The sequence below is a fragment of the Panthera onca genome, chromosome B2 (genome assembly GCF_046562875.1).
Source record: "Panthera onca isolate mPanOnc1 chromosome B2, mPanOnc1 haplotype 2, whole genome shotgun sequence".
In the NCBI taxonomy this organism is placed as follows: Eukaryota; Metazoa; Chordata; class Mammalia; order Carnivora; family Felidae; genus Panthera; species Panthera onca.
Window position 1 is genome coordinate 88925661 of NC_138343.1, and position 121896 is coordinate 89047556.

General features: G+C 43.5%; 1 protein-coding gene, 1 long non-coding RNA gene and 1 pseudogene across 4 annotated transcripts; 1 reads left to right on the plus strand and 2 right to left on the minus strand.

Annotated features, from left to right (window-relative positions):
* The first annotated feature begins 34297 nt into the window (after positions 1–34297).
* Positions 34298–34385, plus strand: LOC132668102 (U6 spliceosomal RNA; annotated as a pseudogene).
* A 3932-nt stretch (positions 34386–38317) lies between these two features.
* On the minus strand, positions 38318–118363 carry LOC132667419 (uncharacterized). Its single transcript, XR_009605137.2, has 2 exons — positions 118326–118363; positions 38318–39294 (listed from the first exon to the last, which is right to left on the minus strand). It is a non-coding gene; the product is annotated as an uncharacterized LOC132667419 (long non-coding RNA).
* FAXC (failed axon connections homolog, metaxin like GST domain containing) lies at positions 46353–117788 on the minus strand. 3 transcript variants are annotated; one of them, XM_060616239.3, is made up of 7 exons: positions 117680–117788; positions 117059–117180; positions 110923–111058; positions 96749–96945; positions 87987–88210; positions 55263–55379; positions 46353–47159 (listed from the first exon to the last, which is right to left on the minus strand). In XM_060616239.3, exons 2-7 carry the CDS (start codon positions 117163–117165, stop codon positions 46870–46872), a joined length of 1071 nt encoding a protein of 356 aa, XP_060472222.1. In that variant the 5' UTR covers positions 117166–117180; positions 117680–117788; the 3' UTR covers positions 46353–46869. The 3 variants fall into 3 exon arrangements, with proteins under 3 accessions (XP_060472222.1, XP_060472224.1, XP_060472221.1); XM_060616241.3 differs by lacking the exon at positions 117680–117788 and adding an exon at positions 106431–106511 and having other exon boundaries at positions 117059–117336; XM_060616238.3 differs by lacking the exon at positions 117680–117788 and having other exon boundaries at positions 117059–117336.
* Positions 118364–121896: the final 3533 nt, after the last annotated feature.

The following is a 121896-nucleotide window of genomic DNA, read 5'->3' on the forward strand; positions in this document are numbered from 1 at the left end:
GACAGAGAGGCAGAGGGGAATATGGTTCACTTCCTGTAGGCTGCCATCAGTAGTTGGCATCATTCTTTTGTTTTCACTGAATGTCACAGTGGGCATTATCTCAGGACTACAGAAAAACTAGATATTTTTTTTAACTAAAAAAATTTTTTTTAATTTTTTTAATGTTTATTTATTTTTGAAGGAGAGAGAGAGAGTGGGGGGGTGGGGGTTGGGCAGAGAGAGAGGGAGACATAGAATCTGAAGCAGGTTCCAGGCTCTGAGCTGTCAGCACAGAGCCCGACGCGGGGCTCGAACCCACAAACCGCGAGATCATGACCTGAGCCAAAGTCGGACGCTCAACCGACTGAGCCACCCAGGCGCCCCTTTAAAAAAATGTTTTTAATGTTTATTTATTTTTGAGAGAGAGAGAGTGTGAGCAGGGGAGGGGTAGAGAGAGAGGGAAACAGAATCTGAAGCAGACTCCAGGCTCCGAGCTGTCAGCACAGAGCCCCATGCAGAGCTCGAACCCCACAAACCATGAGATCATGACCTAAGCTGAAGTCCAGTGTTTAACCGACTGATCCACCCAGATGCCCCGAAAAGCTGGAATTTTTTAATGCAGTGCTGAAAGAGTTACAATGATGGTAATTCTACAAACTAATGAAAAAAATATTGACCTCAATAAATCTTTTTAGATTATTTGCAAAGTGTCTAAAACCATAAGAATAGGCCCCTACTCATTTTTCTTAACTGAAATTAGAAGGCAATGTGTCAGATGAACAATAATCTTTACATTTTTATTGTCTCTCTCCATAGACATTTATAATTTTATTTATTTGCAAGAATTCCTGCCACATCTTGGAATTCTTTCCACAAGTCCAACTTCTGTTGGACAATCCTCATATTTTCTAATCATCTCAGACATAATCAGTCATATCAAAGTCCTTGACCTCGCACAGGGAAGTCATTAGAAAAGAATTTAGGAAACCCAGCAGGAACGCTTTCCTCAAACCCCTTCAACAGTGTGAGACCCAGGCTGGCTCTGGGCCTCAGCACAACAGGTCACCCCAGTTGGGCTACTTGTTCTCCATTTGCAAGCCCAGCCAGCCCCATTCCTGGTTCTAATTCCCAGATGGGGCAAAAGAGATTTAAGAAAGTCCCTTTGCACGTCTACTCTGTTCTGAATGCATTATACGATTTATCTCAACGTATTTAATTGTTGCACCTCCCCCCCCCCTCCCCCGCCGAGCTAGGTGGTGTTAGCTCTACTTGAAGGTAGAACAGACCTGGAGGCTTTTACCAACAGCACAAGCCAGTCAGCAGTGAGGCCAGGATCGAACTGAGGTCTGTCTGGCTCCAAAGCCTATGCCCCTCCAGCTGTACCACATGGCCAGTGCTAGACCCCCTCCATGCTCTTGTGCTGCATGTTCTAAGCATCCGGCATCTCTAAACCCTCACCCTCTGACGCCCTGCTACCCACTGACTGGCTACTCACTGGAAATTCAGAACACTGAATAACTCTTTCTGCTGGGATCTGCCTCTCCGTTGGGGCCCCCAGCTACCTTTGTCTTGGATCCCCATTGCTGACTGCATGGCTGGGCTGGGCCAGGCCATGTCCCTGTTCCTTGGACTCTGTGCTGCTCTGGCCAGACCAGTCCTCTCGTGGCCTCTGCCGCTGACCGGGAGCTATTCCCAGCCTCTATCCAGTTCGCCTCAGTCTGCCCCATCTGCATGTGAGCGTGTGACCTGGGCGGTGTGAGTCTCAAACAAGGACAGGAGGGGCGCCTGGGTGGCTCAGTGGGTTAAGCGTCCGACTTCGGCTCAGGTCATGATCTCACGGTTTGTGAGTTCGAGCCCTGTATCACGTTTTGTGCTGACAGCTCGGAGCCTGGGGCCTGCTTCAGATTCCGTGTCTCCCTCTTGCTCTGCACCTCCCCCCCTCAAATAAATAAACACTTTAAAAAATTAAAAAAAAAAAAAAGGACAGGAAACACCAGGGCACCAGAGATGTCAGGTTAACAGCCTCCGTGATAGCACCATGTCAAAAGGCTAAGCAAAAGCCAACTTCCAAAAAAGTGAACGGGCTTTTGCCCAGAGCTTTCTGGATTTCTAGCCTCAGACTCAAGTATTCAACTTTGTTCCAACTTTGCTTAGAATTTCACTGACCACAGACAGCCAGGGCCAGACTGGCAGTGAGGAGAACTAGAGAACGAAAGCAATTTTCTTGAGTAGCAGCCAGCAGGCTTTGCAAGTGAGGCCCCACACCAGGCTGCTCCCTGCTGACACTCAGGCATGGGTGAGGAGGCACCCCCTCCTCTCAGGGGGTGGGGAAGCGCACTGACTCTCAATGGAAACCACATGCTGCAGGTCCTACCCCAATTTAGAAGATGCTTCTGTTCAAAGCTGACTCATTCCGTCTCAGAAGCACTCTGGCCTCGGATTGTCTCAAGCCGTGGCTATAGAATAAAGCGATCTGTTGAACTGAGGCAATTCTCTAAATACCTCAGAGCATCCCACAGTCTTGTCTTTAAGACCCAGATAAGGAAGACCAAAGCAGGATGTTCCTTTTCGAGCATGATCAGAAATCACACATTTTCTCGTGTATCAAGGACAGCAAAGCCCATGATTCACACAAAAAGTGGCTCAGAATGATTTTCTCCAAGTTGAAGAAGATAATGAGGACGATCATATGGTCCCTACTATAGCCGTGAGCACCCTCTAAGTACAATGTTTCCTCAGTCCTAATGTGCTTAATTTTCTTTTCTTATTGCTAATAATATATATTTATAGTAAAGAATTTAAAAAGTACAGAAAAGCACAAAAACCTGAAATCAATCATTATCCAGTAATTCAGAGATAACTGCTATTAGCATTTTAGTGAATATATTCCAGTCTTTTATATTACACGCATACACATTTCTCTCTTCTGTTTTTGTGTTTTTACAAAAATGGAAACATATTGTATATGCTATTTGTATCCTGTTTATTTCTCTTAATGATCTATCTGAAATATTTTCCTATGACATTAATTTTTCTTCTATAAAATAATTATAAGGGTTACATAGTATTTACTGTCACATATTTAAGTTGTTTCTAATTTTCTCTGTTACGAATAACATCAGTTCTTCTGGCTAATTCTCCTTGTGCATCTCTACTTATTAGTTTCTTAAGATAAATTCCTTAAAGTAGACAAAGTCAGGAAATATGAATGTTTTTAAGCTTTCGATTTATATTCACAAGTTGCCAAACAAAAGTTGTACACATTTGTAGAATACACCCTATTCCTTTTTTTTTTTTTTTTAATATGCCCTGTCCCATATATCTTTGTCAATTGTGGACATTTCCCTTTTTTTGGCCAATTTAATATATGAAATTGAGAGCACTCTGTTTTGTTCTAATGTTTGTTTATTTTTGAGAGGGAGAGAGCCTGCTCATGGGGGAGGGACAGAGAAAGGAAGACAGAGGATCTGAAGCCACCTCTGCCCTGACAGCAGAAAGCCTGTCACAGGGCTCGAACTCATGAGCCATGAGCTCATGACCCGAGCCAAAGTTGGTTGCTTAACCGACTGAGCCACCCAGGCTCCCCAAAGAGCACGCTGTTCTAATTGGCATTTCTTTGTTACTAGTGAGATTGAATATTTTATCATATGCTTTTTGGACATTCACTTAAGTATGTATAACTTTTATCTATTTTTTTATATTGCAGTATTTCTTTTTATTTATTTTGAAGAGCTCTTTATGCACTAAAAATATCCATCTTTGGTCTAGCATATTGTCACCAGTATTTCCCAGAGGCTATCTATCATTTGCTTCTTAATATCACTTAGGGCATTTTTTGTATTAGTTACAATTTATTTATCAGTTCCAATTTAATTTGGAAAGTGTTCCAAGAAGGAGGTAAGAACCCTAACATCCACTGGTGGGAACAACTCCACCATGTCACCCAAGCGTATCCACGCTGAAAGCTATCTGAACAACACTCCCGGTATGCACAAGGGCATGCAGTCATCCTGGGTTGTCCGTAGAGATTGCAAACAAACAAACGAGAAGGAGCTGAGATTTAGACTGAGATCCTACCTGAGTTGATTTCTGACCAATGATACAGGACACGGTGCAGCAAACTTTTTCTGTAAAAGGCCAGACAGTAAATATTTTAGGCTTTGCACGCCATACAGTCTCTGTCACCACCATTCTTTTCTGCCACTGGAGCATGAAAGCAGCTGTAGACAATAAACAAATGAGTGGTTTTGTCCAAGTGAAACTTTATTTACAAAAACACGACAATCTGACTTTCATGTAATTTTCACGTATCACAGATATTTTTCTTTCAAGTTTTTTCAACCTTTTGCAAATCTAAACACCATTCTTAGCTTACAAGCCATGCAAAAATAAGCAGTGGCCCATGAGCATTAGTCTGCCAACCCCTAAGGCGGGATGAATATCTGGTTCATACGGATCTTCTAGAGAAGCCTGAGATAAAGGACATGTTTTGATTTGTGAGAAGAGATGTGTAGCACTTCCAAGCAGGATCTTTAAAACGCATCACATGACTGCACCATATTATCTTTTTCTCACTCCTAGCAATGTCCCTGCGGTGAGTCTGGATCCCAGAGGGAAAATATATGGAGCAGGACCATAGTCAACATGCAATGAACATGGAACGTGATTGAGAAATAAACCTTTGCTGATACAAGCCACCAAGATTTGGGGATCGCTTTATTACTGCAAATACTTTAGTGTGTGCTGACTGATACATACCCGAAAAGATTAATTTGTATTTGTATTTACAGGCATTTGAGTTTAAAAGTCTGTTTTAAGCTATTTGAGCTTAAGTTTCTTCATCTATAAATTTGCAGTACTGTTTACACTAGCAGGTTGTCATGAGATAAGATATGTGAAAAATGCTTTATAAATCACAAAGCACTATGGGAAGGTTGTTATTATTTTTATTATCAAAAAGCCACAAAATAAGGGGCGCCTGGGCGGCTTAGTCGGTTGAGTGTCCGACTTCAGCTCAGGTCATGATCTCACCACTTGTGGGTTCGAGCCCCGCGTCAGGCTCTGTGCTGACAGCTCAGAGCCTGCAGCCTGCTTCAGATTCTGTGTCTCCCTCTCTCTCTGCCTCTCTCTCTACCTCTCCCCCACTCACACTCTGTCTCTCTCCCTCTCTCTCAAAAATAAATAAACACTTTTTAAAAAGCTATAAAATAAGATAGATTTTACAGAGTTCTACTACAGAAGTAAAAGGGACTCTACCATAGAATCAGGGAGGGACACAAGGTAATTCCAATCACAGAATTTTTTTTAAGAGAAAGTGACATTTGAATAACACGTCGAAAGATCAGCAAGATTCTAGTGGAAACGTGCACATAGACAGGCGGGGACAGCTCTACCTTAGCACAGTCTTGAATTCACTGTGTCTCTACCCTTGTTCTAGGTCCTAAGACTGGTCTCTGTTCATTAAATTTTGAGAAGGAAAAAAAGAAGTTACATGACAGGTAAACAGCGTGTAATAGAAGAATGTTCATTCTGAATGCTAGACTTTGGGGTTCAGAAGCCAATCTAGGTGTGAACAGCTAGTATGATCCTCTGCTTGGGTCTATAACAGAGATTAGTGGTTAAGACCTCAGCCTCAGTTTCTTAGCCTCCGAAATGGGGATAATAACAGTACCTACTTCATAGTATCGTTCCAAAACTAAAATGGATATGTATGTTTGTTTAGCTATAAAGCTCTCTCTCACATATGTATGAATATGTATACATATATATACTATATATATTCATTAGAACAGGGAACCTGGCAAATACTAAATTCTAGGTATGTGTCCGGTATTATTTTATTTTTTTTGGAAGGGGGGGTAATATTTCAGCATCCCTGTTGAAGAGTTTCATGTCCTTTGGATATGGCTAACCAGTCATATTTAATTCATTCTTTGGATTTTATAGACTAAAAATAAGAATGATTCTCATTTCCCCCAACAGCTAGAGACCCGTTTCCTAACTGTATCCCAAACAGAAAGAAGGCATCGGGCGGAATAAAAGGTCCACAATCTGGGCTCCAGTAAGCACCTCCTCAAGAACGAAGCTTGTTTCTTCCATGGCCTTCCCCTGGCATCCAGGAACTGAGAATCTTGCCCATTAGAGCACCAGAAACAGTGATTAAGATGGACATCCTCTGAAACAAATCAGAAACTTTTTCTAAAGGGGAAAAAGGCTGAACTTCCACAGTATAAATATTACTAGATGGCCTCGGGCTCAGATGCCATTCACAAACTCCTCAAGCTGTGCTCTCGCAATTTCTGACATTTAACAGAGCCCCTGGAGAGAGCTTCAGTCCTGCCTTCGCTCTAGAGCCAAATATTAGCCTCCTTGTGTTAATGAGGCTGAGTCAGGGAAGAGTAAGAAGGGAGATCATTTGAGTGATTTTGCTTGTTAACTTTCAGGCCTGTCCTCTCTCCCGTGCTCCAGAGAGAATGCTGAAAGCTTTCAGGATGAGGACTCAGTGCTCAGTGTCCCCCTTCACCAGGCACCAATGCTCGGCCATAACAAAACTCATCGCCCCAAGTGTCCTGGGCTGCCGGAACCCCAAACCCCAGGTCACAGCTGGGAGGGGAAACGGACAGAATGACACGCAGGGAAGAGGCAGGCACAGTGGATGGCACAGGGCCACTGGCCTAACTAAGGCCTGCCCCCTCTAGCCCCTCTCGTGCGAGCACCTAAACAGGTGTGGCTCTGATATAAGCATGTAGGCCTCCAGCAAAGGGAGGCTTTGTACTGTTATACAATGTAGGCGGCCAAGGTCCATTTCTGGCCAGGAAGCTATTCATTCGAATCAGCCCCATACCTCCTCCTACACCACAGCAGCCCTGACCTCCTCTTGAGTAGGGCAGCTATGCTCCCTAGGCCTAAGGTTGTCAGATTCAGTAAAGGTGAATAATATTTTTTTTAATTTATTGTAATATTTATTTCTAAGAGAGGTGGAGAAAGAGTGCGAGTGGGGAAGGGGCAGAGAGACAGGGAGACACAGAATCCGAAGCAGGCTCCAGGCTCTGAGCTGTCAGCACAGGGCCTGATGCGGGGATCGAACTCACAAACCGTGAGATCATGACCTGAGCCGAAGTCAGACACCCAACCGACTGAGCCACCCAGGCACCCCAAAAGTAAATAATTTTTAACATAAATATGTGCCATGCAATATTTGAGATACACTAAAAAAAATTCTTCTTTGTTCATTTGAAATTCAAATTTGATTGGGTATCCTACATTTTATCTGGCAACCCTATCAAGGTCTCAGTTTCCCCATCTAAATGGAATATTAAGCCAGATCACTGATTTTCAAGCTTCTTTAAGGACAAAGTTCTTCTGTCAAAAGAACCCTTCCCCAGATGCACAATAAGAGAAATAGGTAAGAACAGAGTTGCCATGGTTGGTGTGGAGGTGGGCAGCCAGAGCCCTCCTCCCACCTGTCCCTGAACTCAGATCTGCACTGGCTTCTGTTTCAAAACCAAGAGAGTCTGTCATCTTCCCCCCTCCCCTCTCTGACCCTCTGTTTCCACCAGCCCGGGTTTCCAGGGGCCTTCACAAACAAAGATCTTGCAAAATTTCGGGCCACTAGTGTCTGTTTGCCCCGGCACTAGAATCCTTCACGTGTCCACGGTGGTGGGAGGTAAGAGGCTCGTCTTCAGATCTTTAGGTTATGATTCCAGGCTCACAAACCCATGAGACACGGGCTCAGCCCCTGCTCTTAGACTCATGCCATGGCGACGTAGCACTTCAGAGACTGTGCGTGCTGTGAGGGTGTCCCAGCCAGGCTGTGCACGGCAATGGGGAAAGCCTGGGCTCCACTGCCACTGTTCAGCTGGGTGACCTTGAGACTTAGGCTCTCTGGATATCAGTTTCACGGTAATAGAGCTATCCACATAATAATTAGATAAGATAATGTATATAAAAGAGGTTCGTGAATGAAGGAAGAAAAATTTCCTCCACAAAAGAATACAATATTGTATGATTCCATAGACATAAAACTAAAAAATACAAACTGGTCCATAGGAACAAAAAGCAGATGAGAGGTTGCCCAGGGAGGAGGTGCCAGAGAGGGACTCCCAAGAAGCATAAGAGGACATTTGGGGGTGATGGATATGTTCAGTATCTTGATTGTTGTGGTGTCGTGGTTGTATATACAGGTCAAAGCTTATGAAATGTATAGTCTTTAAACATATGCAGTTTACTGAATGTCATTTATATATTAATAAAGCTATGTCAAAATAAATAAGCACTAAATATTGAAAAAGTAATATACGAATGTTATTATCATCGTCATGCTTACTTTTCTGCTGGCTTTGAGAATTCCTCCAGGGTTGGAGGAGTGTCATTTTCTCCCTACAGCCAAGGGCATTTCTAACAAAAAGTTTTCAAGTTTGTGTGACCTTGTATATGCCCAAGGCTTATGGAATGTTATCACTTCAGAGGAGCAAAGGACTCTGAATGTCATCTAGGCCAACCTTGTTTCAAACGCACCCGTTACTCTTCTTGCACCCCCGCATCCAAGTCCTGTTGGTTCTCTCCTGCCCATCTCCCGTGTCTCTCCCCATTTCTCTACCTCCACTGTGCTCACCTGGTCCAGACACTACCCTGCCTTGCTAGACCATGGCAACAGTCTCCTGCTAAATTGCACACTCTAGTCTTGCTCATTTCCTACCCATTATCTACACTTCAGCTGAAGGGGTCTTTTAAAATGCAAATATAGGGGCACCTGGGTGGCTCAGTGGGGTAAGCATCCAACTCTCGGTTTCGGCTCAAGTCACGACCTCACGGGTTCGTGAGTTAGAGCCCCGCTTCGGGCTTGCACTGACAATGCGGAGCCTGCTTAGGATTCTTTCTCTCCCTCTTTCTCTTCCCACCGCCTCCCCTCACCTCATGCTGTCTCTGTCTCTCTCAAAATAAATAAATAAACTTAAAAAATAATAATACATAAAAATAAATAAATAAAATGCATTATAACCGTGTCACTTTGCTGCTTAAAACCTTTCCCCATGCCTTTAGAAAAAGACTCAAACTGTCTAGCATGGCCCACAAGGCCTACAGGATCTGGCCCCTGCCTAACTGTCTGGCCACAACCTGTACCACTCTTGTTTTGTCTGTGCCAGCCAAACTGGGTTTCTTTTTTTTTTTTTTTTTTAATTTTTTAACGTTTATTTTATTTTTGAGACAGAGACAGAGCATGAACGGGGGAGGGGCAGAGAGAGAGGGAGACACAGAATCGGAAACAGGCTCCGGGCTCTGAGCCATCAGCCCAGAGCCCGACGCGGGGCTCAAACTCACGGACCCTGAGATCGTGACCTGAGCTGAAGTCGGATGCTTAACCGACTGAGCCACCCAGGTGCCCCCAAACTGGGTTTCTTTAAATGGGTCCTTCTCAGTTCAAGTCCTCCCCATGTTTCCCATAAGCTACTTCTCCTGCCTGGAATATTCTCTGTCCTTGCTCCTATAGCCAACTTATCCTTTGGGTTTCAATAGGAATGTCACTTTCTCAAACAAGCTTAATTAATTCTCCAGACAAGCCCTGGTCCCCCTATTTTAAATACCAATGCATCCTATTTTCCTTTTGGTAATCAATTGTTCAATATCCATTGTCCTTCCTGAAGGAAAAGGACAGGAATCATATCTACCTTAATCACTTCTACATCTTTACTACTGAACATAGTGGCTTACACATTGTAGGTTCTCAATAAATTGTTGCTGAATGAATTAATAAATGCAGAAATGTCTGCTACAGTCATGTACTATTCTGTTGTGACTCATGTGCAAACCTTCAAAATCCTTAAAATGTTACCATATTAACCCAAATTTGCATGAAATTATAGAAGTGATCATTGGCCCTATAAGCCAGGATCACCTTGTGGCAAGATTTGAAGAAAAATTGAAGAACTTGGTCAATAGTGATTATGATTATAACATGAAAATGTATTTTATCTCTTGGATTGGCAGAAATTAAGAAAATAGACACGCCTCTTGTTGATGAAGTTGTAGGGAAGCAAGCCCTCTCAATCACTGTCAGAGGGAATATAAACTCATACAACTTTTTGATGAGTCACTTGACATCATATATTTATATTTGAAATGAATATACCCTTTGTTATGGACTGAATGCTTGTGTTCTCCCAAAAGTCCTATTTTGAAATCCTAACCTCTAATGTGACTGTATTAGGAGGAGGGGCTTTGAGGTGATTACAGTAGGTGATTAGGTCATAAGGATGGAGCCCTTATGAATGGGATTAGTGCTTTTTACATAAAGGAGGCTCCAGAAAGATCCCTTGATCCCTTCCACCATATGAGGATACAATGAAAAATCTGCAACCCAGAAGAGGGCCTTCCCCAGACCATGCTGACACCTGATCTTGGACTTCCAGCCCCCCAGAACTATAAGCAGTAAATTTCTGTTCTTTATATTATTTCATTATAACAGCTCAACAGTAGATAGAATTTTACAAAACAAATATTGGGGAAGAAAGCCTAGAAGATACCTACTAAATTGGAGATTAGGTAAAACCTTCCCTCTTTTACATCATAAATTTGTGTATTGTTTTAATTTTTACACCAACATATATTACTTTGGGAATCAGGTAAGTCAATACAGTTTTGTTTTGTTTGTTTGTTTGTTTTCTTTTTTTTAATATTTATTTATTCTTGAAAGAGAGAGAGAGTGCGCAAGTGGGGGAGGGACAGAGAGAGGGAACAGAGGACCCAAAGCAAGTTCTGTGCTAACAGTAGAAAGCCCAACGTGGGGCTTGAACTCACAAACCATGAGATCATGACCTGAGCTGAAGTCAGACTCTTAACAGACTGAGCCACCCAGGTGTGTTCCCAGTTTTATTTTTTTTATTTAGAGATTTCTTTCATCCAATTTCTTTGTCTTACTATTGAAGAAACTGGAGCCCAGAGAGTCAAGGAATGATTTCTGTCTTCCACATTTACTTTTTTGTCTGTCCAGCTTTTTCTTTGGGTAGCTTCCCTTCTGTCTGATGGAATTTTCAAACCCAGAAATGGGCACATGGTTCTGGCTGGCCAATCAGAATATACGTCACCCAGGACATAGAGTTTGACTCATGGGTGGAAATATGACATAAACACAATCAATTAGAATCATTTTCAGGAATTGGTGTGGATATGGAGGGAAGAAGATTTCACGTCTTTCACCCTAGATTATTATTCATGAAAAATATTAAATAGTAATTTTAAAAATCTGTTGCATGTTTATGGTTTTTAATGACAGGAAAAATACCAAGATTGAGTGAAAAGGTAATGTTTATTTTACCTCTTCCATTTTACTACATCTAACATAGCTCAGAAATGTTTCACTAAAACTATCTCTAATTTGGGAAGGAAACTGACACAAGATAGCCAAGAGTTGGATTTGTGGAAGAGAACTATAGTGGCAAATTATTATTATTTAGTTGAAATAATATCAGTACATGCAATATACATCATTGAACACATTTTCAGTCATATCAAATATCCCTCACATCCTAGCTACTAGAGTCCCCGTGAATTGTTTACACAAAATCTTCGAACAAGTAGCCCCAGAATGATGCCCTTGAGGCAAACAACTGAGCGAGATGACAAGAGTGTATGTCGAATTACGTGAAGCGACCCCACAGGCGATTTTGGTTCTTCCAGACCAGTTACCCTAAGTCAGGCACACAGGAGCTCCCACATAACTAACTGAGGATATTTCCTCTTTAAAATGAATATTCAGTGTGTCCCTTGAGATGCACTCATAACCAACGGGGAATATTTCTGTCCTGCTTCCTGCCTTCTGCATCAGTGACTGACATACAACTCATCACCTTACTATGTTTCTCTGGCAAGAACTCCATGTTTCACCAGGCAATCTTACCTTTAATTCTGCTCTTGAGATGTAGATTAAAGATGTCATTAGTAAGGTAAAGATTTAGGAAGTATTGTTTACTTGGTTTACTGTAGAAACTCTCCAAGAGTTATACTTAGAAGTAGTTCGGTGCAGTGGGAAAAGCTTGTGTTTTAGAGTAACAGAAACCAGAGTTCAAATCCTGGCTGAGCCTCTTTTGAGATATTTAGCCTGACCACACCTCAGCTTCCTCACAATATAATGCTCAAATACCCCTTGGCTGGGTGGTGATGAATTTGAGCCCTGTGCAGTGCCTGGCACACTATGGAAGTAATCAATTGTGAATGAATCACCTTACAATGCTTCGTCAAGTGCCTTTCCGTGCCGTTCAGTGCTTCCCAAATTTTAAAGTTCACGGTGAAGTATTTTGGGAATCTTGATAAAATGCAGATTAAGTCTGGAATGGGGCCCAAGCGTTCTGCCTGGCTCCCAGGTGATACCAATACTGCTGGGATGCAGACCAAGACCCGAGTAGATTGTACACCACGGGCTCCCAAAGCTGACCCTGGAACCTTGCCAAGACACTTTTAAAAATACTAATGACTGGGTCCCACTCCCAGAGATTCTCACTTAATTGGTCTAGGGTGTGGCCTGGGCATTGGGATTTGTAAAAGCTCCCTTGGTAATTCTGAAGAGCGCCCAAGTTTGAAAAACACTCTATGACCAACAGTAATTGTAAATTTGACACTTGTAAGTATTTGTAATTGTAAGTATGACCAATGGTAATTGTAAATCTGCTGAGGATCCAGATGATGGTGGTCACATTTAGGTAACGTGTACTATAACACTTTTCTATAACAAATAATGTATATCATGGTGTAATAAAGAGCAGAGAGAGCCATATAACTTAGCAGGTAGGTCTTAGCTAAACAATTTGCCAAAAGAGCAGAAGAGGGTAAACCATTCAGAGTCTATGCGGACTTCAGAGTTTTCTAGACTTGAAATTAAACTACTTTAAATGAATTATATGCAATGCTCTAAAGAAGAGGGATTTTTTAAGGGTGCCTCATCAGATGAATTCCAGTGCGTGGCACAAATAGGGAGGTTTCTGTCCTGTCTCAGTAACTAAAATGTTTGGGTTTCTTTTCACTGTGCATTCTCCTTTGCAACAGAGAGCGGGAGCATAAGACACACGATGCAATAGGGAAAATGTCGAGGCCACGTTTTCAAACATAATCATCCAAATGTGAAGGGACACGCAGTTCAGAGGAAACAGAGTAAGATGATATAGCAAGGAGAGAAGAGAGCAGGTGACGCAATCTGATGTGACGCTGACATGCCAGATCAAAGACTCTGACGGGTGAGAAACATTTCATTTGGGAATCAAGTGAATTGTTATCAAGTTAACAGAGAGAAGGAGGACTGTGGAGATAATAGAACTGGCTTTCAGCCACCACATCTAAGGACTTTGCCCAGAGGAACTATTCAAGTACTTGTTCAGAACACACGGTCTGGAAGCTTAAATGAAAGTGCCCAGGATTCCAGCGGGGTCCGCTTGCTTTAAATGTCTCCACCCTAATCCCCGGGACCTCCGACCTGCCAGAAAATGTCACCCATCGTCCAACAATCTTCCTCAGAAAGGACCGATCTCCTCACCTGAGATCTTTATGTATTCTACCAGTTCACTGAGTTTAGCACTTAATTTGCATGTTAGCACTTGCTATTGGACTAATTTGTTATACCTGCCACTAATTTTTGTAACTTGAAAAAAAAAATTCCTTCACCACGTTTTCAGATTGTTAAGTGTCTTTTCCCGCTCCTTCAAACCAACTAATTTTGTTATGTCTCCTTAATTTCTTAACTCTTTTCTGCCATTTGACTGTTTTGCAGAACAAATTTACCACTTCAAAGAAAATAATGTTAAACAATTGATTTGCAAAGCTGAACAATAATTACCTTTGAGGAGTCTGAAGAGAGAGCAGTGAATGGCTTTCTCTCTGATCTTGCTCTCTGAGGTTGCCTGAGTTGGGCAAGACACTCCTTTTCACCTTGTTTTTTTCTGTGTTTTCCACAACTTTTTCCATAAGTGTCTTTAAAATATGAGAGATTTTGACAAAACGGTATAAAATTTCTCAGAAGGACACATTAAAATTTATCAAGGTGAAAGTAGGAATGGAATTAATATGAACTAATTGTACAACTTAGAAGGAGTTTGAACATACCTGAAATAAGAGAATCATGTTTACATTGGCCAGAGTCTGACTCTTAATAAACTTCAAGGAATACCACAGAGTTAGTAATGATTGAATTTAAAATGTTAAACTAAATATGTTTATATGGTGATCAGAATCATAAGGAAAGAATGAAAAAGCTGAATTGAAGACCCTGTCATGAATGGTCAAATAAGAAATCTCACTAAAGTGGGGCACCTGGGTGGTTCGGTCAGTTGAGCATCCAGCTTCGGCTCAGGTCATGATCTCACAGTTTATGAGTTCAAGCCCCACGCCAGGCTCTGTGCTGACAGCTCGGAGCCTGGATGGAGCCTGCTTCACATTCTGTGTCTCCCCGTCTCTCAGCCCCTCCCCTGCTCATGCTCTGTCTCTGTCTCTCAATAATAAATAAACTTAAAAAAAATTTTTAAGAAATCTCAATAAAGTATAACTAGACAGAGCAGCTGGAGGGGCCTGACATCAGGGAAGAATGTCCCATGACTGAATCCCTATAATGGAATTGAAGGATAGACCTAGTTATAAGCACTGGAAGGAAATACGGCCCACTGGGTGCAATGTGTTCTTTAAAGAGTATAGTTACAGAAGATGAGGGGCACATGGGTGGTTCAGTCAGTTAAGCATCTGACTTCAGCTCAGGTCATGATCTCACGGTTCATAAGTTCAAGCCCCACATCGGGCTCTCTGCTGTTAACTCAGAGCCCACTTCAGATCCTCTGTCCTCCTCTCCCTCTGCCCTTCTCCTCTCTCTCTCTCTCTCTCTCTCTCATTCTCTCTCTCTCTCTCTTTCTCTTGCATGGTCACAGAAAATGATGCCTGGCACACAGTAGACACTCAGTAACTCCTAGATGGATGGAGGAAGGAATGAGTGGATGGATGGATGGATGGATGGATGGATGGATGGATGAGTGAGTGCATGGGTGGTTGGATGGGTGGGTGGAAGGATGGATGGATGGGCATTTAGTCAGAGTCCGTAAAGAGATAGTATGCTACCAATAAAGGCACTCAATTAGGGGACATTAGGAACACAAAAGAAACTCAGCAGCTCCAACAGGCAGGCAGCACCAGAGCTATCCATCAGCAGGTAGAAGGTATTTAGGGAGAAAGAACAGGGAGGCATCTAATAATAGAAGAGCTCACATCCTGGAGAAACCAAAACAAATGGCAGATTGTCGACACAATAATTTGTAAGAGGCAAATAACACAAAAACTAAACTCTCCAATGAAAAAGCAACAACTACCAGACAGAAGATCAATTCTCAGACCTAGGGCACAGAGTGAGACGTCGTCTCTGGACCAGCATACAACTTCAGGTTATCAGAATTGGTCATGGCTGTACTCGCACCAAAGGCCACTCATGCTGAAACATGAAACTCATTAAATCTCTCCTACCTGGAAATGGGATTCGTCCTAGGGCCCAGGGCAGAGCTGAGACTACAGATGTGTTCAGGAAGATCCAGCCTGGGGGAGAGGAGCCAACAGAGGCTGGAAATTCAACAACCTGGGAAGCAAACAGGACCCTAATGACTCCAGTAAGAAGAAAGGAGAACTGAGATCAGGTTCCAGAAAAATGCAAGCACCAACATCTCATGGGCAATTCCAACAAGCACCACAAGCATCTGAAAACATCCACCTGACAGATAGCTCTATAGTTGAGAAGCTTGAACCCTCATGTGGTCCCACTTCTATGTGCTCCAATTACGTCAGTAACCTAGTGATATTAGTAACCTAATAACACAAGTGCCACCAGCCATCAACATTCCCTGACTCCCTTCCGTGCAAAGAGGCCCTGTCCCAGGCCTCTGTCAAAAAAGAGAATTCCTGTGATTTAGAATAAACTGCTGACAGGAATGCTAAGACTGAGCAAGGATCATGTGAAAGATATCCAAGGATTTCTCTTTTCCAAACTCGAGACATAGGCCATTCGCTCAAGTAGCAGGGATTTCTGCCATCCATTGAAAGCAATGGGAAATGGTCCATTGGGCTCACAGGAATTCGGCTTGCTGAAATCAAGAAGCCAGAATGTACAGAAGGCATTTGCCTTTCCACTCAATAGTCCTCTTATACCCTCATCCAAGTTGGTCTCAGAGTCTGGGCCTCTCTCCAGCCACAAAGACAGAGCAGAAAAGCTGAAAGTCTGAGTCGGTGCCCCAGGATGTGAACAATTTGCTCAGAGGGAAAGGAGCACCTTCTCCTACTCCTCCAGCCTGCGGTTTCAAGACACCTTCCCCACATCAGTATTCTAAAGGGGTCCTCCCGAGCAGTGGCATTGAGGCTGAGCGGTTGTTTTGGTTTTAGTCCATTCCATATTTTTAGCCCTCAGCATTGCCTCCAGCCACTTGCACTTGCTTAAGAGGATCATTTGCTACTGATGTTTGCTCGGAGCATCAGCAAGATGTGATGGTGCTGCCTTTGCTTAGCAAATAATCCCAGTTTCAAAGAAGGGAGACAAGCTGCCTTGCAAACCCAGAGCCGCTATGGAGAATTCCAGAAGGAAGACTCGACTTTTCAGAACCAGGGTCTGTGGTGCCTCACCTCGCGGCTCCGTGAGGCACCGTGCAGCAGCACAGTTCCACCCCGGGGCACACTGTAGATGTGACAAAGGAAAGGAAGGGCCTCCCCAAAGTCTGGATCCCTGTATTGAAAACAAAGTGAAAAAACTATCTGAATTCTGAATGCTAATGAGATAGAAGCCACTGACCCAGAATTCAAGAATAGGAGAGTGCCCCCTACACTTATGCAAGATTCTTGTATCTTCCACCCCATAGCATCCTTGGTGCTGGCAATGATGCCAAAGACAGCTGGCCCCAGGGAGCCTCTCCGCCATTCCTGCCCTCCTGCCATTCACCAGGCAAAGAAGACTGGGTCTTCTTTGCTGGGCCATTCGTGTCTCCTTCCTGTGAAAAAATGGGCCTAGAGGATCCAGATGAGGCAACTCTATTCCATTCATCTCCACTCTCAGTCTGTGCGGTCTTTTCTTAGCTTAAACCACTAACATCATTCTCTTTCTCTGCTCCTTCCCCCTCTTCAAATCTTGCCCTCCTTGCATTCCCCCAGGGAAAAAGCAGGGTCGGGTGGGTGGCGGGGAAGGCTCGCAGGCAGGACAAAGAAGCTGAAAGGATAGATGAGGCTGGAGGTGGAGACCGATCCAATTGCTATTTTGCCACTGTTAAAGCTAGCCATATTGACAAGACCTTCCACTGTCGTCCTGGCAGAAAGTTGAAGATCTCTCTTCTCCAGGCTGTAGCTTTCTCTGTTGGGAAATGGGGATGATCATGCCTATCTTGCAGGGCTACTGAGGGAATGAAATGAGATGATGAGTACACGGAGCCCAGCACTCAGTAAGCGTACAATAAATAGTAGCAGTTACCATTGATTTTCTCCCCGACAGGGCACGCACATCGGCGCTCTGTAGGCCATTCTCCATAACTGGCTACCACAACCACCCCATGCAGTTCAACTCAGCCAGATGAGGCAGATGTAGCATTACTTCAACCTGACTGCCTTCAGCTGTGGCCCCTGGAGCTGTGGCCCTGTTTCTTATCACGGCCGGGTGAGCCCCAGAGGACAAACTAAGCTTTGCCTTTGGAGAGGACTAACTTGAAGCTGAAATGGAAATTAAAGTTCCTTTTAGAGTTCAAAACATCCAGATATCTGTCCTTTCCATCTTATAACGCTGCTCAGTATTTGCAATTACAGGCTGGCTTCAAGGAGCCATGCTGTAATTTGAAGGACAGGCTGTATCAATATTTCTGATCCACCTGAACCCATGTAAGTGCCTAAGAAGCTCCCGAACCCTGCAAGATTTACAGACCAATTTTCTCAACCAAAGTGGTTTGCATAGGCTTTGGATAAGAATCTGAAATCATGTTTCCTTATCTAAACTGGACCACTTTAAAAGAAGAAGATACAGGATCAGCTTTCTAGGGAGTGGTTTGTGGCAATACAAGACCAAGGAAAACAATTATCTGGAAAATGAGTGTCACAAATCAACAGTTCCTATACAGGAAAGACATGAGACCACATTTCACAGAGCTTGGGAGAGTACACGTGAAATAACTACTATGATAGAAAAATCACTAATTGAACTCAAGTGGTATTATTTATCTGGACCCTGGTCACTATCTCCCATGTTATAACAGAAGAGATGTGATAAGAAGAGATATTGTCTACCTGAACAGTAACTTGGGGTGGTTGGAGGTCATAAATCGGCACAGGTATTAACCTCCCATTACAGTCTATAACAGCCCGCACCATGGAAGTGATAATGGTGGCCATGCACCCATCCATCTCAGATAGAATAGAGACACGGAACTCCATGTAGCTACAGTGGAGGCCAGTGGTTTCTCGGGTATAATATCCCCTGTAGTCCATCAGTATTGAGTGCCCCTATGATCAACAGCGTTTTATTGGGAGCCTAAAAGTATATTCTTAGAAGTAGAAGTATGGTAACTTCAAATGGTTACCATACTGAACTGAAAAATGTTAAAGTCTTGCCATGCAGGAAAAATGAAAACAAATAATAACCTTAAATAGGAAATGGTCTTTCAATAGATTTTTCAAGCATTTCACATCTTTTTGACCATCTGAGGTCTTGATACATCATTTTCATCTTCAAATGGATTTGGGGCTATCATAGCATCTGTCCATAATCTCTCAGCAGTATCAAAATTAGCAAATTCCCTATTGCCCCCCAGGAATGAATCCCTGAGACCATTTGACGGGTAATACGAGAAAAATCGAATCCCAATATACTGGGGAGTGTGGAGCAAGGAATATTTAAGAAAATATCTGAATTCAACTTGCTGGCGTTATACGAAATAAAAAGACAAAACCCGAGACAGTGCTCTCCCATTCACTCCCACACAGCTTTCTTCCAGAAGGGCGTTGCCTCATGATGTCTCACAGTCCTGCTACAGAAGTGTTCCTAAGTTAAGAGCTGTCCACAGAAAAGTGATTCCATTAGCAGGATCCTCTAGCAACACCTCCAAACTTCACCTCCTTTTCTCCATCCTGAAAACTTTTCTGATTTTTCGTCTCTGCATCGATCCTTCTTGGCAGCATCAGCAAGAGCTAGGAACTTGTTCGAAATGCAGACTTTCGGACCCCACCCCACACGACTAAATAAGAATTTGCTTTTTATCAGGGCTTCCTCCCCATTTCCCTGCACACACAACTTGGAGAAGGCTGAGCCACGCTACATTCTCCCTATTCCTACACTCACTTGGCCCTCCTGAGTTCTCTCCCTTTTTACGAGCATCCCTGAAGATTTTCTTAGTGATCCTGTCCTGATTTCAGTCTCAAGTATTTCCCTTGGGGCTATTTTTTCCTCTCATAGAATATGAAGCTGTGTGTAGGAAGACATTACGTTTTCTTTTGTCTCTTGTGCTTGTCATTATCCATGCTTGCCCAGGTTTGCCCTGTCTCATTCCTTATACTGGTGGCTCGGTGAAAACCAATTAACCGCTTGTCTACTCAGGAAGAGCCTGTGTCCGGTGCTATAGTTACAAGGGTGGGTGAGAGGCCCTGTCCTCTAGGAGATGCAGTCTAAATGGGGACAGCTAGACTCTCTCTTCTCATTCATCCCAGTGGAGGCTCTGCTGTGAGCTCTCCAAGGGCACCAACACTTGAGAAAAGGGCTTCACCAGCCAAAACACAGCAAAAATGACCAAAAAAAAAAAATGATAGCTATTAGAGGTAAGATCTCATTGTCAATTAGGAAAAGTGCCTAAGTTTCCTTTCTGTACTTAGATTAGATGGTCAATGCCTGAAGCAAAGAGACACCAAATATCCTTTTCACCCACTACACTTTCCTATTTCTTCTTAATAAAACATTTGCCAGTGGACACAGACCCATTTGGCATCTTTATCAAAGCAAGAATAGAGAAGCCATTCACACCCTAAAATCCTTGGGGTCAGATCTGTCTCTTGGCCTACGTTCACCCATATCACTACACAAAGTGTGAACATATGTGGTAGACTAAAGACAGCAGAAAGTTCTTTGTAACTCCCTCCATAAAAATGTCATTTATTAACCACCCCTTGCATCTATACTGGCCCTCTAACTGACATTTCTAATGATTAGATATGACAATAGGCCAGTTCCAGGCCTAAGTCTTGAGAAAGCCAGGAACTTCCATCTTTGTTCTTTTGGGATCCCTGAGTCACCATGTAGGCAATCTGTCTACCCTGGTGGAGAATCTCCATGAACAGGTGAGGCTCTGAGACTATGGAGAGAGAGGGAGGCTCAGTCCTACCAGCTTCTAAGTCTAGCTTCAGATGACTCCAGTTCCATTTACCATCTGGTGACAGTCACATGAGAGACTCCAAGTGACACATGCAGAACTGCTCAGCTGAGTCCAGTCAACCTACAGAACCAAATGAGAGCTAATAAATCGGCCTTTGTCTTAAGCTCCTAAATTTGGGGGGAGGGGAGGTTGTTATACAACAATAAATAACCAAAACAATGTATTTCTGGTAAATCAGGAATGGTCTTGGAATCTCAAGATGCTAGCCCTGCCTATTAGTAATCTACTTCCTGTGAAAGAAAATAAGCAACACGTCCACGTGACCCACCAACAGTTGAATGATGTCTCAGTTGTGGTCCCAGTGCATGTGGGAAAATCCTGTAATACCCAGACCAACAGATGAGGATTGATAAAGGACAGGGAGGTCGGGGTCCAGCTATACTTACTTCAGAGTCAGGTACTGACTGTTTTCAGGTATGACCAACCAGACCCTCAAGCAGCTGAGATAACATGCCACCTTCCCCCCTAAACTATAAACTTTGCCACTTTCATTAACGTCTGAACTCCCAGCCTTCAGAAGAGAAGGAAAGGCTCTACCAGAAACTGGTCAGGCTTCTTGTAGAAGTGCCAAGATCTGATCAGGGATCATGCATGAGGAACGTCTACAGATGTTTGCAGTGAAAACACTTGGCTCTGTCAGAATCAAAAAGCCCCAGCAACTGTTTCCTGATCATCAAGTGCGCCCAGTCTTCAGGTCACAACCATCCACTCACTTTCCGATGCTCGATGGGAAGCAATGCACCCGAGACCTGAATCACTATGCAACCAGTAGTCATTAGTCCCAGAGAGCGGCCGAGTGAGTGCAGAGCGGAGGACCATCCGAGGCCGGCCGACCTGAGACCTGAGAGGCTGGACAAAGAAAGCAGCCATGTGCAGCCGATCGGCATCCCACCGTCCACAGAGTTCATCGTGAAGTGGTGAAATGCAAAAGCTCTACAAGAGGCCTGCGAGGTCCCTGCCTCAATCTCACACCGGACACATGAGAACCAGTGGGGGTGGTTTAACGGAATCACTGGCTGTAAAATAGCACCTAATGTATGCTTGGCAGTGCCCTGGGAAAAGACACATATAAAAACCTGCATCAAGATATAATCAACTAAAATTAGGGGAGTAATTAAAGTAATTAGGGCATATTTATATGAAACTTAATCTTGCCATTACAAATTACATTGAGGCAGAATACTGACGGTACGGTAAACGCTCATGCGCCTGCCTGCCTGGATGATCTTGGACACTCACCTTCCCTCGCCTCCATTTCCTCATCTATTAAGGGAAATAACAACACCATGCTTCATTAATTTCGAGATGCATGTTTTCTCACATTTTAACATCTCTGAAAAAAAAAAATCATCATTTACAGGGACGTAAAACTAGTTGGTAGTGTTTTTTTTTTCTTTCTTTCTTAGTGTACATAAAATGATGGTGCATCTTAGAACCCACAGCATCTTAGACTCGATGAAGAGGTAGGGCCCTACTGCATTAGCTTGTTGCGAGGATTAAAAGCATTAATAATGGTCAAATGTAAAACTGCCTTACGAGGGGCCAGTGCTTGAAAAAAAATGTTATTGTCACTGTTACCAAAGGGGAGCTTTTTTCACATGTAAGTACCCACCTCCACAGGAACAGTCAACTGTCTGCTGGAGAGGGGTGTGTAACACCCCTGATCCCTACCTAAACAAGTGTACCCTTCTCTTCTTTTGGCTGCCTGGACTTCACATCACCTATCCCTTCCTGTCCACAAGGGCTGGGCTTCTCAACTCTGGCTGCACACAGGACTCACCTGGGGAGCTTTTTTAAATGTCAGTGCCTATGACATCACCCCCGTCCACACACCTACACACACACACACACACACACACACACACACACACACACCTTTAACCGGCCTGGGATAGGACCCTGGCCATTGGGATTTTTAAAAGCTCTCCAGGGGCACCTGGGTGGCTCAGTCGGTTGAGCGTCCAATTTCGGCTCAGGTCACCATCTCGCGGTTCATGGATTCGAGCCCCACATCGGACTCTGTGCTGATGGCTCAGAGCCTGGAGCCTGCTTCGGATTCTGTGTCTCCCTCTCACTCTGCCCCTCCCTCGCTCACACCCTGTCTTTCTCTCTCTCTCTCTCTCTCTCTCAAAAATAAATAAACATTAAAAAAAAAAAACTTTTAAAAGCCCTCCAGATGATTCTGATGTGCACTCAAGTGGAAAACCACCACATTAAATTACAAGGTCTTTGAGACTAAAGGCCTTTCTAGGAAGAAAACCAGTGGGCACCCCAGTTAGGGTACTGGAGTCAGCCACACGTAGGTTCGAATTCCTGCTCCTCCCCTGGGCTAGCTAAGTGACAAACTGCTTAACTTCTCACAGCCTCGATTCCTTCATCTATAAACTTGGAATAATACCTACCTCATAGGGTTGTTTAGGGGATTCATTAAACATCGTGGTATCAGCTGGGCATACACAAATGTGTATAAATAAATAAGTTGTTGTTATTAGCGTCATTTGAGCACCTACCCAGTGGAGGTGCTTAATAAATATTTGTTGGTTTGGACCCGGAGACCACAGAAAGCCCCTCTCATGAGAAAGAAGGGCAGAGAGAAGGAGGTGATCAAAGGATGCCGGGTTAGGCCATCTCACAACTGAACCGAGGCCTGTCTGAGTCTCACCCTGCGGGCACGCGGGAATAATCACACTCCATTCACCAACAGGGCAGTATTCCTCATGATGACCAATGAGGGAAAGTCCTCTGGCCTGGAGACATCTCTACCTGTTCAGTCTCCTGTTTGGGTATATTGGCAACTGACCAGCATCTGATAATTTGGGCCGAAGCACAAACTGAGGAATCTTTCACAACAAGGAGGTTGAAACAAGAAAAATACCAAATGCAGGTCTGTGTTGTTCCTTTCCTCAGGAACAAATCCTGACCTTGAATGCTGAGCAGAGAGGAAGGCCAGGTCCCACAGGCCTCCCCATCCTGCCTGCTCGGGCCAGGAGACCACCAGCCGGGACTTGCCACACTCCAGCAATAAGCTGTACTAACAAGGGTACATGAGAATTGTGCAAAAGCTGCACAGGGAAATGAACCCCGGGCCCCATTCCTCCCGTCAGCATCAAATTTTTATTTCTTGACTAAATAGAAGCTCTGTGGCAGAGAAACAAAACTGGAATGGAAATCATTTGCTGCCCTCTTGTGGGTGACTTGGTATCCTTTCCGCCTGGTTTCTGAGATTAGAGACCTGTAAAAGCAGGGGGTGGGGGGATAAATATGATGTCCAAAAGCCCTGCTCACCTCTTCAAAGGACTGGAAAAACTGCATGTCTGCCTGGTCCCCAACCATCCTGCATGCCCAGAAATAGGCCTAGTTCTGGATGGGGCCTTGGGTACCCATAGGAAGTCTGGGTATATCCTTAGCTTTGGAGGAAAAGGGGAAGGAAGAGAAACAAAAACAAAACAAAACAAACAAACAGAAAAGCTCTGATTTGTCATGGTGTATAATTTTCCTATGGTACCGATCTGGATCTGGACTCTTGGCCTAACCCTAGGCCAGTCAAGGCGGCTGGGGGTTGGGACAGATAGCAGGATGAGGTATTCCACGACCAATTTCTGAGGGTTACATCTTCTCTAGAGTAGCTGAGATCAGGGGCTTAGGCCTGTCATGAAATCCTGAACTAGATCAACCAAAACAGGCTCCAGGGAACAGGAGGGGAGGTGAATTCACACTGTAGTCTGGGTGGGAAGTAGACACCATGCCCCCGCCGCAGCCCAAGTCCCACCCCAAGTGGGCCAAACAAGACCTTAGCCCTTCAGGAGCTAAAAGGATTTCTTTGTTTTGTTTTTAGGAATGTTGAAAGATATCTTCCCTAGCTTGGAATATATCCAAAATGTGTGTTAAAGCACAGTCTCTCTGGAGACTATCCTGTGCTAATGAAAGATTTAAGATTTCCCTGTTAGCCACCACGTAATTTGCAACTTAACTAGTGACAGATAAATGAACTAGGATGGATTTTTTTTAATTATTACATTCTTAATATATACATGAAATTTCAGAAACCTTACAGAAATGCAGCATTCTAACAATCTAAGGAAAGAAGGGGGACCTTAATAAAACAGTGTTTATGGGGTAGCTGGCTGCCTCAGTCAGTAGAGCTTGCAATTCTTGATCTCAGGGTCATGAGTTCAAGCCCCATGTTGGACATGCAGCTTACTTTAGAAAAAAAATAATAACTTAAGTTTTAACAGTATTTTATGTGCCATTATCTTTTTATTGATATGTCACAATACAATGGCTACTAACACTATTACTGGAGCATTCCTTCTGATACCAGGAGTATACGCATTAGAAGAGCCTATTTTTGGGGCGCCTGGGTGGCTCAGTCTGTTAAGCGTCCGACTTCAGCTCAGGTCACGATCTCGCGGTCCGTGAGTTCGAGCCCTGCGTCAGGCTCTGAGCTAATGGCTCAGAGCCTGGAGCCTGCTTCTGATTCTGTGTCTTCCTCTCTCTCTGCCCCTCCCCCGTTCATGCTCTGTCTCTCTCTGTCCCAAAAATAAATAAACGTTAAAAAAAAAAAAAAGAAGAGCCTATTTTTTGAGCTTCCTCCAAACCAAAATCATCATTGTTTTCATTTTAAGGCTAGTTGATACAAAAATCAATGAATTTATTTTTTCCTTATTTGATTGTCATAGAATTGCATAAATATAGCTTCATAGTAACAATTCCTCCATTGGAGGAATCATTAAACACATATCTAATTGTATCACTCACCTACCTAGAACTGCTTATGGCCCCACACGTTCTAAAGTTGCACTGTCCAATATGATGGCCACTAACTGTGTGTGTCTATTAAAATTTACATTATAATTCACTAAAATCAAAATCCCTCCATTGCACTGGTCACATTTCAAGCGCTCAGTAGCTAAAAAGAAAAAAAAAAACAAACTCGAGGGCTCAGGAGCTACATGTGGCTGCCATATTGGACAGCACAAATATCAAACGTGTCCAAGATCACAGACAGTGATCAGTGGTTTTGAACAGCATTTTTCTATAGGATGGCTAAAAGCCTTTGGCAAAACAAACAAGGCTCTTAACACCCTAGTCCTATCTGCCTTCCTACTCTCCTCTCTGGCCTCTTTCTCCAAACTTCCCTACTACATAGCCCCCTAACCCATTGCTTACACTAGTCTCTCCGGGATGGCTCTCCTGTACTTCCCACCTCCACTACATCAGTGAATTACTACTTTTCCTTTAAGACACAGGTTAATCATGAGCTCCTCCCTGCAGTTTCCCATGATCCACTTTCCCACTCCCCGCCACTATAAAGTCAATTGGCCCTTTGAGTAATTCCGTAACCGTTTAATAGTTTTATAACATATTCGTCACTTATTAATTGTTCTCAATAATATATTTTACTGACCTATACAATATTTGATTATAAAACAGTTTCTTATCTAATACTAATTTCATCTTTAGAAGTTTTAGGAAATAATTATTTTTAACACTAAATGTGAACCTGGATCCCACCCTAGTTTGAAATGTAGTTCTCAAAAAACACCCCTGTAGCTTCAGTGCCAGGGTGATCTGAAAGAATGCGGATTGAACCAGGGAACAGAAAACCTGAATCAAATCCGCAGAGGAAGCCCTAACTACCTGTGTGATCTTAGACAAGGCAACTAACCTCTCAGTTTTCTCATTTATCAAATGCAGATTTTGGCCTGCTGATCTCTGAGAACTCTCTGAGTCCTTCCAGGACCTCTGTCTAAGGAGGGAGCCAATGGGAAAATGGAGGACAATGCCGAGCAGTGCAATTGAGGGGGTGCGGGGTGGGATCAGAACTTCCCACTCTTCATTATGAAGTTTGGGAAGCTAAATCTAAATTTCTGCCTATTCTTCATACATCCATACCAAGCTGGGTAACTCCAAGGACTACTGCCTCGTTCACGCCACCAAAGCCACCATGTTCTCAGAGCCACGTCAAGAGTCATCACCTGATAGCGACGTACCTACAGCTGGGCCCTCAGACGTGCTGTGTTTGTGATTCACTTTCAGACACTAGAATTACTGGGGAGGACTCAACACTAAACAAGCCAGATACCACTAGTCCCCCCAAATCAGTACATGGCAGTCTCCTGAGATGTTCAGACCTCGGCTCAACCGTCATCTTCTTAGAACAGCTTTCCCAGACCATGCGCCAGGCCAGTTGTCCTTCTTAACACTACCCCGTTTTGTGTTCTTTATAACATTTACTGTTATCCTGTTTCCTTGTCTATTATATGCCCATACACATACTAAATGATAAGCCCCACCAGAGCAAGACTATATCTGCCTTATTCACCATGGTTTTCCTAACACTGTAGTAATGACTCACACATGGTAAACACATAATAAGCATTTGATGACTGTTTGCTGAGCGAATGAGGTCAGCAAAATTATGGCAGAATCACCCCTACAGTAAAACTCCATTTGGTAGCATCTTTAAACCTGCCACTATTCCCACGTTTGCCCTCTAGCACTGCAGAGCTGTTTGCAAAAATCTTTTTACTGTCCTGACCTTGCTGTGTTATACGCTAATGAAGCTCCATTCTCATATATTCCAGTGAGCACACTCTCTTCCTTTGGCACTCTCTTCATACTTCGCTGTCCCCTTAGTAGGCCTCAGTGGGGCTTACCAGCCTATACTGTTCCCTCTTTGCTTGGAAGTCAAGGGCACAGGAGCTGGGTCCTGATGGCTCTGTGCATATGGAACAAAATTTTGTACCTCTGACTCCATGACTCAGAGCATAGTGAGTCAACCAAGAGTGGGGGGTCCAGGGACCAAGACAGCTCCAGGGACCTCAGTGGCACCCAAGTGGGATCAATTAGGTGTTTTTCATGAAGACTTTTGAAAGATAGAATGAAAAAACCCAGAGACTAGGAGTCACCAATCTCTAGAAGACATCACGAACACTTACCTGTAGAATTGCCCATTCTGAGATTTGGTTGTCCCATTCTTCCTTTAACTCTGTGAGATATAATGGTTTTTTCTAGTTGATTTCCATTGCTTATAATCAAATGAACCTTAACTGATACAGGCAAAGAAGTACTCCATTCCACTCTATATCAAGTGACTCTGTCACCAACATCCTATCTGGCAGATATCACTGTAGTTAGAAATAAATTAATTGTAGTTACAAATAAACTTACACCTTGATTGAAGTTGGCTGTTCAGCAGGAAGCTGCCGGCACACTGTAAAACGTGGGAACGTGGATGAAGGCTACCAATCCAGAAAGAACCGAGGTTGCTGGGGAAAATTGTACAAAACCAAAATGATCAAATTTGATGAGAATAGCGAATAAGACTTAATGTTATAATCATCTACATAATCAGATATGAGAAGCTGGAAAGATCTGGCTTGTTGGCAGTGTAAATGGAGAAGACATGAGGGTTTCAGCTGAGTCTAATCTCCCAATAAGCTAACATGATGAGCACTAATAAACTGATCAAATTTCCAGATCTTGATAGGTAATGATGACACTGCAGTCTGTGTGGATTAAATATTGTTTGAAGTATTGTGTCTAAATCTGTTGCCATTCTCTAAGGGTGACATTGACTAGAGATCACCAAGGGGAGGCCTCTAAAGAGGTAAGAGATAAAGCGTAACCCATGTGACAGGAGGAACCATTAACACAATCAGGGGTGTTTGGTTTACAGAAGATAAGGTTTAAAAAGTGCAGTTCCTTCATCACAAATTTAAAGACCAAACACAGGAAAGGAAACCTTCATTGAAACTCAGTAGACAGAAGTAGGAACGGTGGAAGAAAATGGAAGGGAATCAGAATTTAATCTAAAACATAGCTTTCTATCAGAATGTTCCAACAACAGAATAACATGTCTAACCAAGAAGTAGGCTACCTTCCCTGGAAATATTCTCCCCCAGGCTAACTCTAGATATTTTAGAACGTGCTCCTGCATTGGTTGGATGAGTGGCATGGATGACATCCCAGGCCCTTTCGATACTAAAATGTGATGCTTCCCAGGCAGATCCTATCACTCACTGGCTGGCTTGAGCAAGGAAGTTAATTCCTCTTGGGCTTTTTAGCCTCATCTATGAGAAGGAGGAGACTAAATCAGATGGTCTCAAGGTTCCTCAAATTGCAAAACTCTGTAACTTACAACAGAGAGGGAATAGGACGGCTGAGGAGGGAAGGTAGGCTCGCAGGGTAGGAAAGATGAGAGAGAGGAGAGAGGACAGGCTGATGTTTACAACAGGAGAGAAAAGAAGGAATCAAAAATTGGAAGGAGAAGGACGAAAAGAAAATGGAGAGTTTCTGACTTTCCCCAGCCCCTCCTCAGTCTATTTAATAGCTCCAGCTCCACCTTCGTCATTGTTCAGCTATTTTGATAAATTTCAGCTGGCGTTAACATAAAGCATGTGGTTAATATCATAGTTTTAACTTCCAATTCAATTTTATTACTGAAAGCGTCTTTTTTTCCAAACAAGGATTTCTCTGAGACCCACTGCATTTTCCTTTTATATTCATCACATATTGAAGGTTTCCAGGAGCCCCTAAATTTCCCATTTATGCTGATGCTCCCATTTGGTATGCTGAGGGTACTTCATCGCCATTCGTTATGAATGAGCTACAACAGTATTGCAACAGCACTCAGCAAACAGCTCCTGACTTTCAGGTGTCATTACATGCAAGTTAAACTAAATGGATGAATTTTTAGCAGGAATAATGTAGTTCATGTTGACATTATTCACAGCTTTCCCAAGAAGACAGGTATTAATCAGACAACACTCGTGTAGGTCTCAGTATATAAATATTTGGGCGTCTGGCTAAACAGTGCCCTAACCTTTAAAAGGCATATAGACCTTATGCTTTAAATAGGATCATCAGTATAAAGGGCAATTTAGGACAAATAAAAGGAAGAATTTCTTTGCACAGGAGTATGGATGTATATGGAACCCATTATCTCAAGAGTTTAAACAGCATACAAATAAAAATAGGCGCCCAAGAAGGATCTCAATAACTCAGTAATCACAAAGTTCTGTGAATTCTTCCTTCAAAATCATTCATGCATCTGTATCTTCCCCTCTACTTCCACTGTCTTTACCTTGGACAACATACATTTACTGAGGCTTAGAGGAAAATTTTTTAAATATGGAAACTCAGGTGTCATCTCTGGAAGTTTATAATCTAGAATGTAGGATGTGGTATCCAACACGAGAAAAAAAGAAAAGCATATAGGCACATGCTAGGTGTGCTCAATGGACCGACAAACAGTGATTACTTCAGAAATTAAAAAGAAGGAACCATTTCTCAAAGCAGGAAGACTTCCTGGAGAAGGATGAATTTGATATGGCCATAAGGCATGGAATGGAAACACACAAGCCATTAAGGATGAAAACTCTATAAACCAAGACATGAAGGCAGCCAAGGATATGACACAATTTTGAATAATGCAGCTTTTTAGGTGGAGAATACAATTCATATCAAAAAGCTTCACATAGAGGAGCACAAAAATAATAATTTAGGAACCAGATATCGGAAGCCTTTGACAATCAAGCTACTGAGTTGAGATTACTCTGTAGGGGGGTAAGGAATCATCAGAGCAAGAAATTCTGACAAGAAGCAATAAGGACCCAAGTTGAGAAGTTGAGAGCAACAATGTGAATAAAAAGGAAGGAACACTCTGTTCTATAAGATACTCTTTTCTTCCCTTCTAAAACCCAATGCTGCTGGATTAATCTTCCTTTATCATTTTGCTGATCTTCCTTCCACTTGAAGGTCCCCGTTGCATCCCATACCAAGTCCAAACTCCTCCTTTTGGCATCCACCATGCTCTAGTGTCTTTCACAGACCTGGTTACAAACCCATTTGCCACTTACTCTCACCAGGACCCCTCCACCGTATTCAACTAGTCAGGGGCACCACTATGGCACCCAGCACATAACACCCAGATTTTAAAAGCATCGATTTCTACTATTTTTATAAGTCTTAGATTAACCTTCATCTAATACATAGGCATAATTAAAACACAAATCATTTCAATTTACCCGAATCACAATTTGGGAATAAACCTCTATGAAAAATTTATCCTTCATTCTTGGCTTTAGATGAGAAATTTTAATAACTAATCTTTCCCATCAAATTCCACCAGCTTTCCATAAGGCCAAGGGCTCCTACTAGTCACCAACCCAGGCCCCCTGACAGCCCCCCTTGCCCACTTGCCAGATACTTTTCACATATACATAGTTTATATTCTCATATATATATTTAGCCCCTCCAAATCACTAGCACAGAACAAAGCACAAGGTGAGCAATAGATACCCATAGATTGATTATATGATTAATTTTTATATATGGATGTTAACTTCATTCTAAGTTACTGAAAGAAAAGGACACTTGGAAATATTCCTGTATACCAAGGGGATAGATAGCTTCAGAGTTCCTCAGGATCTGAGAGCAAGATCAACCAGTTCACTGGACTAACAGAGAATATTTCATTCTCTTATTTTGCAGGAGCCCATGAGAAGGAACAGGAAAGGTGCAGCTGCTTGGAGCACAGCCATTGTGATAAAAGCCTCCCACATCCAGCCTGAGGAGAGACACCCAAGTCCTGCCCATTTAGGTGAGGATATCGGTGGCTTATGACTAGCAAACCCACATAAAAACTATTTGATTCTCTTTCACATGTATATGCCATGTGTTACAGGACGTAAAATTGGGAGCATACCCTCACTTTCTACTGAGGCCCCAGGACAGTAGGCTCCAACGAATCCCACTCTGCAGTGGAGTCTCAAACCACGTAAGCAGGTCTAGCAGAGGTGGGGGAAGGGTGGGAGTAGTTTCCAATCACCCTTGGGGTTTGGTAGAGAGCTCAACATTTTAGTGGAGAGGTCTACATTTTAGTATGAAGAGAGACAGAGATAATGGCACCATCTACAAGGCGCTTTGCTCAACACACTTTTGGAAAAGCGGTAGAGTTCCAACCAAGGGGAGATGAATTTGCCTGTCATGGGAACTGCCAGATGAAAGATTCCCAGTGCCAGGGAGGTCTCCAAAATTTCTGTGGAAGTGCCCACCACAGAGGCATCTTTACACATCTACAAATATCTGCAACCATTTTGGTGGCAGTCAAGTTAGACATGTTTTCCTCTGCGTTCCTCTGCTCTAACCCTAGAATGGTCAGAAGTTATGGCTAGCCAATGCACGTATGGGGTGGGAAAGGGGTCAGGAGGTACAGGTCGACAGAAGACACAAAATAAAAGTACCATGCACTCTTCTGGTGGAGATTCGAGCAAAGCAAGGGAGCAGCTTCAGTGTTGAATGCAATTCAGAGTTTTGATTATTACACAACTACACATATCCATAACAGAACTGCACCTGTTTTGAGAGACTAAAGAGACCCCCAACTATTCACCATGCAAGAGTAAGCAGATAAACAATGACACTTGCCTAAAATTTCACCCAGTGTTAGGGGGGCAACTAGTCCTACTGTGGCTAACTTTGCAAGGCCAGTTAAAAAATAATAATAATAAGTTGCTTTATAACTGTACCTGACATGTCTGCTTTTATTTAAAAAAATTTTTTTAACGTTTATTTATTTTTGAGACAGAGAGAGACAGAGCATGAACAGGAGAGGAGCAGAGAGAGAGGGAGACACAGAATCTGAAACAGGCTCCAGGCTCTGAGCTGTCAGCACAGAGCCTGATGCGGGGCTCAAACTCACGGACCGTGAGATCATGACCTGAGCCGAAGTCGGACGCTTAACCGACGAGCCACCCAGGTGCCCCAGTGACATGTCTGCTTTTAAAGTACTAGCTGCATATGTATAAGACCATCTATAGGAAAGAGAGCTAACAACAATAGCTATTCAATTACAATGAATTCAAATTCCTCATATCAGGGAAGGCTTGAAGCAGGAGAGGAAAAAAGTAAAGAAGAAGGCTTATCACCTACCTACCAGGGATTTCTCCCTCTATTTTTGTGTGCAGAGATCAGGTTAAGTCCATACATGCTAATACTTGAGCAAAGAAAGCACCACTAACATCACTCTGCTTCCTATAGGATTAAAAGCTGGTAGGTAAAAGGAATAAACTTCCACGACCCCATAAGAAAGCCAGTTTTATTGGATGTAGTCTCATTAATAAGTTAAATACATTATAATACAGAAAAACAATATAAGACAAAGAGGAGGTGAATGTACCTCACACTCGAGAGGTACATACAAAAGATTTTGTTGGGCAGCGTAAGACTGCAAGGGTGGAGAAAAACGCAGTATACCAACCATGGGCAGGATTTGGGATTCAGATCCATGGTCTGTGTGTCAAGGAAATGGGAGCTATTTGAATTACGGGGCTATAATTCCATCGAGAGATCCTGAGGACTGCATAAACCACTTGAGCTTACAAAAATTACTACCCCATATTTCAGTCACTTGTGGTTTGTTCTATGAGTAATTTACTGGCTGCCTCTGCACAGTATGTCATGTCAAACTTCAAACTTTGGATATTTCTTAGCAATTTGATTTGTCTTTTACCCGAGGATGTGTCCATTCCTGTAACCAGTCTTCATTGAGCATTTACTATTTGTATCATGCTGTGGAAGAGGTGGAACGTGCGGTTCCCTTTGGGCCTCCACCTACTGCACACGAATCTTAAAGTTATCCAACACCCAAAACTGGACACTCTACAACCACTGGAGAGCCCTGCCTGGGGAATAAATACCCAGCAACAGCAAGTAAAGCGAATGTTTGCTAAGGATGCAACCGCAAGCGTTTGTGGGCGGTGCTCCATCCTAACAGTGTCCCAAAGCTAATATGCACTCATAGGAAAAGCTTCGGGACAGTGACTTGCAAAAGCTGCTTTTAAGGAGAAGGGGTTGATCTAGCTGATGCTAAGACATAGGGCACATCCACCCAGTCAGCCCACACCACCTGCCTCCGAGCAGCTGGTGTAATGCCCTGTCCTTCCCTTTTAACTTCCCTTTTAACACAGATGTGTTCCACGTCCATTTTAACTCTTTAAAGACACCTCTTTGCCTCCTTTATCCCTTCAGCACTAATGTCATCTACCTGTCTGAGATGCTAATGGTGGAGAGAGGGTCCTTGACAGTGGGGGTTGTCTCAGAAAGATGAGGATCCAGCCGTACTGGTGCTCCTTACGCCTATTACAACTCAGATCACATGGTCTGTGGACCACCATTTTTAAACCTCCAGATTCCTGAAAGCCTTGTTAGCCAAAGAAAGACACTGTTTCCTCCTTTCTGTGCTGGGAAGAGGGCCCCTCGGGAAATGTCATGACTTGGAAAAGTGAGTTACCTTCAGGACTGCGAGAGCAGGGGAACAGTGGAGAGAGGCACAGTGGGCTCCATTTCTTGCATTCCTGGGCCGGAAGGACTCTCCCCACCACAGGGTCCAAGCCAACTTATTTGTCCCTCTCTTGGGGTATTTATCAGCATTTATCTTTTACCAGAGTTTTTATGTGTTCATGTCTCACCTACCGCTGAGGGTAGCGTCAGTGTCTGATTTATCATTCTGTCCCCCACCATGTCAGGAGATGAAAGAGAACACCTTTCTCCTTGGCTGTCTCTCCTTGGGGAAAGTCTGGCAAAAGGAAGCACTCAGCAGAGAAAACAGAAAAAAATCAACTATAGTCAACCATTTATTATCAGCGTAAAGAGACACAAGATGCCAGTAAAAAAATTTTTTGACACAGCATCATTCCTTCAGTGGTGGAATGACAGGTAAAACAAAGTGGCAATTTCATATCTTGGTAGATCTGGAGTTTGGTGTGTGAAGATGGGAAGGGCAGCGGTGGGAAATTCGGCGGGTGAGGGAGGCGGGTTCCAGGTCACGGAGAGCCATTTGTGCCCGTACTTGGTCCTGAACGCTACAGAAGCAACACGGACAGTTTCCCTTTTTGAGTAGCTTGACGGCATTGGCTTCGGCGGCACACGTACTAAAACTGGAAGGATACAGAGAAGACTAGCACGGCCCCTGCACAAGGATGACGCCCAAATTCTCGACTCGCCTGGCAGCAAGGTGGAGAATGGGTACGGGGGAAGCAGACCAGAAGGAAGGAACCTAGTGGGAGGCCGCAGCCCCGGAAGTTCAGGCCGAGCTGAGGAAGGAGATGCATTTAAACTGTTTTCAGGAAGCAGAAGCCACAGGACTGGGTGACTACAGGGGTCTTGCTTAGACATTCGGTGGCTTGGAAACACTGAGAAATGGTAGACTGGGAGAAAGAGAATTGACAGCTCACATCTGGACACGTGGAGACACCCACAGGCAGCGTCCCACAGGCATATGCGTACGTGGGTCTGGAGAATGAGGAGCAAGGTCTGGGGTGAGAGGTGGAGACGTGTGCAGCATCTGCTTATAGGCAGTGGAGAACCATGTGTGCGGTGAGCTCCTCTGGGCAGCAGGCAGTAGACACCCTAAGAATCCTGCCTTTTTCAGTCATTCGCCCAGGAATTCCCTCCGTGAGGAGTCAAGGTGAACGAGGTGTGTGGGGCCAATGGCCATGACCACCAGAAGCAAAGCGAATTGACCAGGGAAACCAGACAGCTCCCCACAGAGAACCAAAGTCTGTCTGAACATGGATCAGGGACCTGATGACAGGGTCTGTGTGTGTTCTGTAAGAAGGCAAACCCCACAGGGCTGGCTGGGAATGATTTGGGAGAAGTGAGTTAAGTCAAGCCATTTCTGGTTCAACACAAGCACCCTGCATCTTCACAGCCTTGTACTCGAGAGGTTGTGTGGTCTGGGGGTGCAAATGCTAGAATGGTGTAGAGCTAGCGGGGCACAGCGGTTTCACAGCCAGGCTCTTAAACACAGACCGTGCACTTGAACCCCAGCTCCGCTGTTCACTTGGCAGAGATCCGGGGTTAAGTTGCTTAAACCCCTCTTTGCTTCAGTTCCTCATCTATAAACTACAGATGGTGATGATGGTGACGCTGAGGAGGAAGGTGGTGGCGGTCCTTATGATGGCGGCAGTGGTGACAGTGACAGTACCTATCTCACCGGGCTGCTGTGAAGGTTAAATGAGTTGCTGCACATAGGTTGCCAAGAACACAGTGCTTGGCACATAGTAAGTGATCTGTAAATGTCAGCTATTGCTGGCTGATTTGGTCACTAAATTCCTCTTTCCAACACTATGAGAATCAACAAAGCAGGAGGTGGAATCGGTGTTTATTGGTATTAAGTGGTATTCAGCCATCGGGAACAATGAAAAGGAGGTTTGAGCGAGGAGGGGCTTGAAGATCAAACTGCAAGACCCCTCATCTTATATACGAGGACACCAGGGGACATGGTCAAGGAGTTACTGAGAGACTAACCCTAAAGACAGTGGAACATACAAATGCAGGGTGCTAAAGACTTTTGTTTCAAGTTACTTACTTATTTTGAGAGAGAAACAGAGCACACAGCAGGAGAGGGACAGAGGGAGAGGAGGAGAGAGAATCCCAAGCAGGCTTCATGCTGTCAGCTCAAAGCCCAAGGCGGGGCTCAAATTCACAAACCGCGAGATCATGACCTAAGCCCAAATCTAGAGTCCAACACTTAACTGACTGAGCCGCCCAGGCGCCCCAGGTGCTAAAGATTTTTACTCTCTCTCTCTCCAGCCCATTTGCTTCCACTTTTACCCCCTTCACAAGTCCCAGCCCTGCACCCCCTACTGGTTCCTCACATTCAGCGCGGCTAAAATCAAACACAGCTTTCTCCAGACCGGTGTCCCTTTTCCACATTTCCTACACCTGGCAGCCCCCAGCTCCCAGCAAGACCTCATTACCTTGGCCCTCTCCTTCCCTGCATCCAAGACTCGGCATGTCCTTGTGCTCTGTGGCTGGCATCTCCCCCTGCCCACTCCCCCTGCGCCCCCTGCCCCACTTCTGACTTCTCTGGGAACCACTGAGATTGCCCAGCTGCTCTGTTGCGGCCTCCTCTCTGAGGTGTCCTGTGTCCAGGTTGTCATCAGATAAACCTGAATTAAATATCCTCTCCTCGTGTGAGTCCCCTGCTCAGAAAACCTCCTCACCCTTATAGGGATGACTTCCACACAGTGTGGCCCAGGCTGCCTCCCCACTTACCTCCCATCTTATACTTGTACCACTGGTGAATCTGGACTATTTGACATCCCTGAGCAGCCCTAAGATTTCCACTATTTGCCTTTAAATGCACCAGCTAGTTGGAGGGAGACCTGTGAGGGTGGAGAAGGAAGCAGCAGCACAAAATAAACGTGTGGATACAGTAGGGCTGGGGAAGGGGTCCGGGGCTGCTCCCTGCCACCCACAGCCCTTCCCTCAACTCTCCTTCTCCCTTTCGAGGCTCCCTGTGCCACTGTTTCAATCAGGGTTTACCTGGATACATGTTGAGCATGAGTCACTTAGGGTGTCTGCCCATCCTGGGTAAGGTGAACCTTCAATTCTAACAGGCCCTCAACTGGAGAGGACCCCTAAGCCTTCACAATGAGTGCACCACCATGAAAACAGACCAGGTACCTCTTGGACACACAAGGCAGCCACACTGTGAGGGAGGACGCTGGTTCTCTTCCCTTCGTTTTCCAGAGTTTGCTTTCATCCACAGCAGAAGCGACTTTAACCTTGGTAGGTTCAAAAGAAAAGTCTGTTGCTAATGGGAACGAGCCCAGCTGGGAAGTGTTTAATGGGTGCTGACAGTGGCATCCTGTGCAAACAAAACAGGCGGCCCCTGAGAGAGCCAGGACACCAACTGCTCTGCCTCTCCTCTAAAAGGAAAGGAGGACAAAAATATGAAAAATCAAGTCATGGAATATTCAGGACAACTGGCAACAAGATACTTGTCTTAACACTTCTGAGAGCACAGCATGTTGGAAAGGCAAACACCCCCCTTCCTTCTGATGCCTCTGAAAGCAAGGAGAGCAAGCTTCCCTAGTGGGACAGACACCAGGCTTGAGTCCAAAACCCCCATACAAGTTCTAGAAGGGTCCGGAGCTCATTTAAGTTGAAGTGGATACACATTGTCTCAAAGCATTTTCAATTATGGGCCTATGTAATAAGGGTCTATGTTAATAAGCAGTGCTGAATGGTTGGGATTTATTAGTCAAGAGAGAATGGGGGTCTGAAAGCCAAACTGTTACCTCTAGAACGTGGGATTAGGGGGTTCTCTCATCTTCCACTTAATAGATAGTCCCACGGTTTGGGAAGTTTGGGATTTTAGATGTTACCTTATTGCAATCTGCCCTAAATGCTAAGAAGCTAATATTTGGATAATAGTTGCTCAAATTTCTAGATAGGATTTCAAACACCCTAAATGTCTCCATCAATCCTGACATGCCTTTTTAGATCCAGCTGTCTTTCATGGTTCATCGCCAGGCACATATGGACAGAACACTAGGAAGTAAGATTTGTATTTCTAAAACCACTGCAAATCAATGACTTGAGCATGTCTTAGCCACTGTACCCTAATTTACCCCCCCAAGCCTCTTTCCTCATCTACAAAACGGACATCACAATTACTTCACTGGAGAGGTACAAAAACTAATTTAGACACTATTAACAGAAGGGGAAGTTGCTCTATCATCAGGCCTCATACCCACAGCAAAGGTCTTAGCGTGTGTCCTGCTCCCCTCCCCCTTTTCTTCTCTCTACTAGTGGGTATCACTCCCCAAAAGCTCCGAGGGGCACACTGGGCAAGAACTAAAAGGCAGGAGAGGGTAGGAGAGCATATTCAAAGACCTGTTTTCTACTTAAAAAACATTCTGTTGAATTTCTATCGAAAATTATATGCCTAAAAAATTAATTACCTCTGCTTTAATTATACAAGAACCTTACAAGAAAAATATCTTCCCGATCATCTAAGAGACTACCACTTAACAGTATGTTCTATGCAAAGATTTCAGATTTTCCTCATGAGTGTAAAGTTAAAACATTCAAATCTGCAAAGAGAGAAGCAAATTGGAATAAAGACATTCACAGCAAGCTATTTCATAACCATTAGTTATCATTTACACATCAAATACATACAGCATGAAGACCAAATGTACAGAATTTCCACATTTATATACAGTAATCAACATAGTGCACAATTCAAATCTATCTTACAATCAAGTATACAAGTTTAAATATGGCTTTATAAACTACTAACAATAACTGTGCTAAAGTAACTCATAGGTCCAGAAATAAACACTGGAATGCCACCTCGACATTGAGGCCCTTGTTCAGCAAGATGCTATTCATTGTGTTTGCAAAACAGGTGGTGCAGGTAAATGCTTCCGGGCAGTGTCCATCCATCAGCCCCCAAGCAGCTGAAATGTGGGCTCAAATTATACCAACATTGGTCCTTCCCATCTCGGATCTCTGAAAATAAATCTGTGCACCTTCCACACATTTGGTGACATTGGATTATAAACAAACAGAAGAGAGATTTATAATCAGTGAGATGTTGGTTACCAGGAATTATCAAAACATGCTTTTCAGATTGGTATTGAAATTCTGAAGCAATGCATCCCATATTTGCATTATTTGCTTTTTCCCCTCCTATCTTTTCTTATTTTGCTTAAGTCCATGTACTGTGAAATCTTTCAGAAATTTTCAAAACATTCTAGATCATGTGGTCCCAAAAACAGAATTAAAATAGCTCTTGTAAAGGGGACATCTATTTATTCACCATTCTCTTCCCCAACCCCAAATGCCCATTTTAAGTAAAAATACTTACTTACATACATACATACATACATACATTCGTTGACCTAAAATCATGCGCCCATGCCTATTTTACATCCACTTTGCCACAAATGTTACATACACATTCTTTAATCAGTTGCAGCTTTCTAGGTGCTGCCTGTAAGTACTCCTTGCCCCATTCCCTAAACTCTACTGAGTCCAGAACAACAGCCTTTGAAAATTTCTATGTTTGCCATGGTTTTTAATGTACACATCAGTACTGCATATGAGCACACTGTGTGTGTGTATGTGTGTGTGTGTGTGTGTGTGTGTGTGTGTGTGTTTATAAATAAATATGCTAAAGGGCATGCTCAGAAAGTTTTACTGATGAGGCGAATGAGCACAAAGGTTTGGAGACCACTACCTAAATACGAATGATTTGGGGTGTCTCCACTTAAAGGGCATCTATAAAACAAATATACGTTACTTTGTACATTTTATACTCATGAAATGGAAACCATATGCCACGAACCCTTTTGAGAGAATAGAAGGAAGTTCCAGAATCAAAGGAACTGAGCAGAGGCCATCGCTGTCAGCTGCTCTCCCATTTCCCAGGCTTGGCTTCAGATGGCACAATCCCAGCACTTGAGCATATAAATTAAGACAAAGATCAACATTATTTCAGTGCTTCCTGCACCAGTCTTTCATACATCCACAAACAATCCTTCCCTACAAATTGCATTTGTTTTTGATTTGTAAACCTGGGTTTTGTATTATGTTACTGACGCCACCCCTTAGACAACTTGCGAGGTGGCTGCCACGTCTCCAACACAGCCGTACCACGTGCTGCCTGAAGAGGCCACCTTTGTCACCCTTTCCTTCTCCCCTCCCACTCAGTGAAATCTTAGTATCGCCAAATGAAGGATTCAGACCCTCCTCTTCCCAGCCATCATTACCGTTTGAGTCGTGAGACACGCTGCATGATGCACATTCCTGGGGAAAACACATGTTTACAATAAGCATGATCCCATGAGACTGATCACATGAGGTAATCATTTTGACAGGAGTAACACAAACGTGTCGCCCCTACTGAAGCAGAGATTCCTTGAAAATTTGATACTGTTTTTAATCTTATTGCTGCAAAAGAATTCAGATACAATTTGTTTAAGGTAAAAATACAATCATCTGGACATGGTTTGTGTTTGAATAAGCCAAATGCGATCTCTTGTGGAGAGCCAGAAGCAAATATGACAGAACACTTTCAATTCTGAACAACTGTTAAAGGGAAAAGTCCACAGATTGTTGTTTGGGGTTTGTTTTGTTTTTTAAGAGGAGGGGGATGGTAAATATCCAAAGCAGTTCTCTTTCCTAGCCCTCCACTGTACTCCCTCTGCTACCTGTTCAGCCACAGCTAATTAACATGGCAATTCAGCAGCTGACTCCTATTGGTTTTAAAGACATAGGTAGGTGTATAAAATACTAAAGAAAGACCAAAGGTTTAAATATTATTGATAAATGAAGGTTATTCTATTCCAGAGCCATAAAGTAAAAAAAAAAAAAAAAAAAAAAAAAAAAATTGCTTGCTATGGGGAGGGAGGGAGGTGAATGGTCATATGTAGCAATACTACTTTTTATAAAATTAACCAGTATCATAAATATATATTGCTCTACAATTAGTGGATTGTTTCAAAATATGAAGTTGTAATTAGGGACAACCAGAATTTTTTAAACTTCATGAAGGCCATCACGTTCATTGATGACATTATTTAATTGTGTACAGAACACCAAAGTACTGTATCAATCTTTTACTCTAACTTGTTTCTTCCACTAAAATGATCAGGAGTGTGGGTGCTAGCTAGACCACATTCATAAGTTACTTTATTACTGCGATGGGACCCTTTATCTATCTACACGTTTTACAATTTGGGGCAATAATCTTCTTGAAATTTGAGCATCACCACTTTGTCATAATCTAGCCAACAACAGAAACTTCAGAGAGCCTTGCTGTGGGGACAGGTTCCCTGCCTTGGCAGGAGCCAGCATGGTTAAGGAGGTCCCATTGTCAGCCCCAAAAGAGCTGAGTCACTTTCCTTTAAGCGGTTTTTTAGTTTCCTCTGTAACCATCTCTAAGGAGCAAGGCCAGTAAGTTATCCATTCCAGTTATCTTATCCTAAACATTAAGGAACTGTAAATATCTTTTTTTTTTAATGTTTATTTTTGAGAGACAGAGAGTGAGCAGGGGAAGGGCACAGAGTGAGGGAGACACAGAATCCAAAGCAGGCTCCAGGCTCTGAGCAGTCAGTACAGAGCCTAACCCAGGGCTTGAACTCAGGAACAGCGAAATCATGACCTGAGCTGACATTGGACGCTTAATCGACTGAGCCACCCAGGCGCCCCTGGAACTTTAAATGTCTTTAGGATATCCTTTAAATTCAGGGACTAAAAACTCAAGTTTCTGGTAAGGAATTCAAATGAAGAAAATATTCATCATCTGTTGACATTTACTCCTGGTACTAGCAAAAGAGCTCTGGGAAAGAGGGACCTCCTGCCCCACCTACCAAGGGGATCGTTTCAAACTTCACCCAGTTTCACCACTGGAAGCAATTGAAAAAAGGTCAAGCACTCCACAATCACACATTAATTGATGGCTGGACCTATTAAAGATGTGTTGCCAGAGTTCAGCATTCAGACTTGGAAGTATTTGTCATCGAATGTATTTTCACTGGTTCTCGTTCAACTTAAACAGCACTGCACATAAAGGAGAACAAAGGATCCTGGATCATAGTCAGGAGCAATAAAAATAACTTCACCCTGTAAAAAAACAAAAAGAAGAAGAAGAAGAAGAAGAAGAAGAAGAAGAAGAAGAAGACGACGACGACAAAGAAGAACCTGAGTAGTTACCTATCAACAAAGGCACCATCCTTTTATTGAAAACACACTCAACAGTTATCCTACGAATGAATTAATGAATGATGAATACAGGAAAACTTGACTGTGCCGATCTTTTTCCTATAAGGAAAAATCCAGCCTACCTTAATAACCTATCTCTCCTACCTTAATAACCCTAGGCCAAAGCCTACTCACGCAGAAGTGGTGGGTTTGAGGCCTGAAATGAAGCTTACCTGGCCCTGAATTAATTTTGATAAACCAACTTTTTGGATGGTTAACAGATAACCAAGAACAATAACAATAAAACCTTGTCAGTTTCAAAATGCCAAGCCTGTCAAAACAAAGATATTCTCTCAATTAACGTAAGACAGCTCCTCTTCCTTCCTTCCCTGTCACTCAACACACACCCAACACAGATAATAACAGAGATTGCTTTTGCATGCACATCCCATACCAATTTTCTACTCTCTGCATATGTCAAAGGCAAGAAAGAATGAACACTAACAACAGTAGCTTTTAAAGACTCTTTAGAAGGCTTCTTCCACTGGGGTCCATGAGCCCCCTAAAGAATCCATGGATGATTTCAGGTCTCTAAATCCGAAGTTACATGTAAAATTTTGTATATTTGCATATATGTATTTTTCTGGTAATAAGGTATAGGACTTTCATTAGATTATCAAAGGAATCCCTGACGCAAACAGTTTAAAAGCACTACTTTCTAGTGTATGGCCTGCTTTCTAGGCATACCTTTCCCATGCAGCCAGCAGGGAAGCCAACGATGTGTGCTGTGTTTCTAGAGGAAGGGGAGATTATAATGAGCTGGGAAGTCTTCTTGCAGAACTGATGAAGTTGGGCCTTGGGAGGTGGGCATGAGTTGGGCCAGTGGACAGGAAGGGCAGGGCTTTCAGGAGGGAGGCTAGCATAAGCAGAAGCAGAGTGGGGACATGAGGCATGTTTAGGCAATGGCAAGGAGACCAACCAGGATGCACTGGATGGCTCATATGGAAAAGCCCTGGGAGACATCCCAGGAAACAAGATGAAGGAAGAGCTGAGAATACCAGGGCCCAGAGAGTGCCCTCATCCTGAGGCAATATGGCACCCCATCAGGGCCAGAAATTCTTTTAAAAATTAATGGTGTAGGGTGGAATGGATCAGGGAAGTGACCAAGCATTTAGAAGAGGCCATTGCATTAGTCTGGGCAAAAGCGGATGTCCTAAAATCAGGGTGTCATGTCTGTTCTGTTCACCCTCTAGATCTCCTGTGGATCTCAGGGCCAGGAACAGGATAGGTGCTCAGTAAATACGCAAGGAGTGATAATATGGCATAGATTCTTTAAAAGATAAAAAACAAAGAATATGGAGTCTTGGTGACTTGGTATCATTCAGAGTCTAGCAGTGCCTTGCACAGAGTAAATTCTTGAATTGGTCTGTACTGGGCTGAACAGACATGGAGAGCAAGAGTGGAAGATTCCAAGCACTCTTTGAGAGAGGCTGGGGATGTGCTGGTTCCATGAGCATGGACTGATTTCTCAGGGAATGTGGGTTTTAAAAAGAAACAAAGTCAAGGTAACGTAACAGCAAGAACCATCTAAGGCAAGGTGAAAGACTTCAGTTCAGGTCTTGCCTATAAATGAATATGCATGTGATATGGAGCCAATAAGAACCTCAGAGGCTCTCTTGTAAGGGGCTTTCTACAACTAATCCATTACCCAGCTATATACATTCTTATGATTTTATGTTTTCTCTTAAATAACCTAGGCAAGACCCATGAAGCTAAAATTCCTAGCTCTTCCCTTCCTTGAACTCTAACTATTTCAAGCAAACGTATCCTAATACCTAATGCCACAGGATGCACAGGCCGGGCTCACTGGAGAGACAGACTACAGCTATGATTCAAGTTCTTGTGTCTGTGGTCAGTCACCAGGGTAGCTAGCTCATGGCCTCAACAATAGCATCACTGTTCACAATTCATTATGTCACAACAACAAAATGGTCAACTCTGACAATATAGCTTACCTCTGCCTAGCTGACATAGGCAGATTAAATCACACTGCTGCTGCTCCTTAATCCTGATGAGTGGGGACGAGGGGCAAAGGGAAGTGGATAGAGGGGCAGAATTTATTTTTACACTGAGAGGTAAAAAATAAAACAAACACACAAACAAAAAAACTGGGCAGCTAGTGGGGCTTCTGTCCAACCAAAAAACATCTGTTAACATTAAAGATCACACCTCCTTAAGTCACTTTCCAGGAAAAAAAGAAACACAACTTGAATAAGTAAGCCAGATGACCAAAATGTCCCCTAATTTCTTGTTATATTTTCTTTTAAGTAGCACCTGTTCACCATATTGGAGAACACTTCAAATCTAGGGAACTTAGGAACAAACCAGGTAAAATGAAAGCCCTTCCAACAAAGACTACCTAGGTCATCCACCCGACAGTGATTTTGTCTTCGTCATTTTGTTTCCATAACCCACATTGGGAAGGTAAAACCTGGGTATATTCCAGGGTTCCAAATCAAGTTACACCTTCGGAATGTTGAGTGCCCAGTCATGAGCGGGCAGGCTAGTACCCAAGACTCCAAGTGGTAATGTCCATTCAAGCCTCTGAGAGAGGCACCTGGAAAGAATGACTTATTTTACGACTTCACGATGAACACTGGCTCTCTATGTACTTGCCCTGCAAGCAATGCACAGTAAAACGATATGTGACTCTGCACAGCCATAACTTAAATCATTCTTGACGCGAAGACACAACACGCTTTGTGCTATACAGTGAGAATAAATTGCAGGCAAGATTGCAAACACAACTTTTTCCAGCTATGGATGGGGATAGGTCAACTCGGTCTTTGTGCGGCCGGGTCCACAGCCTAGCTGGTTATGACATTCACATTTGCAAGCCAGAAGTTTCCCTAGTCACACAGAACTACCACCAGCTGACCTTGGAACACACGTGTTAGAGACAGGCGAGGTGAAGAGTCCTCCCAAGTGTCGCTGGAGATACAACACTCTCATCCATTCATATCTTCCCCACATTTTCATTAGGCACCAAACGGTCCTCTCAAAGATGAATGCTTTTAATAAGAAACTAACGACTGAGTTTCCTGTGCAATGAGAATCTCTAACTGAGGGTATCTCAGCATCTGTCCCCAGCTACACAGGTCCTACACTGTGGCTCCAATGGTAAACAGCCTCAGCAATTCTCCCCCTTTACCTCTTTGTGAATCCGCAGCATTTTAGGATTGTTTTGCAAAAGCCATATTCAAAGAGAGTCTTTTTCAAGCAAATACACAAACTTCTCAGCAGAAATTGCTGTCTCTTTTGAAAAATGTCTCTTTGGCCCCACCATGAATAACCATTACCCAGTGAGTCCGTTGAGATCAGAAGCAAAGCAGCTCTGCTTGCGGTTGTAAATCGTAACACCGACTCTCCTAGCCCAAATCCATGGCCGTCACCCCAGCATCTTCACCGCATATTTCACTGGAAAATGTTCTAAGTCAACAAAAAGGATGTCTTCAGAGATAGAGCGCTTTAGTAAATACAGTAACCCCAAGGGTCCATGTGCTCTACAGGGACAGAGAGGGAGCACAGGGCAGCTACGGGAGATCCTTAAGAAACATTAAGATTTGTCCCCAGCATTGCCTTCCTCTCATGGGGCAATGGCTGAGAACGCCAGAAAAGTTGCATTAGTAAAACTGCATAGAGTCTACACTGCACAAAGTGCTTTGATACCTGTCACGTGATCCTCTTCAGACTTCATCTTTTCAATACGTCTTGTAAGATTTGTTTTCAAAAAGACATTACAGGTTGGCAAGCATCTGCTTAGAAAAATCAGTCAAATCCTTTCCCCTTCACCTCTACGAAACCCATCATATTCCTGAGCTTTATTCCCTTCAAATAAATCAAACACAGGCAACTTAACACTCGGGAGTCTACAAAGGACAACATTCCAGCGTGCGGTCAGGCAACGGAAGAAAGACGTCTGCAAATACACAGAACTGAAGACTGTGTGTAGCTGTCGATGCTCTGTGAAAGCATTTTCAACGGTCTTTCAGTAAAAGATTTCCATTCAGGCAAGATCACAAAGAAGAATGGTGACAGAATCCTAACTGCGCCTTTGCGTGTGTTTCGTCTGCTCGGCTTTGGCGAGTGACTGTGGCTGCTGTTGGCTGGATATGGAATTCCTCTGCCCTCAAATGTTCATACGCAGGAAGCACAATAAAGAATAAAATGTTGTGTTTATGTCACACCTCTTCCAAGAGGTGCTACCACATGAATCCTCACAACACCCCTGTGAGGTAGGTAGGTGGAGAGTATCGTTATCCCCACCTTACAGGTGGGGGAAATGAGGCACACAAGAAGTAAGGGACTCGCCCGAAATCACACAGCTAGTCACTGGCAGGACTGAGAATAAATCTTATACTGATTAGCACCTAGCACAGTGCTTTGCACATAGTAGGTGTTCGCTGAATATCTATGGATTTTTATTTCAATTATCTCAACATACAATATACACACATAAAATACAAGCAGCCACCATAGGATATTTGTCTCCTGGACATTTCCCCCGATGATTTCTCTCATTACTTGGAACCCCGGTGGGTGAAGGACGTTCGAGAATCCGTCTCACAAATAAGCCCTCGGGTTGAAGACGATCTACATAGACACAATCCGCAGACAATCTGCTCTTGCCCCTGCTCTGCCACACAGTGTTAGTTTTCTAATGAAAACAAAAATGGATTTCAGGAACCATGCCGACTTTTTTTTTTTTTCCTTTTTGCCTGTTTGTTTTAAATGGAGCCATCCGAATGGTTCTGTGTCTCGTTTGTACAAAAAGAAATAAGGCTGCTATCGTCCAGTTAGCTCGTGAGAACTGTGTCGAGCACGAAGATCTCCTCCCAGCTCAGATGGATTTCCACCTGGGAAATCGGACCAACCCCAGGGAGTGGCCACTCCAGCAGAAGAGGGTCAGCGTGGCCGAACGTCACTTGCACTGTTCGTGGTCTGTGTAGTCCTCCATGTCCACGTCAGAATCAAAGAGCGAGTGTCCGGTGAAATCCGTGTCTGGGGTTCTGGAAAAACTGTTCTCTGCTCCCTCATCTTCAAAGGTCTCTGTCCTTGAGTAAAAGCTGAAATCCAGCAGGGGCGTGTGGGTTTTGCTCCCTTCGCTGCTCTCCTCAGACTCATAGATGGTGTTGTCATCATCATGGTGCCACTCAGGCCAGAATTTCCTCCTTATCCTCTCACAGTACATGGCAAGGTTGATGAGCTCACCTGCGGGGTGGTAAGGAAAGCCAGGGTTAATTCTCAAAGGCAGCAATCTGCCAGCAGCTTGGCCTTCTGCAGGGTTGGGAAGAACGCGGTGGGGTAGACCTTAACAGTGTTTTTCCAAAGATGGACTATCAGATATTTAGATTTTCACACGCAGAAAAAGAAAGGCGAGTGGAAAAAGTTAAGTGTGAGTGGGCTGGGTGAGTGGGCTGGGTAAGTGAAGTGTGAGTGGCCTGGGAGTCGCAGGGTGATGGTGGGGGTGGGGGTGGCGGTGGTAATTTATCCAGAATGGCAGCTCAACTACCATCATTGGGCGTTGTCGAGCATTTTAGTATTTTGTGTTTGCTTATCAAGAGAACTGGAACTTCCACTCGTTCATATTTAAATTAAGTTATGCCCCATGTAAATCCACCAACTGTCAGCGAGGTCAGCCAGCCAGAAGTAAGTCCTCATTCCACAAATATTGGTGGTGCTATTAAGGGCTGGGTTCTATGCCACGTCGTTGAAGAAAGTTATGTTAAGATGCAAATTTTGCCCTAAATGATCCTAAATAAAATGGATAATTCAGAATTGTCTACGGATGAGTATGCCCCCCCAGGCACATTTAGTAAAACAGATTTTTTTTTTAAATAAAATTGAACGGCTATACTTATAATTAGGTTCCCAACTCAGTTACTGGGCTACTTCTTTTTCCTGTGAATCAAAGGAACACTTCTGTTAAGTTGCTAAAATTGTCCCGGCATTTGTCTGAAACGTGACACAGAACCGACTTTCATTTCCAAATTCCAAATGAAAAATAAAGAGGGTGAGTTTTTGCCTTTGATCCACCAGATGGCACTATTGCTTACGAATACATGATCTGGCACTCCCTTATGGGACTTCATTGCCCTAAGAATATTCCTTGGATTTTTTTTTAAGTTATATAAACATCTACTTATTATAGAGGTAACCCAGGTTTTATTGAAGAATATTAGAAAATACCAAAACACAGAAAACAAAAGAATTACCAATAATCACATTCACCATATTAACATTTCCGTTTATATTCTTGGATATACATTTATATATATTTACATTTGCTATTTAGCATTTACTATATATTGTCCCTTATGCTACTTTTCTCCACTTAACAACATATAATGAAAAACTGTCAATTTCACACTATCACCTTGATAACTGCACAGCAGTTCATTATTCAGATGTACCATAGTTTCATTTTGTTTTTACCACACCCCCTTCAAGGCCATTTAGGTTGTTTCTACATTAACAGGTCTACTGACTATAGTCTTTAACTACTCTATTTTATTTTCTATCAAAGAAGGTAATACATTCTCATTTTGGAAGATTAGAAGTCTGTATATAGAAACGCCATAAAGAAGAAAACAAAAGCCCCCTATAATCTCGTCAATCCAAAGTAATCACAGTAGCGTTTTGATGTAATTTCTTTCAGTACGTTTTCTATTTATTGTCATTATTAATGTTTCCTGTTACTTCGTATGATGTGGTTATATACATTTTCCCATGAAAATTTTTCAAAACTTGATCGCTCTTCTGCTTACATAAGCACATCTCCTGTAAAATGTAACGAAGCAAATCCCCCTACTTCACAGATCCTATCAAGCAGTGAGCCAGCACTGGTTGCAGGTCACCATTTTCAGTTGTCTCAGATCATAACAGTTCAACTCGTACCATATATGCGCCCATTCTGATTGCCCCTTCCTCAAAGACTTTACACACACGCCCCGGAGCCAGAAGCCAAGAAGCCACAGGATTGCTCCTTAAAAAGATGCATGCCAAACCTTCACTTAGATCCTCCCTCGGGAAAGCAGTCATGAAACACCTCAGCAGGTATGGCTCCCAGTCACTGGTAACCAAGAATCGGACAAAGATCTGGAGGCGGCACCAAGGTTTGGTGGGAGGTGGTAATCAGAGATGGATTATGGTCACTTCATAGCAGGGTCTGGGGACAGCCGTGTTTGCCTCAATCACGTCCATTCCCTAGGAGCTGTTTAGGGAGCAGCTAGAAAGTCAGAATCTATTCCCAATAGCCACAGGATCTACACCATATACGATTCTATCCACTTCTTTTGTGGCTGTTTTTTCTACCACCTGTTTCTTCACTTTTCTTCCAGGAGAGCCGCCCTGCCTTTGTACTATGTGACATTAATACCACTTCAGTGTGCAATAATAAAAAGTAATAATAGCAAACATACAAATAGCCCTTACTGTGTACCGGGCACTGTTTGAAGTGCTTTTATGCATCTGTTGAATTAGTCCTCGCAACAATCCTATGAGGCAGGAACTATTATTATCCCCATCTGTCATGAGAACACTGAAGCAACAGAGAGGTTAATTAACTTGCCTAAGGTCACACAGTAAGAAAGTGGCAGAGCCAAGATTTAAACACCAGCAGTCTCCAGACTCCATGCCCTTCACCACGAACCACCTCCCTCCCTCCCTCCCTCTCTCTCTCTCTCTCTCTCTCTCCCCCCCCTCCCCCCACCTCTACTGGTGATCTCACAGCCTGACTTGAGAATTCATAGATGCACACTCCCTGTCACAGATTATTTTTCTCAAATTCTCTCTGGGGTACTAAGAATTATGAGGGGATAGGTGCTGCCCCTCAAAGATAATGAGTTGTCAAGAAGTGATCATTCTATCATGCAGTCCAGAAAGAGTTTGCTTTGATAAGCAAAAACTAGGAGCTCACATACCCATCCTCATTTCCTGCCACTGATTAAAAAAAGAGTAGAACGAAGAATGAAATTTTATGTTTGACTTTGCCAATTCTGTCTGGCTTTGCCAATTCCTTCTGTGCCTAGATTCTCCATCAGCGGACTCAACATGTCCCAGCCAAAAGAAAAGAAAAAAGTTGGCAGTAGAAAATGGCTTTGTGTGTGTGTGCGAGATATTCCTTTGTCAACACAAATGCCTACGCTGAGGATGTAAACTTTGTGAAATAATGGAAAAACTGCATTTTTGAAAGTGTACTCAATAATCAGGTAACAATTCATCCACCAAACTGGTAAAAATTAAGATTTGATAACATCCAATGTGGAGGGTCAGGCATTGTAAGCACATGTCTGGTGGAATTATAAGATTGCTATAACCTTTTTTGGAAAGTAATCTGATGTCATCTATTGAAATTTTAAATGTACCTGTTGGCCCAAAACTCCACTTTTAGTTCTCTATTCTACTAAAATAAAAGCACTAGTATATAAACATATATGTATACCAACCTCGACAGCATTATGTCAGTAAAAAAGAAAGAAAAGAAATATGGGAACAGCCTGAATGTCCATCAATAGGGACTGATTGAATAAATTATGGTGTATCAATTCTATATAATATTTTGCAGATGTTAAAAAGACATGATATTCTATTAAGTGAAAAAAGCAGGGCACCTGGGTGGCTCAGTCGGTTAAACACCTGACTTTGGCTCAGGTCATGATCTCGCAGTTCACGGGTTTGAGCCCTGCATCGGGCTCTATGCTGACAGCTCAAAGCCTGGAGCCTGCTTCAGATTCTGTGTGTCCCTCTCTCTCTACCCCTCCCGTGCTTGCATTCTCTCTCTCTCTCCCTCTCTCTCTCAAAAATAAATAAACATGAAAAAAGTTTTTGTTTTTTTTTTTTAAAAAAAGCAAGTTACAAAGTAATGTGTATAATGCAATTCTACTGTTTGGTTTAAAAGTACTAAAAACAGAGGTGTCTGGGTGGCTCGGTCAGTTAAGTGTCTGACTTCAGCTCAGGTCATGATCTCGAGGTTGGTGGGTTCAAGCCCCTCATTAGGCTCTGTGCTGACAGCTCAGAGCTTGGAGGCTGCTTTGGATCCTGTGTCTCCCTCTTTCTGCCCCTCCTCCACTCATGCTCTGTCTCTCTAAGATAAACATTTAAAAATATTTAATAAAAAAAAATTTTTAAGTTCAAAACAAACTTGAATGCTGTGATGAGGACACCACCTTCCCCCCATCTCCTTGAAGCTAAAGGATACAAATTTGTAGATCTCAAAATACAAATACCCACAAAAGTCATCTGAGCCATCCCCTTCCTGAGACCAGATCTCTTGCTGAACACGTCCAGACGGAGAACAGTAAGTGTGGGGGGGTGGGGATAGACTCAGATATTTCTCAAGGATATCCAGCATTTCTTCCACCTTTCAATTAATCAAATAAGAAGCAAAAAGTCACCCAACAGTAACAAATGACTGCTGGTAAAAGAGCTAATGAATAAAGTGTTTCTCAGCACAAGAAGGTTGTGGTTCTCACACATCCAGAAAAATAGCATCGTGCTATGGGCCTGCTACATGCTACAAGGCGGGCAGACAGGTTGCAGAACTCCTTCCCTTCTGGCACTTTTCCAGACTCTGTAGTGCTCCATGTCTGTTTCAAAGAGTGCCCAGATCCACATGCAATTCCCTAATAAGGACACTCTGAACAAAATGTCAAATGGGACTCTACATGAGGAATTTGCTGAGAGTAAAACTGAGATTCTTTACTGGAAAAATGGCAAAAATTTCAAAATAAATTATATACAATCTTAATTGGGGAACAAAATTCGAGGTACTTTCAGACGGTACTCATAAGAATATAAACTGCTACAGTCTTTCTAGAAAACAGTTTAGCCATACAGACCAAGGGCTTATACCTTTTAAGACAGAAGTTCCCCAACTACAAGTTTAGCTTAAGGAAATAACCAGAGATAAGCAAGAATATATATTTATACAATATTCACTTCGGAATATTGGTAAAAAAGTATGTGAAATAACCCATGAGACCAGAAAAAGATTAATCACATAAATTACAGTGTAGCCATAGGATACAGGATATTATGCAACTACTAAACATATTGTTTTAAGGTATATTGAATGACAAGAGAAATGAAGACACAGTTAATTAAAATTTATAAGTTTATAACTGTATCAATACCGTGATCCTGATTTTTAAAAATGTATACATACATGTACTTGATGAAAGATGAGGATACATACCACAATATTAACAGTTGTCTGTGGGTGACAGGGACACAAGTTTTTTTTTTTTTAACTTTTCTATTTTTTCTAGATTCTCTCCAGCAAGGAAATAATATTTCATATATCTACATCTATATATATGCAAACACATACTTATGTATATTTTGAGAACTGTTGAATATTCAAAGTCTGTCCTCCTACTCACCTAAATTAAGGCAAGTTTCTCCCTACTTTAGATGGCTCCAGAAGCAGCCTCTGTGGCTCCCTACTGTAATTAATATCTAGGACCAAAAGCTAATATTTATGCATATGTACACTCACACATTCACACATGTAGCAAGGCCAAAAGTGCCCTGGCTGTTCCAAAGCTAGGCAGAAAACTGCCTGATCTAAGCCATTCACGTTCCTGGATTTGAGCCAGTTCTAAATCATACAGGTTCTTAGTTGTTTCTGCTTCTCCTTCCTCTTGTTACTTCTTGGGAAAGTCTCCACCACAGAAAGAACAAAGGCAGAGAAAGAAGTTGAGACCAAAATATTAGTCTATTAGCAGCTCCAATCAGAAGATTTAGAAGGGCATGAAATCAATGACCAAAATGAGATTTAAAGACCCTCTGTGGACTTTTTTTTAATGTTTATTCATTTTTGAGAGAGACAGACACCGAGCATGAGCAGAGTAGGGGCAGAGAGAGAGGGAGACACAGAATTTGAAGCAGGCTCTAGGCTCTGAGCTGGCAGCACAGAGCCGGATGCAGGGCTCGAACCCACGAACTATGAGATCATGACCTGAGCTGAAGTTGAATGCTTAACCAGACTCCCAGGTGCCCCTAGAGACCCTCTGTGGGCTTCAATGACTCACGCTATACCAGTCCCCAGGGAGAATTGGAAGCTGCTACCTTGTTTAAGAATCAAAGTACATGAAACCGTGTGCCAAAGTCCCTCACAGACGATGGTGTCAGATTCCCCCAAATGTGTGGGTCTTGGGTGGGACTCAAAATCAATCCTCTAATCTTCCAATCCTCCAAAAAGGCTGGCCATTTCTTTAAAAATAACATTAAATGTTTCAAGTCCTTCCAGGAAGTAAAAGAGAAAAGGGCCAAGTCATAAATAATTTAACATAAAGATGCTTCATTCCTACAAGAAGGGATTCTATAGAATTTGAGAGTTCTACTGACAGTGAATACCTAAATGCTCTGACTAAATACCAGATGACCTCAGCCGCACGCACGCGCCTGGGTACAAATGTAAGTCTATGTGTACAAGTGTATGGGATATGTGTGTATAAAAGTATGTGAGCAGAGGTGGTGATGTGTGTACATAGGTGTGTAAGAGTGGTGTGCTAGGGAAATGGAGAGAGGGAGCAGGAAGTAATAGGAACAGAAAGTAGATATAAAACAAACCTCTAAATTAACTAAAGGGAACCAATATATTTTAGATGACCCTGGAAAATCTGATTAAAATAAAGGGAAACTATTTTAAATACTATAAGTATCGTAAGTTCCAACACATCACAAGACAAGGAATATCTCCATGCTGATCATTTAGGAAATTAAGTATCAGTCCATACTATTCCTACCCTCACTCAGCTGAAGTTCTGGAAAACCTTCAGTCAATGCTTCCTCCATTTCAACCACGTTTGGTAATGTATCTAAAGCCTCACCACCACCAATATGAGGATCTGGAGAATGACTCCTGCTGTCCATGCCCTGGTCTGGGCTTCTGGGCCTCACATGAATACACACACACACACACACACACACACACACACACACAGAACTTCAGCCTTCACCAACCTTCCTATCCACTCACCTATGACCACCACACATGAGTGTTTACCTGCCTTAGTTTCTTATATGATTCTGCCTTGCTTGGTTCCAACCATCCATCCACCCAACATTAAAAGCATTCTATATACGATTCACTGGTGATCTCATCTATACCCCCAACCTACTCAGTTGGGGTATAAATACCTTGGTCAACTCTGTCACACCCTTTCCCAAACCCAAATATCAGACTTTGATCCCCACATCCCCGGGCCCGAGGCACTTAAGCGGAGATGACTCCAAACAGCTCCCATCTACCAACACAGGGGAAGACTCTCCCAGATGGCCCAGCTGCCATGTGCATCCCCCCACTTCAGTCTGCACCGCCCTCCCAAGGAGGGACACCGCCCTCCCAAGGGCACTGTCCCCTCCCAAGGGACACATCAAGATCTGGTCCCTTGACATCAAACCACGTTGAGCTCACTTTCCCTGCTCCCTTGCTAACGTGAATTTTACTCCTGGCTTAACACCCCTACCTTCACCTCCACACATACATTCATCCTCTAGGCTGGTCCCATTCATCCTCACTTCCACCCCTCCAACTATAAGTTAACTCTGGTAGGCCTTACAGCCAAGATCACACAACAGAGACACAAGGCTGTGTTTCTCTGGCTAAAATGTACTACTACTAGGGCTGCGGCTACTACTAACTACTACTACTAATAATAATAACAATATTTTGCATAGAACCAAGCTTACAAAACATTGGTTAACATTGCCTCCATTTTTATTGCTTGAACTTACTAGCTCTACTGCTCTCAATGGATCATCTACAGACACCCACTGGAAGGGGAGAAAAGAATGTTTTGAAGTCAAATGACACAGAAACATATGTTCCTATACCTACATGCGAAATATGTAAGACCAGTTCAGACTCAAAAGGAGCCTCGAGATGGGCAGTGAGCCCCATCAGCCCCACCCCACCATGGTTACTGCAGCATTGGATATACCAGAAAGTGGTGAGCCACCACTGTCCAAAGGAAATTGAGGAAGACCAAGACAAGTGCATGAGGTGGAATGCAAGCCCGGTTTCAACAAGTGTTAAGTCCACTATGTAAGGAGCTGAAAGAAAAGCCCTGGTGTAAAACACGGTACAATTTGTGTCAACCTTGTTGATGGCAGGTAAGAAGCCCAGCGTCTCCTCAACACCTACATATCCTAAGCACAATAAACTGACCCTGGCCCTGGACACGACAGCCTGATGTCTCCATAAAGCACAGTCAAGCTTACAGGCAATGGCCTAGAATTCTCTGTTGTGTTACCCCTGCCTTCACCCCACAGCGACTCCCAAAACCTGAAGAGGTTTGTAGGGCTTGCCTTTGATCAGCCGCTCAGGTCTTGTCCCAGGTAAGGTCCACATTGCCTGTGCCAAGTGTCCAAAGACAGTGGCATCGAGAGTAGAAAGCTTGGGCCCCATGATGTACTTCTTATCACCTGCAACAGACAGAGCACAGAGGTCACTGGGCTGGCCCACACTGCCCTACACAGTCACCATGGCATTCAGCACACATGAATTATAGGTTCATTTAACTGCGTGTCAAAAGCTTTGCAGAGTCAAAATGCATGCACCCCCTTTCTCTTAAAAAAATTAGAAACAAAAGTAAAACAAATTAAATAATTTTATGATATGTCAACCCATACAATAGCAAAACAGGGAAGTAACTGGGAACATATCAAGAGAAGCAGATGAGGGAGGAGGTTCATGGGCAAAAGGGAGATCTGATCACCCCCAGCCCTCTGGAGCCACCTCCTTGTCTCAAACGCTAGTACTGAAAGCCTGAGATGCTTGAGAACACCTGGAAGTTTGCTTACATGGTCTCAAAAGTAACTCAAACCAAGAACACCAACCTCAGCACTTGCTTTTTTAGATTAATACATTTCCTCAGGAAAAACAAGAAGCCTAAAATAAGTTACTTAGGAAGTTTGGAGGCGAGGCTGTCCATGCTGCCCCACGGTCTCGGCAACGCTCTCGCCACTGAGCACCAGCCTCCCCAGGAAACACTACATAAACAGAAGCCATGAAGTTACAGGTCCAACCCTGGGATCAGGCTCACATACGATGGTGTTTCGCACTGCTGCTCCCATCTCTCCTTTTCCATCACTACTGAACTAGCTCAGTCCTCGCCACCTGGACTATCACACATGACCTGTTAAAATGGCCCCCGGACGTCTCCTCAGGTGCTGTGGCATAGAGAGGCAGCACAGGTGGTTTATATGCTGGCAACATCATTATTCAGTGTGGTAGGCTGATCAGTACTTAACCTCTCAATGCCTCAGTTTGCCCACCTGGAAAATGGGGATATTACCAGTGCCCATCCCTTAGGGGTATTGTGAGGCTGAACGGCATAATGCACCGTATCTATGTACCTCACACATTAGCTTCCACGACAGCAGCCCCTCTGTTTCTCCAGCCCGTTCCATATCCCACCTGAACTTAAGTCACCATGACAAGACTTTTCACCATGTCACTCCCTTTCACAAATACCTTCAATAGGCTGTAAAATGGATTATGAAATAAAGCCTGAACTCAGAATTCCAGGCTCAGGATGCTCTGCCTCCAACCCATGTTCCAGCTTTGTCTGTCACTCCTCCCTTATTCTAGCACACCTGGGGAACACCTGCCATTCCCAAGCAAGCTTCGTGCTTCCCAAGGCTACACTTTTGCCCATGCTGTGCCCACCCCTTTCCCTGCCCCCTACAACCTGTATGTGCCCTCCACTTCTCTCCATTTGGTAAATTCTATCCATCCTTCAAGGTCCAGCACCAGCCTCCTTTCAAAGCTTTCTCTATTCTTTCTGGTGGTAATGGGAGTTTTCAGTTCACACAGCTCTGTGTTCAAATCTCGCTATTACACACATGACCTTATAGGACTTTAAGGCCTTTTGCGCCTGTTGACTTCAATTTATGAACCACAAAATGGGAGGAATTGCTGGTTGTTTAGACGAATAAATGAGGTGACCTGAGGAGAGCACACAGAAGATAGTTCTTCAGGCGCTTGGGTGGCTCAGTCAGTTAAGCGTCTTTTTTTTTTTTTTTTTGAATGTTTATTTTGAGAGAGAGCACACATGTGCCAGCAGGAGAGGGGCAGACAAAGAGGGAGAGAGAGAGTCCCAAGCTGGCTTGTGCTGTCAGCGCAAAGCCTGAAGCAGGGCTCAATTTCATGAACCGTGAGATCATGACCCGAGCCAAATCAAGTTGGATGTTTAATCAACTGAGACACCCAGGCACCCCTAGCATCCTACTCTTGATTTTGGTTCAAGTCATGATCCGAAGTCATGAGATGGAGCCCCACATTGGGTTCTGTGCTGAGTGTGCAGCCTGCTTAAGATTCTGCTTCTGGGGTGCCTGGGTGGCTCAGTCGGTTGAGCGTCCGACTTCAGCTCAGGTCACAATCCCATGGTTTGTGAGTTCGAGCCCCATGTCAGGCTCTGTGCTGACAACTCAGAGCCTGGAGCCTGCTTTGGATTCTCTCTCTCTCTCTCTCTCTCTCTCTCTGCCCCTCCCCCACTAGTGCTCTGTCTCTCAAAAATAAATGAATGTAAAAAAAAATTTTTTTTAAAGATTCTCTCTCTCTCTCTCCTTCTGCCCCTCTCCCCCACTCACATGCTTGCTCTCTAAAAATAAAAAAATAAAAAACATTAAAAAAAAGAAGAAGATAGGGTCTTGCCTCTTCTCACCCTGCCTCTTGAGTAGCATTTTTTTTTCCATACTGTGCTCTGTGCTGGTGGGTTTTTATCTTTCCAACTATATGGTAAGTTCTTTGAAAGTAGGAAAAACTTCTTATTTTTATGAAACAAACTCAAATACAATGTTTACTACATGCCAGCATGGTTCTAGATGCTGTACTCTAAAAATATCCACCCACTTCACTGTTCTTGAGCAGCAAGCTGACAACACTAAGCATCCAATGACAGTAAACAAATTGGGAAGAGAAATGGCTGGAGGTGGGAATGTGACTTAACAGGCCAACATGGCACAAGTAAAGCTGGAGGCTAATGCAAGGCGCTACCGATATGTAAATGAATCCAATCAACACTCTGTACACCTGACACAATGTTTCATGTCAATTACATCTCAATTTTAAAAGGAAGTTAAAAACAACAACACAAAGACCAAGGAAAGCCCTACAATTTGCTGAACATGCCCAAATTGTCTTTTCTGGTGACTACGAGCAAGCTGTTCAGGCCAGAGCCCTCAGGGGTTTCCCACTGCCAACCAACATCTCCCTTATTTGGGTCTTACCCTGGGATCTAAAAGCCCACTACCTGTATGCTGGGAACACACGGAAAAAATACTGTCTGGGCAAAAATAACAAAGCAAACCTGGGTAAATCATTTGTTCTCAAGAGTGTCAGTTATTTCTTAAATGGCGCTCCCTGCTGGCTCCATGCCTTGGCATTAGTGCTGGCATGAGAGACGCAGGTTGGCCAAAGCACCCTGGCCCCAGAGCTCTCATGCCATTGTACAGGGGCAAGAGAGGTGTGCCAGCCAATGGTCCCTCCAGGATTGTGCCAGGGCTCAGCCCATTCAAGGCCCTGACATAAGAATACTTTTCTTCCTTCCAGAAAGAAGAAAAACAAGATAGAGGACAGCTACAGTAGCTTCCTGATCAAAAGAAAGAAAAGAAACTGTGGATCCCCTTAGTTTGATTAAAAAAGAGAGAGAAAGAGTCTAAGGGAAATGCCAGAATGAAGTCAGTAAACTGTGATGGCTGTTGTAGAATCCAAAGACTCTGGGGGCAAGAGGCAAAAATGCATATGGATAAACAAAAAAAATTAGGGGGGCACCTGGGTGGCTCAGTCAGTTAGGCATCCAAGTCTTTTTTTTTTTTTTTTTTTTTTTTAATTTTTTTTTCAACGTTTTTAATTTATTTTTGGGACAGAGAGAGACAGAGCATGAATGGGGGAGGGGCAGAGAGAGAGGGAGACACAGAATCGGAAACAGGCTCCAGGCTCCGAGCCATCAGCCCAGAGCCTGACGCGGGGCTCGAACTCACGGACCGCAAGATCGTGACCTGGCTGAAGTCGGACGCTTAACCGACTGCGCCACCCAGGCGCCCCCCAAGTCTTGATCTCAGCTCGTCATGATCTCATGGTTCATGAGTTCAAGCCCTGCATCAGGCTCTGTGGTGACAGTGTGGAGCCTGGAGCCTGGTTGGAATTGTCTCTCTCCTTCTCTCCGCCCCTCACCTGTTTGTGCTCTCTCTCTCTCTCTCTCAAAATAGATAAATAAACTTAAAAAAAAAAAAAAAAAACCCTTGGGAAACCTAAAAACAGAGCACATAGGACCTTGATAAAAACAAAAAATTAATTTAAAAAAATATAATCATTTGAGGGCGCCTGGGTGGCTCAGTTAAGCATCTGACTTCAGCTCAGGTCATGATCTCATGGTTTGTGTGTTCAAACCCTGCGTCAGGCTCTGTGCTGACAGCTCAGAGCCTGGAGCCTGCTTCTGATTCTGTGTCTCTGTCTCTCTCTGCCCCTCTCCTGTTTGTTCTCTGTCTCTCTCTCTCAAAAATAAACATTAAAAATTAAAAAGAATATATATATGTATATATAAAATCATTTGAATCCATACAACAAGTAGTACATATAGTATTCAGCCCAAATTTCCCATTTAGTGTCAGAGCATTAAAACTAAAAGTTCACAGAGTTAGTAATAGAACCAGACTAATAAGGCTGGCATCAGATCTTTTTTTTTTTTTTTTTAATGTTTATTCACTTTTGAGAGACAGAGAGAGAGAGAGCATGAGTGAGGGAGGAACAGAGAGAGAGGGAGACACAGAATCCAAAGCAGGCTCCAGGCTCTAAGCTGTCAGCACAGAGCCCAACACAGGGCCCAAACTCACTGACGGCGAGATCGTGACCCGAGCTGAAGTCAGACATCCAACTGACTGAGCCACCCAGGTGCCCCTGACATTCAGATCCTCTGATCTCTGGTCTCATACTCTTTGCTCCCTGCAACATGCCTCATATACACAGATCATAGTCTCAGGGATGTTCCTTCTGGAACAGAAGGAGGGTTGAGCTGTGATCATTTACAAAAAAAAAAGGCTTTAGTTAGGAATACAGAATATAGAAAAAACAAAAAAGGAAAGAAAAGTCTAGGGTTTTTTAAAGGTGCCTCCAAAAAAAATGGATGGAGTTTAGCATTTGTGGAAAATGCTGACTGACAGATACAACATTACAAGTGTATACACACACACGTTATAAATTTAGAGAATATTAAAATATACTCTGCTATTAAAAAGTCCTCAAGTACCAAATGGCAGGAAGCTTTTTAAAACCTTTTTATTTTGAGGGGCACCTGGGTGGCTCAATCGGTTAAGCATCCAACCTTGGCTCAGGTCATGATCTCGTGGTTTGTGAGTTCAAGCCCCATGTCGGGCTCCATACTAACAGTACGGAGCCTGCCTGGGATTCTCTCTCTCCTTCTCTCTGCCCCTCGCCCACTTGCTCTCTCTTTCTCTAAAAATAAATAAATAAACTTTTAAAAAAAATACTTAAACACCTTTTTATTTTGAAATGATTTTAGACTTACGGAAAAGTTACAAAAATAGAGTTCCTGTTTACCTCTTAATCAGCTTCTGCTTATATCAACATCTTATATAACCACAGCACATTTATCAAAACTAAGAAATTAACACGAATACAGTACTATTAACCGCACTATAGACTCCATTCAAATTTTATTAGTTTTCCAACTAACGTCACCTTGTGTTCCAGGAGCCAGTCTAGGATCCCGCACTACATTTAGGTGTCCTGTATCCTTAACTCCTCCAAACTGAAACTTCCTCACTCTCCTTGTCTTTTGTAACCTCAACATTTTTAAACAATACTAGTCAGTTATTTTGCACCATGTTCATCAATTTGAGTTTGTCTAAGGTTTTTTATGATTAGATTGGGTCATGCAGGGATGCCTGGGTGGCTCAGTCAGTTAAGCATCTGACTTAGTTTCCGTTCGGGTCATGATCTCACGGTTGATGGCTGCAAGCCCCATGTCAGCACAGAGACTGCTTGGGATTCTCTCTCTGCCTTTCTTTCTTCCTTTCTTTCTCTCTCTCTCACCATCTCTCTTAAAAATAAATAAACAAATTTTAAAAACCAGATTAGGTCATACATTTTTGGCAAGAATTCCATGGAAGTAATAATGTACCCTTCTGTGATAGGTAATTTTATGTGTCAACGTGACTAGGCCACGGAGTGCTAAATTATTTGGTCAAACATTATTTTGGACATTTTTGTGGGGGTGTTTTGGATGAGGTTAATATTTTTTTTTTATTTTTTTTAACGTTTTATTTTTTTTTTTATTTTTGAGACAGAGAGAGACAGAGCATGAACGGGGGAGGGTCAGAGAGAGGGAGACACAGAATCCGAAACAGGCTCCAGGCTCTGAGCTGTCAGCACAGAGCACGACGCGGGGCTCTAACTCACGGACCGCGAGATCATGACCTGAGCCGAAGTCGGCCGCTTAACCGACTGAGCCACCCAGGCGCCCCTGGATGAGGTTAATATTTAAGTGGAGACTGAGTATAGCAAATTACCTTCTCAAATATGGGTGGGCCTCATCCAATCAGTGGAAGAATAAACAAAACTTCTGACTCTCCCCAGAGTAAGAGAGAATTCCTTCTGCCTGACTGCCTTCAAATGGGGATGTGGGCTTTTTTCCTGACTTTGGACTCAAATTGAAACATTGGCTTATCCTGGGTCTTGAGCCTGCTGACGTTTGGATTGGAACCACTCCAACAGCAATCCCGGGTCTCTAGCTTGCCGACTCACCCAGCTTATCTTGTGACATCAGCCTCTATAACTGCATGAGCCAATGCCTTATACTAAAACTTTATACTAAATACACATATACCAAATATATTTATTTATTTACATACAGCTTATTGGTCTGTTTCTCTGAAGAGCCCCCGACTAATATGCCTTCTCTGGGCATCATGATAGAGGGTCCATAATGTCTGTGTGTCTTATCATTGGTAAGATTAACCTTGATTATGTCGTAAAGATGGTACCTGTGAGATTTCTTCACTGTAGTGCTACTATTTTTCCTTTTGCAATTAAGAATCTTGGGAGAGCTATTTTGAAACTATATAAATAGCATGTTTCTCTGCAAACTTTGGCCCACTGATTTCAGCATTACTACTATGACGTTTGCCTCATCAGGATTTTCTGTTTCTCTCACTCCTTCTAACCTGTATTGATTAGTATTTTCCTATTCCCTACATCCCCCATCTACTAATGTATTCAATTATTTATTTATGTAAGTATGTATTCATCAATACTTATCTTATTCTATGGCTTATAATCCAGTACTTTCATTATATATTTTATTGCTCAAATTGCTCTAGTTGTGGCCTTTTGGACGTTGGCAGGAAGTAATTTTAAGAGGGAAATTGAATTTAGATGTGACTCTGCTTAGAGACAAAGAGGCCAAGCTAAGGTCTCAAGACTTCAGCACTCCCAGCTTTCACCAAGCAGTTCCAGATCTCGCAGCCAGACATTGCAAAAACAAAACACTAAGGGCATTTTTGAAGGGTACTAAAGGAACAGGCTTGGGGGATGAGGCAACTCGAGTTTTATTTTCAATAAGTAAACTACCCCCACCAGCTTCTGTAGGGAGGGACAGAAGCAGCTAAGAGATATCTGAGCACCCACAACTCCCTGCCAGCCTCCAGACTGGGAGCGTGGACCAGAACCACTGGTGAGGGCAAATGAAGGCTGAACATATCAGAAACCCTGGGAGGTGAGGGATATCAGACTCCCTAAGGGATACTCCACCAGAGGCCAGTCTCCAAGCACCTGGAACACCTCTCCCTTGCAGAGCGCTCCTGACTATAAGGGTGAGCCCCCGTCACAAAAGAGTGTGAAGTATATCCAGCAAATGACGGCAGGGTGACTTCAGGTGCTCAGGGTGATTTCACAGAACTCCATGCCCTGATCTTCCAGTGGTCTTCTTGAGAGACCAGTGAAGAAATGCAAGTACAGGGACCAAACAGCCAGAGGGGAGGAGCCATGGAGAAGAAAAGCCCACAGCAGGGGCAAAAGGAATTGGCTCCACTGAGGGCTAGGGAATGCTAGCTGGTCCTGGGTGTTTCTAGAATCTGATCTTACCTTTCTTGACTGGTTTGGGCAGCTCCTCTCCATGACAAATGCCATGAGGCAGATGCAGTAACCATTGGGGCACCCAAGGATGACCAGAAGTTGAGTGGGGGTGCTAAGTTAAGAATAACAAAAATGTTCTGGGACCCTAGAGGATACTTGCTCTCTGTACCTCAGACTTGAGCTGTGATTGGACTTTATCAAGATCACTGGTCAAAATCTTGTGGTCCCATTAATATAAGGCTGCTTATCCTGACGTCCAAGCCTGACCTCTGGCTCTTTCCACAGTATCTTCCACTTCTCCTGTCATAGACAGCAACACAGGGCTGACCAGGAGACACCAGAACACAACAAAGATGAGAGTATATGGAAGAAGACTGAGCATGTTGGCCAGGTCCCTCACACCCATTAGGACGGACTGAGATGATGGGTAGAAATGAGGGGGAAGGGTGAATATGGAGAACCAAGCCACAGAGTTGTCCAGGGAGAACTAAACCAACATGGAGTCTGAGAAGAATGGTCAGAATCCAAGCCTGAAGATTCAGACCAAACTGAGAGAACAAGCTGTAGAGCTGAAGCAAGCAAGGTTTGGTGAGCAGGGGAATCAAGGGAAGAGGAGAAAAGCAGAGAACTTTCTAAGTGGGTCTTAAAAGTCTCACTTAGAGGTAGGACCACATAATGGCGCAACTAAGAAAGAACTCCGGGTCCTAGGCTGCTGCCTGGCTCTCAGCCTCCACCTTGGGGAGAACAGGTGAGAGCTGACAGCTGCTAACTTTCCTGAGTCCCCGGCTGGGCACACCAAGGTCTAGCTAGTATGCATGCTCTACTTCAGTCAAACATGCTAAGTGTTCATCCTATTCCCCCAGCCTCAAACAACTTCTTATCTGACCTAAGTCTTCCCATCAGACTCAGATCAGGTCCTCCCTCTTCTACTCGGTGAAGACCACCCTCACTGTCGTGGTCCCACAGAGTACCTCTCATTTCCCACTCTTTTGCTAAATCCCAGAGGTATAATGGCTTAGAGCAAGGCTACTCAAAGAATAATCTGAGACCATGAGCATCACAAATTCTCACATCCCATCTACTGAATTAGAATGTCTGGGAGTGAAACTAGAAAAATCTGTGTTTCAATAAGCTTTCAGGTCAGTCAAAATCACCTGGAGGGCCTGCAGAGCTTGGGCCACACTTTGAATGACACTGTTCTAGGTGATTCTTATGCTAGAGTTTGAGAAGTATTGGTTTGGACGAGATCAGTGATCTTCAATTCAAGGACACATCATAATCACCTGGAGGCCTTTTAAAAAACACTGATTGATGCCCTTACCCCCACACCAGGAGTTTCTGATTCAGTAGGTATGGAGTGGGACTCAAGAATCTGCATTTCTAACAGATCTCAGGTAATGCTGATGTTGCTGGTCCAGGGACCACACTTTGAGAACCACTGATCTAGCTCTCTCATCAGGTAATTCACACATGCCATCTCATAGTCTTATTTACGTGCATGTCCTGTCTCCTCACGTAGTTTTTAAGCTGTTTGAGGACATATAACCCTCTGGTTTACTTTTCTGTCCAACAGGTACCTATCACAATAGAAACTGTCAATTAGATGATAATAGCTGTAATTATGTTTGATCGCTGCCCTTTCTTAGAATGGAGAGCTATTGTAAGGATTAAAAGATAAAATAATGTGAAAGTACTTTGCAAACTAGAAGTGCTATTTTTTTTAATGTTTATTCATTTTTGAGAGACAGAGTGTGAGTGGGGGAGGGGCAGAGACAGAGGGAGACACAGAATCCGAAGTAGGCTCCAGGCTCTGAGCTGTCAGCACAGGGCCCAACGCGGGGCTCGAACTCACAAACCGTGAGATCATGACCTGAGCTGGAGTCGGACACCCAACTGACTGAGCCACCCAAGGGCCCCTGGAAGTGCTATTTTTTTAATTTAAATTTTTGTTAATGTTTATTCATTTTTGAGAGACAGAGGGAAACAGAGCCTGAGTGGGAGGAGGGGCAGAGAGAGACGGAGAAGCAGGCTCCAGGCTCTGAGCTGTCAGCACAGAGACCGACACAGGGCTTGAATTCACAGACCGCAAGATCATAACCTGAGGTGAAGCCAGACACTTAACTGACTGAGCCACCTAGGCGCCCCTAGAACTGCTATTTTAACCCCAGTAGTCACAACAAGTCCTGCCTGTGGACAGAACCAGTCCAACATCTATCCCAGTGTAGAAATCCCTTCTCCCACTTTCCCACCACCTATTTCCCAACCCAATCCTGCTGGGGACTTCTCCATCACTTCTCGGGCAGGACAGACTATTCTATGGTTAGACAGTTCCAAACACTGGACAAAAATATGACTCCTTACAACTTCCATCATTCATCCCAGCTCTTTCCTTTGGAATCACAACAGAAATTATGGCCATATTTACTCTACCCATTCCTAGGAAAATAAATCTCCACTAACATATTTCCAAGTAAAAGCTGACCACCTGCACATATATCACTATGGAATAGTGGGTAGTAAGTTTACTTCAGGGCATTGGAAATAGCTACAGAAATGAACCTCTGACTCATGCCTGTTCCCTCCCTTACTAATTTTGCTCCCGTTTTCCACTGGTCATGACCAACTCTGCTTCTGCCATTTAGCTTAAGACAAAGAGCTCTGCGGGGCACCTGCGTGGCTCAGTCAGTTAAGCGGCTGACTTTGACTCAGGTCATGATCTTGCCATTCCCGAGTTCGAGCCCCATGTCAGGCTCTGTGCTGACAGCCTGGAGCCTGTTTCAGATTCTGTGTCTCCCTCTCTCTCTGCCCCTCCCCTGCTTGCACTCTGTCTTTCTCTCTCTTAAAAATAAACATTAAAAAGTTAAAGAGAGAAAGGGCTTTGCTAGAAAATATAAGTTCAAGAGAGAAGGTAAAGTCAAAAAAATTTCAAGCATGCATTTTTCTATTAGTCTAAGAAATAAAGAGAAATTGTGAATTTCCTTCTACTTGAGCACTGATATGACTTATAAGCAGATAATTCCAGTGAAGTCAATGTGGACACCACCAATATTTCTATTTGTCCTTCTCTCACCTTTAATTAGGAATTTGAGGAAAATTGAGAAATAAAAATTACTGAATACTTTCCCCAAGGATAGCACATGTCACAGAATCTTGCCAGCCAACTTTCCAGAAGACACATTAAGCTCTTTTTCCACATATGAATCGCCAACAGAACAAAGCTACAAGGAAAAATAAAATCTACTTTCTGTTCTCTCTTACACTCCTGACCAGACCCTCTTTGTTGGGCTACTTCCTTTAAAGAGCTCTTGTCCATATTCCCAGCAACTCTAAAATCGCTGTGTATGAGACGCTTTCCATTGCAGGGGAGAAAGGAGTTGCTATCTTATATGTGAAGTTATTAATCAAGGAGAACACCAGAGGAAGCACCTAAATTTAATGCCTCCTCAGATTTAATTCTAGAAAGCAACTAGCTAGCCCTGCAATTTTCTGTAAGATTCTCTGAAAGAACACCCAAAAAGAATTTTTCTTAGCTTGTATGAATCATCTTGACCGAGTCCCCACTGACCAAAACCAATCATCTCGCCTCTCCCTCCCCATCACCTCTTTGATGATGTCCCGGCTCTTCAGATTCTCTATGGATGAGACCAGGAAGTATATTCCATCCCCACTATAAGGAACGAGTTGCATTTGTTCTTCTATACTTCAGTCCTCATAATGTGTCCTCATAATGTGTTCATAATGTGTCTGACCTTATGAACGTCACACACCCAAAGCCTCCATGGGCATATAACTGTAACTTTAGAAAACTTGGAGAAAGGATTTGCACCAAGTGGAAAAACTTCACACATGGGAAATCTAGATTAGGAAAGTACTCCTCAGAATGAGGCAAATGCCTGCTAAAACTCACGTATTATTATAATTTAATATCATTAAACAGTAGCTCCTGGAAATCACAAGGAACTACAACTAACCTCTCAAATGATGACGTAATGTTACTGACTCACTGATGATTGGCCTTATTCATCTCTCTAGTTCTTCTTTTTTTTTTTTTTTTTTTTTTTTAAATTTTAGAGATGGGGAGACAGAGAGCGAGAGGGAGAGACAGGCAGAGGGAGGGAGGGAGGGAGGGAGAGAAAGAGAGAAAGAGAAAGAGAGAGAGAGAGAGAGAGAGAGAGAGAGAGAGAGAGAGAGAGAATGCTAAGTAGGCTCCATGCTCAGCACGGAGCCCAAGGTGGGGCTCGATCCCACGACCCTGGGATTATGACCTTAGCTGAAATCAAAAGTTGGATACTCAACCAACTAAGCCACCCACGTACCCCTATTCATCTCTCTTCTTAAAGTTGCTACAATACTGTTGCTTCTGAGTCTGACTACACATTGGACTGAAATCTGAAGGGTTTAAAAATCACATGGGTCTCCCCAATCTCACCTCACCTTCCCAAGTACACCTTCTTTTTTTTTTCTTTTTTAAGTTTGTTTATTTATTTTGAGAGAAAGAGAGAGAGAGAGCACAATCAGAGAAGGGGCAGAGAAAGATAGAGAGAGAATCCCAAGCAGGCTCCGCACTGTCACCACAGAGCCCAATGCAGGGCTTGAACTCATAAACCATAAGATCATGACCTGAGCCAAAACTAAGAGTGAGACACTTAACCAACAGAGACACCCAGGCTCCCCCACCAAGTACACCTTCTGAGGGCAAAGAAGACATATCACTCAACTCAAACTACATCCCAGGAGAGGCTTTCCCCTTAATTTCATTTCTGTCTCGGCTGCCCTGTATTCGGGCAAAGGAACCAGCTGTTCCATCTCTGTATTCAATAAGGACTATCTGGTAGCCCCCACATTCTGGTTTGGTTAGTGAAACAACACATCAGACAGAACTCAATGTCACACTGAATTTAAGTTCACATCCTTTTATAAGGAACTTACCCTTTTAAGAAGACTGACTAGTAGTGGATTCCCATGGGAGGTTTTGTGTTTGGCCATCAAGGCCATGCAAGCAGTCTCCACAGCCCTCAAGGACTTTTATTCATTTTATAGATCTCAGGTTTCACCTTAGTCAGAACCCAGGATCCTCAACCATTTTCAAACATTGAAGCAAGCACCAAAAACTGGTAAAGATCTTTCACCACCAGAACTGTTTAGGGCCTGCCCAGAGTGATGGATCTTACTCAGATTCACTCAATGGGCACAGGTCCCTTGGGGTAAAATCAAAGCTATCGATTTTATCTTTAAACATGGAAATCCTATATGTTCTCAAATGCTATGCCCATGACCATGCTAAATATCACATCAGAGTTCTGTGTGAAGCTTCTTCTTAAGTGCAGGACGGAATTCTTATCCTACTTTATAGGAGACCCTATTACTCCTGTACTGAATGCTTTTGTCCATGTATCCTGACCATTACACGGTTTAAAACGTGCCACATTACTCTCTCCCCAGTGCAGACTGCTTTCTCCAAGATCGCTGAATCCTGAGACAGAAACCTCCCACGTGCCAAGCTCTATTGCTTTGGAAAAGATACAGATTTCTTCAGAGCCAAGACAAAAATAACCCTTTAAGAATCAGAATGGGTAATCATAATAGTATCTTGAGAGACGGGAAGATAAGATTCTACTTCTGAAAGATGTAAAACCTTTTACTGAAAAACTTGAGGCAAATGAGATCTGATGCCTGCCACCCACCACAGCAGGATAAGCACTCTTCGGTCTGCTGACAGCCTGGCATCACTCTTCACAACTCAGCAGTCACTAAGTCTCCTGCCAGGATTAACAGGACAGGAGCCATGCAGGTGTATTTCTTATTGCTGAATAACAAAGCACCCAAAACTCAGCAGCTTAAAACAATAAACATTTATTGCCTCAGTTTCTGTGGGTCCAGAATCCAGGCAGCCTTAGCCAGGTGCCTCAGGCTCAGGGTTTCTCACAGGCTATAATGAAGAAGTTGGCCAGGGTTGCAGTTAACTCAAGACTTGACTCAGGGAGGCTGTTTCCAAACTCATTCACAGGCCTCAGGTACTTGCTGGCTCTTGGCCAGAGACATGCCTTCCCTGCCACATGGACGTCTCCATAGAGCAGCTCACAACAGTGCTGGCTTCCGTCAAAGCAAGCGACAGCAAGAGCAAGAGAGAGGAGATGCCCAAAATGGAAGCCACAGTCTTTTTATAACCTCACCTTGGAAAGGATATCCCATCGCTTCTGCCATATTCTATTTGTTGGAAGCAAATCAATAAATCTAGCTTACACTCAAGGGGAGGGGATTATACAAAAGGATGAACACCAGGAGGCAGGAATCACTGGGGGCCATCTTGGAGGCTGCCTACTACAGGAGGAATCTATCAGGGCTGCATTCAAAAGCATTTGGAAGTTTAATGTCATGATACCTGTAGTTTACTCTAAAATACTAGCGCGCGCGCGCACACACACACACACACACACACACAAATAGCGAAAGCAAATATAGCAAAATGTTAACAATCATTAAATCAAGATGATGATTATAAAGCTATTCATTGGACTACTATTCTACTTTTCTGTGTCTGGAAAGTTTCCTAATTAAAAAAACCAAAACCACCTGATCTTGTTCAGTAATAATGGATCAAGGAGGAAAATTGTATCAACTAGACTAAATCTTATAACATTATAACATTTGGCAGAAAACCTCAATGTTTAAATAGACTATACTAAACCACCCTCATCTAACAGGTTACTGAACTGAACTACTTGGGGTTTATTTGGTACCCAGATGCTCTGACAGTCTCATCAGAATGGTTCCTTGTGACTCTGTCTAGATTGTGAAATCAATGAAGAAAGAAATCACACTAGATGATGAGCACTACTTGAGTGTTAACACAGTACCCCCAGTACCCAGCCCCATGCCCCACACCTAGTAGGTACTCAGTAAACATATCAAATCTTTTAGACCAAAGTTATCCCTCCCATACGTGATGGCATAGAACTCTTGGATCTAGAACTCTGGGGCACAACCAAAGGCTTGTATAGGTGCTTGAGCTAATAGTTCATGAAGAACTATTTGGCCCTGTCCTAGACAGCTACAGCTCACTGTTCCATGGAGGCAAGATGGCCTTCTAACCAGGTAACACAATGAGTCAGGACCTTAAGTTCTCATGAGAGAACATCAAAGCCTGGACCACCTGGTTTCTAATGTAAGGAGAACTGTCTTAAACCAATAACATGGAAGAGCTCTACCTCTGGTAGTCACCAAAAGAATTAAACATAAAAGAGCTGACTCAGGGCTAGTTAAAACTTTCCCTCAACTTCTGCCCCCAAAACTATCTTATATTAAACGGTGGGTCTATGAGGTGCCTGTGCTATGGCTATAGGGTAAGTTATCAAAACCTTTAGGCTCTCTAACCTCCAAGTCTATAATAACTTATATCAGAAAAAAAATATATAGGAACTACATTAAAGTAGGTCTCCAGAAATATGCCTTTGGAACAGCAATTCAATGCTAGACCTTGAGCTTTCACTAAGGAAAACTTTTATAAATGTTTACATTCAAAAACACTATCTAGGGGTGCCTGGGTGGCTCAGTCGGTTGAGCATCCAACTTCGGCCCAGGTCATGGCCCCACGCTTTGTGGGTTCAAGTCCCGTGTTGGGCTCTGTGCTGACAGCTTGGAGACTGGAGCCTGCTTCGATTCTGTGTTTCCTTCTCTCTCTGCCCCTCCCCCACTCTGTCTCTCTGTCTCCCAAAAATAAGTAAACATTAAAAAAAAAATTAAAAAAACAAAACAAAACACTGTCTATAAGGTCCACCTGACTGGTTCAGTCCATAGAGCATGTGACTCTGGATCTCAGATCTTATTTATTTTGAGAGAAAGAGAGCAGGGGAGAGGAAGAGAGAGAAGGAGACAGAAAGAATCCCAAGCAGGCTCTACACTGTCAGCACTGTGAACTCACAAACTGTGAGATTGTAACTTGAGCCAAAACCAAGAGTCAGAAGCTTAACCAACTGAGCCACCCAGGTACCCCTCAAGTTTCCCTTCTTACCTTGGTGGCCAAAAAAACTTAAACTGTGCCCAATTCCAGGAATACACTCATTCCAAGAACATGATTTTTTCACTCAGTTTCTGAATGAATTGTATTATGTATTGTATTCACTCAGTTTCTGAATGTATTGTATTATGGTTCCATATGTTATATTCCCCTCCCTTACATGTGGATTGCCTCAAATTCCTTTTGGAAGTTAGTATTCATTCAGCACACAGTTACTGAGTGCCTACTATTTTCCAGACCTTCTGTTAGGTACGAGGGTTAGAGGGAAGCCAGTCAGTCAATTCCTTCAAAATAATAAATAATGTTCTCAGGCAAGGTTTGGGGAAAGTTGGGGTGGGGGGATGGGAGGCACAGAAAGAGGTCAGACAAGTACAATATAGTACTCCATGATGGAAGCCATTACAAAATGAAACAGGAGAGAAGAGCAACATACAATGTAGGCAGCCCCATGGGGCTGGAGGAGGTTGAGAACATCAAGAAAGTTTCCAAATAGAAATAAAACTTACACACCTGTGGAATTAAGGCAAGGGAGACCGCCTATGTGAAGACATGAAACTGTCCAACAGCACAGTGTGCTTCAGGAATCCAAGGGTAATTTGCTGTGGTAGAAAGCAATGTGCATGAGAGGGAGAAGTAGGAAATGAGGATTGAGATGTGAGCAGAATTCAAGTTGTAAAGAAAAGGAGTTTGGATGTTAGTCTAAAAGACTGAGAGCCTACAGTTCAGGTTTACATCTTAGATTAAACAGCTAGATTAAACACGCTAAGAGCCTACATCTTAAACACGCTAAGAGCCTACATCTTAAACACACTAAAAGCCTACATCTTAGATTAAACACGCTAGCAGAATTAAAAAGCAGACCTGGAGATTGGGACATCAGCTAAGAAGCTGTGGCAAAATCTAAGCAAGAGACATTGGGTGCCCCTCCTATAGCGATGGGGCAGAAAGGAGGTAGGAGATGAAGGCATTTGGTGAGCACCCTGGTGATGAGGTAGGTGTATCCATTCCTTCAGTGAGCAAGCACTGATAGAGCCCTCAGCTCTAGAGACCAACTCCTGGGTCCAAGCCTGACCCCACCCCACCGCTTATTAGCTATGTGCTCTTAGGTCAGTTAGTAAACCACTCTGTACCTCAGTTTCCTCACTTACAAACCAGGCATAATACTACTGGTAATAATAACAATGTACCTACCCTCATATACCTTTGGTGAGGATGAATGAGAATAGCTCCTGTCTCATTTAATTCTCACCAAAATCGTATGAGAATAGGTATTGTTATTATATCACTGTGAGGATACACACACACACACACGTATACATACACCTATATGTACGTGTCATATATTTATAGTAGATATTTCATATCACATATGATAAGTATAATGTTAAAGATTATTATATAATCAGAGTATAATATGCATTATGTATGTTACTATGAAAGTAGGGATTACCATATGAGGGTATTATATATTGTATTACTATTTGCTTACGCACACTGGCAATGCTCCACAAATATCAGCTCTTGTCAATATTATTTTGGTTATATGCAAGACAGCTCTGGAGGCTTGGGATACAGGGATTAACAGAACAGACAAGGTCACTGGTCTTGTGGAGTTTACATCACATGGAGTGACGATAAACAAGCCAATCAAAAAGTGATAAGTGCCATGCAGAGAATAAAAGTAAGGTGACATGACAGCGGTGGCTGACAGCTACACTAAACAGTTCTGTGAGTCAGGGAAGGCCTCTCTGTGGAGGTGATATTTACCCAGAGATATGAATGTCCAGGAGGATCTAGCAATGCAAAGATCTTGAGGGTGAGAATTTTAGGGACAAGGAACAGCTAAGACAAATGCCCTAGATGGGAAACAAGCTTGGTGGGTTTACGAAGCAGAGAGAAGACCAGTGCAGCTGGCATATAATGGACAAGTAGGATTAAGAAGTGAGACTGGAGGGGCGCCTGGGTGGCTCAGTCAGTTAAGCGGCCGACTTTGGCTCAGGTCATGATCTCGCAGTCTGTGAGTTGGAGCCCCGCGTCGGGCTCTGTGCTGACCGCTCAGAGCCTGGAGCCTGTTTCAGATTCTGTGTCTCCCTCTCTCTGACCCTCCCCTGTTCATGCTCTGTCTCTCCCTGTCTCAAAAATAAAAATAAAATGTTAAAAAAAAATTAAAAAAAAAAAAAAAAAGGAAGTGAGACTGGAAAGCAGGCAGGGCTCTGGCAATATAGGGATTTGAAAGCCAGGTAGAAGATAACAGAAAAGGAGAAATCTACAATGACTTTTTAGCATCTGACCTGAATAACTGAATGTATGCTGATCCCATTCGCAGAGAAGTCACAGGTTTGGTGGGAGGGTAAGGAGTTCTTTGGGGATGTGCTGAACTTGAGGTGGCTGTGGGACACCTACGTGAAGATAACAGCTGGACTCAGGAGATGACCAGAATGTGGGGAAGGGAATCTGAGGAACCACTGTAGGGGCCAATGGCAGGCTGTCCCCAAAATGTGCCACTTTGGCATATTATTTTACATAAAAGTTACTTAAGAGAAGCCTGTGCAAGGACACTCAGACCATCCTCCACCCCCTGAAAGCAGGAAATAAATCTCCCATGTGAAAGGTGTCCTCCCTGTACCAGGAGACAAGAGACAATCTTACCACCAGAAACCAGAAATTTAGAGCCGAGAAGGCCGTATAAACAACCTGTGTTACCTTTACTAATTTATTACTGCAGCCCAAATACTGTTTAGAATTCCTTACTAACTGAAGCTCCCAAAGTTTTCTTTTTTCTATCAATTCCTCATAGATCTATTGTCTCTTTGTCCAAAAAATATACAATCTGCCTGCCTTGGTCATTTCTTTAGGTCTCAATCGCATTATGGGGCCTCTGCATGTGTGTAATAAAACTGTTTTTTTTTTCCTCCTGTTAATCTATCTCAAGTAAATTTAATTTTTAGTCCAGCTGGAAGACCTTAAAAGATAGAAAAGAATTTTTCATTCCCTTCACCATCAGTATTTAAGGAACTTGCAAAGGAAAAGTAGGAAAGAAAGGTCAGACAGATCCAGTAAGTAAGATAAAGGCTAAAAAGTGTTCTGCAAAGACTTCTGGCTTCTCCCAGACCACTTGGGTTCAAATCTAAGCTCCGCCATTTACTAACTGGGTGTCCCTGGGCAGGGGACTTCTTTGTGCCTAAATTTCTTCATGGGAAGGATCACTGTGAGCACTAATGAGTTCATGCAAAGTAAGTGCCCGCATTGGGTTGGTAGGTTATAGCCAATTAGGACACGGCCTAAAACAGCAAGATACTAATGCCTCCTCAGGGGATGCCCAGAAATCTGTGACTTGAAAATGGAGGATGAAGCCTCCAGAGAAAGAGAAAGCCTGAATCCTTTGTTCTTCAACACTTCCAAGAAACCTCATTTCCATTAGCCTTACAGCAGGAGACACTCCTCAGAGTCTCTCCTTCAGGTAGACATTTCCTACTTCCAAATGAAGCCTGAAATAAGGCTTTTATGCAGATCTGGTGAACAGGCAGGTTGCCATTTATCCTTCCAAGAGCACCTGAGGGCAGGGTAGGGCGGGGGGCTAGGAGTCTGGATACAGTGGTGCAAAGAGTGAATGGGAGGTGAGTATGACAATCGCTGCTTTTCAGATAAGCTTTGTGAAGGGAAGTCAAGGGATCGGACAGAAGGGAGAGACTTCTATGTAAGTAGGAGCAGCCTGTAAAGAAATACAGGGTGAAGAGAGGAAAGAGAGAATTTGAACTCAGACTCCTAAAGAGGGAAGGATGGGAGGGGGCGGGACTCCTCAGAATGATGAGGCTGAAGCTGACCAGGCTGACTGGGGCACTGCAGGATGGGAAAGGAGGAGGAGAGCTGGGCGAGGGGATGAGAACAGCGTCCGTCATGGATCTCGGGCTGAGTGACAGTGAAGTGAATAGGGGAAGGGGGGGCTAACAAAATGGCAGGGGTGGGGGGGAGAAGGTGAAGGAGAAAGGAGCCTGAGGTTGAGAGACAGTCAGCGATCAAGTGTGGAAGTGAGGTGGCTACTCAGGGTGCACCGGCAGGCTCTGAGGCCCTGGTCAGAAGTCAACAGCGCCAGGTGCCCTCTGAGTCTGGAGCTGGCCCAGGGGAGAAGGCAGGCAGCTCTGTGGAAGGAGCAGAGGTCGCTGCAGGGTTCGGGGTGGAGGCTGGAAGGTGTTGGACAAAGGCCCACACAAGCGCTGTGGATGCCTACGGTGGGGTCAGGACTGAAACCTTGGTCAGGATAACCTTGGGTCTGGCTGTCCATCTGCATAAATCTTTAAGATTCCAAGTGAGATTGAGAAAATACTTGCCTCAAACATCACTGAGCATAGATCTGTGAGATATAAATAGATCAGTTACATTTTAAAGGAAACCTCAAGTTCGATAGAAAAATGGACAAAGGATTGGAACAGCGAATTCACGTAAGAAACAAGAAAATTAAAAAGGAAAAAAAGATTCTTGGAGGCGATTAAAGAATCAGAGCACAAAGTAACCTTAAGCTAACAGTCTATAATGAATAAAGTGGTCAGCTTTTTTTTTTTTTTTTTTTTTTTTTAGTCATCAGACCTGTTACCCATAAGCTTTCAGTGAAACTGAAGAGAAACCTCTATCTTTTATTGGTTACTTTGCAAATCTGTGCTTGTCTTTTGGAAAACACCATGGCAATGCCTAGGAACAGACCTAATGATGTTCATAACCTTTCACCCAGTAATTTCACTCCTCTGAGTCTACTACTCCAAAGTAAAGTATATTTAATTTTAGCATTTGCTTTAAAAAATGAACAGAATACAAAGATATGTGTACATCACATAGATTTCCTAAGAATTTGCATGTGGAAGATAGAGGAAGATAGAAAATTGTTACTGAGTTACGTAACAGAATGATGGTATCTAAAATTTTTTCCATTGTTTTAAATGTTGTTTAGTCTTTTTTTTTAAGTTTATTTATTTTTGAGAGAGAGAGAGAGAGAGAGAATATGTATGAGCAGGGGAGGGGGGGAGAGAGAGAGAGAGAGAGAGAGAGAGAGAGAATCCCAAGCAGACCCCACGCTGTCAGCACAGAACCTGATGCAGGGACTGATCTCAGGGACTGATCTCAGGATGGATCAGTCATGACCTGAGCCAAAATCAAGAGTCAAATGCTCAGCCCACTGAGCCACCCAGGCAACCCTACTGATGAGTCTTTTTAATGCAAACTGAAAATTTTAAATAAAAATGATGTATTACCATATATCAGGTCATCATTTATCTATAATTCCTCCCCGGGTTAGGCAGTCTACCCAGTGAATTTTATCCAGGCAACTCACCCCACCAGAACACAAATGCAGAGGGGCTTCCATATCTGGCAACAGGAAAGGATGTGTACTGGCAAAGACTTTAAAAGTGTATTATCTACATGGTGCTATCTTGTGAATTTTTCATTCTTTTATTCTAATCATTCAGGAATTGGAATCCTGAAATTTTAAACATAAAGTCAAAGACACACTTTTCTCAGAGGAAGAAATAGCTAGAACGCCCCCAGGGTAAAGTAGAGACCAGATCACTTCTGTCAGAATTATACCAACCAATCTGTGTTGCTAAATAAGCCGCAAAGATTTCTAAAAACTCTGTACCCATTAGCATTTGATTTTATTCTGCTAAAAGTCATTTTTTGTTGTTGTTGTTTTCATGAATAGCCAATATATTTGGACCCACTGAGTTAGCAACAATGAAAATGCAAAAGAAACAAGCCACAGTCTGGGCCCCAACTGCCTAGTTCCCATGAGGGCGCAAACACCTTGAGCAGGGCCTGGCCCCGCCAGCCCCTGGCTATTTAAGGATACCCCAGCCCCCTGGCCATGCATTCCTCCCTCCTCCCTCTGGAAGTCCAAACTTCCTGAAAACAAGCGTTGATGCCCATTAGTGGCCTGCAAGCAATTTAGAGTTACTGAAGAATATGTATAGACCTGTCAGAGTAAATCACTTCCACTTCAGGAGGTGAGTACAGGACTCCGGCAGGAACTTGCAAAAAAGCTTAGGCACTCCCTGAAACCCAATCAATAGAGGTAAAAACAGAATTTATGATTTCCAACTCAAAATATTACTATCCCTGCATGTGATTTTAACAAACCACCAATGCAAACATACGGAAGTTGTACTAGAGCCAAAGAAAAGCGTTACTGTTATCTGAGCAGCCTGAGACCTACTCCTTTGCCTCTCTGACCCTCACTGGGCTTTCTCATCTGTAAAATAACTAGCTCCCAGGGGTGTGGTAAGATACAACATCTTGAAGATGCTGTTAAAAATTTTAAATGTATCTATGGGGCACCTGGGAGGCTGAGTCAGTTAAGCATCCAACTCTCGACTTTGGCTCAGGTCATGATCTCAGTTTGTAGGTTCGAGCCCACCTCCAGGCTCTGCGCTGACAGAGCAGAGTCTGCTTGGGATTCTCTCTCTCTGCCCCTACCCCACTCTCACACAAGTGCACGTGCACACTCTCTCAAAAATAAATAAACATTTAAAAATATTTTTAATGTATCTGTCTAAAATTTACCCACACAAAAAAAATCAGCCTACTAGATTTTCGACATGGAAAGAAGGAAAGACTGTGCGAAGCACCATACGCACACCCTACTGAATGAAGAAGGCTCGGTTTGTTCTGAATTTCCTCCCTTTTGATAGCTGCCCAAAGCAAGGCCCAGGCCCCTCTTGGGGACTCTACCCACCCAGTCCCTCCTCCCAGCACCCAGGTCGGCCTTTCTAACCTCCCTGGCTGCCCAAGATTAGATTACAGACACATTTTAGTCACTTGCTGAGTTTAAAAAACACCTTTCCCCAGACCCCCTCCCAGAGATCTGAATTATTTGGCCTGTGCAGCTGTGTTTTATAAGGTCCTGACGTGATTCTAATGCATAATCAGTGATGAGAACCACTATTATGCTGAGTAGGCGACAGTAATTTGGAAAGGGTTTGGAAACTGCATTAGGAAACACTAATGCTTTGAGGTTCCAAAACATTCCCTTTAGTGTCTATTATTTTCTTCTTTTATCTGCGTGTTTCATTTTTCTAGCTAGATTGACAGACATAATTACTTCTTTTTCTTTTTAAAGCTTTTATTTAACTTTATTTATTTCAGGAGACAGAGCACGCAAGGGAGGGGTAGAGGGAGAGGGAGAATCCCTCTTAGCATGGAGCCCAGTGTGGGCCTCAAACCTACAAACAGTGAGATCATGACCTGAGCCAAAAAACAAGAGTCGGACTAACCAATTGAGCCACCCAGGCACCCCAGGCATAATTACTTCTATGTCTTTATTCCTCTGGCCTCAACATATGCTACATGTGTTCATGTGTGATATATAACCTAATGCTTCTCATCTTTTTCTCATACCTGGTCCAGAAGGCTTCTCCAACCCATCACCTTCACTGGGAGGTATCATGTGTGGCTGCTGTGTCCCAGGTGGCTCTCAGCCTAGGCCTAAATGCCTAATGTGAATGGAGTGTTGTTTGCATAATATAATTAAACAGGGTAGGAAGAGCAGCTATTAAAATAGCCTATTCCCAAGCTCACTTAAAAACAACATTTCCCTGTTCATAAACCTTTGAGTAAAAATAACTTCCAAAGAAGTGGAGGTTTATTGAAAACCAACCACTGTTTATAAAGTAGATTTAATAGCAAGACATATAAACACAGATCATTTAAGGGACCAGACCTTCAGAAGGCAGGAGAGACAGCCAAACAAAAATCACACACAGTCCAAGAGATCAACCAAAACTTGAGTGATCTCTATTTTGGCCTCTGCCTTGTTTTGTAGCTTGGAAAGTCACCTCTGTTCTCCTCTCTAGAGAACCAATATAAAATCATGAAACCATCAGAACCAGAAGGAGCCCCCCCCCCCCCCCAGAGACCATCTCTAGTTAGAGATCTCACCGCCTATAAAAAGACTCCTCAGCTATCCTGACGGTGGTCAGCAAGCTCACCTTGGAATAATTCCAAAGAACAGCCACTCTTACCACATCACAAGACAAGCCCTTCCAATTCAGGGCAGGTCGTTTTAAAGAGCCGCCTCACCCTGACTTGTAATCTGTGGTCGTTCCCCCATGTACACACTCCACCTTCTCCTCTGTACTCCTCCCCTCTCCCCAAACATGTCCATCATCTGCTGCAACACCTAAGTCACTACCCATTTCCAATATTTGAAAAAAGCTGCTATATGACCCATACATCTTGGCTTCTGCAGACCATCCTTCACCAGGATCCTCAAATTCCTTGCATGAAATTATTTTGAGACTAACCACCTTTCTAACCACCCTTCTCTGGATACACCCTAGTTTGACCAAGTTCCTTTAAAAGATGGATCCCAGGGGCACCTGGGTGGTTCAGTCGGTGAAGCGTCAGACTCTTGATTTCGGCTCAGGTCATGATCTCACAGTTCGTGTGAGCTGGAGCCCTGCCCGGGCACCCTGCAGACAAGACCTGCTTGGGATTCGGGGAAAAAAAAAAAAAAAAAAAAAAAAAAAAGATGGATCCCAGAACTTAACATTGAAACTCTCTGTTCAACGAACACTTGTTGAATGCCTAGTGGGTGCCAGGCACTCAGGCCCTAGAAACAGAAATAAAAACACCAGTGGAGCTGAGGAGACAGTCAAACCAAATCATTAAAACATTAAAAGAAGGTGCAGGGAGTGCTCTGAGGAAGAAAGCACCAAGTGCCTGGAAGCAAGGAACAGATGTGCCCGACACACTGAGAGAAAGACCCAGAAAGGTTTCCTTAAGGAAACAACTTTTAAGCTGAAACACTGGGTGGCATTTAAAAGGCTAGGTTTTTATTGGCTTCTTTGACAGTGCATCATACCTGCGGCATACTGAGAATGAAATCCACAAAAATCCTGAAGTCTCTTTTTCACACGTTTCTCTCCACCCTATACTTGTGGAATTCAATTTGGTGACCTAAGTACAGAATTTGACATTTATCCCTATTAGACTTCCCGTTAAGGTTCAAAGCTTTGATTCCTGGGGTTTTTTTTTTTTTATTATTTAATAAATAAATGTGTGAAATGGTATGACTTTTGAAACTGTGGGACTCAACTCCAGAAAGTAGGTACTAGTTTTTATTTCTATCAGAATATGTCGCACCTCCTTCCCACCCCCGCCAACATGCCACATTAAAAAACAAAACAAAACAGGGGCGCCTGGGTGGCTCAGTCGGTTAAGCGTCTGACTTCAGCTCACTTCATGATCTCACAGTTCCTGAGTTTGAGCCCCACGTCAGGCTCTGTGCTAACAGCTTGAAGCCTGGAGCCTGCTTCGGATTCTTGGTCTCCCTCTCTCTCTGCCCCTCCCCTGCTCATACTCTGTCTCTCGAAAATAAACAAACATTAAAAAAAACTAACAGAAAAAATAAAAACTTTGCCAATTTGATTGACAGGGCGGTGCCTCATTTGTTAACTTAAATTTTTCTGATTACCAGAGGTTGAATGCTCCTCATGTATTCATTAGTATTGTTTTTACAAATTCTCTTTTTATGTCTTCTACCCAGTTTTCTCCTTCAAATATTCACTTTTCTTACTGATTTGTACAAGTTCTTCAAATAGTAACATTAATTCCTTGTCACATGTTGCAAACATTTTTCCAGGTTTTCATTTCAATTTTAACTTTGTTTATTGACATCCAAGAGGTTTTATTTTGCTCAAGAAACCTAGCGATTCAACTTTTCTTTTGTTACTTTTCCCTTTGGTACCATATTTAGAAACACTTTCCCAAGTTCAAGATTATATTAAAGTTTCCCATATTTTATCCTGACGCCTTGATGGTTTCATTTTTTGCATTTAAATGCTTAATCTCTTTGGAATTTATTCAGGTGCATGAAAGAAAGGCAGGGGTATCGTGCTTATCTTGTTCCACATGGTTAGCCAGCTGTCCCAACACCATTTACTGAATTAATTTGTGTTTTTTTACCGATTCAAAAGGGCGTCTTTATCATATGCTTTGTCTCCACTTGTGTCCACCTCACACGCATCTGAGACTCAGCATACCCACACCTGAAATTCATGACCTTCCCCTTTTCTCCAGCGTTCTCCAACTCTGAATGGTTATTTGTTCACGAAGTTTTCACGTCAAGAACATGGTTACTCCTTACCCCTGCCCTCTCCATCACCATCTCTCTCCCCGCCCACACACATATCAAGTCCCCAAATTGTAATCAACCCTGTCTCTCGAATATAGCTCTAATCCATCATTTTATGTCCAACTCTACACCATAGCTGTAATCCACAATGCCATCTTATTTTTCCTGGACCTCAAACGCCTCCTCACTGGGCCCCCAAATAAATCCACTCTTGGTTCCTCTGGCACATTAAATATAAATAAGGTCAAGCCACCTCCCTACTTTCAACTTGTGTTAGAACACAACCCAAGATTATGTAAGTGATATGAAGACCATGTGATCTAGCTCCTTCCTACCTCTACCTCATGCCACGCTTTGGTTCTCACACAGATTCTAACACACCAGCCATCTTTTCACTCCTTGAAGGCTCCCAGCTGCTCTTCGTGTCAGAGCCTTCACATGTGAAGTCCCTTCTGTATTCCATGCTAGCCTCCCATCCCACCCCGTTCCTGCTCCTCACACACATGCCTAACTCTGGCTTATCTTTCAGAGTCCAGCTGAAGTATCACCTCCTCAAAGAATCCTTGAGGAGGGGCACCCTGGTGGCTCAGTTAAGCATCCAGCTTTGGCTCAGGTCATTATCTTGGGGTTTGTGGGTTCGAGTCCCACATCAGGTCCTGTGCTGACAGTGCAGAGCCTGTTTGGGATTCTCTCTCTCTGTTCCTCCTCTGCTCATGCTCTCGCTCTCCCTCTCAAAATAAATTGTTTAAAACTTACAAAAAAAAAAAAGAAATATAAAAGAGGCAGAAGGCGGGGTTTTGATGAGTTTTATGTCATTTTTATAACATCAAGTGCAATACCAGGCACATAGAATTGTACGGTAGAGAAAAAAATACTTGCAATATATTAGGTGAGGAAAAGACAGGTTGGAAAATTATGTGCATGTATGTGTGTGTTTTCAAAAATACATATACGTGACTCAAAATTACACACATATATACTGGAAAGACATGCACCAAAATGACAACTGTGGTTAGCAGTAAGTAATAAGATTACAGTGACAAAGTTTCCTTCTCAGTGTTCTTCTGAACCTTCCCAACTTTCTATAATTACTACTAAATTTAAAACTCAGAGGAAATGTTTTTTTAGACTTGTTTCCCCAAAAACAGTGCTCTTTTTTTTAATATATGAAATTTATTATCAAATTGGTTTCCATACAACATCCAGTGCTCATCCCAAAAGATGCCCTCTTCAATGCCTATCACCTACCCTTCCCTCCCTCCCACCCCCCCATCAACCCTCAGTTTGTTCTCAGTTTTTAAGAGTCTCCTATGCTTTGGCTCTCTCCCACTCTAACCTCATTTTTTTTTCCTTCCCCCCCCCCCCCCCATGGGCTTCTGTTAAGTTTATCAGGATCCACATAAGAGTGAAAACATATGGTATCTGTCTTTCTCCAAAACCGGTGCTCTTAATGGAGTTGTGTTACGTACAAAATCTGTGGCAGTGATAATGATAATAGCTAATACTTATTTAGCATTTTTATGTGCCAAACGCTATAGAAACTACATTACATAAATGCTTATTGAGTCCTCGTACTCTATGATGAAGGCATTGTCCTGACCCCCCTTCTGCAGATGAAAAAGTTCAAGTTGTTCATGGGAAGTCACACAGCTGCTAAGTGTGTAGAGTCCAAGATGCAAACCCCGGGGATCTGACTCCAGAAATCCTTCTCTCATAAACTACTTCCCAAAAACCTAACCTTTCTGCTCTTGATTTGTACATCTTCCATGCTTTGTTAATTCTCACCCTTTGGGGAGGGGATAGAAATAGACAATATATGCACTTCTTGCATGAGATGAAAATCAGGCATCCACTACATATGGTATCTCTGCTTCAAACACACCCACCTTCCCAAAGGGGACATGGGAACAAGCAGAACCGAATGGAGATTAGCACTGACCACTAGGCAATCCTCCCCCCATTACTGGCTCTCACAGCACCACAAGCCTCTCTTTCCAGCCCTCATCACAGTTGCGTTTTACATTTGCTTGTTACTTGACTGCTTACTATGTGCCAGCTGCAATTCTGAGCACTTTACATGTGCTTCTTTTCACCATTATGGCCCCCATTTTATACATAAGGAAACTAAGGCCTAGAGAAGTTAAGAAACTGGCCCAAGGTCACAAAGCTAAGAGGCGATGGAGGTAAGGTTTGACCTCTGGCTCTAGAGGCATTGCTCTCAAATGAATGAATGAAGGAATGTTCTCCATTTTCTAAAAAACCCTCTATCTCTTATTAGGATGGCTTAATTTTATTTCTGTAGGTCCTGAATATTTCTCATATATCATATTTCTAGTATTTTCATTTTTTATTATTGTAAATGGAAATTTTAAATATTTTCGAATTGGTTATTTGAGATATCAAGATGTTTATATGCTTATTACTTTGTAAACTTTTTATCATTTTATTTTATTTCATCATGGTAAGTGTACTCTTTAATCCCTATTCCCTATTTCCCCCATACCCCCACCCACTTCCCCTCTGGTAACCATCAGTTTGTTCTCTGTAATTAAGAGTATGTTTCTTGGTCTGTCTCTCTCTCTTTCTATTTCTTTTGCTCGTTTGTTTTGTTTCTTAAATTCCACATGAGTGAGATCATATGGTATTCATCTTTTTCTGACTTATTTCACTTAACACAATACTCTCTAGCTCTATCTATGTTGTTGCAAATGGCAAGATTTCATTCTTTTTGTGGCTGAATAATGTTCCATTATATTATGGAACCTTTTTATCCATTCATCCACTGATGGACACTTGGGCTGCTTCCATAGTTTAGTTTTTATAAATAATGCTGCAATAAACATAGGGGTGCATTGGGGCGCCTGGGTGGCTCGGTCGGTTAAGCGTCTGACTTCGGCTCAGGTCATGATCTCACAGTCCGTGAGTTCGAGCCCCGCATCGGGCTCTGTGCTGACAGCTCAGAGCCTGGAGCCTGTTTCAGATTCTGTGTCTCCCTCTCTCTCTGCTCCTCCCCTGTTCATGCTCTGTCTCTCTCTGTCTCAAAAATAAAAATAAACGTTAAAAAAAAAAAAATTTTTAAAAAAAAAACAAAAAAACATAGGGGTGCATGTATCCCTTTGAGTTAGTGCTTTTGCATATTTTGGATAAATACCCAGCAGTGCAGTTCCTAGATCACAGGCTAGTTCTATTTTTAATTTTTTTGAGGAACCTCCATACCGATTTCCACTATGGCTACACCAATTTGCATTCCCACCTACAGTGCAAGAGTTCCCCTTTCTCCACATCCTCACCAATGCTTATTGTTTCCTGTGTTGCTAATTTTAGCCATTCTGACAGGTGTGAGGTGACATCTCATTGTAGTTTTCATTTGTATTTCCCTGAGGATGAGTGATGTGGAGCATCTTTTCATGTGTCTGTTAGCCATCTGTATACCTGTAACTTTGTAAACTTGTCGAACTCTTTCCATTAACTGTAATTTTAATTGATTCTCCATTATTTTAGCTATATAATCTCTTCATTTCTAGAAATAAAAATTCTGTCTCCTCCTTCCCAACATGAAGACATTATCTTTTCTCAACTAATTTTTATTGTTTAAATTTAATTTTTTATTTTTATTTGAATTTAATCAATTTTTCAAACTACATCCGTAGATATGTACTGCCTATATTTTAGTCTCTCTCTACCACCTACCCCCTCAGGCCCAAGCCATTCACTATGACACCAACAGAGCCACTTTTCTAAATCACAAATATGGCTCTTTCTCTCTTATACTCGGAAGTCTGTACCACCTCCATGTTTTCTGTATGATAAAGTCTCTCAGCATCATTATTACTTTTTATAAGGTGACCCCAAACTACTTTTTAATCTTCATTTAGACCATGATTCCAAAATCCCCCTCATTCATGATCCCTTTTCTCATGATTTCCCCAAATGGTCCTTCCTTATTTTCTTCCTTGGGACAACCATTTACTTTCTGGGGCCAACATGACTGCCACCTCTACTCTGGCTTCCCAAGCTTCCCTGTCATTTCATCCCTGCTCTTGCCATGTCTTCAGAGCACCACACATAGACCTCTGTCATGGGACTTGTCACAGCCCAACTTGAACATGGGTACTTATTTAGAGCAGAGGTCAGCAAATTTTCATGGAGCATCAGATGGTAAATATTTTAGGCCTTCTGGGCCATATTTGATCTCTGTTGCATTTTCCCCCCCCTCACATTTTAATAGTAAAAACGAGTCTTAGCTCAGAGATGATTAAATAAATAAATAGACAGGCCACCAGCTATGGGCCATAATTTGCTTATTTCTAGTTATAAGTTCATCTCTCCTAGTTATAAGTTCATCTCTCCCACTGAACAGGTATCAGCTATCTGAGAGAGGGGACAATCTCTTACTCATTTTTGTATTCCCCAGCTCCTGCCACATAGAAGGCGTTCAATCCTTGAAGTCAATTGAACTGAAACATCAATAATTAATTTCTCCTGATGAGTCAAATACATCCCTGGACAATTTCCCCAAATCTTGAACTACCTTAACAAAAGTCATTATGCATTTTCAGTCTCTTAGGCATCTTAAAAGTCAGCTATATCCCCAGGGGAGGGGGGAGGTAATGCTTTTTGCCTTGTTTAGTAAGAAAAACTCTGATGTTCAGCCAAAGAGCCTCTCCCTCCCCAAAGGCAGCAAAAGTGCTTCTCCTATAGAGACTAGGCTGCTCCCGGGGCCCCCACACAGAATAGAACTCCAGCAAACTCCTTCTTGTCAAGTAACTGAATCAATTTCTCATTTCAGGAAATCATCTAGACTTGATGCTGTCTGGAGTACTTGCCAGGTACCCACCCTAGCCATCAACAATAGATCTACCTCCCATCTCACCATAATTGGGGAAGAAGGATTTTGCTAACTCATTAAGTGCCAGAGAAACATGGATAGTTACCATTACTCTTTTTATTTTATTTTATTTTTGAAAGAGAGAGAAAGAGACAGAGCCTGAGCGGGGGAGGGGCAGAGACAGGGGGAGACACAGAATCCAAAGCAGGCTCCAGGCTCTGAGCTGTCAGCACAGAGTCCAACGCGGGGCTCGAACCCATGAACTGTGAGATCATGACCTAAGCCAAAGTCGGACACTTAACCGACTGAGTCACCCAGGTGCCCCTGGTTATCATTATTCTTATTGCTATCACCCTGTCCCCTGGTTCTCCCAACCAGACAAAGTTCTCTAGAAACTGATGATCACCACCTCCCTGGTTAAGAAACCAACACTGTTAAGTTTTTCTTGAAGAGCAGCACTTTATTGGCATAATCTCTGTCTTAACTTTGAGAACTCAATGCCTGGCTTGCTGGGGCTCCCACAGCATGAGCTAGAAAGGAAGCTGAGAACAGGGAGAGCCATACTAAGGAGAAAATGGCCCACTGCATGTCTGCTCTGTGAGGCTGAGAGTCCAGTACTGTTTCCACGGGAACAAGGCAAACTTGAGGCTAATCGCTTCATACCTACAGCAGGCAAGCCCCTCTGGGCCCAGAAAAGCAAAGAACCAGAAGATACAGGCAGCGTCAGTCTTCAACCCAGGCAGTGCTTTTGAACGTCTGTGTAGAGCAGGAGCCAAGAGCAACCCCCCCCACAAGACAAAGGTGGCAGAGAGCTGGCCATGCTGTTGGGATCCTCCCCCTGCAGGCCAGGGTTCAAAGGAGGACTCCAGGTCTTATGAGCATCTGGAGTGCAGAGCAGGGAAGGAGCCAGAGTGAAGACACCCTGTAGGGGGCAGGTTATACCCAGCAAAGGCCCCAGTTCCTGGAGCACCAGATGGGTTTCAACAAAACAAGCCCCAAACCCCACTTCCTAGAGAAGATGAGGAACCCAATGTGCTGTAGAATGGAGGGGGCCAAAAGACAGTTAATAAAAACCCATGTCCCCCAGGCAAAATAAGCAGTCGCATAAGACTAGGTCCCATGACTACTCACACAGAGGGCTTGGCTCCCTATATGCACTAGTTGTCTCCAGGAGAAACCATCATTTCACACACAGGAGCGTCTGAATTCAAATGACGTGTTTACTAGCTGACATAGTTAAGACTCAAGCTCTGCCCAGTACAGAATCGCATCGGCCCAGCCACCTCCAGTGTCCAGCGAGGTGACAAAGGACACATAACTCCACTCTCGGTAGCCTCAGCTGCCCAGACCTACGCCGCTCCAGGCTTCTCTCTGAGGGGCTTCCCCAGCACAGTTCGACCCACTGTGCGCAGTGAACGCAAACTCAGGAGAGTTACGACGTGCTGGTAAGAGGAGGCCTAAGATTACAAACGCGAAACGTGAAAAAGGACTCGGGGCACGTGCACGAACCTGCGCCGCCGGCCTTTCTAGTAGCTTGAGGTCCCCCGAATGCACAGTTGACGCTTCAAGCACGCGTGCTTACAAGCAGCCCTTTCACCCTGGCCTGTGTACACGTGAACGAGCTTCCTTGCCCAGAACCGCCCTCCGCTCACAACACGCGCCGAGACGCCAGGGGCGTTTCCGGCCAGGCAGCCGTGCCGCGCCACGTGCTACGTTCTCTGCTCGCAGGTCCCCCCGCACGAGACTGTCTCGCCCTAGCGACTGGGAAGAGAGACGCTCGCTCCTGGAAATGAGGCGATCTGGTTAAATGGCGAGGGGGGTGGGGGGTGGGGGGGACTGCAGCCTCCAGGTGGAAGTAAAGAAACCAACCAACCAAAATAAAACTTTAAATCAGTACGCTAACAGTGCGTTACTAATCATGCAAAAAGCAAGGATAGAAAACATAGAATATAGAAGGTGTGGTACGTTACCCAAGAGCCCTGCCAAGGACCGCATGTCCTTCTCCATCAGCATGTAAATCTCCTCCTCCGAGAAGCGGCCAATGCCGTGGCCGTGCATCTCGCGCTTCACAATTCCTTTCGTTATGTGGCACACGACCCACCTCAGCAGGTTACTGAAGGGACCGCCACCACTAAGAGAGAGCATCTTCCGGGTCTCATTGAGATTGTCCACCCACTGGCAATAAGCTAACGTCCTGGAATTGTGTGGAAACAGGTTACTACCGGGCATTAGATACATGTCAGCTCCACAGAGTCCATTTCCAGGGAGTGCGTCAGAAGTTCGCACGCTCCGGAGGAAATGAGTCAGCGCAGCTTTTACAAAGAGCAGCGTGCATGGCAGATATTACCACAGTTTCTGGTCAGGGCCTAGACCTCGGGTCTGGAAGAGAAACTAAAACAAATCCAGGTAACGATGCCATGCTACAATGCCACCAAACCTCTCTTGGCACCCGCCCTCAGATCCACGCCCCTCACCCCCCCCCCCCCAACACCTCCCAAGGCACGCTTCTGCTTCCTCTGAGGCAACCCCTCAGAAAATACTAGAAACCCACTACAACAGGCTTTTAGGTGCGTACCTACGGGGACCCCAGGAAGGAGGCACAGTGACTGCGGTGCTGGCTTCACTCTCTTTCTTGATCTAAGTAATGGATATGCAGGTATATGCTCTGTGGTAATTAATTAAGCTGCACTTTTGTAATTTGGTGCAATTTGGGAGTGCATTTTATATTCTACAGAGTCCAAGAGTTTTTTAAAAAGGAAAACTTTTGCCTTTTTGACAGAGGATTAGGGAGTAGGTAGACCTGTCCGTGTTTATTATAAACTATATAAATTATAAATATTACGTATAGGATTTGCTCTCCAGAAAGTCAACTCTGCTTCAGTTTGTTTCTCCAGGGCTCTTAAAGCGAACACAAAACACCAAAGGAACTTAGTTGAGTTGTTTTTCCCATCTGGGTGATGCTCGTGGCCAAACGCTCCCGTCCAGGAGTTCCCATGTTCTGTGCACAGACAGCTAAGCAGCTACCCGCTGTCGGTGCGGTGTGCTGGCTGCAATACTCAGGCCGACACTGATTTTGTTCTTGGAACTTGTGCAATTGCAGGACTGTTTCTACGGCTAATAAAGCTGGTAGATAGAAATTAAAACGGTTTCCTGCTGAAGGCTGAGAAAAGTATAGCTGTGAGAGTAGAGACATAAGATACTTTAGTTTTTCCCCATAATGAGCAATAAAAGATATACTGGTAGTCACCTCTACTCCTAGTGTTAGTTGACAGAGCAATGATGGCCACTTTGGAAAAATATGTTTGCAGAGAGAACACAAGGAATCGTAATAAATTATAGCTACTTTTCTACCTCGCCTTTTTAAAAGAAAAACAGAGTCCCTTAAATGTTGATCATTTTATATAATTCTATTCTTTCCCATCTTCTTTTCTCTACAAAAGGAAGAAACAGAAGATTTCTGTAAAAAAATTTTAAGCATTCCTGATTTTTACTGGAAAAGTCCTACAGCCAATTTCAACATACCCTTTGTACTGTAACCATAACTCTTCTTTAGTACCTTTTTAAAAGTGCTTAGAAATCTTGTTAGAAAGCTTTGGGTACTTCTTTTTGTACATTTCTCAAAATAAAGTATTGAGTCAGGGAATGGATTTTGCTGAAAACAGGAAAAAGTACATTGCAATGGTAAGTAACGAATATGTACAGTCAGAGCAGTCAATGGATCCTTTGACATAAAAGAATCTCACATTTACTCTAGTAAACTCTTTATAAAACATGAAAACTAAATGCTTTCCTATTTGTTTTTCTTTTTACACTTGCAGTTATTAAGGTATACATTCTCACATTCCATTAGAATAACTCAGCACTTTGATTCTAATTGTACTAGATTGAAATGCAATAAAAGGGCTATGGCATCCTTGATTATTTTGCAAGTCCGTGATCTGAGAATAAAACTAAATTATCCCAATAAGTGTGACCAGGTAATAGCATCCAGGAAGCATCTAAAGAGTAAAAATGAGGAATGTGGTGGCTCTACACTGACAGGTTGATCTGGAAAAAAAAAAAAAAGTACCTTCTTTGTAGACAAATTACACAGGTTTTATGATAAGCATAATTGGTCCTGAAGGATGAACAAAAGCTCACCAGGCAGAGCAGAGGGAGAGGGAGAGAAGGAGTGTGTGTGAAGAGCACTGGCCAGGGGATACAGGAGGCCTGGGGAAGCCTGTAAGAGTAGAGGCTGGAAGGGTGGGCCAGGACCAGATACGGACAGGCCTGAGACAAAGGGTGCTGAACTTTATTTTGGAAACAAAGTTTATCCACCGAAAATTTTAAGCAGATAAGAAACGTAATCGATGTGTCGATGGAAGTGGAGAAACCACCGGTAGGAAGGCTGCTTAGAAGACTATGGCAAGACCCAAGAACTAGACCAATGGCAGGGGTGGTGGGCGGGTGTGGGGGGTGTACAGGGAATGCAGAGGAGAAACCCCGAGATATGAGAAAAAGAGTCTGTTGACCAATGGATTAGGTAAAAGGAGAGATTAGGTATTTTCTTTCAGGCTGATGGTTTGAGAGGATGATAATGCCATTAACCTTTATAGGCGGGCACACATCAGGTACAGATTTAGGTGATGAAAGATGCATTAAGCTGTTGCATTTGAAGGTCCCATGGAACCCCCAAGTGAGAATATCCAGAGGTTGAGAACTCAGGAGACAGGTTTGGATTCAAGATAGAGAATTTGTGGGTGAGGGCATATCAATGAGAGTTCTAAAGCCGTCAGAGGAAAAGGGGTCACCTAAGGAAGTTTCTAGGGTAAGGAGTGGTAATAGGGCATCCACAGTTCAAGGACCAAGATAGAAGGTGAAAACGCCAGGCTGGAAAAATGCCAGCTTGGTGAGAAGTAGAGACACTGCTTTCTTGGAGATGGAGAGAAGGGAAGTGTCGCAAGACGTGAGGGGCTGCAGAGAGGTTCAGAGTTCCTGCCTAGTGACTTCACTTTCCTCCATAGAGCAGGAAATGGGGGCATGGGCACAGGATGAGGATGCAGCGATGGAGAGAGAGCTTTGGATGACTACTGGGTTCGAGTAGCAGATGGGGTTGGAAGAGGCAGCTGTTCTAGGTCACACAGCTAAGCTTGTAGGAAACCCTACCAATGCAGTGGTGTAAGGTTCTCTTCCTGCCTTAGCGTGTTGAATGCAGGGCACAGTAAAAGGAACAATGGGTTGATCTGGAAGTCTATAGCTAGAGGTAACCCGAGAAACTGTCTGGTCTTCCTCTGTTCTCTTTCCCACCCTGCTCTTGGTTTCTTTCCTCATTCACTCCCTGTGCCCAATACTGTAGGCCAGTGTCAGGGAAGAGAAGCAGAGGGCCAGGCAGGCTCTATAAGGGTCAACCCCTGTGAAGTGGGTACAAACTTTGAATACCGAAGAAAATGGGTAACTCACGGATTCCTGAATCAATCATTGCAGGCAACAGACCTCATTTACACATGCTTCCATGTCATTACAACCAAGAATCCACCTCCTCCCATAACCAAGCTTCTGGCAAACTATTGACACTTGACGGAAACCACTCTCCTCCAAATCAACGATACCTCCTTCTTGCAAAATCCAAATAAAGACTCTTTCTATATTTATCTTTCTTGAGCTTTCTGCAACATCTGGCACTATCGGTGTCTTTCATAGAAGAGCCCTCCCTCAGCTTACGTCGGTTTCTACTGCTTTTCCTGCCCCCTCGTGCATATTCCTGAGATTTTCATCGCTATTCCTCCTACCTCTTACTCCACACTTGTGGGGTGATCTAATTCACACCCCGATTTCAAACTGATGACTCCCAAACCCATACCCAGCCCAGACCTTTGTCCTGACACCCAGGGATCCATGTGAGGCGTCCTCAGGAGCTGCAAACCCACATTTCCAAAATCAGACTCATCAGCTTCCTTCCCTTCAAATCTGCTTCTCCTCGCCCAAACCTGAAAGAATCCCAGGTGTTGTTCCTCACTGCTCTCTGTCCCTCACTCCTGACAGCCAGTCCCCCCTGTGAATTTGCCCTTTTCTCCAACTCAATTAGCACATCATCCACCACAGGTCTCCTGACATCCCTTCAAGGCCCTTCAGAAACCCAATTGCCCCAAGGCAGCCACAATGAGCTCCTAAAACACAAATCTAGTCATATCAGACTGCTTCTCAGAGTCCTTCATGAACTCCCCATTCCTGAGCTTGCACACCAGCCCTGCTCCCACAGTCTGACCCAGGCCTGGTCTGGCCACTCTCTGGCCTCATCCTGTTGTGTATGCTGCTACTCTGCCTGGATATCCTAATCTTCCCCTGCCACCCAGCCCCTTCACCCACCACTCTGACTGTCCCTAGCTTCTGTTGTGACACCGTGTCCTCTGGGAAGCCTTCCCCTCATCACTCCAGCAGGTGCTGGCTGCCTTTCCTCAGTTCTTCAAATTCTACCCCAGCACCAACCATTAGGATGGCTCAACGTCTCCCCCAGCCTAAGAGTCACCTGAGGACAGAGATAGCATCTGATCACCTTGCTTCCCCACCACCCCTTCCAGCATGGAGCCTGGGCACAAGTAGTCATTCATTAAGTTTACTGAAAGAATGAACTATTGATTGAAATGTAAAAAAGCTTCACTTCTGAGCCAGCTACTGCCAAGTAGTGTTTCTATGGGGTGACAATATTTAAACAGAAAGATGGAAAAAGAGAAATGCCTTTGAAGAATGAAGAAGGGGCTGACATGTTCCCTTCTGAGGTCTGCGTCACTCTCCACTGGGAAGAAGCCCACTGCACAAGGATTCATGAATCATTAACTGGAGAGGGCAGGGAGGGCCAATGTGGAAACTAGACTAGGCTGAACAATTAAAATAATTCATCATTCTGAGAACCTCTTTCAGGAAGTTGATACTCATTTTCTTTATCGCAACTGATGTATCTGATCTCTTCTGCAAAATGGGGTCAAGGTTTCTTTTGAAGATTGATTAGCTTAGTCGGAACAGAAGAATAAACACTGTTCAACACTTTTAAAGGAGATCAAGAGGCCAGGAAAGAAGAACTGACCCTGCTGTTTCCATGAAGATATCTCTCGTTATAACCTAACATGAGGCCTTGCCCATAGCAGAAACGATATTAACCTGTGGGAAACTACACACCATAGCAAACTACCGTTTGATGAGTGAGTCTTTACATGTGCCCTTCCTGACCAAGAGGATGCCTTTCTCCATGTCCTGCTACATCCCTGTCATCTTTTGCTTGTCTTCTGCATGCATGAGGGTGCAGGAGCATACGACCAGCTTCTGTGGCTTCACCGAGTTGCATAGGCACTAGACTCTAAGCCCCTCCAAACAGGACCTCTCGCTACATCTAAAATGGGGGTAAGGGGAACAGGGAAGAGGGGGACACATCAACCCAGTTGTAATCAGAGAGAGAGACTCCTGGCTTTTAGACAAGATCTTGGGTAAGTCATTTTCGTAAGGATCCTACCTCCCCCAATCAGTGAAACTATACCAAAAGCCAAACTCAGAATTTAAAAATCATGGCCAACCTAGAAGAAAAACTGAAATCCCTGTTCTAATGCCTCTATTTTAACGGGTCAAAGTGGGATGACTAGATGGCTTGACCACAGTGCCCTGCACACTTCCCTGTGGGTCTGGAAGACTCTTAACACACTAGTGTCTCATACAAAAGCAGCTGCAGCGTCTGTTACCAAAACTCGATGCCATTCCACTGATTTGACCACGTGTCTCTCATACTTCCCTTTATACCAACTTCCTTGCGTTGGATCTAATGTAAGCATCCAGTGGAACGAAGAGGTTAAAAACCTGTCTTCTTCATGTCCAGCAATAGTTTTATAATGCAAGTTGGACATGCTTGTATGGATTTCAAGTGCAAGAAAGCCCACTTTGATAGCAGAGTGTGCTTACTTGAGCAACGCTGAAGCAGACCCTCAGAATTAGGTGATGGTATTTACATAACAATGCCAGCTTGCCATTGTCTTTGCTTTTCAGAACATCATACCTGGAGTACTTTTATAGTTTCAGACCAAAATAAACGTATCTGAAAACTTCAGATAGTTTGAATCAAATTGGGTCAATTGATTTCCTCCCCTCCACCGCTGTAAATACAGACACAGCCTTGGAGCTTGCTGAGTGTCAGGATTTATCAAGTTCTCATGAAAAGCTCATACTTGTAGTATTGTCCTACATACTATGGGCCATTCCTTAGGCCGGCCCTGGTTTCCACGGGTGCACATCTTGTGTGTGGCCCTCAGACAAGACAGGGGAAGAAGAACAGCCTGAGGAAGAATGTCCACAGACTCTCTGCCTCAGGCATGTTCTTACCGGAGCGACAGGGGTCTCTTCTCCATTGGGATTTAGAGCTCACGGGAAAGCCCGTTTGAGGTCTCCTCAAGGCAAGAACATGGCTAAAGGTTAAGAGACCTTATGAAACAGAGGAAGGCTTGTTTTTCCTTCTGCTGCTAGGGACCAAAGGGGATTGAAGGAATTAGGCATTTGTCTTTGCAAGTTCACTGGATATTTGTATCTCAGTCAAGACCTGACCTTCCACCTTCACTATTTCTTCCTCAAATTAACCTTTGAGGAGGCACACATGAGAAACAGTAGCTAACCTCCTCCCCCCACCCAAAAAAAAAACATACACTATAATTAAAGAGTGGATTAGAAAAGCAAAAGTATCCTTAGAAGAGTCTACGTATGACCTAAGCAACTCCCCAAGCACTTGGGTGTTTATGGTCCATAAAATTCAGATTCGTTCCCACCAGGGTACCACCTCCCAGCCCACACCCAACCCTCCCCTACCGAGAGCTGCCTCCCGTCAAGTATTAGCTGGCGCCTGTGCAGGGAGAGAAGGGGAGGGAAGAGCAGAAGGTGAACTTCTACCGGGGAGCAAACATATAAAACATCTGCACACTCAGAGCAAAAAGCAGTGACAGGTGGTACTTGGGAATCTCGCTGGATCAAAGCCTTTCTAACTGGAATATACACTTTATGAACCACTACAAAAATCAAACGGTTGTAGCAAAAGTACCAATAAAAATGTAAGGTGACTTTCAGCCTCTTTTCAGGCAGCTCACAAAGCGACAGCTCTCCGCATTAATGGGACGTCAATCAAATGAGATGCTCTGGGGGCTGCATCAAAAGAGGGCACAGAGGGTCAGGGTGGCCCTGTGCTGTTTCTTCATTTCCCTCAACTGCTGCAAAGTGGGGACCAGAACCTGGCAAGCAAGTGACACGGGCTCTGTGCCACAGGCTTTTCCCTGAGGCTAAGCACATCGCATGCAGTCATCCATTTGGCCCATCCTGCAACCCCTGCACTCTTTAAGAGGGGAAGTCCAACGGTTCTTCACAGGTTTCAAAAGGAAAACACCTGGGTTCATTCTGGGAGAGGAGTCTATGATGACTTCCATGCTAATCGGCACCCCTGCCTCCACTCTCTGCCTGGTTCCCCCTTGCTCCCACCCCTTTCACCTCCGCAGGAGAGGGGGAAGAGAAGTGGTTGTTTTGGGTCTGCCCTGGAATCAACCGGGCAGGAACTGCAAGCAGAAAGAGGAAAAGAGAAGTCGAGAGTCACTTCAAATCCAAGACAGGGGACAGCAAGTTTCCATTTAGAAGGAGAGCTGAATTGATGAAATAGGAAGGTAATGGGGAAGAACTTCTCTAATCATCTCCACGCTGAGTGTATCTCTCAGTGGAGGACGTAAAAACTGCGTGAGCAAGTGACCCAGGAGTAACAATTAATGCCAAAAAAAAAAGTGGGCTTCATGATTCTTAATTAAACCTTTGGAACAAGGTAAGTTCACAGAAATCAGAGAGAAAACTTCTCTTATCCACTGGAGTGTACAGAAAGGTACAAAAACTCCAGAAAACGGATGAAGGGAAAAGAAAAAAAAAACCCGCATGACCATGACTTTGTAAACCAAGAGGAACCGCATCTATTTAACTCACGTGTCATAGCCAGCACAATGCCACATGCAGAACACAGACAACTCATCAACACAGACAAGGAAGACAACCTAGGAGCCAGCCAGTCGGGGCAAAGACACCCAGAAAGCAGTACTGCAGTTTATTTCTGGAACACGAGAGAAGCTCTTGTCGTCTCAGGAAAACTGGCAATAATTTTACAAAGCTTGAATAATTTACTTCACCTGAGACTTCTATCCTGACTTAGTCTTCTGTTCCCTCCTCTGGGTATCTGATGTAACTTTGTTTTAATTCGGCAGTTTGTGGTAGTAAAGGGCAGAATCCATTGAAATCCCTTCCTCACCTCAATGAGATCAGGGGTCAGCAAACCACAGCTAGGAAGATATTACGTTTTTAAATAGTGGGGGGTGGGGGGGGGGTTCCAAAAGAATAACATTTTGTATTAAATGAAATTTCAAATGTCAGTGTTTTCACTGCTTTAGCGAAACAGAGTCACGTTCGTCATCTCCACGTCGTCCATGACTTGCATCACAGTGACAGAGTTTAAGCAGCTGCAATAGAGCCACGGCCTGCTCAGCCTAAAAGAGGTGCTAGCTGGGCCTCTACAGAAAATGTCTACCCCTGGTCTAGAGACCTAGACACTTAATGGTCACAGCTTTGACCCCAAGTCAGTCAGAATGTAGAGAACTTTGAAAAGGCTGGGGAGTATCTGAGAAGTGCGACAGAACCTGGGCTTCCTCCAAAGGCTGGGGACAGGCCCTGGGCTCTCACCCAGCACGCCCGGGGGACTCACCAGTAGAAGTGTTCCTCCACCATCTTGGTCACCGCTCTGGAGATGGCTCTTTCATGAGGGCCAAGGTTTTTGTTTAAATTCACTCCCAGTTTCTCTTCCAGAAAGTCAATTATGAATTCTGTGCCAGAAACTTTCTCATGATTATATTCAATCCAAGGCATTTTCCCTTGAGCAGAGAGCTTTCCACCAAAATAATTCTGGGCAGAGTAAATTTGAAAAAGAGAAAAGCAATGTTTTGTTTAAATTTCACTGTATGATTAACAGAAACAAACATTCCAACCCTATATTGGTTGGAATATATATTGGTCTAGTGATTAGACCGTTTAAGTAAATGAACTCAGCACATAAACTCTTTAAGGCAATAAATAGTTACTCTTGGAGGAAAAAAAAAAAAAAAGGGATTTACCTCACATGAAGATACTACTTTACTCCCACAGATTTTATCCAGGGCTCTGGTATATTGTTACAAAAAAGACCAGAGAGCAGAGGTAGTGTTGAAATGAACCTGGTAACAGTTGTCCAGTTACAATGCATGAACAATCCACAAATGCCAAAACAAGTAAATAAACCATAATGAGGCTGGCACTGACCAGGCTGGTAACCAAAGACCTCATCTGAAACCCAGCAGCTCAGGCCTGAGTAATGCTTAATACCACTACACTGCAAACAAGTGGTCCCAGAAATTATAACACTTGGGTATAACAATGTGTATCCAATTTACTCGACTCAACTCCTGTGCGGGTTAAAATGTAGATTCCTGGGTCCCAGCCCAGACCTCTGCAGCAGAATCCTGGGAATGTGGCCCAGAAATCTGTGTTTGTGATAAGCTCCCCTTTGATTCACACCCATGCTAGAATCTTACAGCATCTGGCAGGATGTAGTCCCAGATAGGGGTGGAGTGGGCAGGGGGGGAGGGGGGGGGAGTCATACCCTATATGAACACTGGGAATTACAGTGACATTTGCTGCCCGCCATATAAAAAGTCAAGATCTTAACCATGCTGGTGGAGAGGATTCTGTGGTAATGATTGCATTTATTCTATCAGTTTTGTCAGTAAATCTGGGTCATTTAAGACCTCAAAGTTAATTTTTAAATCTGAATCAATTTTTTGGTTGTCTACACAGCCTAAATTAATCAGATTATTACAAACTCTTCCTCATACTTCATGCAAGTCGATAGTTCAGATACTATTGGCTAATAGCAATGTCAGCTCCTGCAGAGGAACAGAACTCTCAAAACACTGTGCGTGGGAAAGTAAAGTGCTATAACCACTTTGAAACCATTTGACAATTTCTTTAGAAGTTAAATATACACCGGCCATATGATCTAGCCATGTCACTCCTAGGTAGTTACCCAAAAGAAAAGAAAGCATATACCCATGCAAATGGGTGTACGTAAATGTTCATAGAAGGTTGATTTGTACTTCAAAACAAAAACAAAAACCAGAAATGCCCTTGAGAAGTACAAAAATAAACAAATTCTGGTATATTCTTACAATGGAACATCACTCAGCAATGAAGAGGAATGAACTATTGATACACTCCATAACCACAGATGAATCTCAAAACAATGCTGCTACGTGAGATAAGCCAGACAAAGAAAGAGTACTTGCTGTAGGATTCCACTCATATAAAACAAACCCCAAATAAAACAAACTCATCTATAGTGACAGAAAGCCAACCCATATTTGCTAGGGATGATGGGAGACAGGCAGGGACAGGATTACAAAGGAGCACAGAAATCTGGGGGGTAAGGGATACTTGCTATCCTGACTATAGTGATGTTCACTTGAGTATTTACATGTCAAGATTTACCAAGTTATACATTTTAAATATGGGCAACTTATTATATGTCCATTATATCTCAATAAAGCTATTTTTGTCTTTAAAAAGATAGCATGAGATAAATTTTAAATGTATCAACCCTCTACATCTTTAAACTTTTCTCTGAAATAGAGGTCAGCAAACGTTTTCTGTGAAAGACCAGCCAGTACATTTCAGGCAGACCATGGGGGCCTCTGTCACAACTCAACTTCACAGTTGTAGCATAAAAGCAGCCACAAACAATATAGAAACGAACGAGTGTGGCAGTAAAGGGTTGTTTGGGGGCAATGAAGTTTTCATTTCCTTTTTGACTTTTCTCAACTACTTAAAAATATAAAAGTCCTTCCTAGCTCACAGGCCCGATTTGATCCACAAACCTATAACCTGCTGACCTCTGCTCAAGGGGTATCCAGTAACCCTCATCGCATCCTCGAGAAACAAAATAATCTTAAATTACCATTTGCATCAAGCCCTGGACAAGTAGATACCTCCTTGCAAAGATGACAGAAAACTCTGCCAGGGCCCCACTCAAGAAGACAACTGGTCAAATCCTCCTTTTGGGCTCAAAACCAAAATGTACTGAGAAATGAAAAAAACACTGTTTTTTTGTGGGAAACCATTGGGTTTAACAATGGTAACTATCATTCTAGTCCTCACCCAAATCACAGCAAGGTTTGCGCATGAATTTCCCCCAAAACCAAACCATATATCTCACCACAAGGGATAAAAACATAGAATGCTGCCAGTTTTCTAAGTCAAGTCTCTCTGTGTCTAGAAATTTTGCTTGCCAATTGCACGTGGTATATACTAAGCATACCTGAAGACTATGTTGGCCTCCAGCAAGATAACAGGGTTATAGCTGGATATCATGGCCCTTAAAGGCAATTATCTATTTAAGCCCACAGAACTGAGCTTAGACTATGCTTGAAGGTCCTGGGCTTCTCAAACCTTTGAGGTAATATCACTTTCTGCAGAGTTGAGCAGGTACTAGTTAAATGTTGCCACTCCTGTCTTTGGTAGAGAACAATGGGAACTTTAACTGGTCCCTGTCTCTTGGTATGCTGTATCTCATTGCTTATTCTAAAGAAATTCATTCTGTGCCTAGCCTAGAAAAGGGAGTTATTGGGGCTGCTGTTAGCCATATGTTTCTGTTGCGATTTAGAAAACAGAACATCCTCTGGGTAAATAGAGTCTATGCCAGGGTTCACAGCTTGGCAAGCAGAAGTGGGTCCAGATGTCGCCCCTACTCCCTAGCCAGGCTCTGTGGTGCAGCGAACAACCTGCGGAACAATACATGGCAACCCTAGACATTTCCCTTGATGTTGACCAGGAGAAATGTCACATACCTCTAAAAGTTGCTATTACATCAGACATTCTCATGTGTACACTAAAGATCTAGATTTACCATATAACATAGCACCTCTTTCAGATCACCCTTGATAGCACCCATATCCTCCTAACACAGCCCCTTCAGGATTCTTGTCATTTGCAGATGGATTCTATCCTGCACACTGACACCAGAGGAAACTGCAATGCAAACAGCAGAGAGAGAAATTTCTGTGCTGCTCAAAATTATCCAGTGGTTTTACATGGGGCTATTCTAACCCTTTCCACATAGCAGTCTAGGCCTATGCCCTCTAGCTGCTGCCCACCTGCCCAGCCCCCTTGCTATCAACCCCTCCGATTTCCTGAATTTCAAACTGCCCACACCCGTGTCAAGGTCTTTGCCACCCCTCTGACTTTGCACACTCTTTACCTTTTACAGGAATCCTTTTCCCCAACCTCTGCCAAGTCGTATCTATCCTAAAATACTTAGTTCAAATTTCACCTTGTTGGTGAACTATTTCTCCCAGGTGCAACCATCATCTCCTTTCCTCCATGCTTCTGTCATGCAGCGTACGTTCCCCTCTTCTTATAATATTACTGTTTGTACCTCTGCCTTTCCTTCTGAACCAGCCCCTCCCTGAGTATTTGGTACATTTTTATCTAGATCGCTTTTAAAAACTGGATTAGCAAAAATTAGTGGCTGACTCTTACGGAAATGAAAGTTCCAGTAGGTCATTATCATCAAAAATTTTATTTTTAGAAACAGAAAAAGCATTTGACAAAATTTAACATCGATTCATGGTAAAAAGTCTCAACAAAGTGGGTATAGAGGGAACACACCTCAACAGAATAAAGACCGTATATGAAAAACACACAGCTAACATCATAGTCAATGGTGAAAAGCTGAAAGCTTTTCCTCTTAGATCAGGAACAAGGCAAGGATGCCCACTCTTGTCACTTTTATCCAACATAGTACTGGAAATCCCAGCTGTAGCAATCAACCAAGGAAAATAAATCAAAGGCATCCAAATTGTTAAGAAATAAACTGTCACTATTTGTGGATGACATGATACTAAATATAGAAAACCCTAAAGACTCCACCAAAAATCTATTCAAATAAATTCAGTAAAGTTGCAGAATACAAAATTAATATACAGAAATCTGTTGCATCTCTATACATTAACAATGAACTAGCAGAAAGAGAAATTAAGAAAACAATCCCATTTACAATTGCATCAAAAAGAAAAAAATACCTAGGAATAAATTTAACCAAGGAGGTAAAAGACCAATACTCTGAAAACTAGAAGACACTGAGGAAAGAAACTGAAAGGCAACACAAATGAATAGAAAGATATCATCTTGCTCATTGATTAGAAGAATTAATACTGTTAAAATGTCCACTCTACCCATAGCAATCTACAGATTCAATGCAATTCCTATCAAAATACCATTAATATTTATCAAAGAACTAGAATGAATAATCCTAAAATTTGTGTAGAACCACAGAAGACCCTGAATACCAAAGCAATCTTGAGAAAGAAGAACAAAGGCATCACACTCCCTGATTTCAAACTATACTACAAAGCTACAGTAATCAAAACACTATGGGTACTGGCACAAAAACAGACACATAGATCAAGATCAACAGAACAGAATAGAGAGCCCGGAAATAAAACCCATGCTTATACCGTTAATTACATGAGAAAGGAGGCAAGAATATATGAAGGAAAAAAGACAGTCTCTTCAATAAATGGCACTGGAAACCTAGAGACCTACATGCAAAAGAATGAAACTGGACAGCTTTCTTACATGATACACAAAAACAAACTCAAAATAGATTAAATATCTAAATGTAAGACCTGAGACCATAAGACTTCTAAAAGAAAACAGACAGTAATCTCTTGGACGTCAGCCTTAGCAATATTTTTCTGGATCTGTTTCCTCAGGCAAGGGAAACAAAGGCAAAAATAAGCAACTGAGAGTACATCAAACTAAGAAGCTTTTGCACAGCAAAGGAAACCATCAACAAAACAAAAGGGCAACCTACCGAATGGGAAAAAATATTTGCAAATGATATATCCAATAAGGAGTCATATATAAATATATAAAGAACTCCTACAATTCGACGCTAAAAAATTTTTAAAAAACTGATTTTAAAAAGGTCAGAGGACCTGTACAGGCATTTTCCCAAAGAAGACGCTTACATGGCCAACAGATGCATGAAAAGATGCACAACATCACTAATCATCAGGAAAATACGAATCAAAACCACAATGAGATATTACCAGTCAGAATGGCTAGTATCAAAAAGTCAAGAAACAACAGATGTCAGCGAGAACATAGGAAAAAGGAAACCCTCATGCACTGTTGGCAGGAATGTCAATTTGTGCAACCACTATGCCAAACAGTTTGGAGGTTCCTCCAAATTAAAGACAGAACATACACTCCAGTGATTCCACTACTAGGTATTTACCCATAGAAAACAAAAACACTAATTTGAAAAGACATATGCTCCTCTAGGTTTACTGCAGCATTATTTACAATAGCCAAGGTATGGAAGCAACCTAAGGGTCCATCAATAGGTAAATGGATAAAGAAGATGTGGGATAGATACACCGATAGATAGATAGATACATAGATACATAGATAGATACATAGATAGACAGACTGAGAGACAGTGGAATATTACTCAGCCATAAATAAGAATGAAATTTGCCATCTGAACAATATTGATGGACCTACAGGGTATTATGCCAAGTGAAATAAATCAGACAGAAAAGACAAATACCATATCATTTCACTGATCGGTGGAATCTAAAAAACTAACCCAAACAAACAAACCAGAAACAGACTCATAAAAACAGAAAACAAACTGGTGATTGCCAGGGGGAAGGGATGTAGGGGTCAGGCAAAGTAGGTAAAGGGGATTAAGAAGCACAAACTTCTAGTTATAAAATAAATAAATCATAGTGATGAAAAGTACAGCATGGGGAATATAGTCAATAGTATTGTAGTAACTTTGTATGGTAACAGACGGTAACTACACCTACTGTGGGATTTTATGATGTGTAGAATTGTCAATCACTAGGCTGTACACCTGAAACTAACGTAACGTTGTATGTCAACTATACTCCAATAAAAATAAAAATAACAAAATATCAACTAAGAAGAAATGTATTTTGCTTACTAGATAAAAAAGCAGAAAATAATACTTTAGAGACACTATGATCATATCTAATTAAAAATTAGATGAATTCTATTTTTTCAAAAAACATTTAAAAGAGAAACACAAAAATGTCTAAAGTAACCGGCAAGACTGAGATGCAGATGATCTTTCCATGAATTTCAATTCTTCAGAATGTGGTTTTGTTACTTTTAAAATAAAAGTGTTTATTTTAAAAAGAATACTTAATTTTCTTTAACTTCCTTAAATCTATTAAAGAACTCCTGGTCTGTTTTATTTAAGCAATTGGAGTCTGACTGGCCCATTGAGGGGAGTTTCTGAAAGTAATTTTGAGAAGAAAAATGAAGAGGTAAAACCTCTGTATTATTTCTGAGCTGAAGTTTCCCCCTGTAAGTCTGCCCTGGGTGAGATTAATCTATACTTACACTACATTATTAGCAAAGCAGTGAAAACCATAGGCTTTGGGTTTAAAAGTCTGGTTCCATCATTTATTCAGTGTGACCCTGGTCCCTCTCTGAGTCTCCCTTAATCTTCCCTGGGCCTCAACTTCCTCAACCACACAATGGGGATATCAAGAATCATAGGAGTAAATGAGAAAATGCACAATGAAGTGTTTGACAAGTGCCTTCATCAGAAGTATTAACATCACCATCACCATTTGGAAATGCAGAATGTGCAACCTTAAAAGAAATCCCAAAGTCTTGGGACACTGACTTGCTACATTAGCCATGGTACCCCAACTTTTCAGCTAAATATATATCCATTACATTCACTGTACCCCTGGAGCCATCTTGAAAGGTCTCCCACTGGCTAAATTTCAGATATTTGAGAAATTCTGTGGATTATACCACATTGGAAAAAAAAGTCCATGCATCCACTGTTACGAAATAATAAGAAATATATACGTTGGTCTCTGCTCCCAATTCTCAGAACTGAGCTCCTAAAAGCCTTATAAAAATTCATAAATGATAAAAGCACTAGGACAAGAGTTCTTGAAGCATCTTTCGTGTTAATGAGGTGACTCTGGGTGGGCTCCTTGGATGGCTTTTAGATGGTGGCAGGTCACCACAAAGACCAAACCTTTTGATTAGAAGCCAGGAATTTTCAGCCCCACCCCCTCCTCCATCCTCTCTGGGACTGGAAATAGAGTTAATAATTGATCACATCTATGTGAGGAAGCCATAAAATCCCAAAAGCATGGGGTTCAGAGAGCTTCCAGTGGGCAAAAACACCCATAGAGGGAGGGTGACCCACCCCAACTCCACAAGGACAGAAGCTTCTACACTGGGACCCTCCCAGACCTCACCCTAAGTATGACTTCATCTGGCTGTTCATTTGTTGTTGTTGCTGTTGTTTTTAATGTTTGTTTATTTATTTATTTCTGAGAGAGGGAGACAGAGAATCCCATGCTGCTGGCACAGAGCCCGACGTGGGGCTTGATCTCACGAAACCCGGGATCATGATCCAAGACGAAATCAAGAGTCAGACACTAAACAGACTCAGCCACTCAAGCACCTCAATTCATTTGTATCTTTTACTGTAGTCTTTAATAAACTGATAAACAGAAGTGTTTCCCTGAGTTCTGTAGACGGGGAGGGATACAGTCTGTGAGACTGAGCCTTTAAAGTGTGGGATCTGACAGTGCATCCAGGTAGAGTATCAGAATTGAATTAGATTGTAGGACACCCAGAGGGTGTCACAGAGAGTTGCCTGGTGTGGGGGAAGAACCTCCTCACATCTGTCAGAAGTGTCAGAAATGAAGGGTTGTATGTTAGTAGTAAAGGAGACTCACAAGAAACACACAATAGGGAAAAACTGGGTTTTCCCCTGTGTAAGAAGGAAAAAACTTGAGTACTTCTCCTTACAACTATGTATTGTAGCTTTGTAAACAAAATATCCATATTTTTTTATGTTTTTATTTATTTTGAGAGAGCATGCAAGCAGGGGAGGGGCAGAGAGAGAGGGAGGAAGAGAATCCCAAGCAGGCTCCACGCTGTTGCACACAGCCTGATGCGGGCATGACCTGAGCTGAAATTGAGGTCAGATGCTTAACCAACTGAGCCACCCAGGTGCCCCAATGTCCTTATTTTTTGGAGATGCCTACTGAAGCACTGAAGAGTGAAGTGTCACGACGCCTGCAGCTTACTTTCAAATGGTTCATGAAAAATTGTTCACAAAGGTATACATAAAGAGAAATAAAGCAAAAATAGGCAATAACTGGTGAATCTAGGTGAAGGTCATATGGGTATTATAGCACTATTCTTTTAGCTTGTCTTTAGAAAATTTCAAAACAAAAAGATGGTGGGGGAAAACAGACAGGATCAGCAAGTAAACAGAACCATCAAAAGTTAGGGCTGAAAGCCAAAGCAGAGAGTTCCTAAGGAGCCATTTTCTTTCTTTTTCTTTCTCCTATTTAAAAAGAATCATTGTGCGAAATACATGCTTCCTCTACAACCAGTTATGGCAAATGATGTAGGTGTCCTTATCCATGTCCAGAGAAATGTATGGAAGGGAGACCAAAGTATCAGTGATGGTAACCTCCAGCTAGTAGGATGGCAGGTGACTTTCATTTTCCACTTACACTTTTGCGTAAGTATTGTTTGAAATTCTTATCAGGACTCTATGGCATCTACGTGTAATCAGAACAACACCGGTAAAGCTATTTTCATTTTGGAAAAAAAAAACTAGCCGTATCTGCAGGACCCCGATATGAATCTGTAATTATTACAAAATGAAAAGTTTTTGAAATTGACCTACCAATATTTATAGCCTGATTTTTAAAAGATGATAACTGTGGCCAATAGATCAGGCTTTAAAAAAAAAAAAAGGGCCTTGTCAGTTTCTACTAATGGTCATCAAATATTTATTCCAGTCCCTCTTAGGTTACAAAATAAAGAAGCTTCAACTATAAAGTCGTGCTTTTAGGAATATGGCATCTTAACCTTTTTTTTCTTTTTTTTAAGGCACAGCGCAAAGAAGGGGCAGAGAGTAGAGCTCTCTGGATCTCTGACAAAATGCCTCTGCACAGACAAGTCCAGGCGCTGAGCCCTCCAGCACCTCCCAGGCACCACTTACATGAGCACAAACCCTCACTGATGGCACACAGGTCCCCAGGCGCCTGGGACAGGCACGGAGCATCCCTTTCTAAACCACAGAACCATTTTTCTGTTACCTAAATCTCCGCCCGAACTGACCATCCCCTCCATTTATTTTCCATAGAGACCTCACAGAAGAAAAAGCACACCTACACCTTTCTTTAAAAGAAAAAAAAAATTCTACACACACACACACACACACACACACACACACACACAGGAAATAATAATTTTGGAAGGGGGTAAGCGGTCACCTCCTCGAAGGTCTCTGTAACAGCTTCAGGCTTCATGGTGAGATGTGTGCCTGCTGCTCCAGACACACTAACTAAAAGCAGCTGCAACATGAACAAAGGTAGTTAGGCTACTAGTAAGGACAGGGCCACAGCAGTCAGTACCTGCAGGCGTGAAGACAGGAAGAAAAAGGGGAGCACACCCTGGCAGCTGCCACAGCCCCGCAAACAGCAGAACCGCTTCATCAACGGCAGGGGGGGGGGGGGCGCAAGAGACCCAGGAGCCACGAAAGGCTACCGAGCACAGCGTTTGGTATTGGCACCCTGACTGCCCCAAAGCTGCCAAGGCTGATGGATATGATTTAGTCAAGAGTGATGATGGGACAGAGACAGGCAGCTGCTGGGTAGCAGTTCCTTCCTTCAGTGTGAGCCCCTCAGTGACATATGCTTTCCAGTGCCGACTGCCAACACCAAGCTGAACAGTGATCTTTGAACTCTGATCCACCGCCTTTAGATGGTTCAAGATTTGTCTGTCTTCAGTGCTATTTTATCCTCTATTCCTGCTTTGAAAGTCCTGAATGATCTCTCTGTTCCTCTCTCCAGACTCAGCCCTTGCATTCCAGTTCCCAGTCATAAAGAACCTCCTTCTGTCCACCAAATAACACATGCCCTCCCAGGGCCCCTCACCCGAAGCCCAGGTCAGGTGCCACTCCGACACACCCCCAGTGGGGCCGAGAGGATGCCACGCCTCTCATCCCAGCCCCGCCTTAGGAGAATGACTACCACCCCACCCCTTCTCTTCTGTAGAGAAACTGGCTCAGAAAGCAGAGGCCTGGAGGCGTCAGCAGTTCGAGGGGTAAGTCACTATCAGGGAAGCCAAAAGCTTGGCTCCCGCTGTTACCGGCTAAGGAGACCACCTCCTCCCAATGCTGCTACTTTGTAAGACCAGTAGGAGGCATTTGGAGGAGTGGTTTGGGGATGCCTGGGGCTCACCTCCTTACTTTTCCTACATCCCCTCAGAGGCTAAGCTTTCGCCCTTGCCCCCTACAAATTCCCAGGCAGGAAAGCTGACATCTCTGGTAAAAGGAAATCGCAAACAAAAATAGACACCTGAGGCATACAACCACTATAACAGAAGAACAACAGACTGAATAAATACAACATGACGCAGGATTATGGGGACAGACCAAAGAGTTTTAATTAGCATAATAAATGTCATCTAAGGTATAAGAGAAGAAGTTGTAATACAAACACAGGAGAAGTATTACGAAGAAAAATAAAAGTGGACCTCAATAGATAAATAGTATGACAGATACAAGAAGAGAACAGAGTGGTACAATGGCTCAGAAAGGTGAATTCACCCAGAAGGAAGAAGAATGAAGGAGTATGTTCAAAAATACAGAAAATAAAGGCAGAGATTTCAGTATCTGGATAATAAGGCACAAGAAAGAAGGGAAGAGGTGCCTGGGTGGCTCATTCGGTGAAGCATCTGACTCCTGATCGGCTCAGGTCATGATCTCACCATTCGTGAGATCGAGCCTCGTGTTACGCTCTGTGCAGACAGCATGGAACCTGCTTGGGATTCTCTCTCCTTCTCTCTCTGCCCCTCCCTTGCTCTCTCTCACACTCTCACTTTCTCTCTCTCAAATAAACTTAAAAGAAAAAAACTTACAAAAAAGAAGGGTAAGACAAATAAAAAAAGGAAGAAGAATTTGAAGAAAATTAGTAATTCCCCAGAATTAAAAAAAAAGATTAAGGACTTCAGACTAAAAGAGTTTAGAAAGGACCAAACAAGATGCATAAAGACCCATACCAAGGCACATCATAGTGAAATTTAAGTATGTCAAGATTAAATGCAAATTCTGAAAACTTCCAGAGAGAAAGAGAAAAAGAATCAGACTGACATCATATTTTTCAATAGCAATATCAATGCAGAAAGACAAAGGAAGAATACTTCTACAGCCCTGAAGGAAAAGAACTTTGAACGTATCTGTGTCAAATGTGAGGGCATAATGAAGACGTCGTCAGGCACACAGAGCCACTAGAAGTTCACCGCATAATAAGCCTCACTGGAGGCTCAATTGGAAAATATCAAGGACTTGCTCTAATAAAAAGAAATAATCCTGGCAGAGAAGATATATGGGAAATAAGGCTGGCCAGAAACTTAGTAAGGTTTATTGCTAAAAAAGGACCAGGATTTCCAAAATCCCAGAATTAAAACATTAGACAACAACACACTTGGGATCAGGGCTGGGAAAAGAGAGACCCAAGAGTCATGTGAACCTGTAACACACTCGTATCATCAGAGGACCAACAACACAGCATTTGAGAAATGGGGAGAGATAAGTAAACTCAAATTTGGATCTTCAGAGAAACCACCAGAACGACATAAATAGAATTTGCTTTAAATGACAAAGTTTTTCTTTTATCTATCCATTACAAAGCAGGAAATGAGAAAAAAAAAAAAAGTATGATAAGGAGAAAAATACTAAATAATATGTTAGAGGGGTACCTGGGTGGCTCAATTGGTTACATGTCCAACTCCTGATTTTGGCTCAAGTCACAACCCTATGGCTCATGAGTTTGAACCCTGCGTTGGGCTCTGCTCTAACAGCACAGAACCTGCTTAGGATTCTCTCTCTCTCCCTCTCTCTCTGCCTCTCTTTCTCTCTCTCCCTCTCTCTCTCAAAATAAATAAATAAACTTTAAGTAAGATGTTAGAAATAAGTCATAATAAGAGAATAATTACAAGCATAAATGGAAAAACTCACCGGTTAAGGAGTCTTAGATTGGCTATAAGTAATACATTGCCCATGAAAGACATTACACAAAAAATAAAGAGGATGGACAAGGATATCCCAAGCAATTATGAACAAAAAGAAAGCTAGAGAATCAATCTCAATATCTGATAATATAAAATTCAAGATTACAAAAAGAGGGGAGGGGTGCCTGGGTGGCTCAGTCGGTTAAATGACCGACTTCAGCTCAGGTTATGATCTCACGGTTCGTGAGTTTGAGCCCCACGTCAGGCTCTGTGCTGACAGCTCAGAGCCTAGAGCCTGCTTCAGATTCTGTGTCTCACTCTCTCTCTGCCCCTCCCCTGCTCATGCTCTGTCTCTCTCTGTCTCAAAAATAAATAAAAACATTAAAAAAAATTTTTTTAAAGGGGGGACTCAGCTGAGTGCTATATACTGGGAAAAGAAACAAGAGAGTACAAATGTGTTCTTTCATATGATGTGTACCTAAACATATAACCTCTTGCATAAAGCAAGAAGCAAGAGAATGGCAGGAAGAAAAGATAAATCAACAAATACCGTTGGATATTTTAACCCACTCCTTTTGGAAACTGCTAGAACAGGCTAAAAAATTAAGCAGAGATATACAAGATCTAAAAAATACACTCAACACACTCAAGCAAGTAAATCTAGGGAGCTCTTCACCCAAACAGAGAATATGTAATTATTTTCAACATTTATAAAAACCAGCCACACATTAGGCTAAAGCCTCAGCAAATTCCAAAGAATCACTATCACAGAGACTATCTGCTCTGATCATAAAGTTAAAAAACAATAACAAAAACCAAAGCATTAAAATATTGTATGTGGCTAGATCTTAGCTGAAAAAGAAAAAGGGAAAATTTTTCTTAAAATACATAGAATTGAATGACAACAAAAACACAACCTGTCAAATTTGTGAGACACAACTCACAGAAAAATGTATACCTTTAACTGCGTTCCTCTGTTCATTCTTTAACGCTGAAATGAGCAAATGTTTCGCTGAAAGTCATCTGAACACAACATGGAGCCCCATGGAAAAGCTCTCACAAAATCCACACCTATCTCCCTGGTGGCCTGCTGGGTGCTCTGCCCCCCAGAATTCATGAGAGACAAAATATAATGCCGTCAAACAGAAATCTAAAGGAAAAAACCACGTGGGGCAATGGTACACCCACCTTTATTAGTAGCTGCCCGGGAGGCCTATCCAAGCTTAACCAAAGCCTACTCTATGTCAGAAAAGCGATACCATGACCCTGAACCCTACAAAAGTCCATACCCTTTGGATCCCTCATTAAATTGAATGTAAAAATCAACAGACGCTAGAATCAAGTCTCTCCTAAGTATCTAGTAAGGACTGGGCCCTGCTAATTTCACACCCACCCCTTCAGCACCAAGAGCAAGTCCTTCCCACGGTGTGAGACTAGGAACTCCCCCTCTGACATGATTGTCATGAAAATAAAACATGTTTAGGGGCTGCTGGGTGGCTCAGTCGGCGGAGTGCCCGACTTCTGCTCAGGTCATGATCTCACGGTTCGTGGGTTCGAGCCCTGCCTTGGGCTCTGTGTTGACAGCTCGGAGCCTGGAGCCTGCTTTGGATTCTGCGTCTCCCTCTCTCTCTCTCTGCCCCTCCCCCCACTCATTCTTGCTCTCTCTCTCTCTCTCAAAAAAAAAAAAAAAAATTAAATAAAACTTTAAAAATTAAAAAAAAAAAAAAAAAAGATACGTTTGTTCACAAGTACCTGATAGGGTAAGTCAGCCATCCTTAAGTAAGTTTCCATTTTCAAACAGAAAGGAGACAAACTGGGGACACCATTGTTAGGTCTTGCAAACTGATGCAAAATAATAGCATCTTTGGAGTCAATCTCTTGCTGTTTCCTGCCAAAACCAAAACAGAAATAAAGAACAATCCACATGTTATACATACAATTCCCTTAGTTCCTCAGAGGTCCCTGGTGGGTTGTAGCTCCTCAATGAACAAGCAGATCTGTTTGTCATAGGGGCTTACCTCACCCAGAAGCATTTAGAGTAGAAGCTTAGCCAAAACACGGGAGAACCTTACACACTATCACCATGATCCCGAGGACTTAGTTAGTAACTATATATCAACCTCCTTCTGATGATAACTATACCCTATGAGCGGGAAGAGTGCTTTCTATAACAGGCCCACCTCTTCTCCAGCTGGCTATGTTTACCTGCCAGGGACAAACAAGTTGGATGGATAAAAATGATTCTGTGTGCTTACTAGGTGTCAAACATTGTTCTAAGGGGTTCACAGGTATTATTTCACTTAATTTTCACAATAACTTTATGAGGGAGGTACTACTATTATCCGTGTTTTATAGATGAGGAAACTGAGGCACAAAGGATTAACTTGCCCAAGGTCACATTGCTAGATGCCAGAACCTGGACTGAACCAGGCAATCAAAGTCTATGTTCTTGACCCCTAGACTATATCATGAAACTGTCCATAGAACCCAAGAATAACAGCGCAGATTTACTCTGCTATGAACCAGTCTGTAGGGAATCTGAGACCTTGAATATTCTGGTCCCTCTTCCAAACTCTGTGTGCCCTCACCTGGCCTCTCACCTGTGTGATACCAAGGAACCCAGCCTCTGAGCTCTCTTTCACCTTCTCCAGTTTCCCAGGGTCCCCACTCTCACCACAGGCATAGATCTTAATACCCCTGCCTCTTCCCTTCCTCCAGCCTCAGCCACATGTCTATCTTTTCCTTGGCTACTTTTTTCAGTGGGAGGATTTCCCTGGTACAGCTTTTCAACAGACACAGTATATTAGAGAAAACGTTAGATTCCAAGGGTGAACACCTGGGTACAAATCCAAGCCCTGCTTCCTACTGGCCATGTTACCCTAGGCCTCTCTCCCTCTCACACATGGAAAGTGCACACAGTATCAGTTCTGCACCAATTATCATGAGGATTAAATTTTAAAAATCTGTAAACATTGGTCAAGCTCTCAAACACTGTAGAGGAGTCACAGAATCTATTCTCATTCACAGAGTTTTAATCCCCTTAAACTACAATATCTCCTTAAACTACAACATCTTCCACACAGCTTCCCTCTTACACCACCCTCAGGAACCTTTTGCAATTCCCTCCCTACTTTCCCTCCACCCAAGCACTTCCCAGTCAGATAAGCCTGTTCCTTCCCCTTGGCCTTCCCTGGGCCTCTGCTTCCCTCACATCACTCCCAGTCTAATCCCACACCCACTTGCACCCAAGCAAGAGACAAGCTCTTTGTATCATCATCCATGGATGCTCACATACTATAGTATCTGCGTTCAGCGAAACAAACTCTTTTGGAGAAGTTTACTGGCAAAGCGTCCATTCCACTTAAAGAGTTGAGAATGACTCATTTTGAAAATACTGGTCAGGTCAAAAGAATAAAAATATTTGCGGGGCGCCTGGGTGGCTTGGTCGGTTAAGCTTCCGACTTCAGCTCAGGTCATGATCTCACGGTCTGTGAGTTCGAGCCCCGCGTCGGGCTCTGTGCTGACAGCTCAGAGCCTGGAGCCTGTTTCAGATTCTGTGTTTCCCTCTCTCTCTGCTCCTCCCCCGTTCATGCTCTGTCTCTCTCTGTCTCAAAAATAAAATAAAAAACGTTAAAAAAAAAAAAATTTTTTTTTTTAAAAATATTTGCTGTTTTCTGGCAATATTTGCTGTATAAAACAAAGATTTTCGTCTAGATGAAAGGCAGGGGAGGTCAGATACTAAAATCAAGGAGCCACTTAGACTATTCCTAGAGAGCGTGAACTAGATTTGACAATTAGCTGATTTTGTCCAGGCGAATAATTCAAGTCACAGAGTGGTATTTTCATGTAAATTAGCCAGGCAAAATTTAAGAATTGTTAAGAGGGGAGATAAATATAAAATCTTCTGCTCCACTGGCCAGAAACATCTAATTCTAATGGTTAACTTGGGCCATCTCATAATAAGGATGGATGTGACAAGCATATGGCGATGACTTTGTATATATCATGCATATTATTTTATTTCATGTTGACAGTAACACCACCGAGTGGATATTGTTAGGGTTTAAATTTAGTGTATCATACAGTAGATAAAGAAACTGAAGCTTAACAGAGGTTAAATAACTTGTCCAAGGAATATCATTTTAAGATCAGGTCATTAATAGCTCCAGATCCCAAGGTCTTAATTTTTTTTTTTTAATGTTTATTTTTGAGAGAGAGACATAGAGCGTGAGCAAGGGAAGGACAGAGAAAGGGGGACACAGAATCTCAAGCAGGCTCCAGGCTCTGAGCTGTCAGCACAGAGCCCAACATGGGGTTCGAACTCACAAACCACAAGATCATGACCTGGGCTGAAAGCGGAAGCCGAACCGACTGAGCCACCCAGGCACCCCTCCAGATCCCAAGGTCTTAAGCAGTACACTGAAATGGGCAATTTCTTAGTTAATTTGACCAAAACATCCAGTTTGACTCAGGTCGCTCAAGCCTGGAACTTTCTAATAAAAGTTATAATAGCTAATGATGGCCAACTTTTACAGAATGCTTTCTTACGTGTCAAACTCTGTTCTAAGCATTTCACGTTCAACTCAATTAACTCTATAAGGAAGGCTACTGTTATTATCCCCGTTTTACAGATGAGAAAACCATGTAGCCCAGAAGCTTACTCTCATATTCAAGGTTACATGGTTAAAAGCAAAGTTAGTTTGAACCCACTCTGGCTCCAGAGCCCTTCTTCCACACAGCAGGAACTACTCTCTAACTTAGGATCAGAGGAGCAGGTATTTCATAAAACACCTACATAGCTGTATTTTCTAAAGTGGCCTTATAATGAGAGCTGTATAAGAGGTCATCTACAGGAGCCGGGGTGGCTCAGTCGGTTAAGCATCCGACTCTTGACTGCGGCTCAGGTCATGATCTCACAGTTTCGTGAGTTAGAGCCCTGTGTGGGGAGTTTCTCTCTCTCTCTCTCTCTCCGCTCCTCTCCACTGCTTGCGCTCACAAATTAATAAACAAACAAACAAGCTTTAAAAAATAAATAAAATACAATATCTTAAAAAAGAAAGAATACCCACAGAGCAGCAAAACTAGCCCCTCCTCCCAACATGAAGGCTGTCACAGATGACAATGCCTCTGTGTACAGCTGATGAGCGGTTTGTGTATGGAGGTCAGGTGTTGGTGGACCTGTGGGCTGCTGTCATTCCCTAAGTTCTCTAGGGCAGGCTGAGCCCAAGTGCCCAACGTGCAAATGAGCTACCAACAACGAAATCATCACTTAGTCATTCACTTTACACACATTTCCAAATGGATTGAATTTAAGATAACTGCTAAGCTATCCCCACTCAAGGAAATGAAGTAGAGGGTTGAGGCAATATTTGTTTAAAAATACTGCAGCGGGAAAAGCATGCACAAAATCCAAACTACTCCTTTGGTTTTATACTCATGAATTTAACTCCCTAAATAATTCTCACTGGTCAGCTTTCCTTCAGACACTGGAGACCTGGCCATACACTGGGGTTAAGTCCATGCAGCAGACAATTCAAGTGGTCACGACTTTACCGTTGCCCATGACCTCAGACATTGTGATCTTTTCCAGGTGTATTTTCCATCCTGCATATTCCGGATTGTTTGGTTTTGCTTAAACTGAGACAACTGAAACTTAAAGTTCATCCTAAATGGAAGTTTCTGTCTTGTGACCTCCGATGGTCAGTTCCAGACCTTGCTCCGTCTTTCCCCCCTATCTTTTTGTGCCACGAGAGGCTGTCAAAAACTCTGGTCCCCGCCACAGGCCTCGCTTGCCTGAGCAATGCCCCAGTTCTCTACATTTCTCCTCCTCTTCCCCCATCCAAGTTTATTTCACATCAGTACTTTCTAGGAGCCAGTGGTAAAAAAGTACAGACACACATTCCCGGGTCTGGATTCTACTACTCTTACCGTGTGATCTTGGGCAAGTGTTTTAACCTCCCTCAGCTGTACTCTCCTTATCTATGAAATGGGAATCACACATCCAACGAGAGCTGTGAGGGATAAATAAGTGCAAGGAAAGCACTTCTATGAAGAGTCCCTACTAAGGGATCAAAAACAGGCAGCCATTTTTATTATGTGCATAATAACAGGGTTGTCTCCCCCATTATAACACATTTCCTACCCAGGGTTTAAACATTTGTCAAGAAACAAAAGTGAATCAACCAAGGATTAAAAACGCCTCGATCGAAGTAAGTATCCAAGTAGTCCACTAAGTGGGGAAGGACACTTCTGTGGGCAGAAAGTCTTCCTTGTCCAGCAACCACACCTGCCAGGGCGTGGCCTGCTCCCAGGATGAGCTCTGGGCTACTCCCTATTTCTGCAAGGTCATTAAAGCAAGGTTTAGAGCTGGTCCTATGAAGCTGTGCCTTCACCCCCTCCACAAAGTGTTAAACCGGTGAGAAGTCACACAGTTCTGGATCCTGAAAAGGCTTTGGGCTGGAAGATAACTGAGAAACAACTGGGTTACTGTTTAAAGCACTGCACAAATGTTTTAGTTGTTCATACAGCTTGCCTCCTAACTTGGAAAAGAGTTCTAAAACTAGCAAAAGTAGGAAATGATCTAGAGAAATAATCCACTTACAATTTTTTTTCCTTGGTTCAACTAGATGATTCAAGGCACCGTGCTGAGAGAATTCAATGTATATAATACGTTCAAGATAAAACTTCTCAATTATAGCTAAATAATAGTGAAAGCCAGTACTTCCCTCAGACCTAAATGATTTCCCACCCTCTCAAAGACTAGAAATATTCAAAATACCTATGTTAGCCTGTCACCAAGACCAGGAATCCCCGCAGGCCTGTTAAAGGTCACCTGTCACTGTCTTTGTTTATAGCCTATTGTGTAGGATTCCCCCGCTGGAAAAGGGCAGTGTGAACACATTTCTCGCTATTTAAAAAATACTGGCCGAAGGATTTTCTCAGCTACTGAGAACCGCTTGCTTGTGGCCTTCTCCCGGGGACAGAGGGCTCAAATGCATGGAAATTTTAACCATAAATCGATGTATCCACAAGCCAAAGGACCATCCCAGGAGCCTATGGTATTACCCTACTCAAAGATCTCATGTCGTTCTGGATGTACCAACAGTAGGGGCCTCCATTTCCTGGTATTTCCGAGTCAGTCCTGTAAACATTCTGCGGCAGGGGATGAAACTGTTTACGGCACTGGGTGACTCCCGTGTTCCTGTCAAACACGCCCATGTGCTAGTGCTGTCCTCGGATCTTCTACTGTTCACACAACAATGGCACTGAAACCGGAATATGGTGCTTAGCGTTAAATACCTGATCAGCAGATAACCCGGTTAAGGCTGCATCAAACCTGCACACCACTACAACTGACCATGCCTCTTTAACAGGGACCTGGAGGTCTCTGGAAGCTTTTGCAATTTCAGCCTTTTGATGATGTTGACATATGGGGAAGGATAGTGGAGAACTAGTAAAAGATAAGGTTAGTGGTTAACATTCCAGCATTATTACCTATAAACAAATAAGGCATTTCATAAAAGTGTAAATTAATATTTCTACAAGGCCTAGTTCTATTGTTGCAAACATTGCACTTAGGATCTTACTAAGGGCATTTCATAACAGACTATTTTGCTCCACAACAACCCAGAGAATTTTTGCTTTTAGCGCCGAAGGATTGGGAGACCAATGTTTTTCCCTCCCAGTACCGGGTTAATTCTCCCGTTAACTCCGAACTGCCCCTCAGGGCAGGTGACCACGGACTGCCTCTAGGGAAAGGTAAGGGCAGGATTCTTGGGCATTTTGGGCGGCGTGACCGAGAGGCTGGCACGGTCCCCCCTCGCGTCAGCCCTGCCCTGGCCAAGTGCCCCTCTCGGCGCCCCTGCGCGGGGCCCTCTCTCCGGCTCACCTAATGACCAGGAGTTCGTGGAGCAGATACGCAGCTGCGGCCAGCAAAGCTCCCCCGGTCAAGTAAAGTGTTTTCTTCCACCAGGGATCGGAGCCCAGCCCTGCCATGATCCCACCGTAATCCTGCAAAGGGAAAGCGATGATGTCCCCATAAAAGGAGAAGGGCTCCTCGGACCCGGCCCACCAGCCGAAGAAGGAGACGCTCTGGTTCCAGCTCAGATCCACCACGCACGGCCTGGACGAGGCAAAGCCAACCCCCCAGTGCATGCTGCGCGGCTGGCTGCGGGCGCCCCTCCCAGGGCCCGCGCCGCCCGCATGGGAAGAGGCCGGTGCGGCCCGGCGCGGGCTCAGCGGCGCGCTGGGGGCGCGGGCGGCGCGGGCGGAGGCGACCGAGGCGGCGGCGGCGGTGGCGGCGGCGGCGGCGGCGAAGGAGCAGGAAGGACGAGGGCCGCGGGCGGCGGGCCTGGCCGGCGGGGCCCCGGGGCCCTGGGCGGCAGCGGCGGCCGCCGGCTCCCCCCGCAGCGGCCTCTCCGCGCCACTCTTTGTGTCGGCGCCTGGAGAAGGCCGCGTGATGTCATTGCTCCCCGGGGCAGGGAAACAGAGGCGGGATAAAGTCACCTACCCCGCGCCCTGCCCCCGCCCCGCATCTCCGCGGTCCGGCGGCCTCCGCCCCGGCCGGAGCTGCAGGGCTGGGCGCGCCCGGCGGGCTCCGCGCCTCCAGGCGGCACGGCCGGGAACGGCTCGGCGCGCGAGGGCTAAGGCTGCGGAGGTGCCTGGAAATGCGGCTCCGCCGGGAGGAAGCTGCAGTCAGGGCCCGGATCTCGGTCCCCCCCAAGCCCCGGCCCGCCCTCCGCCGTCGCTCCAGCCCCTCCCGCAGGCCGGAGAGCGGGGAGCGCGCGGGACTCACCTGAGGCCGCGCCGAGTGGCAGGCAGGAGACGCCACCAGGTGGGGGCTGGGAACGAGCGCCCGGATTAAGGTCGGGAATTAAGATTGTTCTGGCCATCAGGAAGGCGCTATGTATTTGCATAATTTATAAAAAACACTCTTATTACAGGGCACAGTTACCTAGGCTTTGGCCATGTGCTCACGGAGAGGAGAGCTTGTCTGGTTTGACAAGTAACAGCAAAAATGCACCCTAGAGAGATTTCCCCTCTGGCAGACCCAGCTCAAGTCTTTCCCCCTTTGAAGTCATTATGGGGAGAACCCGCAGATGTGGGGTGTTTTGGTTTGTTTTCCTTTTCTTTTCGGTTCAGAAAATCTCTCAAACTCTGTGTGTGTGTGTGTGTGTGTGTGTGTGTGTGTGTGTGTGTGTGTGTGTGTGTATTTTCAATTTTATTCCATTAACTTCATGGTTAATTTCATTTTTTAAAGTTCATAAGTCTAGGGGCACCTGGGTGGCTCAGTCAATGCAGCGTGGGACTGTTGGGCTCAGGTCAAGATCTCACAGTTTGCGGGTTTGAGCCCTGCATCAGGCTCTGAGTTGACAGCGTGGAGCCTGCTTGAGATTCTCTCTCTCCCTGTCTCTGTGCCCTTCCTCTCTCTCTCTCTCTCTCTCTCTCTCTCTCTCTCTCTCTCTCTCTCAAAATAAATAAATAAACTTAAAAAGATCATAAGCCCAAACAATAGGGTCATGTTTCATGGTTTTATGATATACACATGAATTTTAGCAAGAGCATGGATAGCTTAAAATTGTTTGGAGGCACTGAAAAAGAAATTCAAGTCGGCGATTTATCTATCACTCCCAAGGTGAAAGGATGGATGTGGGAACCCTCCAAGCTTTTTCCTGAGAGGGCGTACACTGGAGTGAAGGAAAGCTCCCCCTTCCCTTCTACTTCCGCTGCCACATCAGCCCTTTAGAAGAGCAGGGAATGCTGTCATATTCCTAAAACATGGACTTTTTGCCAGCCTGAAGGAGATATGGGAGGTACTAACCAGGATTGGGGAGGGGTCCCATGCAGCAGTGTGTAGGTACCCCTGACCTCTCCGGAAGAAGGAGTGTGTGTACTCAGAAGTGGAACTCCTTTGAGCAGGTTGTGGGAGTGAAACCCAAGGGCCTGCTGGAGTGACACGGGTGGTCACCAGATTCCTCCAGGGAGAAGGACCAGAAGGCTTCGGGGCCTCGTTCACAAGAAGCAGAGTGGGCAGGTTCAGGATCAGAGCAGAAATGCTCTGTGCCCAGATGAGACAAGGAGCTGACACCAGCCATTCTTCATTCTTCTTCTGTGACCTTCAACAGAGCACTCAGCCTTTGCTCTCATTAAATGTTGAGCCAATATTTAAAAAGTAACCGTTTGTTTTTCGGTACTGAGCTCTATGACTGAGTGTCTAGGTTCAGTCACGGGGATGAGCATAAGTTACCTTCAGTGAAGCCTTCATGGAAGGCAAAAGAGAGAATCAATACTGGCAAAATCTGTGTCTGGGAAACAAGTTAGAAACCAGACGAAGTTGAATGGTCTCATCCCAAGAGCCACTTACTGCATTTTACTGTCACAGCTCTTCTGGTAGGCCAACCTACCCCACTCACTCTTGGGGGACTGTGGACATTCCTGGACTTGTCAGATCCTCTTTGAACATTATGTGGCCTTTGGTTCAAGTGTGGTTTACATTTTCAGAGACACCATGAGGTGAACTATTTTTAGATGCATGTGTAAATAAATTCTGTGAGAAAAACTAGAATATAATCTTAATCTGATGCAGATTAAAAATTAGCTTTTAGACCTGTGACAGAGAAGAAAGATTATTAAAACTCAGCTTGTATAAAAGTGAAAGGAGGCAGGGGCGCCTGGGTGGCACAAAGTGGTGGGCTCTTGATCTTGGCTCAGGTCGTGATATCACAGTTCTTAAGTTCGAGCCCTGAATCAGGCTCTCCCATGATGGCGACTCAGAGCTTGCCTTGGATTCTATCTCTCCTTCTCTCTGCTCCTGCCCCACGTGTGCGTGTCTGTTTGTGTGTGGGGGTGTGTGCAAGCACACACGCATACACACGCACATGCTCTCTCTTTCTGTCTTAAAATAAATAAACTTTAAAAAAATTTTAAGGGGCTCCTGGGTGGCTCCGTCAGTTAAGCGTCCGACTTCGGCTCAGGTCATGATCTCAAGGCTTTAAGCCCTGCATCGGGCTCTGTGCTGACAACTCGGAGCCTGGAGCCTGCTTCGGATTCTGTGTCTCCACTCTCTCTGACCCTCCCCTACTCATGCTCTGCCCCTCTTTGTCTCTCAAAAATGAATAAACGTTAAAAAAATTTTTTTAACGTTTATTTATATTTGAGAGATAGAGACAGAGCATAAACGGGGGAAGAGGCAGGGACAGAGGGAGACACAATCCGAAGCAGGCTCCAGGCTCCGAGCTGTCAGCATGGAGCCCGACTCGGGGCTCGACACAGGGCTCGAACTTGTGAACTGTGAGATATGACCTGAGCCGAAGTTGGACACTAAAACGACTGAGCCACCCAGGCACCCCTAAAAAAATTTGTTTTTAATTCTCTAAGGTGAAAGGAGGCAGGAATCTCTGAGGAGTCAATAGATACAAGAGGTGGACAAAAGTTTGGTATGAGAACATGAGAACAAGGCTCTGAGGAAAAGGAAAGCATCTATAGCTGTGAAGGCACAGCAGCCATGCAAGCCTTAGCCAAACTTTGTGCAAGATCAGACTGAGTCCTACATGGAAAAGCTGCTCCACAAAGGGGTGCAATCCAGCCACAAAGAGAAGGAAGACTATGGCCCAGAGGCAGGGACTCAGCCCCAGAGCAGTGGTGGTGGTGTAACTAACAGCCAGAGGGGAACTGAACAGAACTGGGTTAACAGAGGAGCTGAGGAGATGAACTCTTCAAAGAATGGCCCCTCAGAACCCCCTGTGTAGAGCCAGATCCCAGGCTGAATCCCCAGGGGCTGTGTAGGAACCGTGCCCTACAGGGTGAAGGTAGAGGGAACTAAATAATTCTGCCTTCCAGCTCCCCTCCTAGGACTCCTTCAGCTACAGAAATGGTATGAAGACCGTGGGAGCCAGATGGACATCTTCACTCCACCCCTTCCGCAACCGCCATCAATTCTGACTGCCTTGGTGTCATGACCATGGATATAAGCTCCACGCTAGAGGGATATTATTATTTTTCTTTCTCAAGGACTTTGTTTCACTAACTCTAATTGAGGTTTTACAAGACAGGAAAAGGGAAGGGACTAATATTTATTGAACACCCATCTGTCGATATTTTTTTCAGTAACTTTTCAAAACAACCTGTATTAGATAAGTATTGCCATCTCCATTTACAAATGAGAAAAGTGAGGCAAAGAGACATAAATTAACAAGTTCAATTCCCACAGGTAGGTAATGATACAGCCAAGGTTCAAACCCAGTGTCTCACACCAGGAGCTCTTTGAGCTTCCTACCACGTGGGGTATTTCTCAAGTGCCAGGGCTGGTGCCCTGTCCATGGCAATCCTTCTTTATACCATTCTGTTCTGAACTATGTCTAAATCTGATGGTTCTAAAGCCTCAATACCTACCAGTTATACTGTCACCTTTTGAGAAAGGTGGATTCAGACAGTTCCTTATGCCAATATTGCTATGTCTATGTTATGCTTCGCCACGACAGTATGACAAGGGACAAGTAAATCAGTGCTTCCCGAACTTGTATATGTATCAGCTGGAGCTCTGCCATTATGATCAAATAAGAAACAATTGATCGGTTCTTCTCCAACATTAGTGTGCAAACATTAGCTTGCATATGAAATACATGGCATCTTGTTAACATACAAATTATTTTTTTAATGTTTATTTATTTTGAGAGAGAGAGAGAGGAAGCAGGGGAGGGGCAGATAAAGAGAGAGACTCCCAAGCAG

Excerpts from the sequence above, each read along its gene's own strand:
- FAXC (XM_060616241.3), bottom strand. The coding sequence starts at position 117,324 with ATGCACTGGGGGGTTGGCTTTGCCTCGTCCAGGCCGTGCGTGGTGGAT. Across the intron at positions 111,059-117,058 it reads CACGAACTCCTGGTCATTAG|GAAACAGCAAGAGATTGACT; the intron begins GTGAGCCGGAGA and ends TGGTTTTGGCAG. Across the intron at positions 96,946-106,430 it reads TTACAGAGACCTTCGAGGAG|AATTATTTTGGTGGAAAGCT; the intron begins GTGACCGCTTAC and ends TACTCTGCCCAG.